Genomic DNA, 119611 nt, shown 5'->3' with positions numbered 1-119611 from the left:
TTTTCAAAACTTACGTAAAACCGAATCGCTTTATGGGAGAGTCGTACCTAATGATTCGGTCACCAGGCGAGTGTCCATTTCTTCTTGTCCTTTGGCGTTCCCTTGAATATCTGACTGTGATAGGTGATTCACAGCATCTCTCGGCTGTTTCCATTTGCATCTCATAATAACCAAGGAGGTTGAATTTTTGAGCGCAGTTATTTCCCACTTACATCTCCTTTGCTGTCCGTCGGTCCCGCCCACTTTTCTTTTGGCGTTTCCCTCCATCCTACTTTGTAGGGCGAGTCATATACAGAGCGCTAGCAGAGTCCCAGCTGGAGGAGGGGACTGTTTGCAAATTAAGTGAATAATGTTCAGGGACCCCACCCTTCAGTCGGGGCAGTAACCCTGGGTTTGCACCGTGGGACTGGTTACAGCCCTAGGCTGGGAGACATTAGGTGCACGAGTGTACCTGGGGCCAGACAGACAGGGAGGGAGGGGGGAGAAACCCTGCCTTCCTTAGAGGGGTACGGCCAGCCCTCCGAGATTCTAGGGCCCTCCTGCGTGCCTGAATCCTGAGTGTCTGGCCCACCCACCTTCCTCTCATGACTGCTCCAGTTCTCACCCAGCCATCCTCAAGCCCACACATCCGGTCACCTCCCCTCTGCCCGGCCTGTGCCTCTTCTGGCAAGGCCCCTCCCCGCCTGCCCCTGAGGCCCACACACTGCAGCCCCACCCGACTCCACGGCTCTGGCGCTCCAGGCAACAGTGGTCCCACCTCGTCAGGGGCTCGGACGTTTCTCTGTGCGGTGCCTGGCACAGAGCATGTGCACAAAAATATCTGCTGGATGAGTGTGCAGACGCGATTGCTTCCCCCAGTGGGGCTCTTGGGGGCAGAGTGAAGCTGCTCTGAAGATTTTATTGACAACTCAATGCTGCCCATCTGATGCCAGCCCCTTCAGGTGGACTGGGGACCCACACCTGTGCACGCACACACACACACACACACACACATGTGTGCACATACATCAGGGGCATGGTTCGTCCAGCATGAACCCAGCTGCTCTCTGGAAAGCATCTAACAGTTGCCCTGTCAATACGGCAGCCATTTGCCACGTGGGCTATTGAGCCCTTCAAATGTGGGGAACAAAACCAGGGAACTGAATCGTTAATTGTATTTAATTTTAATAAATTTAAACCAGTGGCTAGCGGCTGCCCTACTGGATGGCGCGCTCTGGAATGCCCCGGCCCACCTTGTGTTAAGGTCCACTCCTCATTCCTCTGCAGGCCCTGTAAACCCTCCCACCTCCGTCCCGTCTGACCTGCGTCTGTTCTGCTGCTCTGGAGGCAGGACTTGGACCCATTTCTCCACCTCAGCCTCCCTGCTCTCCTCAGACCCTCTGATCTCTGGCCACTCTGTGCCCAGGAGGAAGAGACAGTCCTGCTTTGAATCCAGACCCCGTTGGGCACCCCCTCAGGGGACGGTGCCGCCCCAGCAGCGAGCCGGCGGAATAGGCGCATGGACTACACCGTGCGTCCCGGGCGCCCCAGGCCTGCAGTCTGCTCTTCCGGGAGCCCCTGAGGTGGGGCGAGGTGGGCTTTGACCTGGGACTAGTTCTTGGCAGCAAGAGGCACACCCATAGGGTGGTCCCATCAATCTCATTTTCCTTGGAGACCAGGCTTAAAGTGAGGCCCGCGTTAACAGAGAACAGAACAAGCAGACAGGATAACATCCTTTGTGCATTTACTGTGGTACAGCGTGACCTTCCACGCTAAAGCCGTGCCCTCTGCTGTCAACAGAGGCTTCCAGGCGGTCCCAAGGACATCCCCGCACAGGATATTACTACGAGTCTTCATTTCTCAGACAATGACTCCTTGGAGTGCATATATATAATAAATAAATATAAAATATATCTTTGTTCTTGGTGACGCCTACAGGAAATGTTTACATACAAAACACACCGTACATCTAATTCCCGAAAAAGGACCAGCTATTTCGGCAACAGGAAAAAGATATTTCAGAGGCAAGTTGCTTTCCTTAAAGGCTTAACTCGTTTTAACGCACACAAACAGAGCAACGTTGATGTTCTAAGCAATAAGATTTGTGCCTCCAAGAATACGCCTGGACACTGGCCCTTAGTGGACGGTTTAGGAAAGAAAGTTCTTTGCACAGATGCTGCACTGCTAGACACAGACAACTCTGAGGATTTCCAAACAGACACATTTTGATACGAGCTGAACCAGAGACAAGTCAACATTCCTGGCCACCTAAAGTGATCACATCCTCAGCGGTTCACAGTGTGAGACCCTTGCATTAAAAGATTTCGAAAAACTGTAGGCAAGAAGACCATGAGGTCGTTTGAGTCTCCTCCCTACGGCCACGCTCTGCCCAGAAGAGGCCCTGGCCTGGGGTGGGCCTCACACACTGCCCCGTGTGAAGAGGCGGAATCCCACTGCCCCTCTCGGCAGCTAGAAGACCTGTTTGGTGTGAAAAACCCCTCTGCAGTCGGCCTCACCTGGCCACTGACTGAGTCCTGTGGGGGCGCTGGGCAGAGGGCACCAAGAAAGCCCTCTGGAGAGGAAAGGGTTTGTGGCTGGGGTGGGAAAGGGGAAAACAGTCCCACATGAGCCCCAGGGCGACCCTGGTACCCCATGAGTATAAGCCCCCGGGGACTTTCCCATGTTCCAGGAGCACTCAGCTCTCTCTGGGGTGGGCAAGGGAGACAGCAGGGCACCCAGCGGGAGCTGCAGGGTTGGCCCGACAGCCCTGCAGACCCCCAAGCTCAGCCAAGCTGGCTCCCTGGACATGCTCTGGATCCCCACTGCTGTCTGCTGGCCACACCCACAGACCTGCAGAGACAGGCAGCCCCAGTGGGACTGGCCCAGTGGCTGTGCACCTGCGCATGGGAAGGCAGGGGGCTGGACAAAGTGGAGGCTGCAGGACCACCGCGGCCGAGAGGAGGGCGGTCTGGTGTGTGCAGGGCCAGGAGGGACAGTCACCGGCCAATTCCCTTCCTGTTCTGGCCATTGTTTTCCCCTCGAGAGGATGTGTCCCCGTTTCGGGAGGCTCCTTGTGGTGCCCGGAGCCCCTGGGGCTGGTGTTGAGGCCACGTGGTGTGACGGCAGGTGCTAGCCATGGGCGTGCACCCTGGCCGTGCCCTGGCCTGTGGCTCTTCCCCATGTCAGGGTCTCACAGGCCACGTCAGAAACATGGAGGCTTTGGACTGGGTGGTTTCTAAGGTCCTTCCAGCTCTGGAACCCCAGGCTCACGGGGACCCAGCACATTCTCAGGTCTCCCAGGGGGATCCTCTGCTTAGGTCCCCGGACGCAGAACAAATGAGGAGCCCATGCCTCCCCGCCTGACGCCACCCTCTTGGAGTTGAGGCGGGGGTGGCCGGGCCCCGGTTCCTCAGCTCGGGGGCTGCAGGCTCGGGGCACTCCTCCCGCCTGATGCTCGCTTCTCTGTTGCGGGTGGGCCAGCGAGCCACCAGCCAAGGAAGCCCCTGCAGTCCCCCAGCTTCGGGCGATGGGGCAGGAAGGGCTTGGCCTTGACCCACTCTGGAGGCTGCCCATCTCTGCCCACAAAATGCCCTGCCCTTCATTCCCAGGGCCTGATCCCGCAGGAAGCTTCTGACCCACCCATGCTGGAAGTTTCCCTGTTCGGAACTGGCCCCGGTCTCCGTCTGATCTGATTTGTCTTCTCTGCTTGGTGTCCGACCGCCTCTCCGACCAGACCAGAGTGCGAGCCCCTCACTTGAGGTATTCTTCTCACCCCTGCCCATGCGCCCGCGGCACATGGCACCCCGGACGCCGGCTGGAAGGGATGCCCTCATTTGCCGCTGGGCTCCGGCTGCAGTGCATGAAGCATAGGCTTCCGGGGGCTCAGAACCGAAAGGGCCTTTAGAAGTCACCTGGCCCAGCTCCCAGGAGTCCTGTGACCCGGAGTCCCTGGAGGGTGGACCCCTGAGGCAGGGCTCACCTCTGTCCCAAGGGAACCTGGTTCCATCTCGGTGAGCTCGGTCTGCGCGAGCTCCTAATCCCGAGAAGGCTGGCTCTCGCTTACAGAAATGAAGTTTTCCTTAAGACCGGGGCTGTTTCCTACAGCTGCCACTGATATGCCAGTGTGCATGGGCATCCGTGCACAGCCCAGCGCCCAGACCACTTCCTCGCTGGAGGAGGGCTCCTGCCGAGCGGGCCCTGTGCCTGCACAGCCCTGTCTCCTTGTGCAGTGCCCACACCCACCCTGAAGGGGCACAGATAGCAGAGAAGTGCCCCAGCCCTGCAGCAGAAGTGGACGCTGGGGACCAGGTGGCAGCCCCAGAGTCTGATGTCCTTCCCTCAGCCCATCAGGGCTGCTGCTTGGCCCTGCACGGTGCTGGGCAGCCAGCTGTCCTGCCCTGGGCAGCCACATGGCCCACCGGGGGGGGCTGTCCTCACAGCTTCTTCTTCCTCGCCACCGGGATGGGCACAGCTTGGAAGATTTTGGCCTTGTGGTCCTCAGTGTCCAGGGTAACCCACGTGGGCCGGAAGCTGCCTTTGAAGCCAATGAATGCCATTTTCTCTGCAAAGCAATGATGAGTCACGTGAGTGGGAACCCCAGGAGAGGAAGGCTACACCCCACACCTTCCAGCGCTCCCTACCGCCATTGCCCTGTCCCTTCCAGGCACCCCTCTCTTAGTTTCCGTGGAGTCTGTCACCCTGGGAAGAGCTCTGTGCCCAACTACTGATGCTACCAGACCATTGTTGGTACGGGCAGAGCACGCATCTCCCCTGCGCTCATGGCCACAGGTGCCGGGCGGTGGCTCTGCTTTACCCAGGAGATCTCCCAGGAGCCCCAGCCCCCTTCCAGCTGATCCTACGGCCACCAACAAGTCCCTGCCTGCCCTGACTTCCAGTGTCCCCATCTGTCAAGCGATGGCATTCATGGACAAGATCTCGGTCCCAGCTCTATCATTCTGTGGCTCTAGAAGGCATTTGTCCAAAGGCACAGAGGGAAAGGTGCAGTCCAGACCAGAACACTGGCCCCTCAGCCCCATGCATTCAGATCTTGACTGTCTGGGGCACATGGGGCTCCATGCTCAGGAAGGGCCCAGCCTGGCAGACAGCACACATTTATCACCCCTTGTTAAGTACCACTCGACTTAGGTCACCTTATGTACATCAGCTTTTGGCAACAGGTTCTTAGTTTTAAAGACAGAGGCCCCCAGATGATCCCAGGCTGGGCTGGAGAAGGTGCTTCTCTTTGCCTTGGGTTCATTTTAGCTCATTTGAAGGGTCTTCCTTATTTCTGACTTTTCTCTGGACTAAACGACCCCTGTGATGGGCTGCTGACTCTGGTGTTTGTCATAGTTAGGATGCACAGCAGCTAAGAATCCTGCCTTTGAACTAGAAAAATCAGGACCCAAAGTCTAATCTTAAGCAAGTTACTTCACTGTCTAACTCTCAGTTTCCTGACCTGCGGCATGGGTCACTCATGACTAAGAAGGTGACTATAGACCGCTCAGCACGGTGCAGGGCCGACATAACAGGAGGCCACGGCGGGCTGTCATCATCTGTAGCTTCACCCTGATCCCCTCTGGCCGCTCCCAAGGACTACATCTGGGCACAGCATGCGAGGGTGGTGACAAGTGCCAGGCTGACATTTCTGCCCTGCTGGCTATTCCCTGGGGTCTGTGCTAGACTCTGTGGCCAGTGCTGGGTGACCCTGGACAAGCCGCATGGATTCTCTGGGCTTTCATTTCCTCCTCTGCTCCCTGCCTCTGAGGATAAACAAGAGCTTTGCAAGCTGCAGCAGGCTGGGCGGGGGCTGGCTCTCTGCTGGAAGGTGGAGGGAGAGGAAGGGCCCCTGGCTGGTCTGCGGCAGGAACTGGGCTGGGGGGTCAGACCCAGTCGGTATCCTGCTGATATTCGGGGTGGGAAAGGGTTACTTCCTGAGTAGATGGGAGAGTGACACTAATTTCCTCCCAGCGTCTGCTCATGAGCTAAGATGGTCACTGTCGTGTGGAGGGGACACAGGCAGCACCCTGCCCAGGGTTGTGCTTGTGGGCAAGTGTTCCAGCCCCAGCACGGGGTACCTGCCCACGCACCAGGTGCCCCCTTCAGAGTTGGTGTGAACCCCACTCTAACCTTACCTTTCAACTTGAGACCCTTGTCTGCCCCAAGCTTCTCCAGCACTCGAGTCCATGGGCCCCTGGAGATGTATCTTCCCTTTGACGCCATGAGAACTATGGAACTGGGCGAGAAGGGACCAGTTAGAGGACCAGGATGGGGGGCCACACTGGACAGGGGTCCACTGGGAGGGAGGCTGGACTGCGGGCAGGGGTGTGGGCTGGCAGTGCCCCCAGGCTCAGCCAGGGATTTGGGCAAGGGCTACGAGCCCAGCTGACCGGCTCTTTCCACGATGACGAACATCCTCATCACCCCTCCCACGCATCGGGCCTCAGCTGGCACTCACGGCCTCACCGAGTCCACCCTCACTGCTCAGGGCCTGTGCGTGTCTGTCCCCAGAGGAGACACAGTGCGTACAGCGACCACGCCACCTGGGGGCTTGCACCTATGCCAGGGCTGGGCACACAGGACATCAGCATGCATGCAGTAAGTGAATGCTGTCAGCGCTGTTTGGGGTAGGACTGGAGCGTGCCATGGTGGCAGAGAAGCCAACACGGGGTCACCACGTGTCAGGGCCGGCGAGCCCCGTGTCCATGCCACCTCCCTCTCTGGTCAGGAGCGACAACAGCACCGCTCCACTGAGGCAGATCTACCAAGTGTGTGGGAGGAGCTGCTGAAGGGAAGCCGTGCCTGGGGGCTGGGACGGAGGCCTGGAGCAATAGGTCCCGGCTTGCAAAGGCCCAGCTTGGGTGCAAGGAGTCTCCATTCCCCCATCTTGGAGGCAGTCCGGCTGCAGAGCTGGGAAAACGGCCTTCTGGGGGCGGACTGAGCGCTCTGGCCAGATGGAGGCAGTCACCACCTCCCCTGGGGACAGGAGCCCAGCGGGGCTTCCAGTTCGTATCTTAAAGGAATCCCACAGCCACAGACCACAGTCCAGACATGGAAAAACTGTGTAGGATTCTGGAAGCCGTTGTTCCCCCCATCTGTGTCCCACGGGGAGCAGAAGAGAAGCTCTTAGGATGCAAAGGGCTGGTGTGCAGCTATAACAGGGGGGGCGCTGGGGGCTGCATCCGGCTCTGGGGAAAGCTGGGGGCGGGGGTGAGGCCTGCTATGGAGGGAGTGGTGCAAACACGTCCTCGAGCTGGGAGCTGGGCTCTGCTCCCAGGAGGCTCTTGCCCCATCGCTCAGATTTGGAAGAAAAGCTCATCCCGTTGGCTCGGCCAAGCCTTCCTGCTGGGGGGAACCCAAAGGTCAGGCCCCCCAGGCGGGGCTCTGGGTCAGCTCACAGGAGCGGAGTGTGGGGACAGAGCTTCTCATGTGTCTGGCCTCCTGGCAGCACCCAGAGGCCTGCCTGCACACTTCAGGGGTCCCTCTCTGTGGGTGTGGGGTGCTCGTGGCCTCCAAGCCCCTGACAGCTTCCCGTGGGGTGGCGGTGCAGAGGCAGCCCCTAGAAGCCATCCGTGATGGCAGTGGTGGGAACAGGTGCTTGCTCCTTTCCCTGGGACCCTGGGGCCAGCGGTGGCCCCTTGGATAGGATATGGAGGCTGGGGCAGGCCCAGGTGAGGCCTGCGGTGACAGCGGGCAGGCCCTGCCTCACCCTATTCCCGCTCCTTTCCAGGTTGGAGGGGGCTCTGGCGGTACCTAGGTCTTCTCTGGGCCTGGCTTGCACCAGGGACTAGTGAGGGCTCGCTCCCCCCAGCAAGCTGCACTGGGGTGCTGCAGGGGCGGAGAGGACCCCTGGGCACAGCGGGCCCCTCACCCTGGCCTCATCAGAGCGGCCCTGGGCCCTGGTTTCTGGTCCCAGGCTTCTGCATCCTGTCCCAGTTCAGGGAACAGTCCTCTGGTCCAGAAAGGCATGAAACCTACGGATCTCAAGGGGATAAATGTATTTCCCCCAGATCAGTAAATCTGATCTTTCTGTGCGAGTCTGCGTATAAACACTGTAACACTGAAGAAGCTTCTGACGGGGATGGAGTGGAGACTGTCTGAGCGGAACCCAGCGCCTGGGGTCTCGTGGTGTCCGGTTCACACCCACCACACAGTCAGCTTCCGGGAAGCACCCTGGTTCTCATCAGTAGACATTAGCTGAGCCCCTGTGTGTGTCCCATCAAGCACTTCACACAGATCTGTGAGGCCGAGCTGTGCTCCTGGCTAAGCTCTGCACGCATTTAACCAGGAACGCAAATATGAGCTAGACCTGGTCCCAGCATCAGGAAGCCCACGCCCCAGCCCGGGGGCAGGCGTGCCCAGCCGTCCCCTGGGGGTGGCGCTTGAGGACAGACAGAGCTTTCTGATTAGACTGGGAGAGACCAAAAGTTGTGCTGGATTCAGGAGGTGGTGGGAAATGACCAAAGATTTCTCAGCAAGGGCCGAAAAGACCCCTACATGGAAAAAGTTCCAACCAGCAGCCACATGAAAGATGGATCTGAGCGGGGGCCTGTCGGGAGGCTGGGCCAACTGCTGGTGCCTGACAGTGAAGGCCTGGCTGGGGTGGCGATGGAGGACATGGCGGGCGGACTGGCAGGAGGGCAAGGACACAGCTGCCGCTCAGGGAGAGAGCGAGGGGCAGACACGGTGCCCGGATGCTGGTCTTGCTCCTCACGGATGTTGTGGTTTAATCAAAACAGGGGGAATGGGAGGGGTGACCATTTGGGAAGGTTAAAAAAAGGAGAGAATTCAGCTCCCCAGGAGACATCGAATGGACGGCACTGGCCAGGCAGGTCAGCCCATGGGGGCATCCGGGCTGGAGATACTCAAAAGCCACCAGCATTCGGGTGGTATTGGGAAGTGTAGGAGGGATGAGATCATGCTGGCAGACTGTGTCGCGATGGGGTGAGGGCCAGGGCACACTTCCCACTTGTCCTGGGTGGCCTGTCTGCCTCAGGCTGACCTACATTCACGGCGGCCCTGGGCCAGCAGGAGTCCCAGGCACGAGGTCTCCCGACACAGCCCCATGATTGGCAGGCAGGCAACGGACACCCCTCGGCTTTCCCAGCCTGAACCAGGCTGCAGGGCTGGGGGGCAGCAAGGGGCCCCGGCCAGTTCCCAGGGCAGAGGCGCAGAGTCACCTGTCAGGGATGGCCGCCACGTAGTTGAAGAGCTGCCAGGGTATGCCCTGCAGGATGGCGTTCCGGAAGCTTGTGTGGTTCACCACGCGCCCGTGGCTCCCGTCAAGTACCACCACCTGGATGCCGTCTTCCACGCTGGAGAACTTCTTCCCATCCACCTGCAGACGCAAAGCCACACAGGTGTGGGACGGGGGCCTCCTCCTGGTGGGCTCCCAGGCGGAACCGAAGGCAGGTGGCCGTGCACAGCACCCACCCACCTGACCAGTGCCCTGCAGCACCCTGCAGGGGGCAGGGTGGGAGCCCCTAGAAGACACGTCCACCTGGGCACTGTGGAAGTGCACTTATTTGGAAAGAGGTTCTCTGCAGACGCATCTAAATAGAGGATTTGAGATGAGACCATCTTGGATTTAGGATGGGTCTTAAATAGGCGACCCTCTGAAACAGGCTGAGGGAGCCGTAAGACCCCCCGGGAACGGGCCACGTGAACACAGAGCAGAGACTGGAGGTGCGTCTGCAGCAAGGGACAGGAAGGACCACCGGCCCTGCAGGAGCCAGGAGGGGCCTGGCACAGTCGCTCCCTCAGAGCCTCCCGGAGGAACCAGCCCTGCCAACACCCTGGCTTCGGCCTTCCGGCCTCCAGCCACGTGACAGGTACATCTCCGTTGCTTTGAGACACCTGGCTGGTGGCCATTTATGACGCAGCCGCAGGACCCTAATACCCCCCATTCGTAAGCACACCAGTGCGCTGCAGGCCGGCGTCACTTACTTCAATGTAAGCAACGTTGTTCAGCAGGTGGAAGAAACGCTGCCGGGAACTTTCCATCTTCACCTCCAAGAAATGGTCCTTTGTTTTCTGGAAACCACATAGAAGCCGGTGTGGCTGTGAGGTGTGGGGGGGTCCCGCGTAGACCCGACGGGTGGTCACCCCCTCGGCTCCCCAGTCCCAGGAGCTGGTTTGTGGAGCCGAGCGGAGGTCTGGAGAGGACCCAGAGGGGGTCCAGCCCAGCCAAAGGCAGAGGCCAGGCTCACCAGCAGCCACTCACCAGCTGGGACCCGGACAGCTTCCTGGGCATCGGCACGTCCACGACTGCCCTCTCTGCGAACCTGGGGTAGGCGGCGGCCGTGCAGTCACTGACGCCCGCATTCTTTGGGATCAGGGCCTTAATCTTTATTCTCTCACAGCCTTTCACAGAGCAGAAGGCAAACTTCTCTCTCTCGTTCTGTGCCTTTAGCTTTAGAAACAGCAGCCTGCACACAGGAGCATAGCGGGGGGCCCGCCTTGGCATGCAGAGCCCCCCATCCTGTTCCCTCCTTTGGCAAAGGCATCCACCGAGCATGGTGTGCCAGCCACTGTGGTTAGCCCCACGGCTTCCCAAAATGACCAGAGGGCATGTCTACCTCACTGGAGAAAAGAAAAGCAAATGCGCTGAAGTAAAAGCTAAGAACACGGACAGCCATCTTCTCCCGAGCATGCACTACGTGCCGGGCTGTCCACGTGCCGTAAAGTGACATGTTCTCTCATTTGATCCTCAAATGATCCCGTCCAGTAGGGACTGTTATCACCCTGATTTCTCAGATGGGGAAACCGTGGCTCAGAGAAGTGAAGTGACTTGCCTAGGACACACAGCAGGGGCCTGGCAGGGCTGGGATTCTCTGTCCATCACTGCCCGGTGAGGAACATGCTGTCAGCTTCCCTAATTCTGCTTTTTCCCAAACCACGATTCATTCTTGCTTATTGTGAGGGACTAGACAGTGACTAGGTGGTACGGGAGTCACAGAATGCGGAGACCCAGGTACTAATGTGGGCTTGTTATCATCACTGTTTTTAGCTCAGAAAAATGCCATCAGCAGATTCCCATGTCTGAAATGTTAGAATATCTGATTTGGGCAATCAGTGCACCCCCCTCTTCCCAGCTGGCTCTCAGCAGGGCCCTGTCTGCTCAGCAAGCTGGGTTTGCACCATGAAGCCATGATTCCTCTGCCCCACAACCACACAGCTGACGGGCCAGGGGCCCACACTGGGCTTGAGGAGGGGCACCTGCTGGTGACGCAATGACTAAGGAAATTCTCCCTCTCATGAACTTGAATTGAGAGACCCAGAGGCTCCTGTCGGAGCTGGGGCAACCATTTTGTGTCATGAAGCAGCCAAGGAATGGAGAAAGAAGGTGGGCAGTGTGCAGCCAGAGCTGCTGCTACAGGCCAGGCATGCGGGAATGTGAGTGGGAGGGGGCAGAGGGGTGAACCAGGCTGGCTTCTCATCCTGAGGGCTTCGTTGTTTTGGACCAGAGCCCGTGGGGCCAGCTGGGCTTCCCTCCTGCACATGCCCAGGTTTCCTCCCTAGGGCACCCCCGGTTCATTGCGTTCACTTGACTGTCTGTGCTTCTTGCATCAAGTGGATCCCTGAACAAAACAAGCCACCTGCTGCCCAGATCTGGCATTCAGGCTGGGGCAGAGCATGCCCTCCTGACGTCTGTGCTCCGCGTGGTGGGGGAGCAGGGGGGTGGAGGAGCGCCGAGGACAGAGGCCCAGAGGACGGCCGTGTGGGCAGAGAGGCCCAGAGGCAGAGACCAGCTTGCTGCCTGCAGGCTCACTATGAGTGAACGGGATTCTAGTGATCGACCTGCCACTGTGGGAATAAAGTTGGGTATAACCCTTTCACCCCAAAAACGTTCTACTGTTGTTTCTTTGGTCTCACTGAATCCATAGTGAACTTGTCCGGGGCTGAAACCCACTGGCAAGACATCACTCTTAACAAAGAGGAAGAGAGAGAGAGAGACAGAGACAGAGACAGAGACAGAGACAGAGAGAAGGCAGGAACCTGCCAGCTATCTCCTTGCAAGAATGGGAAACTGGCCGTAAAACAGCCCTTATCGTTCCTCCCCAGAGGGCGAGCTTTCTATGGGATCGTCCCTTTGGAACTGTGCTGGCAGACGTGAGGTGAGCTCGCCTTGTTGGGATGGGACCAGGTGCCCCCGACAGGCACAGATGGCCCCTCTATCAGTATCCCATCCCTGGAGAATAGAGCCTAGCTCGGTTTAGCAAAACGGCACAGATGGGCTTTGATTCAAGCCAGCCGTGCCCGTGGTGCGCTGTGGTCTCTGAGCAAGTCGCCCCTACTTTCTCTGGTCCTTCTTTGCCCACCTCTAGAGGGGCGACCAGCTCATGTGCTCCGCCTGGGCTGTGAGGACTTGAGGTACGGTACCACGCCTCCTCCATTCTAAGACCCACTGCTTTCACTTCGTTTTCTGAAACAGGTATATTCCCTACAACCCACATATATGTTTAATACAGGGTGAATTTGCTCCCAAGCCTAACAGCTGGCGGACGGCAGGAGCAGCCTGGGCATGGGAGCGCCTGGGGAAGCATCCCGAATTAACCAGCACAGGCCACGTGGAGGCTCCCAGGCCAATGGGCCGGGCCTGGGGACGAGAGGGTGAGCGCGTCCGGCGGCCGCCCAGGGCTCCTCACCCTGAGTCCTCGTCCCAGTAGTAGTGGCTCCTGCCGGGGAAGCTCTGCTCCACTTTGTCCATCTGCAAGGTCCGCACAAAGGTGCCCGTCTTGGCCGTCTGCTTCAGCTGGCGGTTGTGGACGTCCGACAGGATGGAGAAGGTGGTGCCCCGGGGGTAGCAGAGCCCCACGCGGATCCAGTCGCCCCTATGGCCAGAAGCGGAGTCAGGTCACCGGTGAGGCCATCTAGGCCTCAGGGTCTCCGGGCAGGCCTCCCAGAGACCAGGTGGCACCTCCGCTTCTGTGGAGGGGAATTTTGAGAGAATATTTTCTGGTAATGGCGGAGTTGCCACGTGCTTTGGGAGTGGGGAGAGACAGTGACCGCCAGTGAGCAAGGGGTTCCCTGGAGTGGGTCCTGCATGGGGCTCAGGGCAGGAGCCTGTCTGGCAAGGAGATGCTCTTCCCGGTTGAATGCCCGGCATGGGTCACCACGCCCAGGGCTGGCGCTCAGCACACCCAGATGCCAAGTTCCAGGGGGGTGACGAGCTTTCATGGAGCGCATCCTTTCATGGGGCGACATGGGCTAACCTGAGGTTCTCTGAGGGGCCGGCCTGGGACTGTGGGACGCGGCATCATATCGCCGCTGCGTGAGCTCCCCAGGCAGCCGGCCCCGGACCACCCCTGCTGGCGGGCACCCACGCACTTGTTGAAGTTTATGAGCCAGATGGCGAGCTCGGCGGGGGCCGTCTGGTCCCAGTGGATGGTGTAGCCCTTCCGCAGGGTGACGACTGGCTGGTACTGCTGGTAGTGGGCGCTCCTGGTCAGGGCCCCCTCCAGGTAGAGGGGGCGGCCGGGGAAGTCGTTCTTGGCGATCTTCATCCGCAGGTTGCTGGTCTTGTAGGCCTGAATGTACATCTGTTACGGCCCGAAAAGGAAACACACCGTTGGGCGATTACAGGGATCATCCCGAGAGCGTCTGGTTAACGTCAGACTGCAGACCACACTTCGAAGGCACTTTCTCCCAGCGGAGCCCTTTTGAGAAGGCTTGAGAAAGGCCAAATAAGGGGCATTTCTGCTTGTGGACCAGCACAAGCCACACCCTGCTGTCCGGCTAACGCCTCCCGGGCATCTCCTGACAGAGCTCTGCGGAGGGGGCACCGGGGAGCCTGGGGGTGTTTGCTCAAGATCTCTCGCCTCCAACGGGCAACCTGCCCTGCGCCCCTCACCTGCCTCCCACCTGCCTCCTATAAGCCTCTTCCACCATCTACAGCCTCATCCCTCTCTGCAGGCCACCCCACCAGGCCCTCCCTGCCAGCACATGACCTCACCTCCTGCCCCAGCCAGGGCCCTCCCACCCCAGGCCCTGCCTCCGCGTGCCCTCCCTGCCCACCCTGCCCTGAGGCTCTTTGTCTCGCTGCCACTGGCTCCCTCTCCTGTCCCTCCGTGAACCCCAGACCCCCCTTTGGCTGTTGTCTGACACTCGGATTCCTGGCGTCCTGCAGGGTGGCTGTGAGGCCGACTTCCCTCCGGCACTCCGCCTTCCCCTCTGGCGCGCGGGGCTCACCCCGCCTCCCCCGCCCCCGTTCACTCGGGCACCCGACTGCTGGTGCAGAGCAGCTGACTTGTGCTTTCAGTTCTGCCACGTGCCAGGCCCTAAGCCTGCATGCCCCACGCAACAGCCATTGGCCACGTGGCCACGCAGCCCTGGGAAGGTGGCGGTGTGCCTGGATTGTAAGTTTCATTTTAATTAAGTTTCAAACCAAAAGCAGGGTTAAACATTTTGCCATTAAGCACAATTCTATTCTGGTAGGACTGAGTTTCACTGTGTTGAAAATGTCCATCCAAATTGTGTGACTGAGTAAAAAACACACCGTGGATGTCAAAGACTTAGAACAGAAAAAAAAGTAAAGTGCCTCATGAATGCATTGCTTATATTGACTATATGCTGAGATGAGAGTATTTTGAGTACATTGAGCTAAATAAAGTGTTACTAAAATTAATTTGAACTGTCCATTTTTCCTTTTAACGTGGCTACTGGGAAATGTCAGCCCCCATGTGGAGCTTACGCCATGATCCTTGGGGGATGGGGCTGGTGGGGCACCTTCCGCCCTAAACGACCCCCCACAGTCTCTTTAAGGGGGTTCAGCTACTATCCTGATGTCACAGATAGGACGCTGGGGCTCCAAGAGTTTAAGGAGCCCCACTAAGCCCTGGAGCCCGACCCGAATCCAAGCACTGGGCCCCAGAGCACTTGTCTCTTAAGCATTCTGCTTTGGATTTTGGAAAATCCACCTGGGTGAGGAGGAAATATAAAAAGGAAGAAGGAAGGAATTCAGCAGACATGGGGGGACTGGGGATGCCCACCTGTGCGTAGTGCCCGCTGCAGATGGCCCCCCGCCAGTCCGGGACGTCGATGCAGTCCGGGTGCCGGAGCAGCCAGTTGTCGTCCTTGGTGAGGTAGGACCCGGGGTACTCGGACACGGAGCCGTCAGTGTCGTGGAACACCGACGTCTTGTCCCCATCCATGTCCAGCTGGTTGAACCAGGGCCCAGGCTCTCCGAAGAACACTCTGGAGGTAATCTGAACAGAGAGCCCAGGAGAGTCAGGCTGGGCCGGAAGGAGAAGGGAGGCTGCAGCCGTCATCACGCCAGGGCGGAGTTTCCAGTTCACACCGACATCACAAGCCAGCCAGAGCAAACACGGTCCCGGGGCTGAGGAGCCGCATGGCCGGCCTCTAGGGAGGAGCTGGAACGGCCAGATGCCCACTGTGCCTCAGCCCGGGCCCGGCACACTGTCCTGGCCGCTGCTCACGGGAGGGCTGGCTGCTGCGGGGGAGTCTGGGGAGGGCGCTGGCACAGGGCTGCGGACACTGCAGAGATGGGTGTGCAAGCATGTGCAGGTGTGGTGTGTATGTGTGAGTGTGCATGTGTGTGCGTGATGGAGGAGGTGGTAAATGCTTACGCGAGAAGACACACACATGGGGTCTGCGAGACAGAAGGGGTGCGAGGGTGGTGTGTTTCAGGAAGACAGTTTCAGTGCCAGCCCTGAACAGTCCTGACCGGCCTCCTCCAGGCCTCTGGCAGCCTCAGTACAGAGATCAAGGAGCTCAAGTCTCACATCTTTCCCTCGGCCTGCCGGGACCTGGCACACAGGCATGGCAGGAGCAGAGGCGGGGAGGCGCAGGAAGGGTCTGGGAAACAGAGAAGGTGCCCGGGCAGCCACCTGCTGGTCCCTGAGGGCAACCAAGGCCCCCTCTCCTCACCTCTGCTCCTGGCGAGTGGCTGTCTAGGGCCGGCAGGGCCCTGTTTACACTCCACAAAGATGCCCTCAGAAACTGGATTTTTTAAGATTCAATGTGCCAACTCAGGTGGCCTGGTCACAAAACTCAGCAGGTCGGAACCGAGACCCTCAGAGTGGCAGCCTCAGAACCGAGTCCCACTGTTTGGGCCAGGGAGGCCCATGGGCGTCTACCAGCCAGATGGGACCTATGGGGCCCCTGCGCTTGTACTTTTCCAGTTTGGATGCAGATGGCACTGGGGTGGGGCTGGGCAGCTGCAGGTGGCGGTACAGCTCACACCGCAGGCCCCGGGCCCAGGAGTCACTGCCACCCAGAGCCAGGGTTTGCCGGGAGCCCGCCCCGGGGCCTCACTCACCGGGACGTCCTCAAAGGCAATGTTGGTCACGTTGTTATGGGGGCAGCTCTGCCAGGCGTTGTTCAGGCGGAAGGCCAGGGCGCTGGTGTGCCGGCCGTCCAGGGCCACGAACTTGCGGAAAGTGCAATTCTGGATGTTGACGGGGCCGTCGTATAACTGAATCCCTCGGATGGGAAAATTCCTGCAGAGGAAGTCAGGTGCCAGGCTCATGAGCACGTGCACCACCAGGTTGCTGCCACCCCCAGACATGGAGGGAGACTGAGAATTTCTGGTAAACCATTCCTGATCCCACCCGTGCCCCAGCAGCTCCCCTTCCCTGGACATTACTGATTCATTACCTCATTCACTGAGGGAGGCTTTATGGACACAGTGAACACCAGTGAATGACTGCCAGATGGATGGACAGATGGATGGGTAGATGGGTGGGTAGAGGGTGGGTAGGTGGGTAGGATGATGGGGGGTGAGTGGGGGATGGGGGATGGGGTGGGTGGAGGGGTAAATGGGTAGGCACATGGACAGATGGCGGGCTGGGTGGGTGGATGGTGGGTAGATGGAGAGGTGGGTGGATGGGTAGGTGGGTGGATGGGGATGGGGTGGATGGGTAGGGGCAGACGGAGGGTGAGTGGGTAAGCGGATGGATGGATGGATGGATGGATGGATGGATGGATGGATAGGGGATGGGGGGGTGACTGTGTGTCTAGGTGCTGGCTGGGGCTTGGGGGATGGTCCTCTATTCAATCATTTCCCCCAAGTTTCCCACTGTAGGCAGAACTACTGGGTATATACCACAAATGAGCAGGAAAGTGCCCAGATTTCTCTTGGGAGAGTAAAGCCATTAGTGATTATCGCCTTAGTTTTAGCTGCTCTAAGAGTTGAATCAGACGGAGCCCCAGCTGAGGGTCCCCTCTGTGGGTTCACCCTCCCCTGGGAGAGAGCAGGCCTTGGGAGACAGTGGAGGAGGGACCCGGGGGGGAAGGTAGAACTGCTTTGAGGTAAATTCTTGAGCATCCCTAGAAGATTGGGCAGGCCCCCCGGGAAGGCAGGATCGCAGAGTGCCAGAGGGCCCCACGGGAGCCCTGACACCTGGTGGGGAGGGACAGGTGGAGAAAGAGGCAGCAGGTGTGGAGGAGGCGGGGGGTGCTGGGCAACAAGCAGCGCCCTGGGAATCCACCCCCAGGGGGCGGGGTGCCCGGAGCCGCCCCCCTCATGTGCCCTGGACTCCCGAGCAGGGCTTCAGAGGGGCCACCTGGCTCCTGGCCCCAGCCTTGCTCATGCTGCAAGCACCAATCTCTAGGCTTCCACGGGCCCCTCTGGGCCAGACCCTCTCCTCCCACAGCCACATGAGGAGGGAAGGGGGAAAGGAGACAGAGAGGCTCAGTGCAGGGGGACAGGCCACACTCCCTCTGCTGTCCCCATCTTCAGCCCTCGGCCTGTCTCCATTCAGACAGGGTTCTCTGCAGAAGTCCCCGTCACCCCAGCCTTGGTGATGTGCCCTTTGGTGGACACCAAGGGCTTCTCACATGTATTTCTATGTTTGTGATTGATTAACGTCATTGCCCTGAATCCTGATTCTCAGGCGGCGCCTCCATCCGTTTTCCACTGAAGGCATTTCCCACCAGCTATGTGCGTGAACTGTGTGCTGAAGCCTAAGACCCCACCCAGGACGCTGGGACGACTCGCCCACGACGAGGACTGTGGGCTTAGGCCCCTGCTCGCAGGTGGGTTGAGGGACCGCCTGCGCCTGGGAGAGCCATCGGCCTCCACGAACCAGCTCGTGTCTGCAAATCATTAGGACCTTCGGGCCCCGGGAGGCTGGTTACCCTCCACAAAGCTACCCCACGTACGCAGATCCCAAGGGCTCACAAAAATGATCTGGAGGGACCACTATAGACAGAAACAAGGGCTTCTGGCAGCTTGGGCCAAAGGAGACTGTGGTTCTGTCTGCAAACTTTCTCAAAGATACACATCCACTCGGGGTGGGAGGTTTAGGCCTGTGCCCGGCCTAGAAAACAGGAATTATCTTTTCCTGGAGAGAGAACGCTCAGGGGGCAGGAGGGGCTGCTCTCAGGCCTGGAGCACAGGGACCCCTGTGCGGCGGGCGCACTTGGAACTGTGCACCCTGGCTTGAACTTGCGTTTGAGCAGAGACACCATCCGAGGGGGGGGACACCTCCCCACCCAGCCCCAGGCCGTGGCTTTCTGGAGAACTGGCTGTCTGGGTGCTCTGTTAGCGCACCTGCTCTCCAAGCCCCACCCTCCCCTGGCTCTGCCCCTGCCGCCTGGCTACCAACCAGCCTGGGAACTCCTGGGACAGAGCCCATGACCCTTCAGGACACCCGGCTGCTCTGTTGTTGAACAAACCCATTGGCGTTATTTCCTGCACTAAACCAATCCTGGCTGTCGAGGCCCACGGAGAATGGGCTTTGCCTTTTGCGTGCACAGCAGCTCCGAGACCGCGTGACGACCTGCGCTCGTCCCCAAAGTGTGATCCCATCTCTGGGGTGACGGTCCCAGTCTGCGATGACGCAGCTCTGACGCCCTCCAGGTCATTTTCTGGGGTGTGGGCTGTCCAGCCTCTCTCCGCCGCCCCCAGAAGTGGACGAGCTCTCGGAGGAGGAAGGGCCCGTGGCCGTGGCTCCGGCCACCACCTTCCACTCACGCAGCCCCAGAGCCATGGCGTGCTCTCTGATAGCCATGCCACCCTGCTCACTCATTCTCAGCAGTTTCTTTTTCTCTAATCCTAGATTTCCCCCGACTGCTGTTTAATCCAGCTGTTGCCGTGCTGTCCCCGGCAGGCCAGGGACGGAGGAATTCGTAATCAACAGGTAAAATCATGCCACCACCCCTCCCGTTGCTGCCTCGGTCAAGCCACGCAGGACGGGGAAGCTGTAGGGGCAGCAAACCTACTGGCCTATAGGGAGGGTCCTCCCACTGTGGTCTAAGCCGCCGGGGCCCCAGACCCTGTTGTCCATCATCTCCGTCCCCACGTTGCCACTCTCGCCCACAAACAGACTGTTCTTTATCTCCTGCTTGGAGCCGTCGTCGTACGGGAAGGTTCCACCACTGCAGAGAGAAAACGTCTGGGATGAGATGTGCAGAGACGGCTTCCCCCAGAGGCCACAGGACGCTGACAGCTGCTCTTACCTGGCCAGAGTCAGGCCAATGCCGTTGTCAGCAAACCTGGGGACAAGAGCAGACGGTCAGAGCACGCTCTCCCTCCGGCCAGTGGAGCCACGGCGGGAAGGACCCTTCCCTGTCCCTGGCATCACACTGGAGGTTCCGCCTCCACAGGAAGCCCTGCCCTGCCGGAGGTTCCCCTTCTCCTAAGCCCAAGTCCACCTGAGGGCCTTAGGCCTGCCTCTTCCCCCGAGCTCTTCCCACACCCAGAACCACTGGCTTCCCTTTACTGCCTCAAAGACCCCCGCCTTCTCTGACCCCGTATGCAAAGTGCACACCGTCTGCTTCTCGGCAGGGCACCTCCACGTCCGTCTGTCCGTCTCTGCCCATGCGTGTTCTGTGTCCCTGTGTCCCTCGCACACTTCCACTCCCTCCCGCCTCCTTCCACCATTAGCTCTCCATTAACTGGCCACAATAAAATGGAGAGATCCATTTATTTCTTACATAGTTTCTCATTTCCCATTTTTAGCACAAGAGGCCCATAAGGAGACATTTCACGATGTGGCTGTAAAGCAAATCCCATCTCAGTGGCTGCCCCTCCTGGCCCTCGTCCCGGGGGCTGGTGGCTCACCCTGGGGACCTCACGTCAGGGCTCAGGGCCCCCTGCCTCCTTCATTTGGGCTGAGGAGTCCAGCGAACTGAAAAGCCAAGCCTCCATTCAGTCACTGGCTGTGTGAACTTTTGAGGAATTCACTAAACTGAGTCTCAGCTTCCCAGCTCTAAAGTGGGGTGAGAGTGTCTATCTGAGAAACATGGTGAGAAATAAATACGACCTAGGGTTCAGCACACAGTAGGTGCCTAGAAAACGCCAGCGTCCTTCACTCCCCCCCACCGACTGGCTGTGCGGCCCAAGCAAGCCAAGCCCAGGGACCTCGCGGAGGCAGACCATGACCCTCAGCGCACGGCAGTTGCTGTTCTCAGGGGCTGTGGGGGCCGCTGCCTGCTGCCACTCTGCACCCCTGCCTGGCTCCCCTCTCCCCGCTGGCCCAGGGGGAGGAGCATGGCGCCCTCTGGGCCAGCGTCCCGCGCTGTCTGCTCACCGGCAGCTGTCCAGCCACACGTCCCCGCCGCGTAGCCAGGCCCCGTGGTCCTGGTTCTTGTAGGCGGTGAACTCCCTGATGATGGCCGGCTCCCGGGGCTTCAGCGGGTCCGCGTCCTGGTGAGGGCTGTACCTGTGACACAGCAGCGGGGGGCTCAGGCGGCGGTGCTGGGGGGACCCCTGAGCTGACTCCCTTCCGGCTGAGTGTCTCCCTGCTCACGGGGCCCCAGAACACACAGATGAAACCCCGGCCAGCCTGCATCCTGGGGCCCTGCAGTGACCCTTCTGGGCTCATCACAGAGGCAAGAGGCCTTTCCCCCCAGGCAGCCCCATGACACGTCACCTCTCGTTCAGCACCACTGAGGAACCCCCACCCATTGGGGTCACCGAGGAACGTTCAGACAGCCAGCCCCAAGCCCGGCATGCGACACAGCCCCGGTGGCCGGAAGGCAAGGCTGAGGTGCCAGCTCTCTCTGCTCACTGGGGGGTCACCCCGACCGAGTACCTTTCCTGGGCTTGAGCTTCTTAGCTACAAAATGGGGCACTGAGCCCAGATGCTCACTGATGTCCAGTCCAGCAAGAGTCGTGGACGTTATCAAGTCACCAGTGACGTTCACTTTTGATGGAGACCAAGCAACTTGGACTTTCTAAGGGGTGCTGGCTTCCCTGATAACCTAGAGGTTTAGACAGCACCTTATAAAAGTAGCCCTTGGCCTTTCACTTAGCCGGCGTGTCCCTTCCCATTAAACTGATGGGGAAATTCTTCCCTTCTTTTCCCTTCGCCTGCTGTGACCCTGGCCATTTCTGTTGACTTACGAGGCTGCCTTTTGCAGAGGGATCCAGAAACCTGTAGGAATTTCTGTTTCCTTTTGGCTGCTGGAGCCTGAACCCTAACTCATACTTTGCCCAGCTCAGAGGTTCACCACGGTTCCCCCAGCAGCAAGCTCCATGCCCACGACACAGAATGTGCTCAACGGACATTTGATGAATGAGTGAGTGAGTGAATGAGTGAATGAGTGAACTGAGAGAATGGGGCTGGGTCACAAGGTCTTGGAGGGGGTGGCGTACATGCCTCCCTGAAGGCCCACTACCTGGCAGAGATGATGGACAGGAAGGGGCGCTTATCCTTGGCAGAGGCCTCAGTCGTCTTGACTCCGTTGTCTATGATCATGCCCGCCTGGGGAGAGGGGACATTCAGGCCTGTTGCTTCCCCTGCAGGCCGAGGCGCCCCCCCACAGTCAGCCTCCCTGCCTACTGAACGCCGCAGTAACGCCAGCGTGGCCCTCGGGATATTTCACAGAAGTAGAGGGTCTGCAGTGAGGGAGGTGAAGAATGTATCGTTCCGCACTGCTCAGATCGAATCTGGAATAAAGTTTCCTCTGTGATGTGCAGACCAGGAAACTGAAGTCTGGAGGGGCCACATATATTGCCCAAGGCCACACGGCGAAGTCCGCGCCAGGACCCACACTGCGTCGGGCAGTTGTCAGCCCGGGTCTGAAATCAAGGACGGTGGGGGCGCCTCCCTGGGAAACGTGTCTGCAGTGGCCCCAAGGAGACTGAAGGCACATCTCCTCGGCCCCTGGGGCGGGGGGCTGCGACCCCCCCCACGGCGCTGCCTCTGCTCCTGCCTGACTTGAAGACGTTGCTCTCTTATTCGGCTGCAGAGGTGTCCGCTTTGCCAGCCACGGGTGTGTGGGTTGGGGCAGGTGGACGCTCTGCAGGGAGGGCCACCATCAGCCTTCCGTCTGCTCGGACTCGGGTTTCTCTTCTTGAGGCAATTGGAGGAAACCAGCTCTGGCCCCGTTTGCCTGACTTATGGCTAAGAAGTGGCAACGTGAACCAAAGGATAAGGCGCCAGCTCTTCTCTCCTGAGCTGTGACTTTGGGTAAATGGCCTCTGTGCCCTCGCCTCTCCAGCCTCAGGCACAGCCTCAAGGTGGGCTGCTCACACCGATTTCCAAGGATGGCAGTGAGGACTGAGAGAGTCCAGGCTACAGACTGGAGGCTGACTGGGTGTGGACACCACCCAGCACAGGGCCTCCTGCTTTGCTCAGCCAGCCAAACCGGCCCGGCCCGAGGCTCCGTTGGCCTCTTTCCCAGCCTGCCGCCTTCCCTCAAGCGTCCCCGAATGTGCCCTGAGACCCTCCTGCCTCCCGGTTGGAGAACATCCTCCCCGCTAGGTCCCCTCCTGCCCACCTGTCCAGACACATGCTGCTGCCTGGCCCACCCAGCTGTGTGGAGGCTCCCAGAGGCCCTGACAGGCAGCCACACGCTCTCTCCACTGCTCCTGCGGCCCCCACAAGGCACGGCCCTGGTGCCACGATGGCCTCAGAAACACCTGGCTGCGGCCGCGCCAATTCTCTCTCCTTATGAAGCAGGCACGGTTGCCCCCTCCTGCCTGCACTCTGCCCTCTGAACTCTTCTTTCCTGGCTCTGGGGACACGACTGCCCCTGGGGTCCTCTCTGCCTCCTCACAGGGCCCTGCTCCCCACCCCACTGCCTGGGTGGAAGTACAGCTCTATTCCGAGGTTTCTTCTCCTCTTACGGCCTTCTCCCTGGGGAGACCTTTCTTTGGACCCTGAGTGTGTCCATCCCCTCTGCGGGCCTCGACTTCCTCATCTGTCCCCCATCGGCTCAGAAAAGCCACATGTGGCTCCTCTTCTGGCCCCACCAGATGCGAAGGCAGTGCCTAAGGCAGGAAGAGCCACAGGAGGTCCTTGCTAAGAGTGGCCAGTGGCCCAGGAGGCCCAGGAGGCCTGGGAGGCCGCGCATTTCCTTGGACCATCCTGGGAGGCGGCCCTGGTCACATGCAGGCCTGGAAGGTGGCCCAGCGGCCGCAGGGCGAAGTCTGGCGAGGCTTACCCGGTAGTTGGAATGCGCTCGGTTATTATGGAATTTCCCCAGTGGAATGTGCTCCGAGTACCCCGGGGAGTACATGCCCGCGGAGGGGCCTGTCGGTACGTGGTGGAAAATGAACCAGAATCCGGTTTCCTGGTGGAGGTGGGCACAAGGGGAGAGCCACAGAGGTCAGCACCCGCGAGCTCCCAGTTGGGCGACGGTAGGAAGGGCCCAAGCCGGGCGCATACCCTGGCTGTCCCCCAAGTATCCCCACCGCCCAGCCCAACACACCTTGGAGGAACAGTGAAAAGTCAGTGGCAAATAAATCTTATGGGGTCCACCCTGACCACTGGCCCTTCCTCATCAACTACTCTATCGGCCGTGGGCCCCAGCAGCCGGACTTGAGTCAGGGTGGGGGTCCATCTCCTCAACACAGAAGGGCTGGCTCTCCAGGCCTCAGTTGCCATGCCCATCAGATGACAGGTATCTGCCTCATAGGGCTGTGGCCAGAATTAAATTATTTAAGCTAAGCTATTCTGTGGTATGTATCTCAATTAAAAAATTTTAGAAGTTACTTAAGCTCAGAACATCAATGAGCCAGGCACTCTCCCAAGCTACAATTTAATCTAATAATGTTTCCTTCCCATAAAGTGTGCTTCGTGCTATCAGCCATGACCACCGCTGTGACAAAAGGACAGCGCCGTCGCTTGGAGCTATGTCCCTCTGGCCCCCAGCCTGGTTCTCCCCTCCTCTGCGGTGAAGCCGCGGCCGGGGCTCAGAGCACACATTTCAGGGTCAGCCCCGGCTGCTGTCGCCTAGCCCCACCCGGACCCTCTGCAGAAAGAGGCTGCCTCTGCTCACCTCCGACCCTGCTGCGGCACAGTTCACAAGGTTGTTGTTCGGATTGGCCATCCAGAAGGTGGACACAGCGCTGCGGAGGTGGGATGGGGCAGCGTCACGCGAGGGCTGCGAGCTCCTTCCTGCCTGCAGGCGGGCTCGGACCAGGCCCTCCACTGCCGGCTTGAGGAGCCTCCGGTCAGACCCGAGGGACCCTTGAGCCGTGGCTCTGACCCCGGCCTTCCCATCAGAATGTGGGGCAAATAACACTGACAATGTTCAGAACTGAAAGGGGCTCCTTAAGGTGGGAGCTGTCTATGCGGGGCTGATCTCGGCTTAAAGTTAAAAGTGAGTCAGAAGAACCCAGGAAGGAGGCCATACAAGGGAGTGGCTGGGCTCGGGGTTCGATCGCACAGGGAGCTCGTGCGACTGCTCTGTCTCTCTCGTCCGGAAGTGGGTCCGTGCGGTGGTGCACGGCCGCCGAGGGGGCAGCTGCTCCTCTCCTCGAAGCAGCGTGTGGCCTGAGCAAAGCCCGAGGCTGAGAAGTGGTTCTCTCTGCCCAGGGACGGTGCGCGGGGGGCAAACTAAGAGGGGGGCCCGAGAAAACACACTCGTGCCCTCTCGGAGAAGCGAGACTGGTAGGTGGCCCACGCCGCTCAGTGGTCAGGTCAGGAGGGCAGAGCCAGGGGCTGGGCCGGGAAGCACGAGCCCACGGCGCCCTGCGGGGCACGGGCGGGAGGGGGGCTCTTACTTGCAGTCCTGCCTGGGCTTGGGGATGTACCCCGGGTAGGAGTCTTCAGTGATGGTCCTGCACATCTTGCTGTCACGGTCGGAGGGGAGGAGGGTCCCGGACTTGACGAGGAGGCCGAGGCAGTGGTCGAAGGTGTTGCGCTCCTCTGGCCCGTCCTCCGTGAAGAAGCAATGGCCCAGAGAATCGTAGCCCACGACGTCCTTGACCTGCGGCGAACAGACAGTGGGACGTTCCACCTCGCAATTATTCATGTGCTTATTCATTCATTCAACGAGCAAACAGTGTCAGCTGCACTCTCGGCTCCATGAGGGCCCTGGGGGTCTGGAGACGGACCTGACACAGGTGCTGGGACTGGGGAAGGTGGGTCAGGGCGACAGGACGGTGGCTGTGAAGTCCCTTCCAGCTGGAGGTGGTGCATCTGAGGCTCCACGGGTGGGAAAGGGGGCAGAATGTAGAAGGGGGTCCAAGAGGAGATGGCAGGTGGGCTGTGTGCTCCACCGGTTAGACCCTCCTCAGTGTGGCCTCACCTGCGGACCCAGGCTGGCCCAGTCGCCCACGATGCACGTCAAGCCCCGTCTGCCACCCCCAGGCCAAGGACCAGAACAGCGTGCAAACCCCAGCTCTCCAACACCCTTCTTGGAGTCACAGATCAGTGCCGGAAGCAGCAGGGCCCTTCCAAGACGGCGGGAGGCCCGGGGCTCGGGGTCAGCGGTGCACCTGCCAGCGCAGGGGTCTCACCAAGCCCCCCACCCCCTCCAGTGCCCTCAGCTCACTTTCCCCACCTCAGATGAGGGCTTGAACTCCATGATCGCTGAGGCCCCTGCTGGGTTTGAGCCCTATGAACTCACCTCAGAACCACAGGGTCCCCCTGGGAGCCTGAGCACAAGCCCCACCTCCCTGTCCAGCGCAGACCCTGTTCACAGGCGTTCCTGACAAACGGGCATCCTGCTCCGTTTGAACACTCCAGGCCAGAAGCCCACGGCCTCAGGCAGGCCTGCCCACAGTGGGACACGGGATGGGGAAGCACCTCACCTACGTTGGCTGCCCTGCCCCGGTCTTGATGGCCCAAAGATGTCACCCAACATGGGAATCTCCTGCTCCCCTGTGGCAGCCCTCCAACCCCCACCTAGTAAGCTCCTGCCACCAGGCCAGACCCTGGCAAGTCCCATCCGAACACAAGTCGTCTGCAGTGTCACACTGTAAGGGGCCATCCTGGGCGCTGCAGGTGGGTGACAGAACCTCCTTAGTCGGGTCAACCACAAGTGCCTCCAGGCATTCACTGCCACATGCCCCTGGGGGGCCCCTGACTGAGAAGCACCCATCTGGGCAAGCAGCCCCGGCTCCCTCTGAAGTCTGTCACACGACAAAGCTCGCCTACTGCCCAGCTCCCGGGCAGCCATGCCCTGACGCTCTGGGACCGGGGCCCTCATGTCCCAGCACTGCGCTGGGCTCTCATACCTTCTAATCTGGCTGAACTCTCCCACAATTCCAGGCAAAGCCAGGGCTGCAAGCTGTTTCTCAGTTGTGTCCATTCACCCCGTGTGGGGGAACCCAACATGCCAGCTGCCTTGTTCCGGGCAAGCCCTGTTCCCTCAAAGAGCATCTCCCCTGAATCTCTGGCAACAGGTGAGGGTGTGACGCGGATCACACCCAGCCCCTCAGTCAGCATACCAGTCAATACCACGCTCAAGCAATGGGACTGCTTTCTTTGCTCCTCAGGAGCTGAGAGGCTGTTAGAAATCGCCAGGAAAGACAAGCCCAGGAGGAGAGGCGAGGGAATGGGCCACTCGAGCTGTCAGGGGCATCTGAGAGCAAGCTCAATGCCCTCACCCGAGGGCAGAGAACACCGACACTCAGAGCAGGGGCTGGGGGATCCGAGGGCACACGGTAACCCGCGGAGGCGCCCTGTTCACACGCAGGCTCTCTGCCTCCTGCCCGAGGCTCTTGCAAACTGTAAGCCCTCACCTGCCCCATGGTCTGGACCACCTTCTCTGCACCCCGTGGAATGTGAGTGAATTAATGAATCAGGTACATTCTTATTCTCACAAATGCCCGAGGGAGAAACTCCCTCTAAGACCCCTGAGGGATGCTCAAGAGAGAAAAATCCTCCTGGGAAAGGGTGGGAATGGTCCCATGTGACATACATCATCTCACTGAGTTCTTATCACAATTACTATCCCCTTCCCACTGAGGACGCTGAGACGCAGCCAGTGCCCCGAGTCACCTCCCTTGCAGGGACAGGACTGAAAGCGGACTCTCCGGCTGTCTGACCCACTCATCCCTGCTGCACTTCTGCCCCCTCCCGAGCAGTGGGGTGGGGGCTGGCATACAGCTCATGAGGGGGCAGGATAAGGCAGGAAGAGGCGCTGGGCTGGCAGCGGGAGGCACGAGTCCAAGACTAGCCTCCGCCACGACTTGCTGTGTGACTGGCCTGAGCGTCCCTAAGTCCCTTCCAGCTCTGACATTCTCCAACTGCTCTTCCTTAGAATAGTCCCACAAATTAAAAATTTACATGGTGACATAGCTTGAGATGACAGATAGGCAGGTAGATATAAATGTAGATATAGAGCGATACAGATGACAGGTGATAGCTAGAGAAGTAGACAGCTAGATAAACGGTAAGTCACAGCTGCGTAAGGGCGACCAGCCCCCTGAGCGTGATGGCTGGAAGCCGTGCGGGAGCTCCCTGCCTATCGCACAGACTGCACGTCCCCCCTTCTCCTGGGCATCGTCCCTGCTCTGGACAGCAGCTGTGAGAGCCATTCCGGAAAGCTGTTCAGATTAGGTCTGCAGGGAGGTGGAATCTGGGCGCCGCAGAGGGGAAGACCCCACAGCTCCCATGGGCTGCTCCAGTTAGGGTGGCCATTTAGCTCACAGTCTGACCCGGGACACGTTTAAGAGTGAAAAGGTGTGTCAGTAATTAAGCTGGGATAGCAGGTATAAAATGGAACAGTTCTGTGCAAATCAAGTCATGAGGTCCGTCCAGTTGTAGTGACTTCCTATAAACAGCAAGAAAGAGACAGCGCTGTTTACAAGCACCCCTGATTCTGCCTCTGGGGTGGGGGTGCCATAGTTCGTATCAGTGAGAAACTTGACAAGGATGATGATCACGTTAGAAGGAAGAGCGTAATTTCTGAGCTTTACGGTTCAAGCGGCTAAAGAAAAGAGCCGTGTTGCAAGGGGGGATTTGTGTTGCTGAGTCTTAAAGAGAATTTGATGCATGAACCACCCCGAGTCAAGGACGCCCTGATGATGTCAGCACCTCGAGAGGCATTACCTGCACTGTAGAATCCTAGCTCTGTGAGGTTCAAAATCGTACGGCAACAGGGCTCTGAGCTTTGGCATTGTGAGGATAACCAACATTAAATGTGTTTCTATGGCAGCCCTCGAGTATGCTAGTGTGCATGGGGAGTTTCCAAACGGGGAAGGAGGCAGTGCACCTGGTGCTTGCGAGGTCGTTTAACCACTGGGTCTATGCTTGTGTGTGGAGGACACTGACTACTACCTCGTGGAGCCAGCCGGGTGAACACACCCCCAGCTGGAGGGAGAAGCCCGTGAAGATGCTATTCAACGTCACTTCCAAGCACGCCACATACATCATGAGGTTCCATCTTCCCCAAAAGCCTTTGAGACGGGTTCTGTCATCATTCGCACTGTGCACAGGGGGAAACTGAGGCTTAGAAGGTGCCCCCCAGTCCCCCAAGTCCACACTGGCCAGATGAGAATGCGGACCACTAGGACTCAGTCCTTGGTGGCTGGGCTGCTGCACCCATGAGGGTGAAAGCAAGGGGTTGGGTGAGGGTGGGTTTCTGGACAGGGTCTCAGGTGGTGTGTGCTGAGTGCCACCACCAGGCTCATGGGCACCAAAACTTGAGAAGCCCACCTTTCTGTTCTGGGAGTGAGAAGCAGGTGTTAGTGGAAATGCCAAGTTCAGAATACCCCTTCCAGAAGCCAGAAGCTGGTGGTGAAAGATGGGAAAGAGCAAAGTGGGTTCCCCCTGGGAAGCAGGGGTGAGGGCAGCTGTTCTCCACAGCCAGAGGGCACCAGTGTGTGTCTACAGGGGTAGAGAGAGGAGCCCGCGAGGGGGCAGCTGCCCAGGACCCCACAGGGTCAGCCTTCAGGCCCTCTGCGCTCTGCACATGCAGACCCCTGTTCCCAGGGAGCCGGAGTCTGTCTGTTCAGGGCCTGGGGCACCTCCAGCAGCTCTAGGGCACAGCACCCACGATGCCACTGAGCGGCCTCTGCAGTCTGCGTCAGAAGAAAGCCCTTGTCCGTGTCTGCCTCCCTTCTTCCCATCAGCGCAAACCATCTTTCCAAACACAGTCAGCGCTGGTAAGTCCTTCGGGCCACAGAGAGGGAGCGAATGTGAAACACCGATGCAGAGAGGTCAGCCCCGAGGCCGCGCTTCTGGGCAAGGAACTCTCTGCCAGTGGGGGAGCATTTACAGGGAGAGCTGCCAATCCATGAACCCCGCTCCTGTGTGTGTGTCGGGGGGGTGGCCCTCGGGGAGGGGCTCCGAATGCGCCCGTTACCCCACTGCCTCCGAGGCTCAGGCACTAGAGCCTTGTGCTTCATCTGGTTTCATCTTGGAAAGGCCACACTGGCCTGGGGGCTCCAAATCCTGACCCCCCGGTTTGGCCATCAAGTGCGGCCCTGAGCTCACTGGTTGGAGCTCTATGAGACCAGCAGTTGGCACCTCCCAGGCTGTGCCAGGCTCCAGGACTGCCCGGCACCTGACGGATGCCCAGGGAGACGGACGCTCCCTCCCTGGCTGGTGGCCAGCATCCCCGGGGGCCAGGCTGGAGGGAGGCCTTGGTACGGAGATGGCAGGATCCTCCGGTTCCGGGTGGTTGTTCAGGGCTCTGGCTTCAAAAAAATATCCCAAGTGTAGATGCGTCTGACCCATCCGGCCACTCCTGTGCTGCACCCCAGTGGCTCTCCGGCCCGATGCACTTACAGGCTTCCTAATAGTCCTCTTGAGTCACATTAAACAGATGGATTTAAGCAAAATTTAAGGACAAAACTTCAGAACAGGTACTTAAAGCAAGCAAAGCCCCCCAAACCCCTAATCCCTCAGAATGAGCGACAGCTCTGCAATCCCCTTCGCACATTCATTTCGCAAAGAGCACGGGCAGTGGAACAGACCGGAGGCCTTGCTCCCAGGCCTGAGGGGTGCCGGGCCCGGGCTCAGCGCTCCTCATGCCCTTACCCGCTCCTTGCCGGCACCACAGAGGACAGGTGACGCCCTCCTCCCCACTTCACGGAAGGTACGACGACCAGCCCCGGCCACGCTGCAGAAGCTGCTGCAGAAGCCACTGGAACCCAGGCAGAGGCTCTAGAAGCCAAGCCCACCCTGGGTACCCCTGACATTCTGAACTTATTTTAAACCCAGTGGTCTTTCTGTTCCAGCAGGAAACAGTCTCCTTTGCTTCCCCCTTGAGCTGGACAAAAGTCCCACATCTTCCAGCAGCTATGAGCCTGCACCTCTCCAACCACCTGCTGGGAGGACGGCCTGCTGGGGTTCCTGGCCAGCCCGGCGAGTGGCCCTGTGGCACTTGCTCCTCATGGCCTCCCGTGCTGGGTGCCACTGTCCCACCCGGCTGAGGAGGGAGCAGAGGTTTAGAGAGGGTGAGCAACTTTCCCAAGGTCCTCCAGTGCATGACCTGCAGACCGAGCCCTGGGACCCAGGCCCCTCCAGACTGGGCCCCAAAGCCATGCTTTCAGCTGTGTACTCAGTGGGGGTTCACATAAGAGCGCTGAAAACCCAGTGGCCACAGGCACTCCTTCAGGACACAGGAGCCCATTGCATAGGACAGGCCTCCTCCTCTGCCCACCAGCACTGGGTGGGGAGCTCCATATGCCTGCTGCAAAGCAGAGCTTCAAACTCAGATGTCCAGGGGCCAGCAGGAAATGAACCGAGTGGCCCCAGCCAGGGGCCTTAACTGGAACGTACCAGTAAGTGGTGGGCATGGGGTAAACAGGAGAAGACGGCCGGGCTTAGCAGGGCAGCTGCTCTGGCCCGATCTGCTGGTGGCGCGCAGGAATGCGGGTCTGGTCTGCCAACACAGACTACATTTCAAAAGAAGCCAAAAATCCAGATTTTTATGTGAAATCTCTTCATTTTTAAATGATGGAAACTAATTCAAATGTTTCCTTGAACACTGGTGAAGCCAAACAAAACACATCTGGTCACCGGGTTCGGCCGGCAGGGCGCCGTTTTGTGACATCCGGTTTTAAAGTTCATAGAGGATATAAGTTTAGCCCACTTAAAGAAAGTTCAATTTAGTGTAAAATTATCAGTTCAGTGTAAAAATGATCAAATGTTTCTCTAAATACCGTACAAGCCAAACAAAACACAAGCTGGGTTTGGCTGGCGGCCTGCCGTTTTGTAACATTCACTTTTAAAAGTTTATAGAAAATGTAAGTTTGGTTCATTTAAAGAAGGATCAAGTTAGGGGAAAAATAATTTGTGCAAATCGAGACACGCCTCTGACACACACACCAATTCGCTATTGAACTGCCGATTTCTCCCAAAGGGCCTGCTCTGACGGGCACTTGGTTCAACAGAAGCAAAGGGCCCCTCACGGCCACTGCCCCAAGTCTGCAGGGCACAGGGACGTGGCATGCGCCCCCTTGTCTGCAGCTGGCAGATCTGTCATGCCCGCAGTGACACAGGATTCTTGGACTCCCATCTAGGGCAGCAGGAGCTAGGCTCCCGGTGACCCCCTCGACCTGGTTACCCGCCCATCTCTGATGCTCGTGCCCTTTGGCAAGGATACACCCCTATCTTCTCCTTCCTCCTGGCTAGTGACTTGCTCTCAAGTGATATCATTCTAAAATGTCACCTAAGGATGGTTTGACCCCCCAGTGGCCCTGGACTGTGACTAGACCCAAACATCCTCCCAGTGCTAAAGGTCCCCGGGCCCAGCAGTGAGCTGACTGGCATGGGGGCGGGCAGGGGGATTGCTTACCAACAAGCCGTTGGAGCCGTGGACGGTGATGCAGCGGGAGAACGTGTGGTGGATGGACAGGCCCCTGACGTACGTGGGTGGGTCGTAGCCTCCCTTCTCATCCACATCTCCCGCCAGGTGGAAGTGGATTGGGTACTGACCCACCAGCTGCTGCCCCATGTGCTTCAGCTCCACGCCCTCCAGGTGTGCCGCCTTGAACCCCAGCGCAAACTGGGGGAAGAGAGCCGGGGTCAGCAGGTGTGTGCGGTGCTCCCCGAACCCCCTCACTGGTGCCCACATCCCGAAAATGATTTTCCTCAAGATGTTTCCCTAATCTCCACTCAGGTGCTCAGTGAATCAAAGACACTCTCTGCAAATGGGCTAAGATGCCTGGCCCCTCTTGACCCACGGCGGACAAGGTGCTACTAATAACAAGGCGACAAACTGCTTGGAGCCGAGAGGGGCAGAGGGGCGCGGCGGCAGCTGGGCCTCACTTCCACCCTCTTCCCTGCCTCCTAAGCCACCAGCGTCACATTGAGAAGAGGAAGGATACGCCTGAGATGGCCTGAGGGGAGGCAGGTGGAATCCGTGCCCTAGAAGGCTGGGGACCGCAGGGGGGTGGTCCACGGGCCCTGGGACCCGATGCCACGTCACCGCGGGAGGCCTCTCCAGGCTGGGGGAAGGGGACACTGAGTGGGGCATCTGTCTCAGCGTGTGTGTGCCTGTGGGGCACCCCATGTGCCCGCTCAACAGAGCACCTGAAGCCAGCCCTGGCGCGCCCCGGGGACCCCTTGCCACACTGAGTGTCTGGCTCCAGGAACGCCATTCCTGTCAAAAGCTGGGCTCAGCCAGCTTCCGTTGGAGAAGGATGATCTGAAGGACGTGCTGATCATCCCCCTCAAACAGGTGCCCCCTGGAATCCCAGCTCTGGGGGCGGCCGCCCCGTCGAGAAGGCTTCTGAGGCCTGGCTTGGACGCAGCGGGAAGGGATGCTCCCGCTCAGGGGCTGCTCTCAGAATTGGAAGTGCAGCTGCGGCATCTCGTGGAACACAAACCTGCCTTTTCTGCTTCAGTTTCTAACGAGTTTCTCAACTGAGGGCGGTGCCCCCACCCCTGCCCCCACCTCATCTCTGGAAACGTGGTTGGGGGACCCGCCAGCCTCTACCGAACAGGGGCCACAGCTGTCGGGAATCCTGCACCCTAGGCCCGAGCGCCGTCTTACTCCAGGAAGGCCCCAGCAGGAGCTCTGTAAGTTCCAGTCCACCGCTAATCTCAGCTAGGCCACTAAAAAGTCACCCTTAAGGCACATGGTTTTGGCTTTGAGGGAACTGTCCTCACAAAACTCTAAGACGATTCTATCCACTTTGGTCCCAAACTCCGGAGAGCGACAGAGGGCTGTGGGATGCCAACTGACACCCAACATGCAGGGCAAAGCATTTTACATCAAGATGCCAAAAAATTCATGTTTGAGCTTCACGCTGGGAAAATGTGAGCGCCGATGAGCTGGCATCATTTCTCTTGCTTCAGCAGCAAGACACCCTCAGCTGTTATTCCTGACTTTGCCAGTCTCTCCATCAGGAAACACGGGTAAATTTGATGCGAGAACGCCTAGCTCTCTGTCCTGCTCATCGCTTTATCTGTCTTCTCCTGGATCACTGTGGACGTGACCTTCTGTGAGCTGAATGCCAGTCCTTTCAGGATGTGATTGGGAGTAAATACTGAAGAAAGGGGACGGGAGTGAGGCCGAGGGCCGAGCACCCTGCGGGCGGGGGGCACCATGCGATGTGCGCCCCTCTGGGCAGTAGAGCATCCCCCAAGTCGGCTCCACCGTCTCTCGCTCCCCCGTGTTGGGGGGAACGGCTCACCGCTGATACCCCCGGGGCTCCTCCAACTCCCAGGAGGTCCTCTGCCCAGGGTCCCACCTCTGGCTCCTCCTGCCCCTTTCCTGCCGAGACCCCTGCCTATGGGCTGGCGTCGTGGGAACTGTGGCCTGGTTGGCGCCTCAGCCAGGCACTCATACCTTGATGTGGCCCCCAAAGGTGTCGAAGTCAAAGAAGTCGCAGACGTGGTGGCTGTAGGGGTAGCACTCGGCCTCCGTCTCCCCCATCACCACAATGTTCCGGCTCAGGAGCCCCACCTCGGCCCGCATGTCCACACCGTCGATCTCCTCCCCGACGTGCAGGTACCTTGGTTTCCCTAGGGAAGAAGGGGGTTGTGGGAAGTCAGAGGTACCGCCTGGGCCCCGGCAGGTGCTTCTGGCCCTTGTGTGTGTGTGTCACCAGGCTCTGTGCGCATGGTGGCCCCTGCAGCCCCCAGGCCCAGGGCATGGAAGAATGGAGCCCACGCAGGGGAATTCATGTGCGTGAAGACCTGGATTCATGGCCATGAGCACTTAGGTGTGAACCCCAGGGAAGAAATGGCTATTTGTGTCCTGGTGAGGGGGGCAGATCTGTGTTCCGCCCTCAACCTCACCTAGGTTTGTATCTGCAACTGGACTTCCTACAAAGAGCCAGATGGGAGCTGCGTCCAGCACTGTATCTGGCTCCGGGGCCTCTGCGGTGCCCGTGGGACAGCGGAAAGGAGCCTGCCTCCAGCGGGGTGCTGACCTCCTGACCCCTGGGCTTGGAGGAGAGGATGCTCTGCCCGCTGTGGCTCTGCCAGCCATGGCCCTTGTATCCATCAGCGTAGCAGCTCGCCCCTTCTGGCAACCTCACCTCTTCCCTCATCTGGGTTCTTTATGCTCCAATTTCAAACTTTCTAGGCCTCCCTATCCTTAAAGACTGACAACCAGAAGCCCTCTGCCCCACTCGGCGCCCCTCCCAGTGCCCCTGTCAGTCTCCTTCCTGCTGCAGTCAGAGCCCCTGGACTTCTGGTCCCTACTCTCCCCTCTCTGCCCCCTCCTGCCCAGTCCTGTCACATCCACTTGTCCTGCCCTCCTCCACCCGTGCGGGGGCGGGTGGCAGGGGTTTGGGACTATGGAACTGTCCCTGACCCGCAGCCCCAGGCTCTGTCCCCGCAGCACCCCAGACCCTTTCTGCAATGACAACATCAGCCTGCCTCCCAATTGGACTCCTCACTGAGACAGCTGACCCAGCTGGTGGGGACTTCGGTCCCAGGGGAGGACGCAGTTACAGGCAGACTTCCCCCATGTGCAGCGCGGCCTGAGCACAGCACAGACACCACTGGGCTGTCCCTGTGACCCTGGCTTGAGTCACAGGGCACACAGCTCAGCCCTATGACCCGCTGGTGCCCTCCCCCGGAGGCCGGGGTCATGAGCCCCGAGCGGCACTCCGACAGTGGCCTGACCCTGCACCCGCGTCCCAGGAAGAGCCAGCAGCCCCCCAGTGCTCCCCGGGCGCATCCTGTGGGTGGGCCACAGTGCCTCTGAGGGGGCTATTGTTTGGGGTTCTGCAGACTCAGGGAGATGGAGGTTTCTTTGAAGCATCATAGTTCAAGAAGTGAGACTGGCGCACGGCAGAGCTGAGGAACAGCCCCCTGGGAGTCAAGGTCAGCTTCCTAGGGCCACTGTGATGAATGGCCACAAACTTAGTAACTTAAAGCAGCAGAAAGCTCTTTTCTTACAGTCTGAGAGGCCAGAAGGGGCAGGCAGTTGAGGTGCCAGCAGCTGGGCTCCGGGGTAGAGCCCGTTCCTGGCCCTTTGAGGTTCCAGGGCCCAGCATTTCCCTGGGCAGGCGCCCACCTCTGCTCCTGTCATCTCATCACATCCTCCTCCTCTGTCCCTCCCGTGTCCCTCTATTAGGGGCTGTGATTCTACTGGGCCTCCCCGAAACCCACCACAGTCTCCTGACTCATGGGCCGTAGCCTAAGCCTGTCTGTAGAGTCCCCTTCAGGCAGAGGGCAACGTTCCCGGGCCCCAAGGGTCAGGCCCAGGGGTCAGTGCGTGAACATCTCTGGGGCCCTTACTTAGCCTACCACACAGTCCTTTTAAAAAGTCTCAACTTCACAATGGGTTTATTTACTGTAATTTACTATCACCTCAAGATCCCTGACACCAAAGGGCTCAGGGGTGCATGCCAAGGGTGGCGGCCGTCAGCACTTGGGATTCAGTGGGCTCAGACGCCCGGGCACGGACCAAGTCAGCTGGGCCGGTGGCCCCCCCCTCCAGGGCATCTCACTGGGGCTTCCGGTGTAGGCCACACACGTCTCCACAGGGTCAAGGTCCAGAAGCAGGGTCCCCTCTGGCCATCCATGTGGACGCCCCTTCTTCCATCCCTGCCGGATGGCCCATCAGCTCTGTGACCTTCACAAGGACACCAGTTATGAGGCCGAGCTTTGCCCTGGGGCCCCGGCTGGGGAGCCAGGCAGCAAGCTGCAGCCCATGCATGTCTGGCTGCTGATAAAGAGACCGTGCGCATGCCAGCTTTGAACACCCCACGTCCAGCGAGTGTTCCACTGAGATGGGTGCTCGTGGTCCCTGATGGCAGAGACGCAGATCTGGGTGTCCCCAGCAGGGCTGCCGGCTCGTCCTCCCCAACTGTCCTTCCTCCCCTTTCAGGCACCTCTTTCCATCCCTCTCTCCAGAGCCGGCAAATCTCCCGCAGGCAGAATTCTGTCCCGGCCTTCTCGGTGGCCCAGACCTTGCTTGTCCTTCCTTGACTGCCCCTTGTCAGTAGAAGATCTCGGGAATCAATGTGGACAAGAAACATTTTCAGCGCCGTCTGCCCCCTGCTCAGCCTCGCCTCCTGAACCACCCCCATTACACAGACTTGCGGCAAACAGGTCACTAAAGTCAGACCCTCCTTGTCACAGAGCCGGGCATCTGTCCCCCAGGACCCACAGGCTCCTGGTCTGCTGGGCCCCATGCCTCTGGCCATGCCCGATCCACACCTCTTTGTGGTACAACCTCATGGGTGCTTCAGAGGCCGCTCCCAGGAAGCTCCCTCAGGCCGCCTCAGCCAAGCGAGGTGCCTTGGCCTGTCCTTGGGTGCGGAAGGAAGAACCACCTGCTAGCGCCGGGGAGGCACTCAGCAGTGCCATGAGTGAGCTAGCCCAAGCGGGGCGCCTGCGGGCCCCGTCCTGAGAGGCACAGACACAGCCTGCTGACTCCAGGGGCTGAGCATGGAGTGTGGCCAGCGCAGTCCTGCCAGGCAGGGACGTGGAAGGGAGCTTCCGTGCAGCTCTGAGGATGCACAGAGTGAACCCCCGGACTCTCTGGGCTTGCCCCACCTCACTGTCACACATCCCCTTCTGCTGCAGCGTCTCAGAGCATCTGCCTAAGCTGCTCCCTCCGGCCCGGACGGCCTTCCCCACCCTGTCCCTGCAGCAACTGGCTTTGTCCTCCCCAGTCCTGCTCCCAGGGCTCCTTCTCAGCCAAGCCCTCCGCACCACCCTGGGCCCCAGTCGTTGCTTCTCCGAGATCCTGCAGCACGCACGGGACCAGAACCCAGGGCTGCCCGTCTCCAGGCACATGTCCCCAGACTCCAAGCCCTCCCCCAGCACATGCATTTCAGGGCTCAGGGGCTTCTCCCAGTTTGTCAGCACCCCCTAAAATGTGGTGTCCAGACAGGATGCTGACCAGAGGCTTCTCCTCCAGTGGGCGGCCAGAGGGCCCTCCTGGGGCACCCAACTCGCTCACGACTAGAGCGACAGGATAGTGGATGGGCAGGACTGTGGCCCTGGGGCCAGGCTGTCTGCACTGGATCCCGACTCAGGCCGTGGCTGTAAGTCCCTGACCCTCAGCTCTTCGTCTGTGAAATGGAGATCACGACAGCGCAAAGCCCGGAGGGCAGCTCTGATTATTCAGTGGGCTGAGGCCTGCGGGGCAGGAGTCCGGCCACTGTCCCAGGCTTTCTCCGCAGGGCAGGGCTGGAACCCAGGGCCTGGGGGAAATGGGCCAGCGACTTCCAGGCAGATGGGGGGACCGTGTCTACCAGACCCCTGGGCGGGAGCAGCTAACTCAGACTGAGAGCCCTGCGGTTCCTCAACACGCTGCCCCCGCCCCCTGCTGTGGAGCCCCCCGTCCGGGCCTTTAACACCGGAAGGCCAGTCTGTCATTCACAGGCCACCCCCAGCCCCCCACCCTGGGAAGTAGTGTGCCCTGACTTCCCGGCTCCCATCCTGCCTGCGGGCGGAATCCTCCCTCCCTTCCTGGCCAAGCCAGGTTCATCCTGGGAAATGACCAGAGGCAGGGGCCGTGCACAGTCTCCCCACACAGTGGGCCTTCCTTCCTGGCGCTTGCCCTCCTGCTGCCCCCCAATGCACACCCCAGAGACGCCCCCACAGCACACGCACAGGACCAGGCTCTCGCAGGTCAAGAGAAGAATAAACACCAAGGACCTGCCCCGGGAGACACAGGCTCGAGTTCTTGGGGCTCAAACTTGCAGCCCCCAGCGTCTAGGGGCGGGGAGGGGACAAGCCCAGAGGGACTCAGGCTGGGGGTCCCAGAGAGGCAAGTTTACATCATGAGACCCCGGATCTGCCTACAGTCCGGGCATCTTTGGGCAGAGATGCTGGGAACAGGGGTCTTCGTGGAGGAGGGGTGAGTGGCCTGGCAGCCAGAGCTCTGAATTCGAAGCCTGCTCTGATCAAGCAGGCCGACTTCCTGGGTCTGCACCAGCCTCCCCTGCAGAGCCCCTGGAGTCAAAGGCAATGCTTGTTTTGTGCCGTCCAACACGGCAGCCGCTAGCCACACACTGAGCACTGGGCGTCTGGCTGGCATGATGGGGAATGACATTCTTAATTTTATTTAATTTTAATTATGTGTAGCCACACGTGGCTGGTGGCTCCTGTACTGGAAAACGCGAGTCTAGACATTTAATTTCCATGAACCCTTATTTCCTCATCTGTGTCACAGGGAAAACAGAAGCTAGTGATCATAAAGAATGGGGTACATCACAGGGAACTGGGAAACGTGAATACTGATCAACATAGTGTTATTGAAAAGTGGGGCGGGGCTGCATCAAGCCATGCAGGAAGGTGGGAATGGAAATAGGGCAGAAAATTGAGGACTTCCAGTTGTCATGTCAGGAGGTGTTGAGAATCTCACTGTGGCTGGCAAAACTTTGAAATATTTTTTTAGATGATTCACACATTTTCATTACTTTGTTACCCGCATCTGTTTCCCGTCAGAAGACACTTAAGTTGCAGAAAGGCCTGTTTACTGGAATTTGGGGGCAGGGAGGGCGCAGGCTCCAGACGGCTGTGGCCCTCTCTGCAGTGGCCTGGGGAGAAAACCCCAGAGAGGTTACTGGGGTGTGGGGGGCACAGTCTTGGGAAAGAATGAAGCAGGTGGAAGCCTTGCTCCACGTCAACGGAGCTGGGCTGGGCTGGGCTGAGCGGGGCAGTGGGCCTCACACACACACACACCACACACCCCTACCCGGAGCTTTTCTGGTGCCACCCACATGCGGGCCCTGTCTCCCGTAAGCCCTGAAGCTTCTGTGCAGGGACAGTCCCCAGGGCCTCACAGACAGAAGGCGGGGTGGGCAAGGGGAGGGGACACACAGGCAGTGCCAAACGAGGGGCAGGAGGGTCCTGGAGGGCATCGGCGTCCCCCTGCTTACCCCCCTCCCTCGGCACTCAGGCCAGAGCAGCCCCACCTCGCTGTGTGGCCTTGGAGCCCAGTAGCAGCCACACCCTCTGGACGCCCCTGCCAGGAGGGGAGGCTCACCAGCACTCCCACCCAGACCCCGTGCTCAGGGGCAACGATCATGCCCCACATCACGTGGGCCCCTCCTGTCCCCCTGTCACCCCCCTGTGCAGCCCTGGGCCTGCAGCTGGTCTGGACAGAGCCCCAGGGAGCTCCTCGACCCCTCCACACAGGCCGGGGCTTCAGGGCATGCTCTCACCCCCGGAAGCACAGGCGCTGCCCCAGAACCAAGGGCCACCTCACGATGAGAGTGACATCATCAGCTCAGACGGCCTGAATGGCACACCTGCCAGGAGCCCAGGAGGCCTGACATCCCGACGGCTGCCCGCAGGCGCTGTCCCACCCAGCGAGGACCCAGGGCCCTCAGCTCCCGTGTGAACGGCGCATCCTGTCTCCCCTGCTCCCCTGACCTCCAAAGCAACCTCTTCCTTGTCCTTTTGCAGCCCAGTTGTTCAGCTTCTGTATCAGCTTTTGAACTGAAGAGCCTCTCAATGAATTCCTTAATAAGCTTAAGACTTTATTTCCTAACAATATTCACTCCCCTCTCTGTCATCTTGATGGGAAAAATAGGCTTCACCACCCCTTTGTGTGAGCTCGACCGTGGGATCTGTTTTTCCTGCTGGACTGTGGATGCAAGGGTGCGCTGGTCCTGAGCCCAGGCCTGCAGGGACCCCTGTGCCCCTGCTCTCCTCTCCAGGACTTTCCAACCTCCCTCCACGAAAAGAACACATCCTGGGACAAGTGAGAGTGACCAGAGCTGACCCGAATCCAGCTCCGTCCCTGCCTGACGCCAAGCTCGTCTAGAGAAGCTGAACCTTAGCTAGACAACTGCAGGTGCACGAAGAAGGGGCTAATGCCCGCACGGACTGCAAGGGCGCTTTGTTACGCAGCATCGTGTGGCAACAGATGACTGCTGTCGATTTGTGGTGACTTCAGCCTGCGCTAATCCTAATGAGTTTCAGACTCATCAGCCTCGGGGGGTGTCAGTGGAGGTCCTACCTGCCACCTTGACCTGGTTGCTGGAGCAGGCTTTGCAGGGCAGCACCTGGAACTCCTCTGCCTGGTACATGGAGTAGTCGGTGCTGGCGACCACCAGAGTGTCCCCAGGCTTCCAAGACCGTGCATCATCCTCCACAGTCAAGATGGTGCTGTTCACGTTGGTGTCGATGGTGACGGTGAGTCTGGGCCTCACTGTGACGTGGAGGAAGAGGGACGGAGATGCAGCACTTTGCTTCTGAAGAGCCTCTGACTGCCCAGCCCTCCCTTCCCCTCCCTAAATGAGGAATGGGTTTGCCTACCCAGAACCCAGATCACCGGGCTCAGCCGTCCCAGTCCTGGTCCAGGCTTTTGAAGTCAACAAAAACCTCCCAGAAAAGAGCCATTCATGAGCTCCAGGCAGGGGAATTTTCCACTCACTCCCCCCTGTAGTTAACTGTGGCTGCCGCACCACACCCGCTTCGCTCAAGACTTAACACCAATATAGCTCCTCTCAACTACTATTCGCAGTGGCCATAAGCCCTTCCCCCAGGAGTTCTCACCCCTCGGGACTGCCCTCTGGAGATGGCAAGGGCCTCTGCCAAAAAAGCAAAATCTCCACCCCCTTGTAAAGGGCGCCTCGGGGCCTGGGTTTAAAGTAATAGCCCCCAAAGACGCAACAACCACAGGTCTCTGCAGGGCAGGCTGCAGGCAGGTCGGGCCTGCCCACTGCACCCGGGTTTCCTTGACCAGGGCCCGTCCCCTTCCTGGAAGGCACACGGGCCAGGCGGGGCTCTCCTGGCCTCGGCCAAGTCCGAGGACCGCCCGCAGCTCCCGGGTCACAGGCGAGCTCTCCACTGCGAGCTTGGCAGGTGCGCCGTGTCCCTGAGATGCCTGGAGGCCGCTGACCCAGTCACCCAAACTCGCGGTGCGTAGCGGCCAGCTCGAGGAACAGAGCCAGGGCTGCATTTGGGTCCCCAGCATGGAGCAGCTTACCCGGCCTCCCGCAGAGGAACCGCACACGGTAGCTCCGGCAGGCCTGGCCCTGGTCGTAGCACACAAATCTATAATCCTGGCCTCTTTTGTAGACGACTTCAGTGGTGAGGTTGACTCCATCTGCTGTAGTGGCCTGTGCACGGCAGGGAAATTACAGAGGAAAGTCTTTTTTTTGGTAAAGAAAGAAGGTGATGATTAATGTTATAAACATACACTCACAGGTCTAAAGTTGTCGCCGCCGCAAAAGCAATTTACAGGGGCCGGGATGAGCATTCCAGCAACTGCCCCCATCGGTGCCGCTCAGGAAGAGCAGCACGAAGCCGCAGGGCAGCCAAATGCCGTGCCCGGGGCCCTACGGCACCCAACCTCCTGGCCAGGGCCCTCCCGCTCCTCGTGGGGGGCCTTGTGGAAATGTCCCATCTCTTAGGGGCTGGCTGGCTTCTTGTCCCACACCCCAGCGCCGTGAACGTGGCCGGCCTTCCGTGAGGACCCACTACGTTCAACCCACCATGCCCGAATACCCGCACCCCGTGGGGAGCCTATACAAACACTCATGTGCAGGCTTAGGTCCCACTGGGTCTGGGTGTGGCCTGGGCGCCAGGGCGCTGCGAGGCTGCCAGGTGATTCTAGCGGGCAGTAAGGTTTGAGAACCTCTCTCGCAGCTTCAGAGCTAAGTGCTTACATATATTGCCTTACTCTGTCTTCCCGGCAATGCCATGCTCATCGCTGTTTTTACAGATAAGGAAAGTAGGCTCAGAGAGGTCTAGTAACGTGCCTGGGTCACAGAGCCATAACGTGGTAGAACCGAAATGTGAATCTAGGCTGTCCAGCTGGGCAGCGGGTGCGCCCCAGCCTCCCGCTGCGCCCTCGGGCACTCGCGTCCTCACTTGGTGGCTGCACGCAGGGCCCTCCTCCCACTGGGCCATGCACTGTGCTGAGGGCAAGGACTGGCCTTTGGCCTGCTCCCCGCCCCCAGCCCCTGAACCCAGCATCCCACCCAGCGCGTGGCACATCTGATGGGGGACGACGCAAGCAAGCTCCAAGGCCGGGTAGAGAATGCAGGGAGCAGGCTCGGAGGAGCGTGGGACCCTGCCAGCTGCGGCTTGTCCCGGAGCCGGGGTGTGCCTCGCCCAGACTGGGGCTGTCATCAGAGACGTGCAATTCAGGGCACGCGCTGCAGCTGTTGGCCTCTTTGGCACAGACACCAAAGGGACCAGCCGGGAGAAGTGGGGAGGCAAAGTATAGCCAACCTAAAAAGAAGGGCGGGTGGGGAACTTTTTAGGAAACATCATTCTGAGCCCAGTAGATACCCCTCATCTTCGGCTTGGAAAGAGAGCTGTGCAGACTCGAGTTTAACCACAACTGAGGTCCAGCCCTGCCCTGTAGGCAACACAGTCACACCCATTACCTCGGACGGTCTCGGATGCAGCCAGAGAAGCTGGAGCTGAGGACTGGCTCTTAGGAGAAAGGCCCGAGGTTCAGAGGGTTTCTGAACAAACTCCAGGTCAAGGCTGCTGACTGTCAGGCTCAGCCCCTCTGACCCCTGGTGCTTGCCCTTGGGGCCAAAACATGCAGCGGGAGAGTGGACGACCTTGAGAGCTGAGCCCAAAGACATGGCCCGATAGAACCGGACACTAAGGTACAACGAGGGAGCATATGCTCGATTCTGCTGCTTTTTCTCCCCCTCCCCCTTGTCTAACCTGAAGAGTGACCTTAGTTCTGGACAAGAACTGTAAAAAAAATAAAAATGTATGGACACTCACTCCAGGTCATGTGTCACTGCAGTAAATCCACGAGTAATCTCGTGAGGGAAAAATCACTATCCTGTTTCTGCATATGAGGAAATCAGACACTAAGTAACCTGGCTGATCACCCGTGATCAGGAATGGGGGGAAGCTGCCAGGATGCAAAACGCCAGGCGGCCCCCTGAGTTCTCTACCCGGCCTTGAAGCTGCTCGCATCATCCCCATCAGGGGGGCGTGAGTCCAGAGGCGGCACCTGAGGGGGACTCTGCTTCTGGGGCCCCTGCCTGGCGTGGCCCCGATGGGCCCTGTGGATAGACCACAGCTCACAAGTGGGATGCAAACACAGACCCTCTGGCTGCCACGTACATTTTCCTAACACTGAGGACAAACTCCCCATTGTGCAAAGACCGCCCACTGCGGTCTATCCCCAGATCTGAAATCTGAGTCCGTAGGTCCCAGCGGCCCCGAATGTGGGCCAGTTTTCAGAGAGAAGATGGGAGCTCAGGGGGATCGGGGCCAAGGAGGACAGCAAGGAGGGCAGAGGCGTGGAAACCGCGGGGTGCGGCTGTGTTCTGTTTCTGCAGAGCCACAAAGCAGCAGGTGCCGAAAAGGCTTCCTTGAGGTCCTGCCGGGCCAGTCTTGCTGTTTCCTCCTCCCTTCCAGCCTCCTCCAGTCTTGCCTCGGTTGCAGACGTCCTTGACATCCCCTCTCCCTCCAGAGGATGGGAATGTCAGGGCAGAGCGGGTGTCTCGGGACTACCTCGTGTAGGACGCCAGCCCTGGAGGGAGCCTCTGGGGCCCGGGGGGTGGTCGGAGGTGCTAAGTGGCCATGGTAACTATGATTCCCCAAAGGGGCAAAAATGGATGCACAGGAGGACCAGCTCTCCGGCCTCTCCTGTGTGTTGCTAAGCAAGCAGGGCCTTTGGCTCCCGGCTGGTACGTCTGACACGCTGGAGACTGAGGTTTGAATTCATTTTTGGAGACACATGCCTCACCTTAGGGTTCACTTTGGGGGGCACGTATTTTAGGTGGCTGTTCAACAGGTCTTTGTTTTGCCAAGAGAAAGCCAAGATCCTATTCTGGAATTGAGAGTTTTGAACTAATAAGGGGCTACAGTGCTCAGCAAGAATTTGTCAAAGAATGCAGTTTTGTGGGAAGGCTGCCCGATCCCCAGGATGAGGGTGGGAGGCCTGTGGACAGGTCCTGTACTCCTCTCAGGACCGCGAAGAGCTGGAAACGTGAACACAGGGAATTCCTGGTCAGGGATGGGGGTGGGTCCCCCAGAGGGTCCCAGCCTGTGGACTCGGACAGCAGTCATGTACTATTCTATCCATTTTATACAGAGGTTTCCCACCAGTCTCCTTCGCTATCTGCAAGTCTGCAGTAAAGTTCTACTGAATGTTTGCACCTGGGATCAGCTGGGCTTTGACACACTCAGGGGAGAGCCTGTGCGCGTGCAGCCAGCTGGCTGGAGAAGTGGGAAATGCTTAGGAAAGCCATTTCCCTGGCATGAGCAGTGGTCTCCTAAACAACAGTGGTCTGCAGCCGGCCGGCCGGCAGAACAAACACCAGGCGGGGTTTGCAGGGCATGGCAGCATTCCTCCAGGATTTCCAGAAATACGTGGGGAGGGGAGGCTGGGCAAGGCCTGGGCCTCCTGCGGCCAAGTGACCCGGAGGACCAGGACTCTGTCTATTTCAGGATTAAAGCTGTAAAGCCCCAGGTTGCAAAAGAAAATGACAATTAAACCTGGGAAGTGTGTGCTTTGGGGGAGTCAGCGTGTTTCGGTCCTGCTGGATCCGAGAAGAGTTAATCTGCCTAATCCTCCTCAGTGACACGGGAGCCACGTGGACAGAGAGGCACAGCCCAACAGCAAGAAAGGTCTCCCCGGCCTCTGTGGGGAGCAGAGCAGAGCCCCCCATGTCCACAGTCCCTGTACAACATGAGGCGGGGGGTAGAAGTTCACCCTGGGGTGGGGGTCCATTGTGGGGTGAAAGCTCAGACAGCCGGGGACCGCGGCTAGATGATCTGGGAGAAGTGTACAAGCATCAATCACTTTTCTTATTGGCTAAAAGAAGATGAAATGGGCAGGGATGGTCTTTCTTAAATGACATCCAATTCAATATTAAGCATTTGAGTGGCCTTGAATCTTGTTTTGGAGCAAGACCAGCCTTAAGGAAATAAACTCCACTGCCCTGGCCTGTGTGTCTGTCTTTCCTGCTGTCTGTGGAGCCCAGCAATGCTGGTGAATCGTGAGGGCTGCGTATTTACTCAATAACTTCCATGCTGGGGCCACCTGAGAAATCTGAGGTCCCCTTTGCAGAGAGTAACTCCCAGGGAAGATGCTGAGCAAGCCCTGTCCATTCTACAGTGCTGGATTTTAACACATCTCCATGCAGAACAGGCCGTGGCTGGGTCCCCCACCTGGCCTGGGCTTGGCCTACGCCCTAGTCCCACTGGGATCCACGCACTCAAGGGCCCAGAGGATATTAACTGAGAAACGGCCCTGAGGTCAGACCCCGTCCGGCACCAGGGCTTCCCAGCTTTGGCTGTGGAAGCAGGTTAGAGAGAAGGAGAAAAGAGCTCAGAGGTAGAATCCAGGAGGAAATGTGAGTCCCGGCTTCAGAACCCACTAGCTGGGAGCCCGGAGCAGACAAGGAGCCTCTGACCTGGGAGTGGCACTTTCTGGCCTTCCTGCGTCACAGGTGGGCCGTGGCACTCACACCACACAGATGGCAGGGGCGTTTGTGATCTATAGATGCTGCTTCAATATAAGGCATTACAGCTGTTGAGTGGTTTGGGGTTCGGTACCTGTATATCAATGGGGCGATTGCAGATTTTTCCTGGGTTAGCTTCCCGGAGGTCTGAAATTTTCTCCCCACCTTTACTCTGTGACGCTCTGTCCTGCTGGAACCATTCTGTCCACTCCACATCTAGGCGGAAAACAGAGTCAGGGTCAGGCAGGAAGGGCCCACGAGGGCCAGTCCTGATCGGGGAAGCACCCGGAGCCCTCAGCCACGTCTGTCCAGGCTTCCGCAGGACTGGGCCCCAGGGCCTGGAGGCAGTCTCCCACCTCTCCCACCTCTCCCACCTCTCAATTAAAAACAACTCCTGCTGCCATTTGTACTCTATGAGCAACAAATATTCTTCATTATTGCAAAGAGGAGAGACATGAATTCCACCCTTAAGCCCGTTCTCCAAACACTGGAGGGAAGATGGCCTTCATCTGCACCCCTGGGCAAGCTTCTCGAAGGCCAGGCAGTCCCTGTCTATTTCCTGTTCAGTACCATCCCTGGTCCAGGAAAGGTATCCCAGGGGGAAAGGGCCCCTCTGGGCTGTTTACACTGGGGCTGATGAACTAAGACAACTTTCCACTGCAAATTCATTTGACTGCAATAGTCAAGAAGTCCTTTGTGTGCAGAAGGAAAATCCTTGTTGGGCGAAGGGTAAGTCCTGGCCTGTATCCACTGTAGGTTTCGCCTGCAGGTTGCCTCACCTTGAACCCACTCGCTGGAGGAGGAGACGTTGAAATGCTCGCCGTGCTCCGTCTGGAACAGTTTGAACACGCGGGCAGCGGCAGAGCCGCGGTGTCCTGTCGGGCAGACCGGAGACGTCAGCAAGCGGCCAGACCCCCCAGTTCAGAAGGATGTGACGCTAAGGCATGGGGAGTGCCCTACACACACACGGATCTGGAGCTAAGCCTTAAAGAAAAGTTTCAGGGAACTCTTTCCACTTGGGATGAAGATTATAGGTTGTGCCTTCTTCAGAGGTTTGATCACACTCAGTGTCCCCACAGTCTGTTTGGGAGCCCATCATTTCCCCCATGCGTGCCTCTGTAGGACCGGACCCAGCAGCACCCCCGCCATCTTCTCTGGGCAGGGGAGGCTGCCGCCTCCTGGTGACGGCCCATCAAGGGAAGTGGGTGGTTCAGAGAGACCCTGAGCCTCGTAGTGACAGAGATGGGGGGGGCCAGGAGCGAGGGGCGGGGGGACGCAGGGTCCCGCCACCCATTCATTACCGTGATATTCAATGTGGTCTTCCACGGAAGAAGAGGGATTTCCCTTCACAGTCAGGAAACTCCAGGGGTGTCTGAAAAGAACCACAATGAAAAGCAAGCTCCTCCGGGTCTGCGCCTGTCCTGGAGGTGGGGGTGGGGGTGGGGTGCCCCAGGCCTGCAGCCCTTCCCGCTGCTGGTGGAGCCAGCTTCCTGGCGGGCTCCCTCCCTGAACCAGGGCCTTCCCTTGCCAGCACGGGGCTTCCCACCCCCTGGCTCGCTGGCGTTTGCTCACTGTGAGCCTCCTTGACCCCACACAGGCCACGAGGTGTGACTCCAAACAGACACACAAGCCCACAGGCCCACGACCGCGCTCCAGGCCCTGTCAGGCCCGCGGGAAAACCAGGCAATGGTTCCCGAGAGCAAGGCCACTTCTCTTCCGCCAGCAGCCCTGGAGGTGAGACCGAGGAAAGCATCGGCTCAGAACCACTTCCTCATCCAAAGAGCAAGTGACGGCCTCGGTCCTGCTGGCTTTAGAGGCTGTCAGTCTGCCCCTTGAGGTGTGTCTCCGTGAATTGGGAGGCAGCAATGTATGCCCTGTCCTGCCCCACCGAAACGGCATGACACGCGGCACACGCCCACCCTTCCTGCAGCCCTTGTCTGTAAGGAGAGGATAGTCGCTAACATTTATTGTTTTCTTATTCTGTACCAGACACGATGGCAAATATCTGGCTCATGACCACATAGTCCTCGCAGGTCCTTTGAAACAGCTCCAGCTGAACCCCTTTTTACAGATGCAGGAACTGGGCAGAGAGAGGATGAGTCATCTCTGGGGTCACCCCTCAGAGGAGGCACAGCCCAACTCGAATCCCGGCCAGAGCGGATGCCAGGCCCGGGCCCTCGGCCATTACCTTCTTCTGCCGAGGAGGCCCTTGTGCCCTGTGATTCTCTCTCTCCCTGTAAATTAACAGACTGGCCTTTGGCTTCTAAAACAATGAACTGGAAGGGCCTCCAGTCTATGCTAACAAAGGAGCCCTGAGCTACGGAGGTGTTGTCATTTTGGCTGCCCTGGTTTCCTGCCCAAACCCTTCCAGGAGCAGCGCCGGGGCTGCTGGAGAATGAGCACTGGGGCGGGACTGGGGACCTCTGCACAGCCGGTAGAACTGCTCTGCCCGGAGCCCAGAAAATGCTCTGGCCTGAGCCCGGTCTTGCCCTCGACCTGCAGAGCTGAAAGGGTGCCCCTGCCTCCAAACAGCACGGACACAGTCAGCTCAACTTTCCACTGAGCCGGATCTGACTGAACATGATAAAAAGGTGTGGCTACCGGGGGGCAAACAGCTCCCTCCTGGTGCCAACGTGCGGGCACGCCAAGGCCAGGCATGATGCTACAGCCCGGGGCAAACAGAACACGCGCTGGAGCCCATCCGAGGGCCCCTGGGGCACTGGGCTGTGCAGGCGCTTTATATGATCTCTGAACAAACATGCTCCCATCCCTTCGGCTCACTGTGACCCCTTTGCCAAAGAGAGAGAAAACGAACATCAGCTGTACCTCTGAGGCCCAGCTGTTACACACAGTAGATGTTCAATTAGTATTTTCTAAGCAGCCGACTAAACAGACGAGTCCATATAAACACAGGCTTTTTGTGTTTAAGGGTGGGTGAGGCCAGTCAGAGAAGCCAGGCTCCCTTTAAATGCAGATGATGTGCCTGCGTCCCCCTAAGTCACCGGAGGAGGTGTGGCTGCGAGGAAGGGAAAGAGGTAAACCTGGAGGGGCCTGCAGGAGGTGGCGGGCTGGGCCTGTACCTGAACCCGAGGTGCAGGAAGCGTTTGCTGCCCAGCCTGGTCATGGCCTTCCTGGCCGTGTCGTCTAGGTTTCGAGATCCCTCATCATTCACTGCGACAGAAAGGATCCTGCCGTTGGGCACCGCGTTCAAATACTGGGCCAGGCGTTCGCTCTCTCTCTTGGCTTTGTAGGTGTCAAACCTAAAGAGGTCAGAGAGGGGATTTTAACAGTCCTGACTGCAGCCCAGGGAAGAGATCTAAGCCCACGTCTCTGTGACAGCCACCGACATGTCACCCAGAGATCCCAGGGGGCTGTGATTTTTAAAGAAAGCAGCTTTTATTACAGCAACCAGCGATCATCTCAGATCGACGAGATAACCCACTCTGATACACATGAAATGCCCATGAAACGTACATTTCAAACAAAATCTATTTCCCTGGTGGCAAGAATTCACAAAGGAAAGATACCACTCCGTAGCGATCCAATACCCACCACGTAACGAGGAAGGTTTTGTACAATCACAATGCAAATTCCAGATGAATTTGTCTTGGGACTTAACCAGCAATATGTTCTAGACATGGATCTAGAGAAATCAGCCAACACGAAGAGCCAAGATTTTGGAAAAGAAATGTGGTGGTGCCTGTGGCCAGGCAGATGCATCTGGGTCATCAAGCTGGTGCCTGCCCCAGCCCCTCACGCCCCCCTGCCTCCCGGGATCATTGCTGCGAGGCCAGCTTGTCTCCAGTGCCTCAAGACCCCTCGGTCTCTCTTAATTTGCCCTCACTTATCTCTACCTGCTCAAGGCTTATAGCTTTCAAGCTCCTTCTCCTCCAGGTGACCTGCTCAGGTGACTACAGCCTGCACCCATGTGTGTGTTTGTTAGTATTTTTCCTCACGCTCATTCAGCTATCAGTTTCTCGAAGCCACTGACATATTCACGCAGAGATCAGACGCTAGCAGGCCCCCGTCTCCCGTCAGCTCCCCCAGCATCCTCGCCGCCCAGTGCAATAGGGATCCACCCACGGTTGGTTTGCTTCAAGCAGCAGCTGAAGGCGCAGCGGAAAGGGTCAGCCTCACTCAGCCCCGCGCCAGGCCGGCAGCTGTCACCAGGACGCCCGGGAGGCGGCAGAGCGGGTAAGGGTCTGCGCAGCTCCACCACTTACCAGCCTGACACTCTGAGCCCCACTGGACCTCAGCGTTTCCATCTATACAGTGTGGAAAATAACAGATCCCACTTCTCAGGGCATTTTGAAGATTAAATTACAAGTGGCCGGTAAAGCGGTTAACACAGCGTTTTACACAAAATCCAGGGGTTGCATTAGTGTTGCTAATGTTCCCCCAAGGACACGCTGTCTGCGTGCTCCTGTCCACCTGGCCCTAAGTCACCGTGGTCTCTGCTCCCTCCTGTGGACACTTGGGGCACACGCCCTGCTCTCGAGGGCCCCAGGCCTCCCTCCTCCCACATGGCCAGGGAGCTCTGCCCTGCACCTCCCCCGGCTGTGTCCTACCTGGAGGATCTTTCCCTGCCAGGGCCTGGGACAGCCCTCGGGGGGCCAGAACAGGAGCCCCCAGGGGCTTGCAGGGCAGGCCTGCCTGGGCAGAATCTGCCGACTCACACCAGAGCCCGGCTGGGGGGTGACAGGGAGGCAGCGGGAGATGGGCCCCTGTTCCTGAATCCACCCCCGCCCCCTCTCCTCGTCAGCCACTTGCAGGGCCACCACCTCTGCTCCGTCCTCGCCACCGCCTCCCTTGCCGAGAGCACGGCAGAAGCTCCCCGGCCGTGTCCACTGTGACCCCCACGCTATCTCCAGGGCACTCTTGCCAATCAGCTGGGACCCTTCGTGGAGCCTTCAGTGGCCTTGCGTCCCACTTAGGAGAAAGCGGCCTCCTTCCCTTGGCCCTCGGCCAGCCCTGCCCTGCCCTGCCCACCTCACTCTGCTGGCTCCGGGCTCCCCTCCACCACTTCTGCACCCCTGCCCCCTGGCTGGCCTTTCCCTGCTTGGAGAACGCCGGCCCCGCCCTGCCTCACACCCAGCCTGCTCTTTGATGCTGTCTTGACCCCTCTTCCTGACTCATCCCTGCCGTGCTCAGCCCAGCACCACTTCTGCACCCCGGCTACCCTGCCCACCCTGCTGCCCCTGGTTAAGCTCCACCACTTCCCTGGCCTCCCATGGCGGCCACCCAAAACTGTGTGCGTATACGCGTGTACGTGTGCATGCACACTCTGTGTTAGGTGTAGCTTTGTCAGGTAAACGCCAAGGGCTTCCATCCGTCCCATTAGCTCTGTGTCCCCAGGACCTGGGGTGGCATCCGGCCGGGCAGTGGAGCGTGAGGGGCTGGGGCAGGCACCAGCTTGATGACCCAGATGCATCTGCCTGGCCACAGGCACCACCACATTTCTTTTCCACAGGCTGATTGAGGGGCACCTGCTCGTGGGAAGGCAAACCTTACCGGTCAGAATGGATGACTGTCCCTGATTTGGGGTCGATGACATGAACAATGACCCCACGATGACCCCAGCTCCTTTCAAAAAAATAGCCTCCTTCCTCCATGCCACCCGGGCGAAGGGTCTTGTTGAGAAATGTCCAAGAGAGCTTTTTCTTTCCATGCAACTCAAGGGTGCCGCCTTCGCCGACTCCGATGTATTTCAGGCCAAAGTAAGGGTCCGGCTGAATCCCTTCATCAGCCCTAGGAGACAGAGAACATGCTCTCCAGAGCCCGCTGACACATGAATGCCCAGCCCAGGGGGGCTGTGCTGCTCCTTGGCTCCCACTGTGGTCCTGGAGAGCTAGTCAGCAGACACAGGACAGCACCCAGCTCCCCTGGACCTGTACCACTGGGAGGCCAGGAGCCCCAGCATGAATACTTGTCATTCGTTTGAATGTTGGCACTTCTTTCCAGGTCTGCATGTTGTGTATTTTGGCCCCTATCAGGTGTGACGTCGCCTGGACATAACCTGCACGCCTCGGGTAGTCTCGGCTGCCACCCCTGAGAGCTCCCCATTGCTTGGAGCGGGAACACAGCCAAGAGAAATACCACATGGCATTTTTCTTTATCTTGTCCTTCACAGCCTATTTATAAACACTGAGAGGCTCCCTGAGCCATGACACGAGAAGGCTGGCAGGGCCTTGTGACTCAAGGGCAGACATGGTCCACATGAATGAATTGCCTTGTGCACCTCTCCAGCTCGCCCAGATCACCAGTGGCGTCTCGCTCGTGATACCATCTTGCGGAAGTGAGAACTCCCGGCTGCACGGACCCCTCGCCCTCTTGCCACCCTCTCTCCTTTGGGAAGCCTCCTCCCCAAACCCAAGAGCAGCATTTGACCCAAGGAAGCTGCCGACCCACCTCCCATACAAAATGATGCTGAAGTTGCCCTGGAAAGGGCAGAGGGCACTCCCAGCATGCAGCTCTCCGCCGTTGTCGATCAGGATATGCCGGGCACGCAACACGATCGCCTCATCGTAGTCTCGGATGACTAGCTTTCCTGAAGAGATAGGATTGGGGTGAGGTTTAAGAGCACGGGTGTTGGTGGTGAGGTCACAGCAGAGCCAAGAGCCGACCTGGTGAGCCCCCACCTCCTCTAGGCAGGCAAGACGGCACGCGCCTGTCAGAGACGTCCCTGCTCACAGCTCTTACAAGCGGCGGCTTTTCTCTGCTTTCTGCCTTGCAGTGTGTGAGTGATAGAGACAGACACGGCTGCTCGGAGCCCCGGTACAGAGCTCCCCTACACCTGCTTCCCTCGCCGAGTCTGGACCTCAACAAGCCATTCCTAAGCGCCCGGAGATGACGGTCATCTCAACCAGCTGCTCCAGCATGAGCCCAGAGCACAGGGCCTTTGTTCTGCCCATCTGAGGGTAAGGCAGCCGGCATCCCACCTGCTACGCTCTGAGGCCGCGGAGGGGGGAGAGGTCTGGGCAGAGATGGGCTCACCTCCCTCTGAGATGTGGACGGAGTGGACCGTGGCGGAGGACATAAGCAGCAGGGCTCTGCCCTGGCCAATGTGCACAGAGTGGTCCCTGTCGTGGCCGGGGTTCCAGGGCTGCAGCTCAGGGCTCTGGTCCGGGCACTTGGCTGCCACTGCGGAGGACAGAGAGACGTCACTGCTGCTGCCCACCGAGCCCACCGAGCACCGTCACGGACCACAGGGCAGGGCTCTCATGTCCTTCACGGCTCCTGCCTCCTCTCTACTAGACTGGAAAACAAGGCCTTAGAGAGCAAAGAGATCCCCCCATACAGTCCTTTGTCTTTCATTAATCACGTGCCTGTGACCAAGTCATTTCCCTCTTCTGGGCTCAGGGTTTCTAGTTATAAAATGAAGGGCAGACCAGGTGACTCTGCAAGACACTCCAAGACCTAAAGTCAGGCAATGATTTACCCAGAGCACTTGTCTTCCAAGACATTCTTTGCCCTGGAAAGCAGTATTTGAAGCGTTAAGAAAGCTCTTTCTCCATCTGTGTGAGGACCTGACTTTCAGTCAACTTTTCAGCTCTGTTGCCTGGAAACCTGAGAAAGATGGCCTTACATAAACTAGTTACCAAGCACCACTGCTCATCACGAAAGTGGCCCCTGATCAGCGAATGTCTAAGCTGCTGACCATACGTAACGTACACTTGTCCCTGGTGTCTGTCACACGGTGGGCCTCCCTGAAGGCAGTGACTCGTCACGGCACATCCCTTCCAGGGACGCTTAGCATCACGCTATGGACCTGCTCTGAGTGATACTGGCTCTGCCGGGGCAGGGGGAGCCTAGCCAGCGCAGCCCCCACCCCTTCCAGGGACAGTCACCGGAACCTCACCAGGGCAGACAGAGCATGGCTGAGGAAGGCGATGTGGGAAGCTGCCAGGACTGCCCCCTGAAAGAGAACCCCCTGGTCCGCTGGGTCTCTGTCCCAGGTCCTCAAAGTGAGTCTGATGCCAGGGGAGGCCCAGGGTAGCCTCGTGCACCTGACCATCTAGTTGACCTCAAGAGCTCCACCAGGCATGGTGCCCCCTTTCCTGGCCCCAGAGGGAGTATTGGGAGGGGTCCCCTCTTCAGGTGGCTGCCCAGGCTCCCATCCGGCACCATGCCACGGATGGTGGGAGGGGAGGGCTGCCTCAGCACTGGGCATCTCCCCGGAGAGCCAGGGAGAGCCCAGAGCGAAGGAGGTGGGAGAGGCCACGGGCACACAGTGGGGATGGCTTGCCCAGTGCCACTAGGAAGTTGTGAAATATGAAACAGCAGATTTTAAATTGGCCTGGGGCAGGGCTGGAGAGGCAGGCAGGCGAGGCACAGAGGAGCCTACGGCCGGGCAAGGGTTCAGATGGCGACGATCTGGGGCTGGGTCCTGAAGGAACGGAAGGCACCGCAGCTCAGGCCCCAGGAAGGGCACCTGAGGGAGGTTATGTCGCTCGAGCAAAGTGGGTGCAAACAGCAAGGTCCCCAGGATGGGCTCAGGACCCCTGGAGGGGCCCCGGCTTCGGCTTAGTACCAGCGGATCAGTCCTGAGTGTCACTTTATTTCTATCCCGTCACCTCTGGGGTAACTGTCTGTCCCATACATGTCTTTATGCACCTTGAGCAAACTGGAAGGGGGCTGCCCCTTCAGCAGCACAGATGCGGCCCACCTGCCCGGAGGGTGTCCTCCTCCTTGTGGTCTGAGGCAGCGGCTGGCCCTTCTCTTTTCTGCAAAGCACATGCACGTTTGCTGGGCCTCATTCCCCATCCTCCCCTCCCCAGCCTGACAGCACCCCTCCTTTTTGCTCACCCACAGCCCTAACTCCTAAGCTCTTTCATGAAGAAGAGAATTTCACCTCTTCTGGAGTTTTACTGAAGCGGCTCTTTGGGCTGATGTAAACCCCAAGGGGCTCAAGTCGTGACAATACATTTCAGCATAAGAACAGGGCTGCAGGTAGGCACTCAGCAGCCAGCGGTGGTCCTGAGACTGAGGCTCTGGGGCCCCACTGGCTGGGAGGCCTGTAGGGTCAGCGTGCATCCCTGACGAGTCAAGTGCTTGATGGGCTTTCAGTGGAGCCAGTCAGAGGCCCTGGGCTGCCCTCCCCGGAGCCCGGGGTGTCCATGTCCAAGGAGGTGACTCCCCAGCCATGCAGGGAACACATGCGGCCAACAGGCTTGCTATGAGCACGCTGAGGAGTCACTCGGGTCCCTGGGGCAAAGCCTTAAGGGTGTGACCACCCACACCTTCTGGGACAGTCCCCGACGGCCTGTCACTCTCCCAGCGTGTGCGCATTCACATCACACTCTGCGTCCGGGTCTGGAGGCAGCCAACCCGGCCCTGCAGGCTCTGCTGGCGTCAGGAGCACCAGCCCCAGAGCTCCGGCGGCTCTGACCCCACGGCCCACACCCCGCAGACACAGGCGGCCTCAGATGGACGCGCCCTCGTGAGAGCTGGTCATTTTGCTCTTAGCAAAGGCTGGTTTCGGTGGGTTCTCATTTGTAGGAACCGGCGAGTTGCTGGAAATGGTCAGTGTCTTTGCTGAAATGTCACCACGGCAACTGCCCTTCCCGGAGGGCGCGGGAGCAGAAGCAGGGTGGAGAGTGAAGGCCGGCCTACGGGGGGCATGAGCGCCCGTGCCCCCGACGCCTGAGAACAGCACAGACCAGAGGGGCCAGAGCCTCCTTCCCAAATGGTTGACACCCCGCAGAAGAAAGCACCCAGGGGTGTATCTGGCTGGACCTCAAGGCTCTGAGGTGGGCCGCCCTACCAGAGACACCCAGACCCAGTTCCTGGCACAGTCGCTGCCCCTTGGTGTATATCAACAGGACAAATGATGGACGGATAAATGAACTACTTCAGGCCACACTGTCAACTGCTGCATCAAGAGCTAACCTACTGATTGCTCGTAACGTCCCCAAGGACCAGGAAGATTCTACAAGGAGTCACCCTGCAGGGATTTCCCTAGTTATGATGAGCAACTGCCTCCTTTCATCAGGACTGAGAAAAGCGTAATGCCATGTAAGCTCCTTTATTCATACTGTAGAACAGCGTCCGGCTCTATCTTTAATCAAAGTGTCTCAAAAGGAGGGATCGCGGGCTGGCTGCTGAGCGCCTCCCGGCAGCCCATCCTGGCCGCCCTCTGGCAGCCCCGTCCTTACGTTAAAGTGGGAAGTCCCCTGAGGAGCAGGTGCCGCGCTGCTTTGTCTCGTTACTGAACCTCGGCTCAGAGTTTTTAAATCGGCCCCCACGTCTCCTCTCCTGAGTTTGGTTTATTTGATTGCTGTTCTCTGCAGTCCTCACAAACCTGCCCAGGGCACCTGGGCATTTATTCACATTCACTCCAAGGAAAAGCTGATACCGAGATCAGAAAAGTAGATCTAAACCCTGCCTTTCTAGCCCACCCGCCCCCACTGTGGTTTGTAAAATTTGAACCGGTTGCCAACATTTAACAAGTATGGGGTTTTTACATAAACGTCTAGATTTTCTGTTTTTTCTTAAAAATACACAAGGTCCTGCAATGGGCCCCACCTTCACATACAGCAGCAGTTGGCCAGGACTGAGATGCAATGTCCCCTAAGAAATGCCTGGACTCCCCAGGTGGCCATGGTCCTTACCTGGCCATCTTCACGGGTTTATGTATCACATGCCTGGCTCCGGTAGACCCCGGATTTTAACCCAAGTCCAGCCTAACCCCTTGGCTTTATGGGTGACGAGAATGAAGCCCAGGGTCAGTGAGTCACCAGGGACAGTAAGGCCAGTGTCCTGCCCCTGCCCCTGGGCCCCTTCTCCTGCCCGGCAAGCAGGCTTCTTTGAGAGGGACCGTGCCTTCCCGCTGAGAGGTGGAGATCCCGCTGCCCCGGGGTGGCTCACCTGTGGATGTGGCCCCAGGGAAGCAGGCCAGGCTGAGCCAGATGACAGTCAGCATCGCCGTGAAGACGTCCTGCCTGCCAGCGGCTCCCATCCTGCAGGGCGTTCCCTGAAACAGAAGCCGAGTCAGACCTGAACCCTGGAGGGCTGCCCTCAGCATGCAGGGCAGAAATGGACCGGACAGGACCACGCAAGCACACAGGCAGTGCCAGCAGGGCATGCTCCAGCCAGGGCAGAGCCTCAGCTGGCAAGACTCAGGATGGGCAGATCAAGGCACGCAGACCCTGTCATTGTCCGGCTGTGTCCTGCCCTGGCGGGTAGAATTTCATCCTCGGCGGTTCCCATCCCCTCCCTTCTAGAATGAAGCTTTTTTCTTAAGAAATGGAGAAAAACAAAAATACTCCCACTGAACATGAGCTGGGAATTAGATGTCACCAGTTTGCTGTGTGATCTCAGCTGACTTGTTAACCTCTCTGGGCCTCAGTTTCCTGACATGAAAAATGAGGACGTGGACTGGCTGATTTCTAATCCTCACTGCACCTTTATCAGTCTATCCTTCTAAAACAAGTCTCGTTGACAATATGGAGACCCTAAAACGATGCCTGTGTTACAAGCCCTCTTCATGTTACCAGTCCAAGAGGAAGGAGGGACAGAGAGAGCTAACTGTCCCCCAATGTCCATTTCCCCTCCTTGCTCAGTTAAAGAGCCCCAGGTTTTCATCTGGCTGCACGGTCACCTAAAACAAAGGCTACCTTCTCCCGTCTCTCTGATGTCAACCGTGGCCTTGGAATTAAGTTCTGGCCCACACAGCAGCAGGGGATTGTGTGAATTCCAGGAAATGTCCTTCAGGAATGGCAGAAAGGCTTTCCCTCTTCCTTCCTGCTGGCTGGGAGATGGATGCGATGGCTGGATCTTCGGCAGCTACCTTTGGCCGTGTAGTGGGAGCCACTCACTAACAGTGGCAGAGTAAACAGAGTAAAAAGGAGCTGTGTTCCACCCCTCAGGGAGCTGCACAGCCCTAGACTGTGGATTTATTTTCAGGAAAGAGAATTAAATTTCAGTTTTCTTGCGCTTCTAATTTTGCTAAAGCCACTTAGTTTTTTTCCTTAACTCATACAGAAGGTGAATATGAGAATCTGTCTACATAAAACCCCAAGATGGGGACTTTTTTGAAAAAAAGATGCCAGATTCCCCTTTCAGAAAAGCATGCACTTGGAGAAACGTCTTAGTCTGCAAACCCCGTGTGGCACAGATTGATTTAAGAGGGACTGGGGAGAGGCCAGCTCCTCCCCTGAGCAGGACGGTGGTTGTGTCCAGATCCTTCCATGCTGAGAAAAGGGCCCAAATCTATTCACCCAGCATGGCCTCCTCCCTTGAGCTAGCTCAGGGACAAACCTGGTCACCCCTGACCTCTCAGCTCCAGGCCGTGCACTTTGTGCAGCTTGGTGCGCTGGGGCAGGCCTGAGGGTCTGAAGCGGAGCACATGGGCCCTTTGGCCTGGTCCCCAACACAGGTGCTCTGGCGGGGGGGGCCAGAAACGGGACTCAGAATCAATGGCCCTGGTGTGCTCTCGGCGGGCACCCTGCCCGGCCCAGGCCTGACCTGCAGAGAACAACAGGGCCCATTCTATCTGCCTCGGCCGACTGCCGGAGTCGTGCACGGTGGCATCTGGGGTGCAGCCTTTCCCAGGGTCCCCAGCCGACGCGCGTCTGCTCTCATGAATGCTCTTTGTGATAAAGGGGAGGATGGACAGGAGGTCCTCAGGGTGAGCCGGAGCCCTGCTTGCAAGTGCCCATCAGTTTAGGAAAACCAGCAATGATTTGCCAACTGCTGCCAAGAAGCCCAAGATCTCTGACGGGAGCTGGACCTTGGGCCGCAAGCTTAGTAAAGGACCGTCACGGGCACCAAGGTAGGGGGGACAGGGTGTGGGAGGCCGTCTGGGTGTAGGTGCCCCTCCTGCCCCGGCTGCCGGCGGCCATCCCTCAGGAAGGGCCTCGGACCCCCACGCGCAGAGCAGAGGTCAGCCGGCAGGGACTACGTAGCCCCGACTCCTGCCGATGTTACCACAGGTCATTTCATAGCCGAACACAATCGTCTTCTGAGTGAATGTAAAAACGATTCCACTGGGAGGGGACTGTTCAAAACCTCTCTTTTCTAACACTGTAGGGACTTCGGCGAATCCCAGAGCAGCTCCGTCCGAGCCACTGGGGGCAGAAGGAGCCTGCGGCCCAGGCAGGTGGGCACCGCATCCCGGGGCAGTCTGTGTACTGTGTTGTCCAAGAGTGGCTTCCAGCCCCAGAGCACAGAATCCCCGAGAAATGTTCTGTTGAAAGCTTCCCAAATTTCACTCAGGGATTCTCCACCAGGGAGGACAGTTTACTTAGCCATGAAGAGCATTCCTGCAACAGGAGCTGGACTCGGCTTCTCTGGCTGGAAAGAAGGCCTGAGAAACGCATGCTGGGTAACACGGCTGGGGGTCCCGGGGACATGCTGGCCAGCGCCCTTGAGTCCCAGTGGCCCTGAGCTGGCTGGTTTCTCAAAGGGTGCAGTCACTCCGCCAGCAGAGCCCTCACGTGTGCAAGAGGACTGTGCTCGTGCTTTCTGGAGGGCCGGCTGGGCAGGACACCCCGCAGGTCTTCCCCAAACAAGCTGTGGCCCTCCAGGAGCTCAGAAGCCCCCCAGGCCAGCTGCTGCTCTGTCCGTCCGCGCTTGCCAGGCCTCATGAACGAGGTAGGGCAGCAGCAAACGCAGGAACAGGAGGCGTCGCCTGCTGTCGTCTATGCCACTTCTCGCTGCTGTCACACCAGCTGCCTGGCTCCTTCTTCAGGCAGACAGGGCACAGCTGCGCTGGGCCCAGGGCTTGTCACCTGCAGAAGGAGGGGAGCAGTGTTATCCGAGCCCATGCTCAGACCTCCCCAGAGGGCAGCCCTGTTGCCTGCAGAGGCTGTGGAAGCCAGGACTTCAGGTAGGACCAGGAGCAAAGGAACAGGGAGCCGGGGAGAGGGTCAGTTTAAACCCTGAAGCAAGAGGTGAGAGGGGACCTGCAGGGCACTTGGGGGAGGAAACAGCCCAGGGACAGCCCCCTCGCTCTGTGCAAACCTACATGAGGCTGAGCTCGGCCGCCAGCAGACAGCTCGGGCACCAAGAACTCGGGCTCTGCGATCCAAGCCCCGCAGCTTCCCTCGGGAAAACTGCCCGGCCACCTGGGCCACGCTTATCTGCAACCTTGAAATCATGCATCCTAAATTCCAAGGCTGTGTGAGGACCAAGTCTCATTAGATTATATCAGAAAGGGCGCTCACAGCTCTGCACTTGACCGGGGCCGGTGCTCACGTTCCAAGGGCTGCTGGCAGGTGCCACGGACACATGGCAACATGGGTCATAAAGGCCCGGGAGGCAGCATCTAAGAACTGGGTCTGAGTTCTAACTCGGCCTCTCACCAGCTGTGTGACCTCAGACTGGTCGTTCAACCTCTCTGTGCCTCAGCTTCTCATTTTCAAACTGGGAACAGTAATATTATCCATAACCAGGAGACCATTGTGAGGATCGACTGAGATGAGCTGGCTCTGAAAACATCAGCTTGTCTCTCTGGTCTGGATGAGGTCCTGTGGGAGGTACGGAAGGAACCGTTTGTGACTCCTGCCCCCACTCAGAGCGTCAAGGGGTAAGGACACAGGGAACCAGAGTCCAAAAGGAAGGAGAGAGATGGCCCCACTGTCCAGATGTCCCTCCCTGCTCATCAGCGGCGTTTGGGGAGACACTGCACTGCAGGCCCATGGAACAGGACACGCCTCGGCACACGTGTGTGCGTGGAGGCCGCTTTGCTGCCCGCTGAGAGGTGGGCGGCTTTGGGAATTCTCTCAGACGTAGTTTGAGTCACTCTTTTACACCACCTGAGGGTTATGAGGCTGTTATGGGCTCATTGTGTTCCTCTGAGGTTCACATGTTGAAGTCTTAACTCCCAGGACCTCAGAACATGACTGTACCTGGAAGCAGGCCTTTTAAAGAGGTGATTAAGGTAAAACCAGGTCATCTGGGTGGCCCTGACCCAATAGGTCTGGTGTCCCTAAAAGAAGAGGGGATCAGGGCACAGACATGCCCAGAGGAGGACCGTGTGAGGACGCAGGATGAGACGGCCACCTACATGCTGAGCAGAGGCCCGGAGGACCCAGCCCTGCTGACGACTTGATTCTGGGCACCCCAACACAGCAGCCTTGAGGCAGTCAGCCGACCTTTCTGAAGCCACAGTCTCTCATCTGTTCTCACAGTAACAATAAGCAAACACTAGCTGGCCTCTGCCAGGCACCTGCCCTTTTCATGTACTGACCAATTTACTCTTTCCTAGGTAGGTGTTGTTAATATCCCTAGCTCATGGCTGGGGAAACTGAGGCACAGGGTATAACTTGCCCAAGGCACAAGGCTAGCAGGTGGCAAAGCTGAAAGCCTGCTCTCCCCTCCAGAAATTGCATGGCTAATTCCTAAGGAATAAATGATTTGCAATATAATCTCAAACTACGAGAATGTGGGAGCCGGTAGGAAGAGGAGAGATTACAGCCAGCGCCTCTTGAACCTCACGTGTCCACCCGTCTCAGTCTCCGGAGGGCTTGCTGAAATGCAGATTCTGACTCAGCGGGTGGGTCTGCATTCCTCTCAGGCTCAGGTGGGGCTGCTGCGCTGGGCGGGGGCCATGTGAGCAGCAAGATCTGGTTCAACTCCCGCCCCCTGTACAGGTGTGCAAAGGGGCCCGGGGTTCTCAGGGAGAAGGGGGCACACGGGCAAACAGACCTACAGAGCAGGAGCTGTGCATGGGACTCTGAGCCAGTGACTGCTGGGCAGTTCCCGTCTGCTCTAAAGCATCAGACAGGGGTCCCCTTACCTGAAACCCTGCTCGCTTGGGGGGTGGGGAGACGGGGGAAGGCTGGGAGCATCTGCCCCAGCACCTGTTTCACTGGAAGCCTTGCCTGGAGCCACAGTTTGGATGGTAAACACATGCCTTAGGTGCCCTTTATCCATCCCAACAGTCTTACGTCATTTTCCCCAAACTCACCCCCCTTCAGTACGGGAAATCCCCAAGGAGCCCCTGCAGGGCCGAGGGGGGCAGATGCAGTTCCCTGTGATGAGAGAGACTCGCTGTCACCGTCACGGTCCGCCCCCACCAAGCACACAAGCAAACCCTGTGGGTCCCAGCCCCTCACACCCCCGCGCTGCTGGCTTCCAAGCCTTCAGCAGTTGCAGCGGGAGCAGGCAGCTCGACACCGTCTTCCGGCCCCTTAGTCAGCACCCAGGGGCGTGGTGCCCCCTGAGCGGGCAGCGTGCTGGGGAACAAGGAAGGACAGGTCTCGCCCTCACAATGAGCCCCCAGGCCATCGCCCCATGCCACAGGCACCACCATATAAAGGATGAGCATGACCCCCCCCCACAACCCAGGTATTTCCTCTTCGAAGGGCAGCTCTTAAATACCCACTTGAGGTTGAACTCCAGAGCCGAGATCCCCCCTCCCAGCTGCCACCTTCCCCAGAGGCCGTGGTGCACCCTGGGTGCGTGCGTTTGCCAGGGGCTGCTCAGGGAACAGGCCCCTTGGTGTCTGCCGCTCTGCACCTTCAGACCGTCCGTCCAGGGCGCTCCAGAAAACAGGTGGGATGCTAAAGCAGAAACTGGAGTCATCTACACCAGCTGAGTGTTTTTAAATTACAACTTTTCTTACCCTTTTAAGTCTTACCCTCAATTGAGGAAGAAAGTGTCTTCCCATTAAAGTGGTTTTTCTCCCCCAGGGTCATGAAGGAAGAGGGGGACATCATATCACGGATACAGGGACGTTCTCCCCAGACTCCCCAAGCCTGAGGCCGGCCAGCCTCTGCTGCAGACTGAAGCAGGAAGGGTCCTGGCCTGTCCTGACAACGCCAGGGGAGGTTAGTCTGAAAGGTAACCCAAGTGCCCCAGTGTCCAGGGTGGTAGACAGCCCGGACTGCCTCGGCCTCTCTGTGACAGCTGCTGTCATGCCTGCACGGACAGGGAGAGCCCGTGTGCCCCACGGTCAGCCCCCAAGGCACCGGAGAGCTTGTTAGAAATGAGGGGCCCTGGCCGAGGTGGCTGCCCAGCCACCCTCAGCAGGGCACCCGCACATCGGCCTTCCTCGGCTCTGAGACCCCTTCCCACCCAATCTTTCCGTGGCTGCAGGAGTCGGACCTGCTGGTTCTGTGCATCCTTCTGTGGATAACATGAGAGTTCCTGTGGCCAGGATTCTCACCTGGCCGTGGTTGACTAGCTCACTGCACACCTGTGGGCAACGCATGGCTGTTGACTCTATATGAAGAGCTCCACCCAGTGCTCTGGGTGCGACACGGTGGCAGGGCTGCAAGGCTGCAGGAGAGCAGAGCGGAGGACAGAGGCCCAGAGGACGGCTGGGCAGACAGAGGGGCCCAGAGGCAGAGACGGGCTTGCTGCACACAGACTCACTCTGAGTGAATGGGATTTTAGTGACTGACCTGCCACCTGGAAATAAAGTTGGGTATAACCCTTTCACCCCAAGAATGTTTTGCTGTCGATTTCTTTGGTCACGCTGAATCCATAGCGAACTTGCCTGGGGCTGAAACCCACTGGCAAGACACCTTCCCACGTGTCTCCTTGACAGTGTCGTTAACATGAGCCCGCAGGGCCTCCGGACCCACGGCCAAGGAGGTAGGGCAAGAGAGGTTCCCCAGAGAGCTGAAGGCCCCAGAGCGCGGCGGGCATGTGGCCCACGGGGAGCCCTTTCCGGGCACAAGGGCCGGGTTGCTGGCACCCGCGGCGTCTGGAAGCGGGGCTGGAATGCCATGAGGCCGGGCCTGGCAGCAGTTCAGAGAACTCGGCCTCCCTCTGCTCCTGTTCCCAGGCGCTCACAAACCCAGGAAGGGCCGGGCCGGGAGTGTCTGCACAACAGACAGACTTGCCCCGCTCCTCCCTCTGCCCCGCCAGGCTGCGCGCTTGATTTCGGTTCAAGTTTGGGCCAGAGCCCTCCTTTGATCTGAGGGGCTTGTCTTTTCCTGGGTTTTTTATTTGTAGAAATCCCTCTGGTTTCCTACCACTTCAAATACACCTCCAGGAAGTGGAGGCAGAGCCTGGGGGGTCCCAGCCAGGGCTCCTTTTACTGCCCGGGGTGGGGGGGGGCTCCTTGTGCCTGGGGGCGGTTACCTGCATTCCTCCGGAGGTGTGATTTGCAGCCTCGGGCTATGCAAAAGCTTGAATTCTTTGGGGAAAAATGTAGTCTGATAACCTGGCTGGGAAGGGCTGCCTGGAAGTCTGGAGTCCTGGGTTCTGGTCCTGGGGGAGCTCGGGCAAGGCTCCCATGGGCCTCTGCTTTCCCTCTGTCCAGGGAGGCCCAGGGAATGTGCATTTCAGTGCCTACTCAGAACTGGCTCCCGCACCGGCGTGAGCGTAAGACGGTGGACTGCTCAGAGACAGTCACCAACCAGGCCTGAGCTCTGGGGACCCCTGCTTCACCACTAGGGCACCCCTGACTGCATAACCACTTTCCCCAAACCTCCACAAATTCACTATGAAAATGTGCGAACATACTGCCAAGTTGCAAGAACCCCACAGCGCACATCAACATACCCGAGACCTGGACGTTACCACTAACATTTTACTGTTTGCTTCACCACCTACCCATGCATCCATCCCTCTCTCCACCCAGAAATCAGCCTTATTTTTTGGGTGAATTTCAGAGTCAACTGCTGGCGCTGGAGCCCAGTATTTGTCCAGGTTTTTCAGTCTTCCGATGTAAACTGTGTATGTCATGAAACACAGGAACCTTCAGTGTACATTTGCCGAGTCTTGACAAATGCACGTGCCTGGTTAGCCTCAGCCCCATCAAGGCGTGGAGCGTTTTCACTCCAGAAAGTTCCCTGGTGCTCTTCCCCAGCCAATTCCCTCTTGCAAGAGGCAACCACTATTCTAGCTGAAAAATATCTGAACCATAGATCATTCTGTTTGTTCTAGAACTTAGTATAAATGCAACTGTCCAGAAAGCAGCCTTTTGGGGGAGGCCTCTTTTGTTCAGCATGTATTTGAGACCCGCCCATTCTGTGCATCCCTAAATGCTCAGGGGTAGCCTGCCCACTGCATGGATACACCACACCCCACAATCATTTACTACTGCTGCTCCAGGGAACCCCAAAGGAAATGGGGTTTGGGAGAAAGAGAGGCATGACTTTGCTGACACAACACAGCTGGACAAAGCCATGGGGGCTCCTGCCTTTGAAATTCCCCGAGATGCTCTGGGGTCCTTGGGTCAAATCCCAGCTCCTGCACTTAGCAGCTGTGCGTAACTGGACAAGTCCTGGCACCTCTCTGCTCCCCGGCTTCCTCATCACAGGATAATTAAGCGCCTCCCTCAGCCCATGGCTTGAGGAATAACAAGGCCTGTGCAGAGGTGGACAGGCCACCTGCACAGGCAGTAAGGCCTCTAAGAGTCACGTGGGGTTTGGCCCTGGGATGTGCTTCTGAAGCCTGCATTGCCACAGTGCCTCTGAAATTCTGGGAAATTTCCGTAGGTTTTTTAGAAATAGGAGTGGCTTCGTAATGTTTTATGATATTATCCTGTGGGTTTATTTTTCCTCTTCCTGTTTTTCCCCTTTCCTTTCAATGGTTCAGGCTACCTCCCTTCGGTGTGTTAGTGAGGTTCCCCTCGGGGGCCCAAGGATGCTGGATCGTCCACCCAGTGGGGGGTTGAGAGAATTGGAAAGGTGATGGACACAAGTGCTTAGGAGAGCAATGGGCGTGCGGTAAGTGGCCAGTAAAGGTCGCCCTCCACGGCCCACTGGGCTTGCCAAAGGAGCAGAGCAGCAACGGATTCATATTTGCTAAAAACAGCAGAAGCTTCAGGGTTGCTTTCCAGAGAGTGGTGCCCTAAGAAGCCGGGACACCGGGTGTGTAGGTCAGCCCTGGGCCTCTTGCCCACAAGGCCGCTGAAGGTGGGATCACAGGCAGAGACAGCGGAGCACCCAAAGCATCCCCTGGGTGCTTGCCTGACCGCCCAGGGCTGCAGCCCATGCCTGGTCCTCAGCCAGGAGGCCCGCCCAGATGCACAGAGCCCCCGCCTCAGGCTCTGGCCTCCTTTGCTGGCCCAGCGTCAGCCCAAGTTGGCTGTGCTCAGATCTTCCAGAGCTTCAGCTGGAAAAAGTTATTCCTAGCTTTTCACCCCGAAGTGGGAGAGAACGGCCCTGGCTCAGAGAAGAGCTGGTGCTGCCCATCCGGGGCAGGCGCCACTGGCTTGCCAAGGGCTGTAGAGGCCAGCATGTGCCTGCTGGGGGTGCGAACCCAGACCTGTTTGTTCGATCCTGCTGTCAAACCTGCAAGTGGCATTTCCAGCACCCTGGAGCAAGGATGGACCTTCAGACCCTTTGAGTCCATGGCATGCCTGCCTCCCACGGTGAAGACTGGAAGCCGGGTCCCATTCAACCTACGTGTACCTACGTGGATGGGGGCGCACGATATGAAATCGCTGATAACCATTTCGATGTACAGAAATGGCAGTTCTGTATGACCTGACCCATGTATTTACCCAGCCCCTCTTCCATGCACACCACTGCCCCTGAGTCTGAGAAGTGGCAGAGGGGATGCAGAGATGAAGAAACAGGGCTTGCACCCAGAGCCGCTGTTGGTGATTAGACTCTACACTCTATGTGGCCATCAGCTTCCCCTGCAGTCCAACCTCTCCCAGAAGACTTGGGCCATTGCAGCTGGGTCAGTTACCTTCTTGGGCCTTCAAAGACCCCATGTTCTGTGGTTTTCCCATCTCCTCCTTGAGCCAAGGTCTCCACTCTGTGATCCGGAGCCCCTGTGACCTGCCCTCCCCAGGGTGTCCCTCCTGGGGCCAGGCTTGCTCAGAGGGGCTCCTGACCCTAGGCCGGCCTGCTCGGAGCAGCGTTACAGACCAAAGGGGCTGACTACGTCTCTCCAGGCTGCAGTCCCTTCTTGTGGCCTGGCCTCATCCTTATTCTAGGAGACATTCTTGTCCTTTATTAGAGCCAACTTTGTGCTCTTTTTCCCCCTATTTTATCAAATTTGCCTCAACATGGTTTCTGTTACTTGCAATCAAAGGGCCTTAGCTTTTCAGCCCATAAAGGGGCCTGAAGTCTGGCCTTTCTCTCCCAAGGTCTCTTCAGACGTAACCCATTTCTCTGCCTGGGCCCCACCTCTCCTCAGTGACTCTCCCGTGTGGTTATGAGCCCGTCTCTGGTGGCCAGGACCCCATGAGGACGGAGGACGTGGCGTGCCTCGCTGTCTGCATCCCAGGGCCAGCAGCACGGAGCCGAGCAGGCCCCCTGAGGGTGGCGTTCGTGCGTGGGGCCCGGGGAGCCCTTGGCCACACGGCTCTTCAATGGGGAGCAGCTCTTCCGTGTTTACAGTTCAACTCATATGGTTGCAGAAAGAAGCCAAATAAACAGCTTGCAGACACTCAGGGCTGCGCCTGCCTGGTCCTCCCCCGCCTGCAGGCCTGGGCACGAGATGAGCACCCCCTTGGGCAGCTCCTCTCCAGGGCACTGCAACCAGGCGAGAACACCCCTCGGAGTATGCCACGAAGGCAGGGGGCAAAACCCTTCGTGAATGGGGACAAGATTTGTGAAAGCACACTTAGTATAAAGGAAGGGGCCGCAGGACAGGCCCACAGGCCGGCTCAGAATGCCTCCCGTGCGTGGGAAGGAACCGCCATCCTCAATACCAAACTGATACCACCGCCGCTGTTGGTTATCGTTCACACCTCGCCCATTTCAAAAAAAAAATCATGGGAAGTAGTTATCAAGTCCCCTAAGAACCTGACTCACCTGCCACATGCCATGCACCTGCCGTGGGCCAGGCTTCTGCATTCCCTGCGGCTCGCCCCTCACCAAACCCCAGAGGCTCTTTGTCCAAACTCGTGAACAGTAAGTGCAAAGCCTCTTCCAGGTCCACACCACCAGCCAGGTCCTCCGGCCACTGCGCTTCCTAAGGGACTGACAGCCCCTCCGGAGGCCGCAGGGGGCTCAGCCGAGCGCCCCTTCCTCCCTCCTCCCCTCCCACCTTCCGCTCAGCCAGCCCACAGTCAAGTCCCAGGGCTGACCTCCTTGTCTTCTCCCGGCCCTACGCTCCTGGCGGCCTCCTGGGCCCCTGCTGTCCCCGCGCCTTCTCCTTCTGACCCATCCCTTCACCACTGTAAGGCCGCTCTTGTCCTTCACCCTCCCCGACCCTGCAGGTTGTGAGGCCCCCGCGGCCGCCCCAGCCTCTCCTGTGGTCATGTTCACCCGCCCCACCTTCAGCCCTGGCCCTGGCCGCCCTGGACCACCAGGAGCTCCGTCCCCACCCATGCGGCGCACTCCCTCACGCCACCCCTCTGCTGGGAGGCCCTTCCCCATCATCCGACCTGGAGGAATCCTCCCGCGCCCAGGGTGGGCTCTCCCTGGAGCCCTCCTTAGTGTCCCAGGAGGGCTCAGTCGCTGCGCCCTCCCTCATTCCCACCTCTTCCGGCCCTGCTGTCATTAGTACCGGACTCTTGTGCAGGGCTGAGCCCACACGAGTTGAAGGGCCAGAACCTTCCTGAGTCATGGCCCATCGCTGCCCACGGCATGGCCTTTGCCCTCCTGTCCCTCCCTGGTCAGCAAAGCCCCTCATGGCAGGCTTCTTGTCACCCCACCGCAGGACCTGGCCCCTTGGAGGGGTGGAAAGGAGACCCCAGTGGGAAGGCACCACCCACTCCCCTTGAGCCCCTCCCCGGGGCAGGTCCCACCAGAGTCGCCTGGCCCCCCATCCCTCGGGCGCACTGCCCCGACCGCACACAGCCCCTCTCCAGACCCCGAGCACAGGCATTCGTTCCCGCTCAGGAACCTTTGCTGCTGTGCCCGCCCCACCAGCAGGGCTCGTGAACGCCCAGGGGAGGTGGAGCGTGGCCCACGCCTAACTCACGGCACTTTGCCACAGGCCCTGAGCACCGCGGCCACACTGCCTCCCAGAGGCCCGGCCGTCCTGCCTCCGTCTTCGCCCTGCCTGAAGCCCTTCCCGCCTGGGCGTGCACCTCACCTGCTCCGCACACCGCCTCTCGGCCCCTCTGTGGGGACCTTCCCTGAGGACGGAGTTCTGTCTCGCTGCCTGATGGTTCTCTTGGTCTCTCTCACTCCACGTAACCAAACATGGTTTTCAACCCAAAAGAACCCCCCCTCCCCGGGCCTTCCCGATCTGCGCTTCCCCCGTTCCGCTCGTGCACCCTGAGGCCGGGACGGCCACGGCCCCTCAGGTCACGGGCACAGCCGGTAACGCCTGCCGCGTGTGAAGAGGGTGAGCAGGCGGGAGGCCAGGGTGACTCAGGGGCTTGTTTCCGGGCGGAGAACGGAGGGCGGCTCCCAGCGGGGCCTGAGATGCCTGGTAGCCCTGGCGACACTCAGTAGGCGGCTGTGTGGGGGGGGATCCGGAGACCAGGCCAGAAGGTGGGCTGGAGACACACTGTGAAGGGGCCCTGAAGCCATGGGGTGGGGTGTTAGCCTGCCAGGGGCTCACCGACCAGGAGGAGGTGGAGGCCGGAGCCCCGGGAGCACAGAGCAGATTCAGCCGGGGTGAGCTGGCCCAGGCCACTAGGTCCTGCCTAGGGAGCTGCGCCCATCTCCGCGGGACTGGCCCTGCCTTCAGAGGCTGGGGAGTGCCCCTGGGGAGCACCTTCCTGTGCCAATTCCTTCTGCCAAGGCTCCATCCCTGGGCCAGGGAAGCGGTCAGAGCGTTTGCAGTCCCAGCCTGGGGCCTGCAGCGCCAGCGGTCCAGCCCCACACCCACTGCCAGTGGGCCCACCACCCGCCACATGGCCTCTGCCCCCACAGGCTCCAGGCAGCTGACCCTCCCAGGGCTCCCCTCCCCAGGGACACAGAGAGGTGGTGTCCTTGTTCCCTTCTGATGCTCACTGGAGGGGTCACCCCCAGAGAGTCTCCAGAGATGGGGTGATGTGAACGGAACGCTGTCCCCCCCAGACATGCCAGCCGCTGCCTGGGCCTAGGTCTTGGCATGCCGATCTCTGCCTTCCTCACCAGCCACTCCCGAGCCAACAGGCCTGCAGGTGCATCACAAGGTGTGGAATAGGCTGTGTGAGGCCACCCCGAGGAGTCAGAGCAGGGGGCCGGGACAGCTGAGGGGCCCCTTTCCCAGGACCCCAGGACTGCAAGTGGCTTCCCTGTAAGGAAGAGGCTGGTGGAGGCCTGGGGACGCAGGCGGGGCAAGAGGGGCCCACGCCCTCTGGGCCCCATCTCAGCCCTCCCAGGCCACGCAGACCCTGCCAGCCTCCTCGGTTTCTTCCCAGGCTTTCTGGTAAATAATCGGCTTTCTGTTTTTTTCTGGGTCACCTCCTTATTAAAGGTCTGAAAATCGTCCTTGATCAACCTGCCACATTTGGGTGCAGAGTCCTGCAGCCCCTCTTGGGGACAGAGTCCCTGCACCCCCACAGGAGGAGTTTGAGGGGCAGACACACAGGCCAGTTCACCATCTCATGGGAAATCACAGAGGACATCCAGGGAGAGGCACACACAGCCGCCACTCACCCTTCACACCTGCTCTTCCAGTCCCTCCCGGTGGGGTGGGTAGTCTGATCGGCCTCTGCTGCAGGGCGGGCCGTCATCCTGTCCCATTGTCCCATCACTGTGTGTCATCCCGAACAAGCCCAGTGTGGGGAGAAGCTGGCCTCCAACAGGGTCTTCTGAGCACACCGTGGGGGGCCCCCTCGGAGTATCACCAGCCCCTGCCTCCGGTGACCAGGATCATGACCAGCCCCCCATCACCCGGGGCCTGATGAACACGGCATCCTGCTGGAGAGGAGGGCGGGGGAATGTCGGATGCTGGGGCCTGTCCTGGGTGAGGGTCCTGGTCGCCACCACTGGCCGCTCACCTCCCCTCACAAGTGGTCCCAAGCCGCCTGCTGCGGATGCCTGAGAACTCGGGCCCCTCCCGCTGGGGGCCCGCAGGTCGTGACGCACGCTGGCCTCACTGAGCACCCACGTTGTTGTTCCCAAGGAGCCCGAAGTTCAGTAGTCACTCGCACACAAAAGCTACCTAAGAAGGTATATTTAAAAAATATACACATTCTTGAGCTTTTTCTAGGAGATCTTGATTCTGTGCATCTGGGGTGGGACCCAGAAGGCAATCTTTTTAAAAGCTGTTGGGGCTTCTGGTGAACAGGCGGCCAGTGGGAACCGCCTGCAGCCCCCCAGGCCTTTGTACCAGAACAACAATCACTTGGCTTCGGTATTGTGGCTGAGACGCCGAACCAAGAAACAGGGCTTCAGGCTAAGGCTGAGGAGGTTTCCTTTTCATTTCAGCTGCCTAAAACCTTTCAGACTTCAAGCCTTCACCCAGCTCCTACCCCAGCCTGTGGCACCCATACCGCCAGCAGGCGAGCCTTCCCCACTTCCATCTGAGCCTCTAAAAAAGAGCTGAGCTAGTCTCCAAGCTGCTGCGTGTCACCAAGCAGGGCGTCTGCTTGGTGGCCTCCTGAAGTCCGTCCAGGGCAGCACTGTGACGTACCTGGCGCCCCACAGGACATGCTCCTTAAATGCCAGCTTGGGCATGACTATTGCCATCCCAGCTGGTTGCAGGAGCCACGAACACGCCATTCCAAGGAGAAGACGAGTGTGGGCACATCCCGGGGGAACACACGTTCCACTGGCCCAGGTGGCCGCGCACCTGCTCAGAGGCCTCCAACCTACAGCCACGGTCGGTGTGGGGTAAGGTGGGATGCAGAGCAATCCGCCCGCAGGGAAAGCTCAAGCTGGCCCCAAGCCGGTGCCCCCTCAGTCGCCGCTGGTGGGAACGCAAATGGCCCATCAGCTTGGAAAATAGTCTGTGGTCTTTCAAAGGGTTAATCACAGAGCTACCATAAGACCCAGCAATTCCACTCCGAGGTACGTACCTAAGGGAAATGACAACCCATGTCCACACCAGAACTGCACATGAATGGTCACAGCAGCATTTCCCTACCAGCCAGAGAGGGAAACAATCCAAATTTTCATCAATTGATGGACAAACAAAGCATGACCTGTCCATGTGGTGGGCTTCTGTTAAAGTGCTCACACTACCGCATGGATGGACCCTGGGAACAGGCTCAGTGCAAGAAGCCAGGCACAAAAGGCCACTTACTGTACGATGTCACACAATACACATGATATACATGAATACTGAAACGTCCAGAAGAGGCGAGCCCACAGAGACAGGGAGTAGGTTCAAGGCGGTCAGGGGCTGGGGGAGGCAGAATGGAGGGTGACTGCTAATGGGCAGTGGATCTGCTAAGTGGGGAGATGAAATGTTCTAAAACTAGACGGTGGTGGTCATGATGGCGGCACAACTCTGTCGTTGCACTACATGCCACTGGATGGTCTGTGGTAAAAGCATGAATTTTATGGTATGTAAGCTAAATCTCAATAAAGCCAATAGAAAAAAATAACCTAGCCACTGTCACTTGCTGTCCACATGTCACTGAACAAGTCCCCCGCAGTATCCTCATCCATAAAATGGGGATGACACACCCTAAACTGGAGAGTGTGAATCACGGGGTACACCTGAGCCCTCAACAGACAGTCACCACCACTAGTGGTATCGTGATGTGATGCCATGAAGCCGGGCTCCGCCTCCTAGGTCTGTGTGTGCCATCACGGTCCCCTCACCAGCTCCGGGAATCACCCTGCTTGTTTACAGGTACGGAGGGAAGCGACGCTCAGCAAGATGCTCATGGTCCACACCCAGGAAGCCGCTGAATCAAGATGTCAATCTTGATTTGTCTCATGACAAAGGCTGTCCCTCAATTACTCATTCAACAGCCCAGCACGGGGCCAGGCCCCAGGGAGTCAGTGGTCAAGAGGACAGCCTGTTGCCCGGCCTCCTGACGTTTACACCTGCTGGAGCAGCCAGTGTTTGACCAAATTGTTGCAAAACCACACGCATAATTACAACCAATACCATATTAAGTGATAGTAAGTGAAAATGCAGGATACTGTGAACGTAACAGAAGTAAATGCAGGTTGGGAGGGAGGTGGGCAGGGAAGCCTCTGGACATTCAGAGACCCACAGGACTTGTGGGACCCGCCTGGCAAAGAGGCAGAAGCCAGCTCCTGGCTGGCAGAGTGACCGAGTGAGCCTGTCAATACAGCTCCCACACCCACCGTGTGTGTGAGTTTATGGGGTGGGGAAAGGCATCCAGCCCCACCCCAGAAACCCTCCGGGACTAGGGTGGGCAGAACTTCCATAGGTGTCTTTCCCGGTGTCTGTCCTGCCCTCTCCCACCTGGTCTGGCCCAAAATGCGGGGTCTGCAGGGGGAATGGGGGTTTAGATGGGTGAGGGTGGGGCTGGGATGCACCTGTCCCTTGCTCTCCAGGAGCGCTCTGGGGGTGGCAGGGGGCGTGTCCCCCAAGGACAGCGTCAGACTGCGGTGTAGCTGGGGTGGGTGGGACAGGGTCTGTCTTGGGGGCTGCACAGTGGAGGCAGGGGCCCAGGCCCTGGAGTGCCTGCTGGGTCCCCTGCAGCTGGGGGCGTCTGCATGAGACTCCAGGGTCTCAGCCGTCTCCAGGTTCCTGGGGCTAACCCAGCCCTGCCCGGTGACTCCACCTACCTGACCAAACAGGACTTTCTGTCTCAGCTGTGGCCACACACCCGCTCCCAGGCCACGACCCAAGTCACCACGGCTCTGTTCACACGGCACTGAGTGCCATCCTAGACCTACTAGCTCCGGTCGCTGGAATGCGACACCCCAGCACCTGTCTTCCCTGGACAGAGGCCAGCGGGGGAGGAGGTGGGGCGACCAGAAAACCAGAATGAAGAGCTGAAGGTCAGCATTTGCCACGTTTACCCACTTATGCATTCTTGACAGGGTTTTTCTGTTAATGCCATGATTACATACCAGCTGTGGCACAATATTTACTTGATATTATTTCCTAAATGATCCCTCTTCAAATATTAGCTTCTTCCTCCAATAAATGTCAAATGGTTGATTACTACAAGTTTGTCTTAGGCATGCCCATACATTAGTTGGAAATCATTCAGAGTTAGGGCCCCTCTGGACAGGCTGATCGGGAGGTCGTGGTGTCTGGCGGGCTCTGGGCTTGGGGCCCTGCCCACTGGGGCAGCTGGGTGTGGGGCCGCCCCTGCTTCCCCCTCCCCCCCGAGGCCAGCCAGCCCGGTGTGGCTCTAGCTCCTTGCTCTGGCCTCACCGCCCTGCTAGGGGGTGTCTGTCATTCCACGCTGTCCGTGGTCCCCAGGCACCGTCCTGGAGATGCCCTGAGGGGTGGTGGGGACACAGGAAGTGGGGACAGCCCCATTTGGCCCAGGCCCTGCCCACTTGGAGCAGCTGGTTGGGTTCAACAGGCTTAAAAGAGCCTCGACTGAAAGAGGGGACATTCTTCTGGCTGCCACAGCCCGTGAGTCATCCTGGGGGCGGTTCGTGGGATCCCACTCCCACCCGGAGGTGACCACCCAGGGGGCTCAGAGAGGAAGGACCGAGGAAGCGGTCACCTGGCTAAATGTGGAAAGCGCCTGCAGCTGTTGCACACACTCCTGCCCCTCGCACTGGCATCCAGCTTATTTTAATGGCCTTTGCTCCTGGCCAGAGCTTAGCCAGTCCTTCCCCCTGGGTACACTAAGCCCTCGGGAGGGGGCACAGGCTGGCTGGGATACTGGCAGCTGTGGGAGGGGGTGGACACAGGTGGGGGTCACACGCAGGAAGCCCACGCCCACCGACCAGCTGCTCTGGAGGGAGCTGGGAGGGGGGCTGGCTCCGGGCTGGGTGGGCCTCCGTGTCCTGCCTTCCCACCAGGTGAGCATATAAAACCCGGTCCTCCAAGGGTCTGCCCCACAGGCAGTCACTGACCGGGGAGGAGGGGAAGCTAGGCACACACTGGGCTGCCTTCTCACCTGGCTCTGCCACCAACGCAGGGGACAGCCATGGGCAATTGTGCCTCAGTTTCCCTATCTGTGAAATCAGACCCCTCGGGCCCCCCACTGCCCCATGCCATCACGAGCCTAGCTCCTCTCCGTGGCAGCCTGCAGGCCCCTCTCCTGATCCAGGCTGGGCTGCTGGGAGCTGGGCGAGAGGCCCCCAGGGGAAGCGTCTCTGGTGCTGTGCCGATACCCGGCCCCACCAACCTGCCCACCGCAGCCCCAGCCTGGGACCGCCCCCCACCGCCCCATGCACAGGGCCGCCTCCAAGCAGGGACGGTCTGCGTGGGGGACGGGGAACACACGAGAGCCGGTGTTCTGGATGGTGAGCCAGAGCCCTAGACAGAGCCGGCCTCAGGCGTGCTCTCCATGAACAGTGCTTGAATGAGGGCAGAACAAATGGGTAGGAGGACAGGTTCTCGAGACAGACGGGCTCTACTCGCTAGCTGTGACCCTGGACTGGTGGGTCACCCAGCATTTCTGGCCCCCAATATAGTCACCTGAAGAGTGTGGTAATCACGGCTCCTGCCTGCACAGGGCCATTGCGAAGATTTCAATAAAATACTACACTGAGGACACTTTGCGTGCATCTGGCACATGGGAGGCACCGTGTGGTGGGAGGACCCTTCAACTGAGGATGGCTCAATGTGACATCATGCCAGCATCTCAGAGGCACCTTGTCAGGCTGACGTGACGCCTGTCACTAGCAAACCTTTTCCTCTGATGCTCTCTACCCAGTCACCTAAACAGAAACTGGACTGGGGTTCCTCCCGACTCCCCACTGCCTCCTCCCGGCAGCTCCTCCCTGACCCGTCCCTCCAGCCCTCCCTCTACAGGTCTCACAGACCCGCTTCTGCCCCAGTCCTGCCGCTGTGCCCAGTCCTCCATCGAGCATCGCTCCAAATGCCTTCCCTGCCCAGGCCCCCCCTGCACAGGGGCTTCCCTCGTCCCCACCCTGCTCAGTCTCCTGTCTGCCACCCTCCAGGCCATCAGCCCCCCACGAGAGCAAGGAGCAGGGCTTTGTGCTCAGCATTCGCAAATACCGGAGACCAGAGTCCCGTGAGTGGAAGGAAACCAGATAGGGGAGGAGGTGAAGCCCTGCTTACGCGTAGTTTATCACCTCTTAACACACCACGGTTTTGTTTAAAGAGACTAAGGTAAAAGAGGGAATGGAACTACATCAATAAAACATATAGATGTATGTTTCTGCCCAAAGGTGTGCTTGTAAGTTGGTTGTTTAGAACCTGACATCGCATCTACTGTTAGAAATCCAATTCAAGAAGAATCAGAGACCAAGTACAGCTGTGGATCTGCTCTTGACCTACGCCCGGTACTGTGCCAGGCACCCTCCATGCGCCCTCGGGGCCAGCGCCCTCCGGGGAGAATCTCTAGTCCTGTTTTACAGACAAGGAAGGGAGCTGCAGACTGGACGATGCCTCAAGGTCCCAGAGCTGCTCAGGGAAGAGGCCCTTGGCTGAGGACTGCAGGTAGAAGGGACTGCAGGGTCTGTTCCCGCGGGGAGGGTGACTACTGGGCCAGCTCTGCAGGGCGCTCAGGGCTGGGGAGAGATTGGAAATAACTTTTCCAGGACACGGGTCCAGCCAGGGCCTCAGAAACCCTTCTAGGCCTTTTCTGCTGAGTCCTTACGCCACCACGGTGTTCCTCTGACTCGCCATGAACATCGTACTTGGAACTTCCCCCTGCTGCGGTCCTGGGGGCAGCCCTTTGCAGAAAGCCTTGTCGCCGGGAAATGAAAATCCAGGCATGGAGGCTGACACTGGACCAAATTTCTCTGCATGACCGTAGGAGGGAGGGCTTTGGATTTGAGGGGGCGGGAGGCCTGGCAGAATATCCGGGAGGCAAATGGAAAGAGAAGGGGCTGGGGGGCAGGGTCGGATGGCACGCAAGCAAGACCTACGGGACACGGGGGGCGTGAGCGGTGTTCAGGCCGTCGTCTAGAAGCACATCATGGCTCCCTCCTGCCCCCACGGCATTTCCGCCTGCTCACTAATGCTTCGGTGCAAGGGACAGCACAGGCAGCCTGCAGGGACAGACAGTGGTTGGAGAAAACAATATTTTTTTCCATCACTGCCTTAATTTCCCACAGAGAAAGGTCTTTTTCTGCTCTTCAGAACCCTGCCCTCCACTGCCCATTACTAAGCCCAGCTCTGAAAAGATGCTTTTTTTTTTCTCTGAAAAAGAGAAGCAGAAGTCAAGGCCACACAAAGCTCAGAGTATTTAACTCTTCAGTCTGGGCAGTGGAAGACTGTTCTGGCACCGCGGGGCCAGGAAAGAGCACCAGCAGCGGACAGGGTGGACAGAGTTTCCAAGTTCTTTTTGGTTTAAAAAGAAAAATAGAGAAAAACTTAATGTGAAAAATCACTTCTCTCGCCTCTCCAAATACATCAAGGCCTACGAGCCTCTTTTGACGAGCAAACCAAGTTACATATGACCTATTTTGATGTTTCCCAACCAACAAAGGTCCTTAACATTTTAAAAGGACACTTAAAATAAACACGTAGATATTTCCGTTTTCACTGAAATTTCATTATATTTTTTTTGAAAAGACTTCATGGTTCCAGTTGGGGCAAGCCTCTGATCTGTCTAGACCGGCTGTGGCCTGCAGTGACGCAGAGAGGAAGGGAATGTGACGGGGGTACTGTGCTGGGCATGGTGCATAGCCCAAGGCCCCTAAGGAAGGGGACCCCAGAGAATTCCAGGGCACCCACAAATCCTGGAAACACAGAGGAACACACACAAATGTCTTCATGGACATCTCCAATCTATAAAAAATAAAACATTATCTGTTTCCAGACTTGTGGACACCCTGAAGTTTCAGGCCACCCAAAGATGAGCTGGTGAATTCCATGTGCTGGAGACAAGCTGGACCTTCCTGTGGGCCAGAGGGGCACAGACTGGCTGCTCCTGAAGGTGGAGGTGGCCAGGCAGGGCCCTGGCCTGTCGCCCAGGCCCAGGACATTACAGACCTCACAGTGAACAAACACTGCCTGAGCGCCTTAGCTGTCGAGGTGTGGGCCAGGTCCTGGTGGCAGGCAGGTATGCCTAGAAGTCGCTACTCTTCCTTCAAGTCTCCACTCTGGGCCACGTTCTCCGTGGGGCCTTCCCCGACATCGCAGGCCCAAGTCAGGTCCACTGTTTCCCGCCCTCCCCTGAGCCCGCCTGCATTGCCAGTGCAGCCCGTGTCCTGGGGGCCTCTGTGAGCTCCTGGGGGACAGGGCGCATGATTCCGTCTCTGACACCCAGGGGCTCAGCGCAGGGATCGGCATCTAGGAGGACCTCCTGATACGGTTTGTGAATGACTGAGTGGTCGTCAGCATGGCCCCACCTGGTGCTCTCCCACAGGAGGGGGACAGGCACGTAACCGCCCCTACACGTGGTACACGCAGGGATGGGTGCTGTGACCAGAAGGCTGGGTGACGGCGGTACCCTGCTTGGGGAGGGATGCCCGAGGAGTGCTCCATCCGGGCCCTGAACTGCAAGGGGATCTTACCAGGGAGACCCTGCACCAAGGGCCTGGCCAGGCAGAAGGGACAGTAGCAGCAAAGGCTGGCACCTGGGGTCAGTTAGAGCAGCTTCGCAGGACCAAAGGCAAAATCACACAGTGGGGAAAGTGAGGGGGGGAGGAGGGCGGGGCGGGCAGCTAAGCCCACTAAACGCCAATCTAAGAAACGGGGTGCTGGCTGTCTTCCCCTCCCTCTCTTTGCAATAAGGATTCAGGATAAGTTTTAGTCCAAGAAACATGATCATTTTAAATGCAAGTAGATCCCCATTTTGAAAAATAATAACACTTCATTACTACAAGGACACACACACACACGCGCGCGCGTGCGTGCACAAGGCTTTTTCCAAACCAGTGCTTCAGAAACCGGAAGCAGTGCCCTGATAAGGTAACGTCTAGGCAGCAGTGCTGTGAGTGAATTATGCATGTAATTACCCAGGCCTGTAATAACATAAGTTCCCCCGTGTGGAGATGTCACTGAATGTGGGAAGGGCAATGTTTTGAACCCAATTTTGCAAAATAAAAGCAGGCAGACTTGGAAGGTACTTCCTGCATGGCTATGCCAGGCATGTAGGGCCGCTTCTGCAAGCACGTTCTTGACCTTTGGGACCAGAGCAGGTGATGCTTAAAACAGGAGCTGTTTGAAGGACGGTAGACGGGAAATGTTTGCAACAGGTTCTTTCTATCTCTGTCTTGCCCTCCTGTCACTTGTCGCTAAATCCACTTTCCCCTGGAGCCCCGGCTGTAGGCAGAGCCACATGGGGAAGGCCAGGGAGGAGGAATTTGGCACCGCCAATCTGCAAAGAGCCCTGTGGCCAGCAGCTGCAGCTGGAGGGACAAGAGGCTGGAACCTGCGGTGGGGCAGGGACACCTAGCCCACCCCGCCGCGCTCTCCTGGCACAAGAGCCTCCTCCTGGGCTCTGGACCCCAGTTCATTCTCTCCACATGGGACCCCAATTCAGAGAAGACGGTCCTTCTCTACCCACTGCCTGCTGCTTGATTCTGGAGTGGCAATGTCAGCCCGGGCCACCGCTGCCTCTTCTCGGAGACCCCGCGTTGACACCCCCACACATCCTGCCCGCCAACTTAACTCTAAGCCAGGAGGCTCGGGGATGAATCGTTTTGGGAATGCTGCGGCTGCTGAACCCAACACACTTCATCTGGCTGTTTCCAGAAAGCTCCTCTCCCACCCGCCCACTGCCCCATCTCTGAGCCTCTCCCAAGGGGCCTCTGAGCTCCATCCGGCAATTCACAACCGTGCCTAAATCTTGACACCTTCACAACAGGTTCCTCCCACCTCCTATGTGGACAAGAGTATAGAATTCTTCCCTGGGCACCTAGGGTCTGCACCGGCCTCCTGAGGCCACCTATTCCTCCCACCACCACCCATTTTTCTGGGTTGCAGGGTGGGGCCATCATCCTCTAGACCAGGGGCTCTCAAACCCAACAGTACACAGCCTCCACATTTTACCTCTTGATTTACGCCCCCAGACGTGAGCTCCACAAGGGGCTGGTTCTGGGCCTGGTCCGTGGATAGCACACACAGAAATGCGTGAAACGCTCATAGATGCCGACTGACTTAAAGACAAGGCAGATACCACCGCCCCCATTCTACCGACAAGCCTCAGAGGAGGCGACAGACACGCCTGGTCAGGCGGCTAGTGTGCAGCCCGCACTGACGCTGCCCGGCCATTTCCGTGCCCAGACACTGCTCCAGAAAACCAGGCGTGGTTCTCAGCATGGACCAGCCTCCTAGATCCGCCACATCTCGATCTCTAGTAACATTTCTCAGGCCATGGGGTCCCGATTAGATAACGAAGCCAAAAAAGAAAGATGATTTCCAGTTAACACAGACTTCAAAGAGCTTCCAAGATGGAATAAACTGAACAGAAGAAGTCTCTTGACAGAACTAAAGTCATCCGTCCCTATGGCAGCTCACGGCGCCCCTGCCCTGCCCACACTGCCAACCTGGCAGTGGGCAGGGGACAGTGGTTGGTCCTACTAGGCTCCAGGGCACCCAGGACGGACCTCAGACACGGGCAGAATGGGGAGGTCAGGAAAACCACAGTCCTGGAAGCAGAAGGAGCCTCGGGGCATCCTGGCCCGGCTCCCACCCCTCCTGGGCCCGGTCCAGCCCTGCAGGAGAGAAGGCCTGGGCACAGGAGGGCTGGCTGGCGCCACAAGCTGGGCTTCACCCTGTCACAGAGCTGCTGCGGAAAGCTGAATCGTGATTCGTGCCAACAGATGAACGCGAAAGAAGCTAGATTACAAAATATTGAGCGAATGGCAAATAGGAATGCTGAACAAAACACGTTTCTGCATGGGTGTAAAAGTGACCAGCCACCAGCACACACCAGGAGGCCTGGCCTGCAAGACTGTCACACAGGAGTCTTCTGCATGGGCTGCCCCAAATCCCGCCCAAATCCCAGATAAAACCAGGTCAGGAGTAGCAAGGACCTCTGGAGCCGGATCACCCAGGGAAGGGAACACACACACACACACACACACACACACACACACACTCACCACACACACACACACACACACACACACACACACACACACACTCACCACACACACACTCACCACACACACACATACACACACACACACACACACACTCACCACACACACACACACACACACACACACACACACACACACACACACACACACTCCCTTCTGCGGCACTGGGCCAGGACGCACCGACTCCAGGAAGCTATGCATGACGAACAGCCTGGAGATTGGCGAGAGCCATGCACAGTCGGATCGGGGGGGTTTCGTAAAGGAAGGACTGTCTGCCCTACAAAGCCCCACTGCTCAGAGGATTCGGTCAGCCTGTGGACGCACCTGCCTCTGCGGCGTGCTCCCCGCGGCAGCCTTCCAGCCACATCGGCCGGGGGACCACAGAGGAGCATTTCATGCGGCCACTGGGTTTCCAGCTCCGTTTGTGAGCAGAAGCAGCAAGGCCCGTCCCGACGACCTCTCCCCACAATTCCAGTACTTAGAGGGGTGCGCGGGGATGCTCTGGTGAGAGTGGGGTGTGGGACAGCCTTCACCCCCTCTGCAGAAAGCTCCTGAGAAGCTTAGGAAGGCAGTTCGAGAACAACTAGTCTAAAGTGCACCACGCGTGGGTGGGTGGTCCAGAAGGAAGAAATATATTGGTGCCACTTGACGGAAGTTCAGAGGAAAGAGGGACGCAGGCAAGGGCAGGTGTCTCGGGATGCAGGGCACGCTGGCAGATGGCTCTGCGCCTGACACCCAATGGCGGGCTGCTGTTCTCTGCCAGCCTCGCCCTGGGGCAGCTCCGTTCACACCCTGAAAGCTGGGGACATGCTCCTGTCCAGGGAAGTGGCCCTCTGCGCAGGCGAGGCCTGGAGGCACCACCAGAAGGCTGAGGGGGGAGGGGGAGCAAGAGAGACATGCAGAGGACACAACACACAGGCCCAGCCGAGACTCAGCAGCCGGAGCGGACAGCGCGGGGCCCTGGGGTGGAGGCGGCCAAGGGCATCTTGCCCGGCCCCTTGCCATGCCTGGCAGGCCTCACTCGCCAAACACAGCTCTCCCCAGAAGCCTGCCGCACCCTCACAGTGCCCCCTTGAGTGATAAGCATGAGAAACCAGGCCAAGAGCAGGAAACGAGGGTCCCAACGGGAGGATGTGGTAGCTGCTGTGGACATGCCAGGCCCACGGCGATCGGCCAGCCCCCTTTCGCGCCATGCTGCACTGGAGGCGGGTTACATCTCAGCCCTGCCTCTCATGAGCAGGCGGTTCCCCATCTGTGAGATCGGGGCACCTCCCAGGTGGAGGTGAGACTCCACACCTGGCCTGCTAGGTGCACACACAGCCCACGACTTGTAACCATCACCCACCTTCCGGTGACTCCCTCTCCCTGACCTAAGTCCAAACACACAGCTCATTGAACTGACTTGTTTGTGTGGGTTACTTATGTATCTTACTTATTTACTTACTTACTGGAATACAGTTGATACACAATATCATATTGGTTTCAGATCTTATCATCTCCCTCTCAGTGATGAAACCTGCTAAGACTCACTCAGGCGCAGGGCCCATCAGAGGAGCCACAGTGGGACACCGTGACCCCCAAGTCTCCGGAACAGGAGACCCAAGGCGATGGGTGGGTGGACATGCAAGGACCATGGGAGAGGAGAGGGCACTGAACAACCTCCAGGGCCTCTCGGAGTCAGCCTGAAGCTGAGAAGTTCTGCAGGGGCCACAGCAGGAGGCCGGGGTGGTTGCCCGTGGGACCCAGAGCAGGCCCGGCCCCAGCACGCCCGGTTGGGGTCCCCACCAGCCCCCATACAGACAGGTGCTTCGCTGCTGGCCAGCCTCAGGGCACCCAGGTGCGTCTGCAGCTGGCTGCCATCCATACAATGGCTTGCACTTAACTCGGCGGGGATTAACACATACAAACTTCTGGGAACCACACAGGCAGGCGCTCCCCAGGGGGTAGACACAGGCGCACTCCTACTTCAACAAGGAACCCAGACAGACTGCCTGGAAGCCTGGGCTCTCCTGCTGGTGCGGAGGGCTCCTGGTCTGCAGCTTCAACGCGCACCAGAGCTGAGGCCAAAGCAGAAGCCATGTTCCCAGACTTCCGGTCAACAGCTCAACCAAGCCTGGGCTCGGGCCCTGTGAACCCAGTGCCGTGCTCCCCTGCGCCTGACGATGTCCCAAACCTGGCTCGCGTTCCTGACCATCTGTTTGAGCGAGGTGCCCTGTGTGGTGGCAGATGGAAGTCACTCAAGGCACAGACACCAAATGGCACAATGCTCGGCGGGTGGGGTGGGGGGGTGCTCTCAAACTGGCAATGTCCTCTTTTTAGGCCCCGAACAGCAAGAGACAAGGAAATAGGACCAGAGCAGCTGCACTTCTCTACAGAAGCCGAGCCCTTACTCTGTTCACCATCACTGGGCAAGTGGCCACTCCAGAACGTGGTGTCAAACTGCCGACCTCAGACCGGAGCCTCTCCCTGATCTGGTGCACGGTCTCTCCTGTCCTTCCTGTGGAAAACCGAGTCAGGAGACAGGGGCCCATGCAAACAGAGTGACCGCAAGAACCAGTCGGCGGGAGCTTGGAGGGAAGCTCGCAGTGCCCACGCCCCGGGACACTTGGCCCCCGTCTCAGACACCTGATGCCTGGCATGGGCTGGGTTTGGCTTGGAAAGGGATGGAGCTGTCATTGCACACATGAGAACACCGTCAACACATCATGAGGTCACTGCAGACCTCAATCACCCTCACTTCCTGCAAGGTCTGGGAGGTGGTGGCCCCAAGAGGTGGGCAGCAGGGAGGCACACAGGCCTTCAGCCAGGAACCGGCTTTGGGGGCCCTCAGGGAGCCAGGCTCTGTGTGCGGCCCTGGGGCTGAAGGGTGCACGCAATCAAGGGCCAGGTAGCTGTGTGCGAGGTGGGTCAAATTCTCAGCCCTGCCTGGGAGCGCCTGTCAAAGCCAGCTGAATTCTTCTCCAGGAGGAACTAGCAGATCCAGCAAATATTAGAGACAGGTAAGACCTGGACACGTGTTCACACTTCCGTTTACTCTCAACGAGGATGAAACACCATCCAGTCACTGGACCAGAGCCTCACGCAGCAAGGACCCAGAGGAGGGCACCGGCCGTGTCCCCCTCCTTGGAGGCCTTCCAGCACAGGGGTCTCTAGGAAGCTTGAGAGCTTCGCCGAGCTCCAGATTTGCACCCCTTCTCATCCAAGGTGAGGCAGAGAGGCCCACCCAGGGACGCCCGTGGATCCCCCTTCAGGCACTGCCACCCAGCGCTGCAGCTCGGCACCCACTCTGTTCCATGATGTGTGGGCTTGCCAAGGAGAGCCCAAGGCGGGCACTGCATAGAGAGCACAGGCGCCCAGAGGGTGTGAGTGCCCTGCTTCCCCTCAGGAGATGCCACCCTCCCCCTCTCACACTGGCCCATCCACACCTTGATTAAGTGCCAGCCCGGTCAGCCTGGCTTCCTGGACAAAACCTGTCTACGTTATCTCTCAGAGACCTCTTGAACCTGCCCCCCTATTTTCGCTCCCTGTTTATTTTCACCTGGTTGATGAAAAAAGCCTCTAAGCTGGTGCCCCTGCCCTTGTCCATCTTCTTCCACTCACCCCATGTGGCTGCAGAGTTTCCTCTCTAAGATGCGAGCGTGTCCATCCTTTCTCCTACTCAAATTGTTTCCACGACTCGCCGTTGCTTCTTAGCATGACCGTTTATCACGTGGCCTCTGCTCACCATGCTGGTCACTCACAGCCCCAGTAGATGAAACCACTGGGAAAAAACAGACATCAACCTTCCTGAATATGAGCCAGTGAAGAATGAAGTCCTCCAGGCTCCAGGCCCCTCTCCGCTCGACGCCATCCCCACCCTGCCTCGTACGGTCAGTGGCTATTTCCCTGTGAGATGGTGTGCTCCGAGGGCCCCGGGTGGGTGAGGCTCACCTCTGAATCCTGAGCAGCCAGCACAGAGCCAGGGGTGTAGGCGGTGCCCACCCAGTAAATGCTGGTTGGACACAACTCTAGTAACCAAACTGTTCCTTTCCAACCACAGGCTTCTCGAAGGTTTTACATCCTTAGGATGAAGGCCAGATTTAACCATTCTGAACCTCTTATGTTCTAAACTCCACGTCAGACACTTCTATGTTATTAGTTTATTTGAACCTCACTGCAACCTTGTTAGATACTAATAACATTAAAATCATAATATTCAACATTTATTGAGCACTTATATTCCAAAAACTGTCCCAAGTGTTTCCCATGTTTTAATTTACTTCCAGTGCACAATAGCCCAATGGCTGAAGTATTATTGGCATCTCCAATCTAGAGGTGAGAAAACTGAGTTTGCAGAAGGTAAGGGACTCGCCCGGTTACCTGGCTGTCAGGTCCCTGGGAATCAGGTCCAGACCCATCAGCCCTTGCAGGCTGTGCCTTTAGTAATCATTATCCCACGTTTTATAGATGAGAAAACCAAGGCTCGGGAAGTTTAGGGTCACACAGCTGGTAAGTGGCCTCGCCAGCCTTCCTGACTCCATGCTGCTGAGATGCACCGCCACTCCCAGGACCTGGGGGCCATACTGTGGTTCAGGCGGGCTGAGGGGAGAACCCTGACCCGCTGAAAGCCAGGCTCCTAAGGAGACCCCCAGGACAGCACGAGGCCTGTGAACACGAGGCGGGCACTATGGTAGCAGTCCTCAGGAAATCTATGCGGCCACAGGAGAAAGGACCTGCGCCCCGCGGGAGCAGCTCTGGTGGTGGGGAGACATGTGACTCACGGTATTCATAAGGAGCAGGCCGCCCACTCTCCTCCGGCCAGTCTGGGCAGCAGTACAGTGGAATACCACCGGCTGGGAGAGGTCCAGAGTCAATACGAAAAGTCAGTCAGGGGAAAGACACACACACACTCACTCACACACACACACAAAGAAGGAGGCATGTTCTTGCACAGCTCCGCGGCATTCCAGAAAGGTCCAGAGTGGGAGCTCCGACTCCAGACGGGGAGGGATCACGATGAGCCAGGGAAAGGCAGAGAAGCACCACGGTGCCCTAGGCCCAGCTCTCAGCCCGGCCTTTGAATGCAGCCCTGGACCAATGCTTCCAAGCAGCCAGGCCATTCAGTGGACTGGGCCTCAGGTTCCTCATCCACAAAACAGGGCTACCAAGAACCTGCGTCCCAAGGGCTGTCACGAGGATAGCGCAAGCCCTCCATAGAAGCGCCTCCATTCCCTCTTCCTTCCCTGTGGTGAGAAGGTCCTTTTCTTTCCCCTTAAGCAATGAAATAGGCTGGCAGACCTCTAGCCCAAACGACCGCCACCCCCAGGTCCTTGCCCCGAGCGCTCCCATGCCAGGGATCTCTCCTGACCAAGACAAAGGGGGTGGCAAGCATCCCAGGTGGAAAGAAACTTCCAAACCGAGCCAGCAGCCTCCTGAGCAAAGCCCATGTGAGCAGCCAGAGAGCTGGGCCTGTCCCGGGGGTGACTGTCCCTGCAGCAGGAACCCAGCCCCACTGTGAGTGGAACCGACTTCCTGGCCCGCGAGGCTGCAGATGCCAGACTCCATGCCTCTCCGGGGCTTTCTGAGACCCCAACCACACGGAGACGTCTATGCAAGAGGGGAAATGGGTGCGGCTGGTCTCAGGATTATATAACCCTCCATTTTAAAAAATACAAGTGGGTATTTTGGGAAAGAACTGGTGGGGCAGGTTGATTAATAGTCTTTCTGGACATCCCGTGGAAACTCAGAAAATGGCTTTCTCTTTGGGTCTCCAGAAAGACGTGTGCCCAGTGCAGCCAGAGAGGATGAAGACGCCTGCAGGGCCGGGCCATCCGAGAAAGGAACTTCACACCGCGACCCTGCGGACAGACGGAGCCCCGCACGCCACACCAGGCTCTGGGACGACGCTGGGGGCCGAGGCTTTGGGAAGCTGTCCTCCAGCAGATCTCTGGAGGGAAACCCTTCAGGCAGCCCTTGGAGGGACACAGGGATCAGGGATGACCAAGGCCGGGCTGCCCCTCCGCGTCCCACCTGCTGCCCGCTGCAGACACTGCTCACCACTCACAGCCCTGCTCCTCCGCACGCAGTCGGGAGGCCAGCGGCCAGGGGTCCGGCCTGCGGGACTCCCTTCTCTGCCCCCACCAGCCAGTGAGTGGCACAGAGATCTCGCGACAGGCCCTGCTGCAAGCCTGGCCTACCTGCTGCCGGCGGGAAGCAGCTCGGGCACTGGGTAGAAGCTGCCACAGCTTAGAGATCTGGGCACTGCCGCGGCCACGGACAGCTGGCTGACGGCCGAGGGCACCAGCCCCGCTGTGTGTCTGGGGGCCAACGACAGGTGCTTCCAGGCACACGCACTTTGCCAGAAGGAAAACCAGCCACACAGGCTCTGAGTGGCCCCTTGGGGCCCAGGTGTGCACTTGCTGTCCCCTTGAAGTCAGGCATGACCACGGGATGTGAGTCGGCTGATGCCACATGAGCGAAGGGGACCCATGTCACATGGGGGATCTAAGCCCGGTCACCCTGCCACCACCCCTCTGATCACTGCGGCTCCACAGGAAGTGGGCTGGGAGCATGCACACAGGTCACGGCTTCCCCGAGAAATTAGCTGCTATCTGAAAACTGACCCAGAAACACTGAAATGATTTCCAAGCTACCCAAACACAGCTCCTCAAGAACAAAGCAGAATTCACCAGCGCAGGTTCCCAAAGGAAAGGTCCTGTCACCTTCACACCGTCACCCCGACCCGGCACGTCCAGCTGCACCCAGCCCTGGGGCCCTGCCTCTGCTCTCATACTGTTTACGGAAATCCTATTCTCCTGAAAGCAATATCCAATTATTTAAACCACTTTCTCTCCACTTCCTCTCTTTCCATCGACACATGCCGCACGTTCCAGGGCAGCCGCCCCGTGGCCTTCCACATGCCCACATCTACGCTATATATAGTCATAATGATCATATTAGCTAATGCACTGTGAGCTCAGCTCCTTCCTCCTCAATTTATATCTCTACATAAATAGCCTATTATAAACCCTTTACTGTCATCCAGTTCTTTTCTGGAAGCAGGCAGAATATATGTAACAAACATAAAAATATGATCATACATTTCTCCTTACTCTCTCCAGGCATATAAATACTACCTGTCTGGTGAGCTCCTGGGGAGCGCAAGGCTGTCCCCACCCCGTCTGCAGTCCCTCTGCCAGCGCCCTGTGTGCGGCAGGTTCCCCCAGAGCTGCTGCCTGGTCACCCAGCCGTGCCCGTTGCAGTGGGAGCTGTGGGGCCACGGGACCCGGTGTCCTCCAGACCGCCTCAGCCCGTCCCCTCTCTCGGGGCCCTATCCTGAGGCCCGCCCCACCCCTTCACACAAACAACGAGGGCGCTTTAGATCTGGTCCGCCGACCCGTGACAGCATGGAGGAGGCCAGGGTTGGTGTCAATGGACGCTTTGAGGGATTCCAGGAAAGGGAATTCTGAGATCTGGGGTGACTGGGGAGGCTTCCCGGAATCGCAGCAGTGTGCACCAGGCTGGGGGGCATGGCCCATCTGTGGGGCCGCGGGTGGGCAGGCCCAGGGGCAGCAGAAGCAGGTCGGGAGAAGGGAGGCCCGGAGTAGGAGGCAGGCACGGTGGGAGGAAAATACCAACAGCCCTTCCTCCCCCGTCGGGACTTTCCACGCTGTCCTAGCCACCCCCTCCTGGAGAACTGTCGGGGGCACCTGGTCCAGCTCGCCTCGCCACCGGGAATGGCCACACGGGTAAGGAAGCACAGAGGGGCCGCTGAGATGGGGCGGGAGGGTCGTCATCCTCTTCCCATGCCCTCCTCTTTGGAGCAGAACCAGCATCCTGTGTGCGGCAGGTCCCCCCTTACCTGGGTTTATGAGGGTTTATCAGGGTTACCTATACACACTACCAAAACCGCAGGCAGGCATCACACCCTTTAAGAATCACGCTGACTTTTCACTGTGAACAGAACCACACAGGGTCTGAGTCACAGCCTCTCTTAACTCGCCTGGACGTTCAAGCGTCCATTTCAATCTGGGAGAATGCTGGAAAGAGGGCACCGGTGATGGACTCATCCCAGGAAAAGTATTTATTCTTGCCTTTCCCCGGCCAAGGAAAGTTTCTATGCTGGAAAAAGCATCTCACCATCCCCTGAGCTGTATGGCAAAGATTAAAAATAGAAATAAAGAGGTAATTCTGACATTTTATCATTTGCCTTTAACTCTTGGAGGTCCCAGAGCAAAGGCGATGGGATCGCTTCCCTCCTAGGTGGACAACACTGCATTTCAGGAGGTTTCCGAGTAATATCCCACTAGGAAAACATGGTCTTTTATTTTATCTTTTTAAAGGCACAGACTCAGTCTCTTTAATTAGAAAATATTTATTCTGAGTCTGCTTTTATAACCAAGTACGAAGGAGAAGGAAGGAAGGGGGACAGGAAGGTGCCACGAGTCCCCGCCGGATTCCGGGCGCCGTGCTGTGCGTCTTCCATGTTACCCCGCCTCGTCCTCAGAGAAGAGCTCTCTGGAGAGCATTCCTGGCCTTTTTTATGACCACAGAATTTGAGGTAAAGTAGTAAACTGGCTCCCCCATGTCACACAACTAGATGGGGGCAGAGTAAGAACCAGAGGGAACCGCCTTGGCACGGGGTCCACACCATAAAGCCTCGCAGGCCTGTGAGTTCCTTGGGCCTGGCTCAGTTAGCGGCACCGCCTGAGCCCCACTCCCAGCCCAGGGCCCAGAGCGCGGAGGAGCCGAGGGCAGGGCCAGTGAGCAGCTCTGTCCCATCCCCAGCTCATCGGGTCTCCTCCGCAGCCCCGGGGTTGGCCAGACAGCCCCACGAGACCCGTTTTACAAAAGCAGACCCCGAACTGTGGCGAGGAGAAGGGGCTTGCTGGCAGCATGGCGCCCGTGGGTGATGGAGGCGAAGAACCAGCGTCTCACAACAGGATATTTTACACCGTGTTTGCAGTGGGCTAGAGATGGTGGGTTTTCCCTTACGTGGGGTGGGACGGGGGCAGTTCGGCAAACAAATGAATTGCTACTCTAGTCGCACTGGAAACCCTTCTGGGGCTCAGGGAGTGGAGAGGGGACCTGTCCACTTGCACTGCCCACCTGCCAGCCGTCAAGGGAGGGTATGAAGCACTCGTAGTCGGCCTTTGTTCAGAACGGCGTGCACATCAGCGGAGGGGAGCAGAAAATTGATGTCGCTGAGTGAGCCTATCCCCCCAGCCATATTCCAGAGCTCTGCCACCAAGCCGCCCTTTTTCTTATGCAAATGACTATGATATTCTCTTAGAAAAGTTTGCATGGTGTTTGAGCAAGGTCACGCTGTCAGCAAAGATATCCAACACCTGCCCCTTAAGATTCTCATGGAAATGACCACTGGCTATGAAAACGGGCACTAAAATACGAACACGCTGGCCCAGTGCTGGTAGGATGGGCCAGCATGAATGACGACATGCACAGAGGAAGCCAGACATTCTCCATCCTGAGAAAGAGTGTCACCAGGGAGGGAGATGAGACAGCTCCAAGCAGCATGCCCCAGGGGGCAGAGGCGAAGGGGTGAGACCCACGGATTCCACCTGCCCCTGAGAATCCACAGGGCTGAGGGGTCCTGGGCGCTGAAGCCATGCAACACGTGGAAAACACGCACACATGGCTACGAGCGCCAGAAAAGAAGAGGGCAGCATTCAGAGCTTGTGTCTGCTAAGGATGCTGGGCCGAGCCGTCACCAGGTCACAGAAGTCTGGTCTGCGAGGGTAGGAGCCCCTGCTGAGGGCAGGTTCCCTGGAGGACCTGCCCCTGGGCCTCTCCCACTGCATCCAGCCTGCTGACTCATGGCACACCCACACCCGATGGGAGGTGCAGGGGGGCATAGCGTGCACCTTTTGTTCAGGCCTAGAGAAACCTCCCATTGTTTACAAACGGATGTAAAACAAATCAAAAAGGACTCATCGTGGGAATCATTTTATAACATATAAAAATATTGAACCACTACGATCTGCACCTGAAACTGATATGATATTGTGTCAATTATACCTTGATTAAAACAACTAATTAGTTAATTAAAATAAAAAAGGAGCCTACAAAAAACTCGGCCAACATAAAAGATTAATATCCTACCAGAGGCCAGAAACAAGAATAAGTTTGACAAAGTAGCCAATTTACAACCTCAACAGATTTTAAGAACACATGGGCCTCACGGAACAGAAATGCAAAGATGGGGTGACAAAGCAACAGCAAAAATAAGGCAGTTACTGAAAAACAGAGAGGAGGGGGACACCGTGAGGTTACAAGGAAACCGAAAATACAGAACTTGAATCTGCAGTGGAAAAATAACAGAATCAACGCTGCAGAAAGTAGTGATCTGGAGGCAGTAATGGGCGGCTCTCTCAGAACAGGGCAGTTTCCCAGGTCTGCCCCTTCGCATGCGGTCCCTCCCGCGCAGGTACCCTTCCCATCTTCACAGGCCCAAAGTGGTCCCATGCTTCCAGGTCCGACTGGAAACCCTCGGGGGCAATGCCATCTCCACCTGTGGCTTGTGGGGCAGTCAGAGAAGGGCCCTACGAGGCGGCGCCACTGAGCGAGGTCTTGAAGGATGAATAAGAGAACGTATGGAGCTGGAAGAGGACCTTTCAAGGCAAAGGAATAGATGACCACAGGAATGCGCTGAGGACTGGGCTGCTCTGCTGGGGCCGCTGCAGGAACGCAGGCAGGGCGGCCTCGGTGGCCGAGCCCTAGGCTATTCCGAGCGCTATTTCGGAGCAGAAACCATCCGCCACTGTGGACAGGAGGCGGCATCCCTGGGACACAGAGGCAGGAGGCACGCTCCCACCCAGCGAGGCAACTGTTCAGCCTCCAAGGGCCGCTTCGTATGTCTCCTCCTTCCTGATTTCCCCAGGCTTGGTTTGTTCCTGCCCCCTTTGGACCCCCCCGCCCCAGCTGACATATTCTCCTATTAGATGATTTTTCAGGTTGAGTTGTAATGGTCTGTTTGCTTTTCTGTCTCCTCGCCTCACTAGACTATAAGCAGGTTGGGGGAAAAGGTTTTATCGCAGTATCCCGGTACCACTGCACACAGTCAGCGCTTGAACAGGTTTGTCAAATCAATGCAAAAGATGATGTCTAGTGATGGGTCGGTTGATGCAGCATGAGTAGGTGGAAGATGGAGCAGGCTGATTCAATGGGAGAGGTGTAACTGAGTGCAGAGAAGGCGAGATGGGTGGGTGGCTATGAGCATGGACGGGTGGATGGGTGGAAGAGAGGCTGGATGGACAGATGGGTGGGTGCGGGTGAGAATGGATGGATGGATAGATCAATGGAAGGATGAGCGGGAGTGAGGACGGATGGATGGATGGAAGGACAGATGGGTGGGTGGGTGTGAGCACGGAGCACACAATCATGGCAGTGCCTGACGGCTATGCTCCCTGTCCAGGAACTGCACCCACACAGCCCTCTCCGGAATCCACTTGTGTGCAACACACAGCCACAACCTCAGGGACATGTCAACCACCCCAGAGGTGAGGGCATCCCTGCTACAAATGCACCTCCATGAATGCCAGTGCAACAGCCAGACACTGACAGAAACTTGGAGACAAGGTGTTAAGTGACGGCCGCTGTGCTGGGGGCAGGAACTTCCTAACCACCGACAGGCTCAAAGTCTGTACGACAGCCTGCAGCTGTGATGTCCTGGTGGCCCCCAAACAGCTGATCAACAGCCCCTGCTCGGCACAATATGATGCATGTTCTTGTCCTGGCCCCCAAACCCACAGTCAGGGTCCAATCTACCTCTCCAGACGCAAACCCCTCTCCTCCCTTGTACACACCCTGTCCGCCACACATACGTGTCACATACATACAGACCTTTGTCTGCACTCCTCCTCCAGCCCTGAATGCCTGCTTCTCCATTCCTGCAACTATCTATGTCCCCCATCAAGTCCCACTCTTTCTCTGACCTGTGCTGAGCAAGCCCCGCCTATAATCTGACTCTCATGGAAACTCAGAGCTTTGTGTTTCTGTCGGCCAGGCGGCACTGAGCATCAGTTCCCTTCCATGTTGCAAACTGGGGTCCTCTCTTTGAAACGAACATGCCAGAACTGCGGTATCCAGATGCTGTCCTGTCGTCCCACACACCCTCCGAGGGACTGGGGACATTACTAATGTCACTCGAGGGAGTGGCCTTCCAAGGCTATAGAACATTCTCGAGACTATTCTTAAAGATGGCACATTTGTATCCTTTTTAGGACTTGATTCCTGGAAGTGGCCAGAGGTCACTTGAAAAGAAACGTGGAAAGTAAAGGTGATGAGACAGTGTGACTGTGAAGGTGCTCACGTGACTCAAAGCCTAGACATTCATTCTCTTCTGGGAATGAATTATAAGCTTATAATTTAGTTTAAAAAGCAGTTGCGAGGGTTCCTCACACTCTGGCAAGCGGCTAAGGGAGTGGCCACACTTAATCTTGCTGCTGCCCTTCCCCCAGCCTCTATGCTGGGTAGGAGAAAGATGGGGTCCCGTAAATATGCGGGGAGTACAGGATCAAATGGATAAATGCAGGCCCGGCGGCTCTTTCCTGGTTCCTGGAAGACACTGGCCTCTTGGCCCACCCCACACCCCACATTTACCTCTGTGAGCCCTCACCGAGCGCTTCCCTCCAGAGTATTTTTTTTCAAACTTGGGGCTTTACAGACATACATAGATCCCTATAGACATAGCCTGCGACAGAAGCAATTCTGGGCCACCTGGGTGAGCGCCTTGTAATGAAGAGCCGCCCAAAATTTCATGCCGCGTGTACACTGGGGGGCCCGAGGCCAGATGTCTAGGTGCCCTGGAAGGGCTTCCTCGGTAGTCAGAGTAAGTGGCCGGGGAACCACGTCATCACATGGCTCATGTGGACTGGGCATGCCTCTCTCCTCAAAAAGGGTCTTGTAGGATATCCTGGCTGCAAGCAGATGCGTTATACAGCCCTCTTTGCCCACACCAGCATTCCACTGTTAACTGGCAGTAAGGTGCGCACACGAAGAATGGTTATGGCTCGGCATTGAAATTATTTTCAGTGTCCAATATTGGGAGCTTTCCTTTGACAGCACCCAGCTTAATAACATAATGGGTGCACGGCTCAAAATAAGTTCAGTGTTAAAAGTGGGAAAAAAATGATATATGAGGACTCTGACAAGCAATGATCCCTTATGCACAATCAAATAAGACAAGAACAAGTGAAATCTGTGCACAGAGATAAAGCTTTTCCCTGGTGGGCCCAGCATCAGCCACCTCGATGGGGTCTAGTGAGTCCCTGCTGACAAGGTGAACTTCACCCGCGTTCTACCTTTGTTTGCATATCACTTGTAAATTTGTTAGATTTATAGTTGTCTAAGAACTTTAAGGTGAAGGGATTTATACCTGGTTTTATGTTTATACATATTTAAATAACCTAAAGGGAACTTATACCAGCACTGGGCCTCCTAGAGAATGTTTCCCCTTCAAAGGGCTCCATACCTCATTCAAGAGTGGCACTGTCCTGGCTGCACGAACTGCGCGGTGACCCAGAGGGAAGGCGCACAGCTGGCTGGCAAATGGGCTCCTTACACCCCTAGCTCAGTGCTGGGCAAGGATCCCGCCTGGCACGGGCCTGGCTCCCGAGGCCGCGTAAGCCAGAGAGGAAGGTCTGCTTGTTTGCATATCTGCTTTGTAAATATTGTCCCGGACTGGGCAGGAAGGGGCAGAATTTTCAAACACCATAATCAGCATCTGTTACTCCTTTCACTCGGGACTTGCCTCGCGGATGCAAACAGCCCTTCGCAGGCTTGCTGGGCCGCGAGGCAGGCCCGTTTCTCCCGGTCGGTAGGGTCTCCAAGCGGCCGCCAATTCTATCTGCGCACAAGCTGTTTCTCTGGCTGTTTACGTATTAGTCTGCCCCTCCGGCTTTCAGGGGCTGTGGGGGGTGGCTGGGGGAGGACGCGTGTTGGCACAGAAACCAGGTCCTCATGCACACTAACCACACAGAGGCAAACCATGTACTCCACAGCAGCCCGACGGCGCCCCCTCAGCCCTGGGGTGTGCCCCCCACCAGCCTGCACTGTTTCCCTGGAAACTCAGACCTGCGCTACCTACCACAGCAGAGATGAGCTAAAACCTCTCCAACAGCGACAGAGGCGACACCGAAACCCTATCCTTCCCGGTCTGTTCGCTTGTCGCCTGCTTAAGGTGTGATGATCAGAACTCCGTCTAGCAGCCAAATGGAAGATCCTGGTTTTTGTCACAAAAGCAAAATATCTTTGCTTTGACACCAAAGTCTTCCCCGGAAGTTTTGACATGTGCACCTGATGTGAGGAGTCCCAGTCATCCACTAGGGAAGACACACGGTTCCAGCACGTCCAGGCCTGTGGAGGGATCTGCCCCCGGGAGTCAGAAGCAATGGGTGCAGGGCTGGAAGGGGCCTAGAAACAATGCAGCCCCACCTTCTTATTTCACAGGTGGGGAAACTGAGGCACAGAGTCAACCTGTGGTCACACAGCCCCTCGGTGTTCAAGCTTGAAAGAAGACCTAGGGCTCCTGTCACCTGTCCCAGAACCCTCTCCACCTGACGACAGTCACAGCTCCAGGAAAGGGGCCTCCCTCCTGCCCGCAGCACCTTCGCCAGCAGACAGGACACCGAAGAGACAGCTTTCCCCAGGGGGACACACGCCAGGGGCCAGAGGGCTGCCCAGCTGGGAGGAGCCCGCAGAGCCCAGCCAGTTGTCTCCAGAGGGACCTTCCAGGCCCGTGACAGTCACTTCCCCATGACAGAAAATAAGTCAGGAGCCAAGCACCAAGCGCCCGCCAGCCGCGTGGATGGGCTGGGCCCGCGGCTCCACTTCGCAAGGCCTCCTCTGCTCACCGGGCCAGTCTGGCTCCTGTAGAGCCCACCGCCCAGGGCAGCCGGGGGGCTGAGTGAGATGGTGGGCACAAACGTGCTCCCAGAGCCCAGGAGTGGCCCCCCAGCCTGCCACCCCGGCCAAGATCTTTCCACTACAGTATTTTGCTTCTTGTAAGACTCTTTTTCTTTTGATTTTGATTCTAAATCCTTCATGGTTTGGCATTTGCAATTCCAATGCCTAAAAATCTGGGTCAAAATGAGCTGAATACTCTGCACGCACGTCCAAGAAGGACGGTGCCCCAGCCTGGTCATCCGATAGCCGGGTGCAGTAACCCATGCATGCTCATTCCAGGGAGGAATGTGGCCCGGCAACCTCCTCACTGTGGGTGGACAGAATCCAGCCGTCCCCTGGCCCCAGGGCGCTGTGTCCACCCCGGGCTCACACATACAGGTGTAAGCTGGTTCACCCCGACCATCTGCTGCAATGACCCCACGGCTGCCCTGGGCACGGGGGCAGTTCTGACTGGGCTCGGGACTCACCCTCTCACTTAGGGCTCTGGGAAGCAGCCGTGCAGTGCGGTGGCATTCAGAAGCCACTGTGCATGACAGGCCCACACCCAGGGAATCAGAACTGCTTCCTGCCCCTCAGGACCACGTGGAGCTGCGGGATGACTGGCATGTTGGCCTTCCCTGAAAGGATGGAGAAACTCAACCCCACTTCACAACTGGGAAGATGCAAGTCCTTACGAGGTGCGCTTCAGGGGGAAATCGAGGAAACCTGAGTGGCCAGATCTGGACTTGTGGCCCAGGAATGGCCCCTTTTTACCACTTAGATATTTAGGATTTAAAGAACTGCTAAAATAGTGACACACCCACAGCCAAAATCATTCTAAGGACAGCGAGCCCGCTCCACTGTGAGTAAAGGTTGAGAGGTAACAGAGGCAGGACTGGGTGGCTGAGAGGCGCCCATGTGGGCATCTAGGAGGCACAGCCCTGGGGCTGATGTGGCCCCAAGAAGTACGGGGGCGAGCTGGCCATGCCTTTGTGCCAGGAGAAAGGTGGCCCTTCCTCAAAGCAGACACAGCCCTGCAGGTGCCCCACACCGGTGAGCAGCGTGGCGGGGGGCGGGGAGGAGCCAGCTCTTCTTTCCCCTGGTCCCGGCCCCTCTGTACAGCGGCTCTGATAGAAAACCCCAGGTCAGCCTCCCCGTTCCTGTACAGAATCAGGGGCTGTTCTGCTGTTGTGCAATAAGGAAACTCAGGCCTGGAGGGCTAAGCTGGAAGTTCAGGTTCACCCAGCCAGCCAGGGGCAGAATCTCGAACCCAGGACACCTGCCTTCAAAGCCATTGCTCTCCCGAGCACTTCGCAAGACGGGCTGTGAACATGCCGGAGCCCTTCCAGGACATGAGCCCATCCGGTAGGTCTATGTCAGCTGTTCAAGATGCAAAGCAAAGCAGCAGGAACTGACCCAGAATAGCAGGAAAGTGATGTCAGCGCTCTCGCCAGCCCACGCCCCGCGGTCATTATGTGAGAAGCGATGAGACCAGCCATTAGCGCTGGCGCTGGAGCCAGGCCCCTGTCAACATCCGGTGCGTGGGCAGGGCCCGGCCCAGGTCCTCTGGGGGCTGCGCTGCTGACATGGTGGGTGAGGGCTGGACCCCGGCTGGAACCTGCCCACCCACGCCTGGACAGAGCAGGAGAGAGGACAGGGCTTCCGCTGGCTCTGGAACCTGCCCTGCAGCGGCTGATGGCTTAGGTCAGCCCTCAGGACATGCAGCCGAGATCTCTGGGCCTGTCCCCCTCCCACCACGTGGTCCCCCCTCCAGGGCACTTCCACCCTCAGGTGCCGCCTGTCCTCGCACTGGGAGGATGGACGTCCAACACACCCCAAGGCAATTAACTGATGACTCTGGTGCCGCTGAGATTTATGCAAGACCAAGACATGTCTGCAGAATTAGGACTCAGCTAAATAAAGAACGCAATGCACCCCCATGTAAGTGCGTCCACGAGGGACGATACCGTGAAGTAAGCAAGTCTGTCAAAGGCGGGTGTGGCAAGCTGGTCACAAACGTGGCCCCACTCCCCTCACCCTTCCCTCCTCCGCCCATCCATGTCCTTTGCAATATGGCTTTGCAGCTTCTCCCATCAAAGCACAGACTCGAGGGCGCCTCTCCTTGAACGCGAACTGGCCTTGCTGCAGCCGGGGGAATGAAACAGCAGCGCCGGTGCGCCTCTGAGTTCCGAGATCCTCACCTCTGGTCCCTCTCTCTCCCTCCCCTCCCGGTCACATGGAGAACACGCCCAGGCTAGTCTGCTGGGTGATGGGAGATACGGGGTCGAGCCTCCCTGTGCCCTCAGTAGAAAGCCAACCAAATGTGGGCCTGGACATCTTGGACCAGTCGGCCTCCCGCTGCTCGGCAGACTGAACGCAGACACCAGGGTGAGCCCAACCAGCCAAGCCTTGTCCAGACCAGCTGAGCCGGCTGGCTGACCACAGAACAATAACACCCAGTGACTGCTGTCCGCCGCTGGCTTGGGGGTGCTTTGTTACACAGCCCTAGCCTCCTGACACACTGGGAAGGAGTTAGGGAACACTGCATGGAGAAGGGGATGCCTGGGCCAGGCCCGGACGAGCAGTAGTTCGCTGCGTGTCTGGGCAGAGAAAGCAGCATTTGCTACAGCAAGATGGTGCAAAACAGCATTGTGCCAGCAGGGCTGCGACAAGCTCTGGATGTTGCTAGAGCCCCAAACGAAAGAGGGGCCACCGGACAAGAAGCCGCAGAGGCCGGAGCTGCCAGCCACGGTCAGGCCTGTACACCAGGCTGGGCCGAGTCCCCACTGGCCCCAAACCTCTAGGCCAACAGCTTCACATTGTAACAGGGTTTTGGAAAGTTAAAAGAAGTGGAAAATTCAGTGTTTCTGTCCCTCCACAAAAGACTGAAATATTTGAAATATGACAAGAAACAGTAGAAAAGTCAATTACCTTGCAGATCATTTTAGAATGACTTTCTTCTCTAACTCTGATATAAGGTAAGGTTTTTGAAAACAGGGCTTGCTGGTCTATGACACATGCATCATGTATTCTATGAAAAAACAAAGCCTGGAATTAGGAAGAAGTCCTAAAGTAAGATGATAGGACGGCCAAGGCTTTCCCAGGAATTTATCAAAGAGAAATACGAGCAGCTTAAGAAGAGCTCCTACAGCCGGTGGTGACTAGCCTGCCCATGCGGAGACACGGAAACGCCAGCCACATTCAATGATTAATTATTCATTTACTCTTTCATTTCATAAATGTGGCAGGAGGGCATTGGCTGTCAGATCCTGCGACAGGCCCTGGCGGCTCCATAAATAAATAAGACAGGGGCCCCCCTCCCTGCACACCCCCAGGCAGAGGGGAAAACGGAACTGCAACCGTGCCACTCACACGACCCACGTGGTCTGTAACAGCAAGGGCCTCCCGGGGACCGGAGGGTGGCGATGCGCTCTCAGCCACCTCGCGCACACAGGCTCTGAGCAAACTTCCTTACGCTGTTGGTGAATAACACTTTACATAAAGTGCCATTTCATGGGGAGACGGCCGTGGCGCTCAGAACCATGACACCCTCCGGACCAGGCCTTCCCACGAGTGGGAGCCCCAGCGGGTGGTATCTGGCAGGCCTTGGCTCTTGGGAGAGCACAGCTGACCCCCGCCCCTCCCAGGGGAGAACCACCTAGCTCCACTCCCTGCCCAGCGTGGTACGGCAGGACTGCCCAGATGCAGCCCCAGAACAGCAGCCCGGAGCCCAGGCGTCTCAAGACTGATCCCCGCCTGCCTAACAACCAGCAGAGCCGTGGAGACGCAGCCAGGCCTGGGCCAGCGAGATGCAGCCGTTGCCACACGCCCAGACGGTCAGCTCAAATGTCTGGCTGAGCTCTTGCCATGCTAGCCTATTGCACTCCTGTCACCTTCCGCTCGCGTGGCTGGACGGCCCAAGCTTCCACCAGCTGCACAGATCAGCAGATAAAGGAAAGGGCCTCATGCCAGAGGACTCAGGTACCGCATATTGACAGGAATGGTCAACAACTGAAGGATCACCAGACTGGACTGCACGAAAACGTTTCCCGTATTTTATAGAATAAGCAGAAGGGAAGACAGGGAGGGATAACTGCACAAACACATACAGAGACCAGGTGTCCTGGTAGGGAAGGGAGGCATACCCCACAACAGGCAGAAGGCAGGACAGACAATCCCCAAAGAAAAGAAGGGGCTAGTTACAATATGGGACCGTCTTCGACTTCACTAGTCATCAAAGAAATACAAACATAAACAACCAGCTGTGGTTTTTCACCTATTAAAATGGTTTTTCAAATTTTAATGCCGGCAAAAAGTGTTGTTATTCGCAGTTTGTGGACTGTTCATTTGAATAGATCTTTAGAGGCTGTAAGGAAAATCACAAAAGCGTCCATATACCTTGACCCACTTAGTTCCAGTTTCAGGAATCTTTCCTATAGAAATCACCAAAATTCACAGAAAACATACATGCAAAAATATTGAATTTTTTTAACAGTAAAAATTAGAAATGAACTTGATGGTCCTCGTATAGGATTAAAATTATGATTTTGAAAACTGAGGCAAGAACTTTTAATTTGTTTATATGGGTGAGATAAAATTATGTCAGTACTATGTAAAGATATACACCACAATAAATAAATAACTAGAAAAGTATTCACCAAAATTCTTACAGTGACTGTGTTACGTGGTGGAATTGCAGTATTTTTTTTTAACTTTTCAAGTGATAAAGGAATATAGTTATATTATGTTACTTATATAATGGCATGTATGATGACATATACTTATATATGTCTTACGTAAGTATAATCATCTACATTTATATTGTATGTCATACACACAAATGGATAAACAAGTAATGTAAAGCCTCCTTGACCACATCTGCCCTATTGCTCCTTCCGCCAACAGCCTTAAAGCTTTGTAGGGTTCATATCAAGCATCGGGCCCCCAGGAATAACGGGGTGCTCTCACTTTTCTGCCCCCTCTGTGCCTTGTGTATGTGTTGGGGGGGGTTAGAATATTTTATTACTCTCAGTTATTCACACGACCACCCCCCACCTTGAAGTGCTAGGTAGGGGCATGAATTACCGGGTTTTGCAGGCTCCACGTCTGGTGCACAGCGGCTGATTAATGCGTTTGCTGAATAAGCTGCTAAGCAAATGCAGAACCCCATGGTTTTATCGATCTGCCTGGCACTGACTCAAAGCTTCAAGCCCCAGTATCTTTTTCAGTAAACAGGCCAGACTGATAAATGCACGGATGGCTTATCACGCAAGCCTGACACGGAGCTGCCCCGAGGTCCTGTGATAGCATTTTGCTCAGAATACCTGTCTGCTCATTCACTGCCTGGCAGTCTCCTTTGAGGACAGCTTGGCCTCTAGTTCTCAGTCAGGGTCATCCAGGATGACAAATGGACCCCCTGAGGACACACCCTGGTGGCACTGAATTTCACGGCAGTCCTATTTGCCAACCACTCTGCAGTTCTGAGTGTGACAGGCAGAGACGCCAACCCACATCTCTGCTTAAAATCCTTGCGGTTCTGTCTAAATGTTGTTTTAAAAGTGTTGTGGAAAAAGGCATCTCTGCAAGGAAATACTTTTTGGTACGAGCTCTGTACAACAGCAACAGTAAGTTGCAAAATGGAACAGGGGCAATTTTGCACATTATCCTCAGGTAGAGAAAATCACAAGACACTCCATAACATTTACAAGGAATAGATTTCTTAAAAGCAATGACTAACCTCTGTCGAAAGGAGGCACAGTTTCCTGCTCGGTCACGCCGCTGCCTGTCCTGACTGCACAGCTCCAGTCTTCCCAGCACCACCCGGGGCTCAGCCTGCACACCTGGGAGGCGCCCTGCACACGTGCCTCTGCCTCACCCGACATCCAAGCCACCACCCAGCTCTGCCCACCGGGACTCCTTAACCCCAGTGGGGTCCATCCACAGCCCTGCTTCTCCGCCGGCACCCCCACTCACCGTCGCCACCCCAGCGCGGCACCAGAGCCTGCCTTTGCCGACCGTGGCCACCACCCTCTGCTCCCGGTCCCCAGCACAGGAAGGCCTCCGCCTGTGGCCAGAGGAATCCTTTTTAAAAACAAATACCAGACAATGTAACTCTCCTGGAAAAAACATCTAATGACCCCTGTTGCTTTTAGGATGAAGCTCACAGTCTTGAACAAGGTTTGCAAGATGCTCCACGATCTCCCCTCTTCCTGCCTCGCCTCTCCTTCGGCTCCAGCCCTACCTTGAGCCTCCCCAGCCTTCCCTGCCCCAGCCGACCGGGCCTCTCCACTCCCAGCCCAGGGCCCCTGTGTGTTCCCGCTGCCTGAGACACACCTGCCCCACGCTTGGCCTAACACCGACCCGGCACCCTCTAGGCTCTGCCTAAATGTTGCTTCCCCAAAAAGGCTTCCTTCCCCCACGCCTCCCACTCCCACGGCCAGCACCCGCCTGCCCCAGGCCCCCTACTATCTTCTCTCCTGGTACCTGTTAACAGTGGCTCGTACCAGCGACCACAGTGTGAAATGTACACAGGTGCCTTTCTCTGCACATCTCTCTACACCTGCGCTGTCCCGTACAGCGGCTCCCTGAGACAAGCTGGAAGTGTAACACACGCACAGACTTGGTCTGGAAAAAAGGGTGCGAACTGCCTCAACACCTTTTCATTGGTCACCTGTTGAAATGACAATATTGTGGACGTCCTGGGATAAGTAAAATATGTTATCAAACTCCTTCCACCTGTTTCTCTTCACTTTGTTTTAATAGGACTGCTAGAAAAATGAGAATGTCCCGTGGGACTCACAGTCCCCATCTGTCCATTGGCCTGCTCGGCTCCAAGTCATTCCATGAAGGCAGAACTTGGCCGGTTTGTGAGCTGCTGCCCCCCGGGCCTGGCTCAGCTGACCTCAGTGAGCTGATAGGGAGTGGACAGTCAGTGAGGGAGGGAGACCAAGTGGGCAGAGAAGAAAGAAGGGAAGCCGGGCTAGCAGGCCACCCGCGAAAAGTCCCAGAGAAGCTCAGATAAAATGCTGACGGGTCTTTGACCCCAGGCTGTACCACTGTTCAAAGCCCCAAACCAGGAACACACTTGGCAACATTTGGGCCCCAAAATAAAACGATACACGTAATAGAGATAACGTGACAAACACATTCTACTGAAATTCAAAGTGACACAGTGCTGGTCACACTGTGATTAGAACCATTAGAAGGATTTCGGACAGTGATGCCCGACCACACTCAGCAGCGGCTTTAGTCACGCTCTGGCTCACAGGCTGGCAGCGTCTGGCCCAGAACCTCCTGCAGCACCCACAGCCCATTGCCCCTGAGGCACCTGGGTAGCAGGACTGGGTGCGCTGGGCAAGGAACCTGGGCACCGCTTCAGCTGTGCTCCCAGAGAGTCAGGAGGCCCCCGGTTCACAAAGGCAGGGGGCCCCCGAGAACCAAAGCCAGTCAGCTTTGCTGAGCTCAGCTTGTCCCAGGCTTATGCCCCCAGAATACCTACTAACAGCCCGAGAGGCGGGGCCCCTGAGACATGCACTTTAGGAAGCGCTGGCCTTAGCTTAGTTTTCAAAGCCATATGATGGAAAACCTGCTCAGATCTTGGGAGCCATCCTACCCCGGGAAGCCAGCTGTGGTAGCCACAGTCCCACCCAACAGGCCCAACAGCCGCCCCTGTCTTTGGGTCAGAGATGAGCCCCTGCAGAGGAAGCCTCACGATGGGCTGCTGCCCACGGGGTGGCCATCCTGATGACCGGTTAACGAAGGACTTTCCCAGTGTCGGCCTCACATGCCCCAAACCAATTCTATGCCTCCCAGTGGCTCCGAAGCGTGGAGAGCAGACAAGGAGAGGCAGTCGATTCACCAGGTTACACGGCCACGCTGCACGCTGGGCCAGGAGTTCATGCCCTCTGACCCCACCCTCACACTGACCTCTCAGAGCCTGTGTAGCCCTCAAAAAAGGGAGTGTGCCAAGCCAGGACAGAGACTCTAGGAAGTCTTTTTAAACTTTGTAATTGCATTTTCATCAGAAGTGAGAAAATGTCCACTTCGTCTCTCTGTTCTGCTTCCTACCCATGGCCCTGAGGGATGGCATTGTGCTCCAGGCTCTGGGGTGAGGCCACCTGGACCTGAGGCCCTCTGCTAGCTGTGTCCCTCGGAGAGGAACCCGGTGCCTCAGTTTCCTCTTCCACAAAACAGTGCTCCCATTACAGGCCTGCTGTGAGGTCTGAGCAGGTGAACACGTATAAAGCACTTACAGAGGCACGTGGCTTACAGCAGAGGCAGGGCAAGCCCCTGAGCAGCTCCCTCTCCGTTCGTGAATGTGAGCTAAGCATCAACTCCATCTTGAGACACAGTGGCAAGCAGAGTGGGCCTGGTCCTCACCCTGCGGAGCACGGAGCCCCCCAGACTCCGTGCCAAGGTCTCTCGCTCTGCAGGCCCCTCCGGAGCACACGCTTGGGCCATCCACATGGTGGCTGTAGGGCTGGCTCCTGTCAACGACTTAAAGTTTGAAAGCACCCCCAGAAACCACAAGATTGCCTTCTCTATTTAAGAAGTTTGCTCATTCAGTTGGACATGTTGACAGAAAGAAGTGCCATTTTGTATAGCAAGTGTGCACAACTCTAGGAAGTGTCATTGCACTATGACTTGCTGTGTGCTGTTCTCCAAAAACTGTACAACAGCCCCATTTTAGGGGCTAGAGAAACCACTAAGGCTCAGAAAGGTGAGATGATTTGGCCAAAGTCACATAGCCCTGGGTCTGAGGGGCTCCAAACTCATGGCCCTTCACATTCATTACACCAGCTCTTCTCTCCTGTAAACCCAGGAAAACATAAGCTAAAGAGGCTGGTAAAGGAAGGAACTGGAAAGTAGTTTATTTGGCAGTCAATGAACTCTAAGGGAGTCCTTCTGAAGCACACTTCTCTGTGCTCATCTGTTAGAACCATCTTGGCACTATTGCTGATCTGAACCTCAACTCGGATTCCTACTCGAGGGTGGAACCTCAGTGGCCTCCCCCTCCCTTGCCCACTTGATGGGCCCTCTCAGATTTGCTCTGGACCAAGCACAGTTCTGGGTGCAGTGTGGCACTAAGAGAGTATCTGGATCAATTTAATTCATTAAAATTGCCAGATTTAATTGTAATTCCAAATACAAAGCAGAGAAGAGATGAAGGTCATGCTGACCTCTGCAGATGGGACAGCATTCAGAGTACCTGTTGCATGCAGGTAAGCTTTTCCAAAATGTGAACTGGACCAGCATCCTTCCTGGCAACCATCTCTCCTTTCCACAGGTGAGCCTCCCATAAAAACCGTCCCCTCATCCCTCAGTCCTTCTACCCTGTCTGCAGTAGGTCAGTCAGACAGGGCAGGCAGGGATTTGCCCAAGGATCCGTGAAGAATTCTGAAGGTGCTCACGGAAATCAGCCCAAAGGCCACAGCATGCAGGCATTTGCACTGCTGGCCGCATGCTGAGACTGGGCTGAGAAATCAGGGGTGCATCCATCCAGGGGATTTTTGTTAGATCAGAGCTGGGAGTTACACGTCTCGGGGGATTTCCTCAAAGGCTTGGAGCTCTACCTGCAAGGACCAGGCCTCACACTGGCAGTGACTTGGGCCTCAATCCCCGAAACACTTCCAGTTTAATGTCCTCCCTCTTGCCCTCAGTGCCCTGTGGCCCTGGCACCAGTATTCCATCTTGGGCAAGCCCCCTCTGCGGGGCACTAGCAGCACCTTCTGCGAGTGAGAGTTGGCACTCTAGGATGGACTTCCTGCCAAGACCACCACCCTTAGGACCCAGGACACAAACCCAACCCAAGCCACCCCCACTAGGAACAATGGCCTAATGCCCACCTACTGATCACACCCCCCTGGGCAGTCACTTAGGCGAAAGGCCAGGCTGCCGGACTCAGCTGTTAAGGACCATCACCACCTACCCTTGCCTTTATGACCTCATTTCCAAACACAGGAGCTCCTAGACCTCCCCCAAATATCTGTATTCCAGATTCTCATACAACTAAGTTTCAGCTATTCCTTCCTTCCCAACCCTGCCTTCTCCGGCCAGAAAACTGTACTCTCCTTCAAGAGAGAGTCCAGCACCGTTCCCTCCACGACACCTTGTCTCACTCCCCAACAGAGTGAGTTATCATCAATCCTCACAGCAACAGTCCCATATTGTTTACACCCTCCTTACTGCATGGACAGTAGGTAGCTGAATGTCTGCCTGTCTCCCCAGCTAGCCTGCAAGCTTCTCCATCACAGGCGCGTGCAGTGGGGTCCTTCTGAACCCCAGCTGTCCAGAAAGAATCAGTGAATGAACCATGAGCACATTTGGGCTTTGCAGCTACCCCAAAGCTGCTTTACAGTGACTTAAAACACCCCATAAACATGCTTTCTCAAACTTCAAGAATCAAGCCCCATCCGTCATTATCTAGAACATGGGCTTCTGTCACACAGACCCAGATCCCAGGTCCAACTCCATCACCCCAGCTGAGCAACCTCAGGTGGGCCTCACAGTCTCCTCCGTCTGATACCTTACTCAGTTGTCAGGAGGATTGAACGACGGTACAGTGCCTGAGCTTTGTAAGTGCTCAAGAGGCACTGGACAGTAACTATCATGACGGAATAACCACCGGGCCACCAGAGTACAGACCTCTGAGAAGGTGACTGGCAGGCTCCGATTTCATTCAATTCCCAGAGCAGGAACACACCAGACTCAGCACCGAATTTATTCCCCAAGATACATGTACATGCTTGGGGGACTGTGGCTCAGAGGCAGGACTCATGCATTTGTATTTTCAATAAACATCAGACCTACTAGGTGCTAGTCCTTGGGAAAAAAGTGGAATATGGGAGAGTCTCTGCATCTGAGCCCAGGGCTCCTGTCCTGAATGAAGACATGACTGTCTTGTGCTGAGAGGCATCTGAAATGGGAGCTGGCCCTGTGCTCTGACTGAGGGAAACTGCGGCACCTTGCACCACATGTTCCAGAACGGTCCCCAAGAGGGCCTTGTGTGAATCCAACACACACCATTTGAATTGTGATGCTTCCCCCTTCCCCCCCAGACCTTGGAGAGGTGATGTCCGCAAACATCTCAGCAGAGGGGAAGCTCAAGTTTACGCTTATTAAGCAAGATTCAATCAGAGCCTCATCTTTTCTACATGTTAAAAATAGCTTCTTATTTACAGTAACTGTACAGGGAGATGTTGAAAGTAAAAATGAACTTCACTATGTGGTCCTTCTCAGAAAATCCCAGGATATGGTTATAGGTGACCATTTGTAACAACATGACCCAGTGATTTTAACAACTAAAGCAGATTTAAGCTCTTTCTCAACCACCTAGAAAGCTCATGTGCAAACACAGCCCACAGTCATGCAGTCAGAGGACCCGCTGAGCCTCCTCAAAGCCGCGGACCAGGCAAACACCGCTGACGTTCCTGCGCCTTTTAATTTTTACAAAGTCATTTTGAATGAGAAGAAAATCTTGCATATGGAAGTTCCAAAGCCAAATCCCTACAACTGCTTTCTCTTTTGCTACCAGGAATGGAATTGAGAAATCTGATGAACTCAGCGCCTTCTTAAAAACTTACAGACACAGTGACACATCAGCCCAGCAGAAACTGCAAAACATTCTACTACGGACCACAATTCCTTCTCTCCCCAGAAGAAAGGGAACAAGGGAGAAGGGACGAGACTGGCTTCAGGGTGCATGCAAATCTGAAGGGGCCTCCTTCTCCTCTCTCCACTGTCCCTGTGCCTCTTGCACCCCAGCTCAAACCAACAGTAGGTTAAGAGCGGGAGGTGCATTTGGCCCCCCTAAAGCTTGTCTGCCTTGCCTGTGCTGGGCTGGGCTCTGCCCCAGAAAAGGCAAGAGAGCCGAGCCAGCACCAGCCGGTCAGGGAACCAGCTCATCCCACCCAGGACGAGCCTTGGACGGGGTGTTGGCTGGGTCGGGGGGAGGGTGAAGTGAGAAAGAGAGTTAAAGAGTCACTAATATACGTAATATTGTAATGCAATATTTTGAATTCTGAAATTCATGGGGAAAATCCACAGTGGGCCAAATATGAAAAATTTTAAATGAAGACAGGGCCAGGGTTGCGGCTGTTCCCTTCCCCTCTGGCGCCTGCATCCACTGGGTCTCCTGAGAGGCTGCAGAGGCGCTCAGCCGCGGGCAGCGGGCACAGCGGGGGCGCAGCTGCGGGAGGGCCGGAGAAAGCACGAGGCACACTCATGGCTCAGCGATGTCGGTGCAGAAAGAGCTTCTGCTGAGTGACATGGAAATGGATCCGAAACATATGGATTAAATTCCCCCAGAAATAAACACAGTTTTGAAAGGAAAGGAAAAGTACTTAGCCACTAATGTTTGAGGTTTTCCTGAACCCAAACCTTTGGAAAATTAGCATATTTAGCACTGAGTGAACTGCTCAGTGCCTGTAGCACAGTCAGCTTTGAACCAGGCTGGTCATTAACCAGCAGTTCATTTAAAAAAACAAGTTTTTTAGTGGTTTGCCCGAATCTGCTCTGTGACTCACCCCTCCCGAGGTTCGTTCTTGTTGTTCTTTACAGGAGGGGGGACAGCTTTACACACCCCCTCTCAGCCTGGCAGGCCCTGGGAACTCAGCGACTGGGGGGCTTGAGGGGGCCATGCTGGGAGTAACCCCACCACCACACCGCAAGGCCAGGCACCTGGAAAGAAGGCAGGTGAGTGGTGCGTTGGTCTAGAAGCCAGACGGGCACCCAAGGTGCCCTCCTGTGCTAGCTTTGTGCCCTGGGGCATCCACGCCCCCCTCACCCACCCTCAGACCCCACTGTCCCCTCGGGAGCACATGGCATGGTGAGTGCCAGGGAGCACTGCACCCAAGCAGACAGACCCCTGGGATCTAGGGAGCCAGTGTCTCTGGTCACCTGTGCCAAGAGGTCGAGGTGACCTAGGAGCCAGCCTGAGTCCAGCCCTAGGAAGAGGGAGGGGCCGCTGACTCGCCACGGTTTGGGAGTTAACTTCAGGGTGTTCCAGTCTCTACGCTGATGTGGGCTGGTGCAAAGGCCCCCAGACGCCAGGCCAGACTTCCCCGGAGAGCAAGGCTGCTGGTCACAAACCTGCTCCCGGCCCCCTCTGACATTGCCCAGTTCAGGAGGCCTGCCTGACAGGCGGCTGCAGACACCTGCATTGGGGAGAACCTGCTCCGCCCCAGCCTCCTCTGGGGCTCCTCATGTCCCAGAGGTGGAGGTGTTCTTTCTCTAAATCCTCCACAGAGTGCGCCTGCCTTCCATCCCCTCAGCACTCACAAGTGTTCTTAGAGCCGCCCCTGGGCCCCAGAGTGTTCAGACACCTTCCTGAGGTCTAGGGCCACCCGTCAGTGAGGCTGGTGCTCTCTTTGGTGTCCCATTCAGAGCATAATTTCCTCCCATAGGGGAGTTTGTACGAAACACACAGGAGCCACAGCTTGAACTAGAACCTTCTACCTCACCCTGGCCGGAGAGCGTTCCTATTTGTTCACTTCTGGCTTTTCAAACCATCCTGCATTCAGATTCCCTTGATGAAGGGATGTTAAGACCCCAGGGAGGATCTACCAAGTCTTACATCCTGGAAATAAGCTCTTTCTTTTTTTTCTTGCCAGCTTTTATCAAATCTGAAAAAATCTTGGGAGGCTTAGATAAGACTCATGGACAAAATCAAAAAGATAAAGCCCATGTTTTGCAAGATGCTCACAGCTCAATGTACCTCCTCAAGGGATCAGCTGCAACGTGAGTTTTCTGAGCCAGCACCTGTCACATGTCCTTCCCCACTGGTGGCCCAGAGGCTGCAGATTTGTTAGATTGTCACACGCAGTATAATTCTGGTTTGGCTTCATTGGTAATTATTAACACAAAACCCAGCAAAACATCCAAAATATTAAGAAGACACAGCGAGACAAACCACTGCACCATAGAAACACCGCTATCAGCACGACTGCCGACAGCCAAACGACATGAGCCACAGCAGAGGTGTGCAAACTGCTCCTTGGAACCCATATGGAATTTGGGGATTAACACATACTAATCCACAAACTGGATTAGTAAAATTCTGTTGGAAAAAAAACCATTTTACAGTTAAAGTTATTTTAAACCACTGGCCTAAGAGACTAAGGCCCCAGAGACCTACAGCTGCTCAGAAGGAGTCATTTCTGCCAGGTATAGCCGAGGCCTGGGCAGGTAAGGGGGCTTGTACACCTGAGGCGGGTATGGAGCCTCCTGCACCTGCGCATGGCAGAGGGCCTCTTCTCTGTGTGAAATGCCTTCTGAACTCCGTCCCACATCCCATCTCTGCCTCACCAGAAAACTCCCGCAAACCCCTGGTAATCCTTCCAGACACACCTCATGCCCCGTTCTCAGGGGAGCTTCCCAGGCCCCGCCTTCCCCCGACCCCCGCTTCTTGCCCACCACTCTTTCTGGCCTGTGTCCTAGCCCCCCATCTTCCTGCATGAAGAACCCTGACTCCCCCACTGTACTGTGAGCTCTGGAGGGGAGGGACCATTTGTTCCGCACTGCCCTCCCAGCGGCTGACACAGGGCCTGCCTCGTGGGTGATGACCAAAACATTGCCCTCCACCTCTTTTCTGCTTCTGGCCATGGCAGTGGGTGACGGAAGGCAAGCGTGCACCTGTACCTCGGGCTGAGCGAGATGCATCTGTGATGACCAGCTCACCCCCTTGAATAGGAGTGCCACGGGCGGGGCTTGGAGAAGACAACAGGCTTTATGTGTCCTCTCCGTGTTCAAAACAAGCTGTGATCTTTAGAGTCAAGTAAAGTTGTTTAAATGTAAACATGCATTCTCAGTGTCTGGAGCCAGAGTGAGATGACATTCCCCAAATGATCTCTTAATACCACCAAAATTACATTCAAATGCCTTTGCCAGGCAGAGATAAATTGTCATTTGCACAATGGTCTTGCACTTAAAAGTAACTTGGTCCAGAGAACTTTGGAGAATTCATTATGACAGGGAAAGGGGCAGGGGGGGGACTCAAAGATGCTCAAGATATTTAGTCTCCTGATAAGACTCCAAGCGACAATAATTATCTCCAAGAATTTGAAGGGTTGTTATAAGGTCACTAGGAGAATGCAGACCAGATGGACCCCACCTACTCAGACATTGGAAACTGACTTGAATTACACCAAAAAGAGTGAAATTAGTTAGAATCCCAGAAAGTCAACAGTGACGTGGGCCTGGCTGCTCATGCGGCCAGTGAACCAGAGGCGGCACCTGGGAGCTTGTTAGAAATGCAGCCATTCAGGCTCTACCCGGATCCACCCAAGGAGAACTGGTGGCTCACCAAGCACCCCTGTGATTCATTCACATACTCAGGTCTGGGGTGGGGAGAGCACTGTCCTCAGGCGGACTGCACGACCCCTGACCCCAGAGAAGGCCCGTGGGCACAGCAGGCTCCTGGGGCTGCCGCAGCCCTCCTGCCCCACTGGGGTGTCTAGAAACAGGCCTGGCAGTAGGCCGGCCTGGATACTTCACATGCCAGCAGGACCAGCGTCTCGCCATGCTGTCCCCGTAACAGAAGTGCCTAATGGCTAAGCTCTTCTGTGGACAGCTGAAAGAAACACACGGGCTTTCAAAGGCTGTTGTCTGGTCAAAGCACTTTAAACCCAAGTTATATCTAAACCTACCACGTGGCTGCCCTTGCAGCAGATCTAAAGACACGGCCCGGGCAGTTTCCCAATGCGAGGAGCCAGGCTGCCTGGAGCTAGAGGGACAGGACCTGCCCTGAGCGAGCGCTGGGGAGCCAGCCTGCCTGAGCCCCAGGCCGCCCCTGCGGGAACAGGGGGGACAGGCGGATGGCAGACAGGGGCCCTGGCCCACAGCAGGCGGCAGCTCCTGTCCCTCCGGGTGGGGAAGAGCGTTTCCTGGCACCGCACCGCGGGGACTAAGCAGAAAGCAAATGCATATTTGATGACATTTCCCTGCACGCAGCCTCCCTCCTAAAGAGCCGAGTCTGAACAAAGCCTGGCACCAGAGCAGAGGAAGAGGAACAGGACCAGACCGGGGGAGAGGCCGGGATGGCCCTGGAGGGCGTGAGCCGGGCACGGAGGTGCAGATCCGCGTAAGGGTTGCCCTGATGGCCTCACAGAGCTGCCCGGCTCAGTGTTCCCCTCTGGCCAGCCTCTGGGAAAAGGGTGCTCAGGGCCCAGCTGAAGAGCCCGCAGAACAGAAAGGAACTCCGTCCCCCACACCCGCAGCACGCCTGCCTCCTACTAACCTAACCAGATACGAGGCGGCCAGAATGCGGTCCCTCCCTGCTCCTTGCTCAGAGGGCACTGAGCTGCCGTCACGGAACGGCGACTACCAATCAAAAGGAGGCGGTCGCTGCACCAGTCAGACATCTGGGTATCTGACATCACGTGCAAAGAGAGATGCAGCCCGGACTCTTCATAGGTCTGGGACCTTGTGGGTACAACCTGTAAACGTGACTTTTTCCTTTTAGGAACCCAGTACACACACACTTGCATGTCTCTTTTGAGCTACAACTGCAAATGCAAAATGCATGCATTCTACCAGATTGCGCTGCTCTGAAGACACCACAGCAGGTGCTGCAAAGGGGTCCCTGAAGTGGCCAGCTTTAAAGGAGGTGGAGAGTAACTGGATTCCCCCCTCAGCCCCACAGCCTTCCCCACTACAGGCCTCCCTTGTCATCCGATTGGTGTGTCCCAGTGACTCGGAGGGACGCTGCTGCAGTGAACAGAATGCCCCCAGGACCCAGGAAGGGGCCCTTCCCACCTCTCACGCCCTTCCTCCCCTCATTGGCCCTGCACTCGATGTGCTCTGAGTTTTGGCAGTTTTCCTACCAGAAAGCCGGGTAAGCTGGAAACCGGAACCTTCATGGGGGTCCAGAGCAGACAGTCAGAACTTCATGGTCAGCCAGGGCCCATGTCTTCCTGCTCCATTCATGTCACCGGGTAGATGGGAGTCACAGACAGGCCCCCGGCAACTGGGGACTGCTTCCTTAGGCTCCTATCAGGCGGAGGAAGCTAAGGTATCTACCAAGGATAAAAAGAGGTGGAAAATCTGAGAGCCCTAGAAACTGAAACTGGCAGATAAACACACACACTCACACACTTTGGGGGAAAAACTAACTGTAAGACTGGGCCCATGGTAACTCCATTATCCAGACTTCTATGGTGTGTCCTGTATTAATGATTTCTACCAGCCGGAACCCCAAAAGAAGGGGCTTGTGCTCCAGGAAAGGTGGGTGTATGGGTCAGCACCTCCCGCCCCAGCAAGGCTCTGTCATGAAGGGATGTGCTTCCCGCATGCGAATGGCCACTTGGGGGTGTCCTGGAGAAGGCGCACTGCCCCACGGCAGTTGACCCCTCACCTCGTCCTGCGGGAACCTGGCAATAGGGCTACAGACACCAATGCCCATCAACACCCAGGAGAACTTCACCCCCAGAAAGACAAGGAGGCCCCTAGGAAGATCCTGCCTGCTTTCGACAGAAGGATCAGAAAGGACTGACCATGGAAGCCAGAGGACTGCCATAGTAATTTGAACATAACTTACTTGGTCTTTCCTCCAGGTGGCCCAGGAGGGAGAAGCAGGTGGCCCATGTGTCTCACACAAAATTCTTCCATTTATCTGAATAGGATTTTTTTCTTTTTTTGGCATTTTGATCAACTTTAGCACTTTCTTCAGTTCCACCAGCAAGTTCTTGAACGTGAAAATAAAGTGGAGATGGAGTTCCTATCAAACATGCACTGGGTTAGAAGAGAGCGGAGAGCTGGTGAGCATCATTCAAAAGAAATGCACAACTGTCCTTAAAATACAGTTGCAATCACTACCACTGCAAGAGCTCCCTCTGTGCTCAGCCCTGGGCTGTGGTGTTTTACGCTGTGCCCCTAATTCTCAGCAGCAGCTCTGCAAAGTAGACTGTGTTCTCCCTGGCTTACAGACGAGGAGGTGGGCACAGAGCTTACGTGACTTCACAAAGTCACACATGTTATCTCAGCAAAAAAGAGAAAGAAAAAAACAAAAGCTTGGTTGTACTTATTCTCCACAGACTTTCATCAGTCACGAACAGAAACAGACCTTCTGAATTTCTTACAGTGAAGGAGGATGCACACGTCTGTGTAGGTGGGGATGACGACAAAGAAAAGCCCCCTCCAGCGGCATTTCTCCCCAGAGGAGAGGGATGCTCAATTTGCACAGATTAACCCTAAGATTCTCGCCACTGTTTCCAGGCAACCAACCTGAATCTAGGTGGCTCAAGAGGAACCTTTGAAACCTTCTTTAAGAGTTGTTACCCGCCTTCCAGGAAATGATTACGATTGCAAATACATGCAAACATATTCTCTGTAAAGGGGTTCTCTTTGATTCTTATCCATTCTGCTGCTGTAACTGTGAAACTGATACATCCTCTCCAAACCATACTTACTAAAGAATGTAGTAAAACGGAACATGACCCTATGCCTTGCACAGAAAGCAGTTTAAGCAGGGTCCATAACTAGGTCTGGCATTATCTCACCACCTCAGTGGGTTGCTCAGGTGTTGCACATTTACAACACCTGAGGGGCCCCTGGGGCTACAGAAAAGCCAGGGCTGTATCCCCATGACACCATTCCTGCACAGAGCTCAGCTGCAGGCTAGTCTAGGACCCGGCCACAAAGCCAAGGTCCCTTATCTTTCTGAGTGGCTCCTGTCTCCTCGGCACAGGACACAGACGGCTCTCGCTTACTAGACGTTCTTCCCCTCCCGTCGTGCGCTCCAATGCCCTGAGCTTGGGAGGAGAGCGCGCGACTTCCCGGGAGACCCACGGCCACAGACCCGGCGTGGAGGAAGCGGCTGGGAGCTGTCCATGGTGGCGCGTCGCCTGGGCACACAGAGCCTCCGGCTCCCCGCCCTCGGGCGCGCCAGGGCTCTCTCCAGACCGCGGAATGGAGAGACGCGCTCCCAGGCTCGCCATCTCCGGGATGGGCTGCAGCCAGGCACTGGCTCACACATCAAAAGATTGGTTTAAAAGGGGAATTCTCACCTGTGGGCAGCGCTGGCTGCACGGAGCGGGACTCAGGATTCAAATCCGGCAGCTGGCGGCGCGCCGGGGACGGAGTAGCGTTGGACCCTCGCGGATGGCGGCGGTCGCTGGGAGCGAGTCTGCGGTTGGGGACCTCGGGCGCACGGAGCGTCTTTCCCAAGAGTACAGGGTCCCGCCGGCGCCCGTCCAGACGGTCTCTGGCCCTCGTTCCCAGGGCAGGAGACCTAGCCACAGCCCTGGCTTGAGCTCAGCCAGGTCCTTGCCTTTCCTCGCAACCTAAGTTGACCCTTCGTGGAGCCGACGTCCCTTGCCAGGGACCACCAAACTCCCTTCCAGTGGTGAGGCTTGGACTCGCAGTCGGAACATCAGCAGGGGCGCTCGTGCCATCTGATATGCAGTGGCCGCCCCCAGGCCCTGGGCCAGCTCGCGCCGGGTGCCCAGCCCTGGCCCGGAGTGCGCGGGCAGGGAGGCAGAGGGGCGTCCAGAAGGAAGCCCCCCGCGTCGCGCCCGAGCAGAGGGGCGCCGACCTGCTGCCGGGCTCACGCCCACTGACTGGTGCGCAGCGCGAGTCGGCCCCTGCCCGCCCGACTCCTCGGCCTGACCCTGTGCTGGGCGAGCTGCCCGAGCCGTTCTGACCCGGGCGGAACCTCGGCAGGGCAGGACGCGCTCCGGACCCCGGCGCCCCAACACCTGCCGCCCGCCAAAGACCCCACTATCTCGGGGAAACCTCACGGGGGCCAACGACAGGCGCTGTGCCCACAGCCCGACGTGGACAGACCGGCAGAGGCGGACCGCACAACCCAGAGAGGACAGACAGAGCCCGGGACGGCGGCGTTTACCCTGCGAAGGGCGGAGGCCCCGGACCCCGTCCTGCCCTCCCCTCCGAGGCGCAGCGCCCGCGGCCCCCTTACCTCGGCGAGACGCCGCCGCACCTGGCGACCAGGAGCGCAGAGCCGGCGTGGACACCGGACGTCCGCCCGCGGGTGGCCGCTGGCTCGGGGAAAGGGTCGCGCTCAGCCCCGCTGTCCGCGCGCCCGCCGCCGGCTCCGGTGCCCCACGCCGCGCTCTGCCCGCGCGCTCCAGCCGCCAGCCCGCCGCGGCTTTTATAGAGGCGGCCCGGCCGCGCCGCAGGCCCCGCCCCGGCCCGCCCCCCGCCCCCCGCGCCCCGGCCCGCCCCCCGCGCCCCGCGCCCCGGCCCGCCCCCCGCGCCCCGCGCCCCGGCGGCCCCGGGCGGGCTCTGGCGGCCGCGCCGGGAGGCGCACACGGAGCCGGGCGCTCGGGGGCCGCGCCGGAGCCGCCAGGCGGGGGCGCCGGAGCCCGGGACTCAGCCCCGCGGCTGCGGAGGGCGCCCGGGGCACGTTGGGGCCGGAGGGACGCGGGGCACGAACCCACTGGCGTCCAGCGGCTTCCGCCCCCCGGGGAGGAAAACCGCCCTGCGCCCCTGCGAGACGAGGGTGGGCTGCTAAGTGTCGGGATCTTCTCTTTAAACTTATAAAAGAGGGGCCGTAGAAGGAGGTCCTGGGAGGGGGACCGAGCAGCCGCTCCGTCAAAGGGACCTGGGTTTGCGACCCGAGCTCCCCCACTGCACCGGTTATGTGCCCGCGGACCAGCCCTAAGCTCTGCGGGGACAGGCTCCACGGCGAGAGGATGGGCACTGGGATGCGTCCTCTCCGGGCGTAGGGCGGTTTAAACCGGGCAGGGCACCGAAGTGCAGGGACCTGGCCCAGCGTGGGCGCTCAGGAAGTCAGAATCCTTCCCTGCGGCGGGGGCTCTGTACCCCCAGCCGGGCCGGCCAGGGTCCGCAATTGTCAAAGCATGTGGGACAACTCTAGGTGTTCCCCTCCCAGAGGAAACAGGGCCAGTGGAAAGAGCCCAGAACCAGTCTCCCGGGGCACCCAGACTCCACTCTCAACTCTGCCCCTAACTTTCTGTGTGACCCAGGGCCACCTCCTCCCCCTCTCTGGGACTCTGTCTGTTGGTACAACGAGGGCTTCCATACCAGCTCCCACCCCTTCCTCTGCCCTGGAGCTTACAGCTCAGCCCCCTCCCCTGGTTAACGGGGGTCCTGCGGGAATACACCTTTCTCTTCCTTCCAGCCAGTGCCCTGTGAACAGGCACTCCTGGGCAGCACCCCTTCTAGACAGGACATACCAGCTCCCCCAGCCCACATCCAGGCTTTGGGGCTAAGCTAGAGTCCGAAGCTGGCAGAGTGTGCGTCCATGCTGTCTGGGCTGGGACAGAAGTCTTGATTACCTGGCTAAACTAGGCAAGCCCCGTACTTCCTCTCTAGGCCTCTCCCAGACAGCTGGCATTGACCCTCACTGGGGTCAGTTCCCTGGATTCCCAGGCCTTCCTCGCCTCCTTGAGGGGTTAGGAGCTGGGGCCTGCGACAGGCCTCTCTCCCCACCTTTTCTTCCCAGCAGACTTAGATGGAAACCACTCAAGTCCCCCCTCCCCACATTCCATAATTCCTGGCTCCTTTCCTTTCTCAGGACCCCAGCCCCCAGCACCCACAAACGCTTGGAGGATCCTGAGCATCTGGCCCAAACGGAGAATGGTCAGCCTGAACCGGGAGCGATTTCCCCCTCTCCCATCAGTAGAGAGCAGATCTGGGGCCTGTGGGGCATGAGTTGTCGGGCGGGAGGCCGGCTCGGCTCCAGCGGCATCTGAGAGATGAAACCTTAAAGGAGGACCTATCTGGCGACAGTCTGAGAAGTGCTTAGTCACGTTTTCTCAAAGCACAGAAACACCCAGCGCATTCCTCTGGTGTCCAGTTTTATCACAGACCAACACCCAGGGGTACAGGCAAGCTGATGAATTACAGGCTCCACGTGTCCAAAGCCAGATTCTTCAGCCAGAGCCCCATCCGTTATGTCCACTCAGCACTCTGTGATGGACGGGGTGTGCCTGGGGCATTCCTGTTTTGATGAATGTTAACAACATTCCTCTGGTGGGATTACTACCCATGCATCCCTCAACCCAAGGTCTTGAATACCGATACAGGCGCTGATGGAGGAAGGCTGTGCTGGTTTTCTGGTCCTTGTCAGAATCGCCCAACAGACCGTCTCCAGACAGAGAGGAAATGCTCTTCAAAGGTGTGACCCCACCCAGAAAGCCTGCCCTTCCCCACGTGCACTTGCCCCCCAGCCCGCCTTCCTCAGGCGGCATGCAGCCCCCTCAGCCGCATCCCTGTGTGGTGTTTCTGCCCCCCTATGCTCGCTGCTGCCATAGGCAGCCCGCGTCTGGCGCTGGCAGTCAGCTGGCAGAATCCAAGTCTGCCCCTTAGAGCAAGAGTCGCCACACTCCACCTGCCGACCAGCCAGCCAGGGGGCCCCTGAGCAGCCAGCCCGTGTGACGTTTGAAAGGTTGGCCATAGTGCAGCTCTGTCCCCCAGGCCTCCAGACCTGGTTGTCCCAGGAGAGCAGCCAGTAAGCCTGAGGAGAGGGTGAGCATGGGAATGTAAGAAGCAGGAAGCAGCTGGAGTAAGGGGCAAGGGGGCCACCGGCGGGACCATCCCGAGCAGAAAACCTGAGGCGTCCCCGGGAGGCTCACGAATAGTGGGCATGCTTAACGTCCACCAACAGGGGTCGCCCTTGGACGCCGAGCCTAAAGCTGGCATCTGGAAAGGGAAATTCCCAGCCCTGCGCCCTGGGGCCAGATTTCCAGGGCCAGTAACTGCTCAGTTCCTGTTTGTTGGGTGCACTTGAGGTTGTCCAGCTGAGCAGAAACAAGCCCTCAATTTTTCTGGTGAGTGGAAGTCTGCACTGGAATTTGGTTCAGGAAGTTCTAGAACACTGGCCAAGCAGTTGGGGGTCTGAAAATGGTTTCTACATCTTCCTCTTCAAACTCACCATTGCCATAGACATTCTTTCCTGTGTTTTTTTAATATCTAAAATACATGTGTTCATGTGTGTGTATTGGATGCTTTCATATCACATATTTCTCTTTCCTAAATGCAAAACTCATGTGTTTTCCTTCCACCCCTCCCCCAAAAAACCTTGAAAATCCAGGAAATGTACAAAAGGGGAATCACCAAATTTCAATTTGCTGTAGATTGGTATGTAGATTACAAAAACCTTGGAAAAAATATAGAAAAGCACAAAGGAAAAATGTCCTTTCCACTCAAAGATCACCTCTGTTATTAGTAGAGATCCAAGTATTTTCCCATATGTAAATTACATATATAGGTGCACAAGCATACAGGTATATAAGCATTCCATAAATATCCAGTGTTCATACCAAAATCCTCCTCCCCAAGATCACACATCCCGGGAAGGCAGGAGCCAGGTCTTGCAAGTTCGGCCCTTGGCTCACAGCAGCTTCTAGAGCATCTGACATAGAGCCAGTACATAGGAGGCATTTATACTATGAATGAATACACAGAGGGGCACTTTCAATTAGAATTAATACCTACACATACAGTTCATGGAAGAAGAAACCCAAATGGTTCATAAGCATTTGAAAAGGGGCTCAACTTTGCACATAAATAAATGTAAATTAATACTGCATGGGCGCACAGATCAGAATGGCAAAATTCCAGAAGTTTGAATGGGGTGGGGTGAGGGTGTGGACAGATCCTTGCCTCATACATTGCTCAAGGAAGCTTAAATTGGTACAACCTTGGAGGGCAGCTTGCACAGATCTACGAAAATGTGCATGACATCTGACTCACAATTCCAGATCTAGGAATTTATTTGCACAGTGTGTGAAATGACACATTGAATGTTATACATTGCAATAAAAAAAATGGAAACAGCCTAAATGCCTAGTAGTAGGGCTAATTAAAAATGTTACATCTATACAGTGAAATACTCTGCCGCCATTTTTAAAAAAGAATAAAGATACATTTTATGTACTAAAATGAAAAATTAAAGTAAAAAGTGGGAAGTGTGGGGCTCAGGCCTGGTGGTGGGCTCTCAGCAGTGGGGTTAAAGGTTAAGCGACCTTGAGCGAAGGAAGCTCAGTCGCTGGGGCGAGCCTGTGACCGGCCTCCAGAAGCGCATGCACTGACCAGAGGAAGCTGCCAC

The 119611-nt window shown here is 57.5% G+C and overlaps 1 protein-coding gene across 5 annotated transcripts; it reads right to left on the bottom strand.

Moving 5' to 3' along the window:
- Positions 1–1706: 1706 nt before the first annotated feature.
- CEMIP (cell migration inducing hyaluronidase 1) lies at positions 1707–115675 on the bottom strand. Of its 5 annotated transcripts, none has more exons than XM_073227095.1 (33): positions 115496–115674; positions 114585–114808; positions 113117–113310; positions 112404–112595; positions 57499–59613; positions 56750–56855; positions 52877–53023; positions 52292–52430; positions 51395–51631; positions 48964–49143; positions 47185–47255; positions 46663–46758; positions 45978–46099; positions 41425–41557; positions 40453–40644; positions 33865–34040; positions 31867–32076; positions 24896–25101; positions 24169–24238; positions 23332–23460; positions 21562–21647; positions 20472–20603; positions 19399–19434; positions 19162–19317; positions 16256–16436; positions 14967–15182; positions 13306–13517; positions 12624–12809; positions 10199–10403; positions 9922–10008; positions 9156–9313; positions 6111–6211; positions 1707–4540 (listed from the first exon to the last, which is right to left on the bottom strand). In XM_073227095.1, the coding sequence occupies exons 6-33, from the start codon at positions 56838–56840 to the stop codon at positions 4413–4415; spliced, it is 4083 nt and encodes a 1360-aa protein (XP_073083196.1). In that variant the 5' UTR covers positions 56841–56855; positions 57499–59613; positions 112404–112595; positions 113117–113310; positions 114585–114808; positions 115496–115674; the 3' UTR covers positions 1707–4412. The 5 variants fall into 5 exon arrangements, 4 of the variants coding, with proteins under 4 accessions (XP_073083196.1, XP_073083198.1, XP_073083197.1 ...); XM_073227097.1 differs by having other exon boundaries at positions 58349–59613; XM_073227096.1 differs by having other exon boundaries at positions 113117–113296.
- Between the last annotated feature and the right edge of the window lie 3936 nt (positions 115676–119611).

This window comes from Manis javanica, chromosome 18 (genome assembly GCF_040802235.1).
Source record: "Manis javanica isolate MJ-LG chromosome 18, MJ_LKY, whole genome shotgun sequence".
NCBI lineage: Eukaryota > Metazoa > Chordata > Mammalia > Pholidota > Manidae > Manis > Manis javanica.
The sequence above is the reverse complement of the archived record's forward strand: the minus strand, read 5'-3'. Positions and strand labels throughout refer to the sequence as shown.

Coding starts and splice junctions, on each gene's coding strand:
- CEMIP (XM_073227095.1), bottom strand. CDS start 56,840: ATGGGAGCCGCTGGCAGGCAGGACGTCTTCACGGCGATGCTGACTGTC. Junction 16,437..19,161: donor AGGACCCTCCCTATAGGCCA/GTAGGTTTGCTG, acceptor CTTCCTCTGCAG/GAATTTTCCCATCCGAGGGA. Junction 10,404..12,623: donor TACTGGGACGAGGACTCAGG/GTGAGGAGCCCT, acceptor TCCTGTGTGCAG/GCTGCTGTTTCTAAAGCTAA.